At 41.4% G+C, this 144,179-nt stretch overlaps 2 protein-coding genes and 1 long non-coding RNA gene across 8 annotated transcripts in view; 1 reads left to right on the top strand and 2 right to left on the bottom strand.

Moving 5' to 3' along the window:
• Window positions 1-26,524: 26,524 nt before the first annotated feature.
• On the bottom strand, window positions 26,525-120,760 carry tafa3a (TAFA chemokine like family member 3a). Of its 6 annotated transcripts, XM_068711745.1 has the most exons (6): window positions 60,494-60,837; window positions 59,579-59,715; window positions 59,373-59,485; window positions 34,807-34,956; window positions 33,881-34,005; window positions 26,525-27,274 (listed from the first exon to the last, which is right to left on the bottom strand). In XM_068711745.1, the coding sequence occupies exons 3-6, from the start codon at window positions 59,482-59,484 to the stop codon at window positions 27,263-27,265; spliced, it is 399 nt and encodes a 132-aa protein (XP_068567846.1). In that variant the 5' UTR covers window position 59,485; window positions 59,579-59,715; window positions 60,494-60,837; the 3' UTR covers window positions 26,525-27,262. The 6 variants fall into 6 exon arrangements, with proteins under 6 accessions (XP_068567846.1, XP_068567844.1, XP_068567849.1 ...); XM_068711743.1 differs by lacking the exons at window positions 59,579-59,715; window positions 60,494-60,837 and adding an exon at window positions 120,201-120,760; XM_068711748.1 differs by lacking the exons at window positions 59,579-59,715; window positions 60,494-60,837 and adding an exon at window positions 65,188-65,217.
• Window positions 120,761-123,536: 2,776 nt separating this feature from the next.
• On the bottom strand, window positions 123,537-125,657 carry LOC137873572 (uncharacterized). Its single transcript, XR_011103248.1, has 3 exons — window positions 125,540-125,657; window positions 124,632-124,802; window positions 123,537-123,620 (listed from the first exon to the last, which is right to left on the bottom strand). It is a non-coding gene; the product is annotated as an uncharacterized lncRNA (long non-coding RNA).
• Window positions 125,658-129,473: 3,816 nt separating this feature from the next.
• ppm1j (protein phosphatase, Mg2+/Mn2+ dependent, 1J) overlaps window positions 129,474-144,179 on the top strand; it is a 15,716-nt gene continuing 1,010 nt past the window's right edge. The window contains exons 1-10 of the mRNA XM_068712489.1: window positions 129,474-130,004; window positions 136,457-136,571; window positions 138,039-138,368; window positions 139,529-139,641; window positions 139,888-139,972; window positions 140,442-140,560; window positions 141,302-141,365; window positions 141,688-141,795; window positions 142,979-143,130; window positions 143,762-144,179. The exon at window positions 143,762-144,179 is cut by the window's right edge and continues 1,010 nt beyond it. Coding sequence (XP_068568590.1) covers window positions 129,742-130,004; window positions 136,457-136,571; window positions 138,039-138,368; window positions 139,529-139,641; window positions 139,888-139,972; window positions 140,442-140,560; window positions 141,302-141,365; window positions 141,688-141,795; window positions 142,979-143,130; window positions 143,762-143,909 — 1,497 coding nt within the window. The 5' untranslated portion in view covers window positions 129,474-129,741 and the 3' untranslated portion in view covers window positions 143,910-144,179. The remainder of the gene's footprint in view (window positions 130,005-136,456; window positions 136,572-138,038; window positions 138,369-139,528; window positions 139,642-139,887; window positions 139,973-140,441; window positions 140,561-141,301; window positions 141,366-141,687; window positions 141,796-142,978; window positions 143,131-143,761) is intronic.

Below are 144,179 nucleotides of genomic sequence, written 5' to 3'. Positions count from 1 at the left end.
CAGGTCACTGCCAGAAACAGGCAGGAGGTAGTCTGAAACAGTCACCAAGGATACCACCTCCTCCTCTGCGCCATCTCTCTCAGGTGTGGACTCAGGCTCCAACTCTGCCTCGTACTCAGGCTGTGTCTCCACATAAGGAACATCAGGGAAACCCTGCACACTGTCAGGTATCACTACAACAGAGGGAGAAAATGTTACCACTGACGGTGGTGGACTATCACGCGACTACCAGCCAGGTCGTTCCCTAGAATGACGTGCAGTCCTCTAATTGGTAATGCAGGACGCACGCCCATAGCAACCTCACCCTGAACCAAACCACAGTTAAGCTCCAATTTATGCACTGGAACAGGTAACACATTTAAACCCATCCCCTGCATCAGAATGCAATCCCCCGCATCAGTACCCTGTGAGAAAGGCAACACAGAACTTACAATGAACGAATCCAAGGCCCCCGTATCTCTCAGTATTCTCACCGGTACCCTGACAGCACTCCCCGCCAGGGACACATGGCTGTCAGACACAAACGCTGAAAAATCTGACCGCTCCAGACTGCAATCCATTCCAGGTTCCACCTGCTCACCGGGAGAACTGACACAGGGAGAAATAACAGGAGTGATTTTTCGAACAGTAACAGCCAGTGCGACAGGTTTGACATGCTCACTTCTGACCCTACTGTTGGCACTGGACTTGACAGGGCATTCAGCCTTCCAATGATCCCTGCCCTTACAATAATGGCATAGGTCACTCTCCTCATAGCCCATTCCGGTTTATCCCGGCGAGGACTGTGTCCTGCAGCCCATTCCGGTGTATCCCGGCGAGGACTGTGTCCTGCAGCCCATTCCGGTTTATCACAACAAGGACTGTGTCCTGCAGCCCATTCCGGTTTAACACGGCCAGGACTGGCTACCTCCTCCCATCGTTTTCCGGCTGATCGAAAATTACCGCCACTCCCTCTGTACAGACCGTCATCCCGAGGCCTGGACTTACGGTCACCACGGTGCGTCAACACATACTCGTCTGACAGAGTGGCTACTTCTGCCACTGTCTTCACCTTACGTTCACTTATATACGTAGCAATGTGACTTGGCACAGAATCTTTAAACTGCTCCAGAACTATCAGATCACACAAAGCATCATAAGAGTGAACCCCCCGTGAAGTACACCAACGACTGAAGTGAGTTGTTAACTCCCTGGCAAACTCCATGTGTGTCTGTCTTCCAGACCTCTCCCAAGTCCTAAACCTCTGGCGATATGCCTCAGGCACCAACTCATAGGCTCTTAGGACGGCAGCCTTAATAGACACATACATCTTACTTTCAGCCACACTGAGCGAGGAATAAGCTTGCTGCGCCTTACCGGTGAGAACGCACTGTAAGAGTAACGTGCGGTCAACATCCGACCAACCTCTACTCTCAGCTACACGCTCAAAAAGCGAAAAAAAAGTATCCGGGTCTTGTTCACAAAATGGAGGAACCAACCTCAAACTCACGGCAACATCAAAAGCACGTGATGGCCCAGCAGAACCGGCAGCGACCTGCCCCACGCCACCAACATCACTCAAGCTCAACCTGCGCTCCTCCAGTTCAAGTCTTTTAATTTCGACTTGCAACAAGAGTAACTCTTTGCGCTGCTCAAAAGTTAACACTGGAACGTTACTCACCCGAGCTTCACTAGCAACCGATGCACCAAACGTGTCCGCATCGGACCCACCAGCTTGTAGCTTAGCCTGGAGAACACCCACGTCAAACAGATTTTCTTTCAAGATGTTTTTCATGTTCTCCTTCAAGCGCTTATCCCCCACCTCCATCTTAAAATGCTCAGCAATTTTAACCAATTGCTCTCGCGAACAATGTTCCAATAACTCCTTTGATGGAGCTCTCAAAAAATCCTCAATAGAAGCCATAGCGGGGTTGTTTTTTCGACAAAAATGAAAAGTACCAAAGGAAATCCTTTTAGGCTACTCCGCAGCCAGCAATCAAACGGCCCATACCACAGCCAAGCTTCACCGTAATCCCGTCCCTCCAACTGCCAAACCAGAGACTAACTAATCTCCCCCCTAGTCTTCAGATTGCTACCCGTGGTGGGTATTTACGCACTAAAAACCCGCAGGCCCGGTAAAACAACCATAAACTGGCCGCCCACCTGCATCCTCGGACGTGCCCCCGAGCCAACTGCTCTAACCACTTTCACACCACACTATCAGAACCCCCCCCCAACGACCTCCAAAGGGAGTCCGCTCTTCAGCCTAACAGGGACAGAATAACAGTAACTTACTCAGTGTGTAAAAAGGACCCCCCAGACTCTGACCAAAATCACCAGCATAACAGCTCGGCGACATAAACACAAAACCAAATTAGCCTACTTACCAGACTCAAATATCTCCCCATCAAGCAGATTGCGCAACAGATCAACACATGGCGCCCAGCCTACCATGTTACAACTGCTACTGATTTTACCACAATGCAGACACCGGGTCAACTAGAAGTGGACGAGCCCCCATATGTCACAGCCTGGCTCATAGACTGAAACAAAAACGAGGAGACAACGAGCTAGCGGCCAAAAATAAACAATTTATTTGTCTCGCCAAACACAGATAGCACAATGTTCCCAGCAGATTACGCCACGACAGCACCAACGGTCGTGAGCCCGTCAACAGCGATCTTCCCTCCAACCCCTCGCTGCCAACTGAACAGGGTATTTGTAAGGCCCCCAGCCACACCGGCACAGGTGCTGCTCATCCGGCTGACGAGCCTCCAATCACCACCTGCAACACAGGAAACACAACGCAGGCACCCAGTGCATGATAGGAGGAGGGTCGTCACAACACGGGTAGAAAAAAGGACTTAAGATGGTATTATTTTTCTTCTTGTCATTACAAAAAAAAATAAAAAATCAGATAAAAGGATCATTGTTCTTGAAAAAAGGGTGACAAATGATTGTATTGTAAGCCAAGAACACCGTTCTTTCAGTGCATTCTACTTAAACAAGGGTTAATAGTACATTTGATGGGGACTGTTTTCAGCCACCGATGTATACACATTAGGTGCACCAGTGAATATTAATGAGACCTGTATCATTATCTTTATGTGGGATTGAGTAAAAAAAAATCCTCCATAATCATGTCACTTTGTACAACATTGTGGCTCATTTAGGTTTTGGACAACAGCAGAGGTAAATGGCACAGCAGAATAAGGATTAATTAGCCTTTTGCTTCACAGCCAATTTTTTAGGACATTAAGTACATTAGGATCAATTCACTGTTGATTTTGATCTTTTTATGGGATTTGATGACAATAAGATCAATACAGACCATTGTCAGCCTTATCATTTAAAGTCATAAGGACTGTATCACCATAACCTTTACAAGCAATGCTTTAAAAAGTTGGGCTGAATATGAAATCAATTGATGCAAATTGTCCATATTGGTTAGTCATAAAAGAGGTCAGGCCAATGACCCTTCACAAAGCCTCACCCCGCTGCTACTCTGTCAAGCTGTCAGAGTTAACCGGGAGCCCACGCTGTCACCAACTTCACTCTATGCATATATATTATCTCATTTTTGGAAAACAAAAAAAAGCTATTTCAGAGAGAAGCCATAAGGTTGCCGGACCCTGGTCAGAGCTGGTCGATGCTACGCAATAAATGGCCAGTCTGCGTTTAAGGGGCGGGACTTAGCAAAGGGTCAATTAACTCACAAGTCACATCATCTATTGCATGTCCAAACTGCAGGTGCATCAACCCAAAACACTGCAAAATAATTTGACTTTCTGTTTAGCAACACTATCTTGAAAATCGTAATAAAATATGCCGGACCCAACTGTGTCAGCAGTCACAAGTTGAGTTGAACTAACCCGCACGGTGTGAGGATTTTAAAGTTAAAAAGCAATGTTAATAAGTTTAATAAGCACACCTAGTGGTGGATATAATGTTATAACATGTTTATTTGAAGAAGTGTTATCATAAAAGTATAATCATTCTATGTATTAAACTATAAATTGTTAAGTTACAACATACGACAATCTACTTCCTGTTTACGTCGGCGCATGCCCAGTGTACGTGAAGAGTCACGTGATATTCGTTTTCAGGCGTGTAGTCTGGACGGAGATCATTTCGAAAACGATGGCTGAAACACTGTGTGGACGGAGATTGTTTTTGTTTGAAAACAGAGTAGTATGGATGTAGCCTTAGACCAATGGAGAGCATTGTCAGAGGACAGAGGAGACAATCGGATTTCAGCCAATCACAAAGCTGATAATAGACTTTTGAAAGTAAACTACTGACTTTTGGGTATAAAAACATTGTTCGAAGAGAAGTTATTCAGTTTTTCATGGCGATCCTCTTTTACAGTAAACTGCCGTTTGTCGGCCTGTTGGGGAGTGGAGTGTTTGAACTCGGTTTCTCGAATCCTTACTATCGATAGTGTAATTCAGTTTGTCACTGTCTTATAGCTTCTTTGAATTATTAAATACTTTTTTATTGTAAGCCGGATCCAGCTAATTTTTCCTGGCGTGGCTGCGTTGCTCAAACAACATCAGAGCTCTCACACACACACACACACACACACACACACACACACACACACACACACACACACACACACACGCCTCGCAGGCTGTAGCTCAGGGGTCACTGATAGTTGAACCCGGACCTATAACTGATAGATAATTGATAATTATTACGTTTTTACAGAGCGCTTCTATTTTAACTGGTGCAGCTTTTCTAGCCTTTAAGACACTCGTTCAGCAGTGCAGGAAACACACCGACCAATTACATGCGTTGTAAACAAACTCAAGTGATGCTAGTCGCCCAATCACATACATTCAGATAAGCGTTGCCCTTGACTCGAGTCAAGGAAGAACAGTTGGAGAAGAACGTGAGTCAGAGAAGTTATTTCTGATGGCATGCTTGAAAAAGAGAAAAGTGGACAGTAAGACCAGAGCCTTTAACCAAGAATGGACAGACTTCTATATGTTTATTCTTACCATGGACAGTTTTAAAACCAGTATGTCTCATATGTTCAGAGACCGTGGCAATGTGAAGCGCCACTACAAAACAAAGCACAAATCTTTTGAGCAAACGTACCCACTCACATCCAAAATGAAGTCACAGAAAATAAACAATCTAAGAGACAATATGATCAGAATCCTGACACATCAATTCACTCACCAACAATGATGTTAACAGAGAGGAATAGAGCTGAAACACATTTGAATAACCACAGAATCACACATTTCTCTTTTTAGAAGATGAGAATAATATGGGTAGCTTGGCTTTTTTGAGTGACATACACCTCACACCTGAATTTAAAGCTGCAGGACAATTCAGTAAAATTAATCTTTCTAAAATTAAGTACTTTATTTCAAAAGCTTTCTGTTATGCATTATATATTTTTTAATATCCAGCCCTTATTTTACTTGACATGAGAGAACATGTATTTATTATTAGATTATGTATTATTTATAACTCATTCAGTTCAATTTGAAATCTGACAACTTTCTTCATTTCATTTGACAGTCAGTTGTTGACTACATACAGACGTTAATACAACTGTTATTTCAATAAATTAATAAATGGAACTAAATCAGAGTGCTAGTTAGACATTGTGATGTTCTGGACCTCAGCATGAGGAAATTCTCTCTAACTAGACCTCGCTGAGTTTTAACTGAATACCACTGCTGTAGATAAGTGTAGAATGACCTTTTGTCAAGCCGCTGGTACCAGTGAGCAACGGATGATTTTCAAGCTCCTACTGTAGAAGAATTACAGGTTTGTGTGGCCAACATGTGCCATTCAGTCATGTGAGAAAGCTGCAATACAGTCAGGATGGATGTGTGGGTGGAATTGGGATTTAAGCAATTTGCAGACAACGCAGACGCACAGGCAGAAGGGTCGGCAGGAGCCTGATGGATCGTTTTCTGTGAGCGGGCGAAAGGACTTGGAGTACTTTTTTTTACTATCCCCATGTCCCATTTGTCTGTGTCACTGCGAAACACAGATGTGTGAGTGTAAGAGAGGAGTTCATTTTGGAGAGCATTTTGGTAGATAGCGAAACCATGTGATGATGGATCCGGCACCCTATCTCGACCAGATATTCACTTACAAGTCCGTGAAGAAAGCTCTATTTTTGCTTAACGGTTTGCCTTTGATTGGGGAGCTTTTATCGTCAATAAATCGTTACATTCATTTTGAGACACCGGTATAATGAGTAGTGAAAGCCGTATGGAAAGAATTTCCAGCATGTTACTCTCTTACTGAAGAAGAAGAAGAAGAAGAAGAAGAAGAAGAAGAAGAAGAAGAAGAAGAAGAAAAAAGAAAAAAAAAAAAATACATACAGCGACTCAAACTTTTTCTACGGTATAATATCAAAGGGTTGCCAAATAGTTGGAGAAAAAAACAACAGGTGCAGGGGATTTCCAGAGGGTCAGGAGGAGAGAAAAAGTCAAGAAATGCATCGAAGGTCTACAGCGCCTGAAGCCCTTAGTGCTAGCTGTTCAAACTAAACTAAACAACACTGTGATCACAAACATACATACACACACACACACACACACACATATATATATATATATATATATATATATATATACACACACACACACATACATATATATATACACACACACACACACACACACACACACACACACACACACACACACAACACTACTTACACTTTTCAGAAAGCCAACTGAAACCGATCGTTTGGATAGAGCGTATCTACAGAGTGCATGAGTAGACTCGGCTCTCACCTCCTCACGTTCTACACACAAACACCAACAGAGATTCGCGGGTGACAATAATAACAACTTCCCCCAGACAACTCCAGGGGGGGTTGTGACTTTATCTCATAATGGCAGTTAGTCACCAATTAATGAATTTTAAAAAAACAACAGACAGACAAATCTTAAACCCAGAGATGTGACATTCTACACCAGGCTAAGACACATCAGCTATGCAGCAGGTCATTATAGCCAACATCTGCATACGACCTCATGGCTTGAAGCAAAGAATCTTTTACTTATGAAATTATGTGGTGCGCTGATTGCATCAGATGTCCATCAGTGCATAGATGTGAGTTTAAGAGTGGCAGTGTGACTGTGTGAAATCACTGATAAATGTAGAACAGGAGCTCAGCAGTTTAAATGTGGAGCAAGCTGTTACATAAATCAGATGTTTTGAAATAAAATATTTATCTAATGCTAAGCAGATTGTGAAGAAGAGGTGTGTGTCATATATGTGGGACAAAGTATTTAGGTTGTGATTCTTCCACATATATTTCACCACTAAGGTTACATCAGCATGAAATGTAGCACATGCCAAACAACAACAACAAGAAAACACTGAGCCAGAAAAATGTTTCACAATACCAATGCAACACCTGCACACAGGTGAACAGCAGTTAAAGAGCAGAAGCCTGCAGCCAGCCGGCAGATGTCAATACATTAACCATAATTAAATAGACGTTACTGATATGGAAGGCAAGCAGCAAGTTAGCCGAATGCTAACAAGCAGCCACTGAACAGACATATAACATAAATGTTAGCACAGACCGCTATTACTTAGCTTGATAAAGAGCAGTCCTCCTCGTCATCTTGGCGGCGTTGGGAAGATCCATGGAGGTCTCGAGCTTCCAGCAGAAACACAGGCAAACTCCTCTTGCGACGTCAAGTGGCGTTTTGAGTTGATGTGACAAACACAGACATTCTCCAGTCGCACCACAGCGGTATCCCTTCAAAAGCACGGTTATCCCTCCACAACAAGATGTGACAAAGAATCAAACAGTTGGTCCCTGAAGTAAAATGTTCTAGATGTTACAGAGTACACCTTGCACAGCAGAGCAGCAGGTGAGTATAATTGGCTACTTGCAAGGTGCGTTCTTTTTAAAAACTTTATTTAACAAAGAAAGTGTACATATCCTGTCAGAGACAAAACTGTATCCAAGAGTGCCACTACTTTACTTTATTCAAAATAAACGTAGACTATTTGTAAACTATGATGTAATAATAAGTACAATAGACTGTGAGTAATAGGGTTATTTCAAATATGAAAACAAACAAATGAAAACATTTAATAGCCATGTAGATGATAATTAAAGATATTAGAGGAAGGCCAGTTGTTGTTGTTTTTGTTTTTTTTAAGAGCAAGAGAATAGAGAAATGAGCTCCATTCAATCACAGTGAGAGAGAAAGAAGGCTGGGAAACAATACAAAAAATCTGGATAGATAGTAATACATGCTTAAGATATAACCATCATGTTTCATGTAAATTAATTTCTTCCAGATGTGATTTCCAGTATAAAAGAAGAGTTTGATGAATATATTTAGTATATAATTTGTCATCATAGAGGCCTATTGCGTTTACTATTCAAAAGCAAGGTGGATTATGCATCTGCTATTTCACATCTGGTGACGGCTTTGATTTAAGGAATAGGGAAGTTGTTTTTAGTTCAAGCTCAGATGACAATACAAGGCCATGTTCATGTACATTGGAAAGATGTTGCAAAGAGAAGAATATGTAATTTGTGACTGCAGTTATCTACCTGAGCTCTCATAAATGGTTAAGAATTATTCAGTAGTATTTACTGTTAACTGTAGAAGATCATCAGAGTGGCTGACTATAAATGAATAAGAAAGAAATATTTGACGCCACATGTGTACAAAAGTAATGACCTTCGTCTGATTCTCTGCTTTGTCTTTCCAGCTGAAACCTCTCCTCTCCTTGATCTCTGGCACACATCAGCTGAGTTGTCCCTAGCAAGCCTCTTGTCACACAAAATAAATTGCCTTCACTGTGAATGGGTCAAAACAACACAGAGATGTCATTATTTCACTGCAATTGATCATACCTTGGGAAACACAAGTCAATAGTTTCTATAATTGCAATGTCTCCAGCCCCTCAGAGGTTCTTCCATGAGGGCTCCTTTGCTCCTTTTCATCTTCCCACTGATTACTATTTTCATGTCTCATATTTTTGCAATCCTTGAGAAGGCTGCACATTACGAAAATACATATTTTAATGCTTTGCTGAGGATGTTTATGATAGATTTTGCAGCAGCAGAGGCTATTCCAAACTGCCACGGTTAAATTCTGGAGAAAACAAACACAACATAGAATCATCTTTGCCTATGTCAACCATCAATTAGTCTCTCACTTGCTGTAGGTAATAACATTCTTATTCAAAGACTTGAATGTCAGCCAGTATGTTGTGCTGGTGTTGTGTGTCATTGGCAGGTTTATATAAAAAATATTTTTTTCCGCTCTCAGGACCACGTGTCAATCAAACCGGAGTCTAGCACAAACCTTCAAGAAGCTGCATAAATCCATGCAAGTAATTTTGAAGTAAAAAATGCTAAAACCTTTTGATAGTTCAAGCTTCTCAAATGTGAAGTCTGCTGCTTGCATCTGCTTCATATCAATGTAAATGTATCGTTGGGTTTTAGACTTTTGATAGAACAACACAAGCAATCTGAAGATGTAATCTATAGCTCTGGATAATATGTTATTTTATAGTCTTAGCAATTAATTAAAAAATAATCATTAATTGGGGCCCCTAGCAGTTGATATTTATTATAGCTAGCATGAGCTAAAGCGATGAGGTATGTTGCGTTTGTCCAAGTCTGTGAGACTATATAACTTAATTAAATCCACCACAGAGCCAATTGACCTTACAGTGCGTTTATAAAAACTAATTCATGCGCAGGTACTCCAACAGCAAAGTAAAAAAATAGTGGTAATGTTGAGAACGGGCTGATAAAAGGCAAGCGAGTTGAGACTCACATGGAGTTTAATGAAAGCGAAGTCCTGCAGCGCGGAGCCGACCCAGCCTTCTGTTAGGCCTCACTTGTTCTGACACCATAGCATTCCCCTTCTTTGTGCTCCAAACATTCCCAGATTTCATGTATCTGTCGCTGTTTGATTTACTTTACTTTCATTTTCTACAGTTGTGCAAAATCATTCTTGACCTGAAGAGACAGCAGTCGATTGTTAACGGCACCTTTTTCCGCACTATACCGCACACACATGCAGTACATGCATTAAATATGGGATGTACACACACCATCACTCCCTAATATTCTAATATAATAAACACAGATAGAGTGTATGTAATTTATTCATACCAACACACAGACATATTCACACGCTGCATTGTGTCAGTATCATCAGTCCCTAATGTAACCATCTGCTCCACTCTGTATTACTTTTATGCATAAAATGCTAGCCAACTCTTGGCAAGAGACCCTCACTCGCCATCTCATATGCATCACAGCAAATTAATGAGTTACCTGAGAGAGAACATGAATTGAGCTTTTGTGGGTCTAATGGGAAATTAAAAATGGCTAACAACCCTGAATCAGCCAAACTAATGGAGAGTGCTGCTGAGGCCCTTCTGGACTTTGCCAGAAGAGCACCTAAACTGCCAATGTACGGAGGAATAAATAGGAAGACCTGCATGACGGTTCCATAACTGGCAGGCCTAATGAGCGATAAAGTAAAAAAAACAAGCCGGGGTGAATCCAACGAGGAGCATGAAACATCACTCAGATAAAAAGCTTTCCCTTCAGCAATGAACCATTGGTCTGCTATCGGATACAGTCTATCTATAATGAATCTGCATGCTTTAAATGTATGATTTAAAATGTTGAGATTTATGCTGAGCTGTCTCAAAATCTGATTCAAAAGTCTGTTTGTTCTACAAAGTAATAACTTTACTGCTGCCTGCACACAGATCTTTAGACTCAAAACGCTGTAATAACAATAATAGTTTCCATTTTTTTATTTCATTTTTGACAACACGTCCTCTGGGACAGCGACGCTTGTCACAGGAGAGGAATGCATGAAATATTGTGAAAGAAATGATTTGCTTGAAGTACAAGATATAAATGTATTTTCTTTTTTGTAAACAAATGATATGAAAAAAGTCAAACCAACAATGAATAGATCCTACTAACAAGTATTCCATGCGGCCAAAGCCTGATATAGTATATATTTTCCTCCATTGTTGTAACTGGTAGAATAAATCTATGCAGAGAACACTTTGTTTTTAGCTTTCGATCTAAAGGACCTTCATCAGAGCATACATGGTTCAGCTGGAATGGAAGGTGGAGAAACAGACAAATCACATCCCAATCCATTTGTTTGTTTGTACACCAATCATTCCAGCTGAACCATGTATGCTCTAATGAAGGTCCTTCAGACCGAAAGCTAAAAATAAAAGGTTCACCGAATAGATTGAAGTGTGAGGATATCTATTCTACCAGTTTAAGCTTTTTTTAATACTTCCAACATCTTATTTGAGATGAAGCCGGGTGAAGCGGTGGTTATCCTTCATTAACTCCATTGTTGTAAAAAAAAACTATTAAAAACACGTCAGTGTGCAACATTGTGGCACTGGGTGACATGTTTTCTCATTAGTATGAACATGAGCACTTTAATTTATTTTGTAGCGATTCTTCATGCACCGTACTGCACTCAAGAGAGCCCCAAATGTGTACTAATCCACGGCTGAAAATAGACTCCAAGAAATGCACTATTTACTCCTATTTGAGTGACATTTGCTAAAAAACTACAGAGCACAACTATTTATCACCTTTTTAAAAAAAATTAAACAATACATTTGTGACACATTTTTAAGAATAACACCTCCAGTGGAATAGATAGATAGATAGATAGATAGATAGATAGATAGATAGATAGATAGATAGATAGATAGATAGATACTAACTTTATTGATCCCGCGAGGGGAAATTATTTTGTTACAAGCAGCAATAGGTTACAGAGCAGCAATAGGTCACAGGTAAAAAAATCTTAATATTATATAAAAAGAAAAAGAAAAATACAAGAAAAATACAAGTCACAATATATACAGTTATAATATAGTAAAGATGTTATATAAAAAATGCACACTATATACACAGTGAATAGAACAGAATAATATTAAATCTACTAAATAAACAGTAGTGCAGAGGTTTAACAATTTGATTTGGCCCGAGGTGATTTATTGTACAGTCTTATAGCAGTAGGCAGGAATGTTCTCCTGTACCTGTCCTTATGACAGCGGAGCTGGATCATTCTGTTGGAGAAAGTGCTCCGCTGTCCCTGCAGTAGGTGGTGGAGAGGGTGGTCCTGGTTATCCAATATGGATGATAGTTTCTTCAGTGTCCTCCTCTCCACCACCTGTTCCAGACTGTCCAATTTACAGCCGATGATGGAGCCGGCCTTCTTAACCAGTTTGTTAAGTCTGTTGGTGTCTCCAGCTCCAATGCTGCTCCCCCAGCAGACTACGGCAAAGTACAGTGCACTGGCCACAACAGACTGGTAGAACATCTCCAACATCTTGCTGCACACGTTGAAGGATCGAAGTTTCCTCAAGAAAAAGAGTCGACTCATCCCATTCTTGTACACAGCGTTGATGTTGGCCTTCCAGCTCAGTCTGCTGTCGATGGAGACACCTTGTACTCCTTCACCATGTCCATGTCCTCTCCCAGAACTCTCAGTGGCTGTGGAGCCGTCGTCCTCCTCCTGAAGTCGACCACCATCTCTCTGGTCTTGGCCACGTTCAGAAGCAGGTGATTTCTACCGGCCCACTCCACAAAGTCATCCACTACTGCCCTGTACTCCTCCTCCCGTCCGTCCCTTATACACCCGACCACTGCAGAGTCATCAGAGAACTTCTGCAGATGGCATGACCCCGAGTTGTACTGGAAGTCAGTGGTGTATAAGGTGAACAGGAAGGGAGACAGAACAGTTCCCTGTGGGGCTCCAGTATCACTGACCACCGTATCAGACAGTACACGGCCCAGTCGGACAAACTGTGGTCTGCCTGTGAGGTAGTCAGTGATCCAGGAGACAGTGGACGCGTTAACCCCCACCTCCCGCAGCTTCTCACTCAGTAGCACTGGTTGGATGGTGTTAAATGCACTGGAGAAGTCAAAGAAAGTGATTCTCACAGAGCCACCGGTTCCATCCAGGTGCGACTGAGCTCGTTGCAGCAGGTAGATGATGGCGTCGTCCACTCCCACATGAGGCTGGTATGCAAATTGCAGAGGGTCCAGCAATGATTTCACCTGCGGTCGGAGGTGGGCCAAGACCAGCCTCTCCAGCACCTTCATCACATGGGATGTGAGGGCAACTGGTCGGTAGTCATTGAGGCCAGATGGTGTTGTCTTCTTAGGAACAGGAACCAAGCACGACGTCTTCCACAGCACCGGGACTTCCTCCTGCTTCAGGCTCAGGTTGTAGAGGTGTTGTAGGACATCAGACAGCTGGATGGCGCAGGTCTTCAGGACCCTGGGGCTGATGCCATCAGGTCCCTCAGCCTTTCCTTGGTGGAGTCTCTCCAGCTGTCTTCTAACCTGGCCAGTCGTCACAGAGAGGGGGGGGAGGGTGGTCATGGTGTCGGTGGTGGAAGAGCCCTTTGAAGTAGAGGGCTCATTGTCCGTGCCGCTCACCAGGGGGGACAGAGGGGGGAGGGGAGGAGGCAGCCGAGGTGTTTGTGAGGTGAGGTGTGTTGAGGAGACAGATGAGGGCTGTGAGCTAAATCTATTGAAGAAAGAGTTTAGCTCGTTGGCCCTCTCCAGGGAGCCCCCCTCACATTGTTCTGCTGGAGTTTGGCCTCCAGCTTCCTCCTGTAGGTGTCCTTGCACTCCCTGATCTTCACCTTCAGGTCACGCTGGACTCTCCTAAGCTCGTCCCTGTCCCCAGACCTGAAAGCAGCTTTCTTCTTATTAAGAAGTGCTTTCAGGTCGCTGGTGATCCATGGCTTGTTGTTAGGGAAGCAGTGTACAGTCCGGGATGGAATGGTAGTGTGTTCACAGAATTTTATGTATTCTGTGATACAGTCCGTCATGCTGTTGATGTCCTCCCCATGTGGTCCACACAGCACATCCCAATCCGTTGACTCAAAGCAGTCCTGCAGGGCGTCCTTAGCCTCCTGACACCACCTCCTCACAGTCCTGGTGGTCACAGGCTGCCTCTGTACCAGAGGAACATACCTGGGTGTCAACAGGATCAGGTTGTGATCGGACCTGCCAAGCGGGGGGAGGGCAGTGGTACTGTATGCATCAATGGCATTTGCATACAGTAGGTCCAGAGTTTTATTGTTCCGTGTGGGGCAGTCAACATACTGGTGAAAAGTTGGCAGTACTTTATCCAGGGTGGTGTGATTAAAGTCTCCAGTAATTGCCAAAAATGCACCAGGATGTTGACTCATCAGTCCAGATATAGTGGAGTGGATGGTGTCCACTGCTCTCTCAGCGTCAGCTGATGGAGGTATGTACACAGCCACAACAATGGCGGATGAGAACTCCCTCGGCAAATAGTAAGGACGCATTCCCACGGCTAACAGTTCAATATCCGGGATACAGAAACGTTCCTTCACACACAGGTGGTCGGGATTGCACCACCTCTCGTTCACATACACTGCAATCCCGCCACCTCTCTTCTTACCGCTCTGTATAACGTCTCTGTCCGCCCGAAAAGTCCTGAAGCCGGGCACCGACGCACTGTGGTCGGGGAAATCCGCGTGCAGCCATGTCTCCGTGAAACACATGACGCTACACTCACGGAAGACCCTCACGGTCTTTACCAGCGCGCCGAGCTCGTCCGTCTTATTTGCCAAAGACCTCACGTTCCCCATTATAATCGCCGGTACCGAGGGTTTGAATATCCTCCTCGAAGCCCTCCGCTTAGCGCCAGACCTACAGCCCCGACGTCTTCTCCGCAGTTCCTTCGGGATCTCAGGCCTGGCGCCGGGCGTCAGCCTCGGCTCACTCAGCGCGATCAGCCTCGGCTCACTCAGCGCGATCAGCTGGTCGCGGGAGTAAACAATGGCCCCACTCATTGTGTGTGGCTCTCCGTTACGAAGGGGGAGAAAAGTAACAGAAAGTCACGGAAAAGGTTCGGAAAAAAGTTACGGTCCTTTGTCTGACCGTAAAACCAAACGTTAAGGAAAAGAAAAAACAAAAAGAAGAGGGGAAAGAGTGAAAAAAGACTAAAATTAAAACACACACAGGGAGCTGCTGCAACAGGCTGCCGTTGGCACGGCGTCATCTTGGAAAACCGAATTAACCGAATAATTGGTATTGGTGCTAAAAACAGGTCCACAAAAACCAAGGATGATATGTGATATGGATCATTGCAGAGATATATGTTATGGTAGCTGATATGCATACTATGAATTGTTGAGTCTGCTGTGTTATGAAGAAAACCCCATGCATAAAACAATAGTTGTAGTGTACAGTTTTGTCGATGAAATGCTGTAAAGCATTACTAAGTCATGAATGGCATTCCATTTCTCCAAACATATAACACCATGGGCGCAACTAATTTAAAGATGGAGAGGAAATTAAGCATCATCCAAAGCTTTTCATGTCAACTGATTTCGAGGAGGGGGCCGCGAATTCAAAGGTGGCGGCATCAACACCCTTCAAGCCCCCTTTCACACCTCCTGTGACTTCGTCTCTTCTATCAGCCAACGTGGTTTAATCTGAAACACAAGCCTCGGGTTGCAGAAGTCACTCTACATCTTGTCAGGACAATATTTTCACTGCCTCCTTTTCCCAGCGGCGATGACCTTCCTGCGTCTCTGTGATCTGCGCCAGCCCACAGCCACGGCCCACATTGACAGGACTGCGAAAGGCAGCCAAGCACATCTTAATCCGTTCTAGCTCTGCTTTACTGTGGCCTGGGTTGTCTGAGGTGCTTCTGGAGCCCTCTCTGTATACAAGAAGGCTTTTCTCAACCAGCGAGTCCATTACTCCGAATGGAAGATGTTAGTACAGTTAAGGCTAGGGGACTTTCAGACAGCTGACAGAACCAGATGTATTCTGCGGTTGCGTGTTGTGCAGCTAAACCAGGCCCTTTTTCTCTGACCTACCCCTGCTGAAATATTCAGGCTGTGTTTGTGAAAGCATGCACACTGTTTCAATTTGCTCTCCATGTAAACGCTCTTCTGTTAAATTATTCAATGGGAATAAATGTGGCAACGTGCTCATCGCAGAGAAAGGTGCTAAGAGCAGAAAACTTTGTCTCTCAGTTTTATGCTTTTCCACTCTGGTTAAATTTATACTTGTTGAATTGGGTGCATAAATTGAATCTGAATGAATAGCTTGTTCCCTTTAAAATGCCTAACCAGCATAAATGCTCAAAGGTCTGTTTCCATAAATAACCATATGGCTTCATCAAAGCATAGTGCTCCATGCTACAGCTGTTTTTTCTTTCTTTTTTTTGCAAAGCACACTTAAACATAACAGCTGTAGACTGTTGCACTTTATATAACTCCTCTCCCGTTGAGTTTAAGCAGCAGGATAGAGAGGTGTTTGCTCTTGAAAATGACAGCTGAAGGTGTGTGTGCGGCGCTGCGTGTTGCTGGTGGGCTAGTCTCTCTCTCTGTCTCTCTGGTTCCCTTCACAGATGGAGAGGAGTGCCCCAGGTAAGTGGAGACCAAGCCAAGGATATGAAACAGGGATGACCAGGCTCCCACCGGAAGACAACAGAGGAACTGAGGGATTGTGGGATCCGTGCAACAATAGATAATTAGTCAGGAACATCTGTTGGAAGAAGTTCCCCTGTACCTCACGGGCCACAAATCTTAAATCATTCTTTGGCTCAGAGCGGAGAGTAAGCAGCTCAAGCTATTTACTTTGATAAATCATTTGTATTAATCACCAAGGTCCACCTGCACACTTCCATATGGCTGTGGCGGGGTGGTGCGTGAACTTCAGTCGGTGGAAAACTAACCTACATATCAAACGAGATAGAACTGAACTAAACCTTTTAAACAAGTTTCTCGGACCTCATTTTTTTCACTCTAAAGTTTAATCTCTCATCTCAGCCTGAAAAAAAAGTGTTGGTAATCTAATTTTCTGTGCATCATATTTGAAATGCAGATGTAGCTATCTGCAAATGGCATCAAACACGAGGATTCCCACTATCTGCACTTTTTTGTGTTTCATGTCTATGTCTGATTCTCAACAACTGCTTTTGAACTCAGCTTTTGCTTATTCTGTGTTAAAGGGATGTATGACTTCTACCTGAGTGCTCACCATTTTGTTATGATTTCAGCTAAATGCTAACATCAGCATGCGTTTAGCAGATATGATCTTGTGTTGTACCTCTCCGGGGAGCCATCACCTTAACGTGGTGGAGAGGTTTGAGTGCCCTCATGACCCTGAGGGCTATGTTGTCTGGAGCCTAGAGCTCCTGGTAGGGTCTCCCATAGCAAATTGGTCTCAGGCGAAGGGCCAGACTAAGAATGGTTCAAAAACCCCAATGAAAGAACGAAGAAGAGTCGAGGAGACCCTGCCCGGAGGAAGCCCGGGGCCCACGTCTGGAGCCAGGCCCAGTCGGAGGGCCCGACAGCGAGCGCCTGGTGGCCGGGTTTGCCACGGAGCCCGGCCGGGCACAGCCCGAAGCAGCAACGTGGCACCTCCCTCCTCTCCATCCTGTGGGCTCACCACTTGCGGGAGGAACCGTTGGGGTCGGGTGCGCTGCCCCATGGGTGGCAGTGAAGGCCAGGGACCTCGACGGACCAGACCCGGGCAGCAAAGGCTGGCTCTGGGGACGTGGAACGTCACCTCTCTGTGGGGGAAGGAGCCGGAGCTTGTGCGGGAGGTGGAGCACTACCAGTTAGATCTGGTGGGGCTTACCTCTACGCACTGCATCGGTTCTGGAACCGTACTCCTGGATAGTGGTTGGACTCTTTTCTTCTCTGGAGTTGCCCAGGGTGTGAGGCGCCAGGCGGGTGTGGGGATACTCACAAATCCCCGGCTGAGTGCCGCTGCGTCGGAGTTTACCCCGGTGGACGAGAGGGTCGCCTCCCTACGCCTGCGGGGTATGGGGGGGAAAACTCTGACTGTTGTCTGTGCATATGCACCGAACAACAGTTCAAAGTATTCTGCCTTCTTAGAGACCTTGACTGGAGTCCTGTATGGGACTCCAGTGGGGGACTCTATGGTTCTGCTGGGGGATTTCAACGCGCACGTGGGCAACGATGGGGATACCTGGAGAGGCGTGATTGGGAGGAATGGCCTCCCTGATCTAAATCCGAGTGGTCGTTTGTTGTTGGACTTCTGTGCTAGTCATGGATTGTCCATAACGAACACCATGTTCGAGCATAAGGATGTTCATAAATGTACGTGGTACCAGAGCACCCTCGGCCGAAGGTCGATGATCGATTTCGTTATCGGATCTGAGGCCGTATGTTTTGGACACTCGGGTGAAGAGAGGGGCGGAGCTGTCAACTGATCACCATCTGGTTGTGAGTTGGGTCAGAGGGTGGAGGAAAACTCTGGACAGACCTGGTAAGCCCAAACGGGTAGTGCGGGTAAACTGGGAACGTCTGGAGGAGGCCCCTGTCTGGTAGATTTTCAACTCACACCTCCGGCGGAGCTTTTCTAGCATCCCTGTGAAGGTTGGGGGCATCGAACAGGAATGGACGATGTTCAAAGCTTCTATTGCCAAAGCTGCGGCGGTGAGCTGTGGTCTCAAGGTCTTAGGTGCCTCAAGGGGCGGTAACCCTCGAACACTGTGGTGGACACTGGTGGTCAGGGAAGCCGTCCGACTGAAGAAAGAGGCCTTCTGGGATATGTTATCCCGGAGGACTCCTGAGGCAGTTGCAAGGTACCAAAAGACCCGAAGGGCTACAGCCGCTGCCGTGAAGGAGGCAAAGCAGCAGGTGTGGGAGGAGTTCGGAGTGGCCATGGAGAAGGACTTTCGGTCGGCACTAAGGTGTTTCTGGAAAACCATCCGGAACCTCAGGAGGGGAAAACGGGGAAACATCCAAGCTGTATACAGTAAGGATGGGACACTGTTGACTTCAATTGAGGGGGTAATCGGGCGGTGGAAGGAGCACTTTGAGGAACTCCTGAATCCGACTAATATGCCCTCTATTGTAGAGGCAGAGCTGGAGGCTGATGGGGGGGCATCATCAATTTCCTTGGTGGAAGTCACTGAGGTAGTCAAACAACTCCACAGTGGCAAAGCCCCAGGGATTGATGAGATCCGTCCAGAAATGCTGAAGGCACTGGGTGTGGAGGGGCTGTCTTGGATGACACGTCTCTTCAACATTGTCTAGAGGTCTGGGACGGTGCCTAGGGAGTGGCAGACCGGGGTGGTGGTTCCCCTGTTCAAAAAGGGGGACCAGAGGGTGTGTGCCAATTACCGAGGTATCACACTACTCAGCCTCCCTGGTAAAGTCTACTCCAAGGTGCTGGAAAGGAGGGTTCGGCCGATAGTCGAACCTCGGATTGAAGAGGAACAATGCGGATTCCGTCCTGGCCGTGGAACAACGGACCAGCTCTTCACTCTCGCAAGGATCCTGGAGGGGGCTTGGGAATACGCCCATCCGGTCTACATGTGTTTTGTGGACCTGGAGAAGGCGTATGACCGGGTCCCCCGGGAGATACTGTGGGAGGTGCTGCGGGAGTATGGGGTGAGGGGGCCACTTCTGGGGGCCATCCAATCCCTGTATGCCCAAAGAGAGAGCTGTGTCCGGGTTCTCGGCAGTAAGTCGGACTCGTTTCCGGTGAGGGTTGGCCTCCGCCAGGGCTGTGCTTTGTCACCAATCCTGTTTGTGGTATTCATGGACAGGATATCGAGGCGTAGTTGTGGGGAGGAGTGTTTACAGTTCGGTGGGCTGAGGATTGCATCGCTGCTTTTTGCAGATGATGTGGTCCTGATGTCTTCATCGGGCTGTGACCTCCAGCACTCACTGGATCGGTTCACAGCCGAGTGTGAAGCGGTTGGGATGAGGATCAGCACCTCTAAATCTGAGGCCATGGTTCTCAGCAGGAAACCGGTGGATTGCCCACTCCGGGTAGGGAATGAGTCCTTACCCCAAGTGAAGGAGTTCAAGTACCTCAGGGTCTTGTTCGTGAGTGAGGGAACAATGGAACGTGAGATTGACCAGAGAATCTGAGCAGCTGGGGCGGTATTGCAGTCGCTTTACCGCACCGTTGTGATGAAAAGAGAGCTGAGCCGCAAGGCAAAGCTCTCTATCTACCGGGCAATCTTTGTTCCTACCCTCACCTATGGTCATGTGGACTGGGTCATGACCGAAAGAATTAGATCGCAGGTACAAGCGGCCGAAATGGGTTTCCTCAGGAGGGTGGCTGGCATCTCCCTTAGAGATAGGGTGAGAAGTTCGGTCATCCGTGAGGGACTCGGAGTAGAGCCGCTGCTTCTTTGCGTGGAACAGAGCCAGTTGAGGTGGTTCGGGCATCTGGTGAGGATGCCACCTGGGCGCCTCCCTAGGGAGGTGTTCCAGGCACGACCAGCTGGGAGGAGACCCCGAGGGAGGCCCAGGACCAGGTGGAGGGACTATATCTCCAAACTGGCCTGGGAGCGCCTCGGTATCCCCCAGTCAGAGCTGGCTGTTGTGGCCAGGGAAAGGGAAGTTTGGGGTCCCCTGCTGGAGCTGTTGCCCCCGCGACCCGATCCCGGATAAGCGGACGAAGATGAGATGAGATGAGAGATCTTGTGTTGTAATGTAACGCGTTCACTATTTAGTTTAGTGTGTTAGCATGCTGTTGGGAATGACCTCATTTGGTCAAAAAAGATGACTTGTGCTATATGAAAAGGGGAACATTTATTAATATGAATCCTGTGAGCAGTGAGGGACATTTGCACAACATAACAGAGGATCCCACCTGCCTCTAAAATAAAACTATAAAGAACACTTTGATTTCTCTAGCATCATCTAATAGTGCCCTCGATCATCAAATAAATGTCGTAGAGGGGCTGGCCCTGCTCTTGGTGCAATGTAACCTGACCATTAGAAAAGAAATGGATGCTATTTTCGGCATCAAAGAAACAAGGAAAATAAATAAATAAATAACCAAATGGACAGTTAGGCACCTCAAAATGGGGCCAAGGAGAAAAAAGGGCAGTTAGAAATCCATCAGAATGTCATTTTGTGTGTCTCTGCCTCTCCCTCTCCGCCCGTCCAGATAGAAATCAGCTCATTGCGAACCTCTTTCCCATTAACCTGTTCACAGGTTTCCAAGCGGTACAGAAGAAGTACAGTCGTAGTTTTCACCTTTCCATCAACTCCCCCTTGCCTATAGACACCCACTCACCCTCTGCCCTCTTCTTCCCTTCTTCTCCTCCTGCTTTTGGTCTGTTTGAGTAAGTTCCACAAAAGATAATTTCCTTTTCAAATTACAGTGGTCCTTTTCACTGACCCAAGGGCTTTGCGATAATGCATTGTGGGAGCTGAGAGTGTCTCTGATGAGGGGTGAGAGCAAATGCGCCGGCCAGCACTAATGCCTTGTCAACACCATATACTTGGACGCGGGGCGCCTGTAGGACGCCGCACAGCCTCAGACTTGCTGAGCACTTCCATCAGACTGCAGCTTTTTTGTCCAGCAGACACTTGCTGAGCACAGAATGTGTGCATGTGACGGTACAGTATGTGCTGTTGTGAATAGACCAGGGAGAAGAAAAAAAAACAACTTTGGATAGGAAGCCTCATCAGGATGTGTGAATGACTTGCTGAAACAGCTTGCGGGCTGCGTCGTGATTCATGTGCTAATCGCCTCTCAGTCCAGTCAGGCATGAGAAACACAGAGAGGAGGAGGTGTCAGGTACAGCGAGGAATACTTTGATATTAGAATTCAAGGCATCTACGTCTTGCCTTGAGCAGGATAATCCCATTATGCCTCAGGTCACAGCAGTGCACGCACACACACACACAAACACACACATACACAAAGACCAAGATAGGCACAACTCATTACAAAATAAACTGCTTACGGAAGACGAGAATAACACAAACAGCCGTCAGAAATAACATCAAACTGCGACCCAAACTGAATTAGAACATCCAATTTAGGGACGAAAAATACACCAGATATTGAAAAGAGAGAACACAATCAGATTTCAAAAAAAGCGGGAAACTTTTCCAGCCAGACTTCTACAGTTCATCTCGGCTGTTTGAAGATCGAGCGGTTTTTCATTACACTCTGTCAGCTTTCATTATGAAATGAGAAAATCTAATTTTGCTTGGTGTATCTGACAGTTTTTCAAACTAATTCATCCTGTCAAAAGCCCTGGTAAACCCAGCAGATGGTGTTTGTGTAACTGAAAACTTTGTTTTCTGCATGCACATTTCTTAAAGAGCAAGACCTTCTTCATTTAGATCAAAATGTTTTGTTTGGTTTTTTTCTTTGGGAGAAGGAACATCGTCCCTACCAATCTCTGATTGCTATCTTGTTTGATTTAAATAAGCCAAACAAACAAATTGGTTGTTAGTCTTCAGTTTATATTCACTTGTTCTTTTATCCTAATTAATTTAGAGTTTAGAAATCCTTCAATAAACACAATAAATACCACAAATAGAAAGCTGGAACTCTGAGATAGGGTTGAACGGAAATATTGCTGGCCCTCCATTCAAAATAGGATTGGTGAGTTGGGTCATCCACTTCCAATAACATGTGTGCACCTCCCTGACCAGAGCTAGAAAATACTATTTTAATACTATTTTCTATTTCAGCTGGCTGACCAGGGGATTTATTCCAGGGAGTAGGTGTGGAAGAACTTTAATCAACAGCTTCAGAGGCTTCAGTCTATAAAACCCGCAATGAAACCAGCAAAATTAATAACATACATACCATAACCTACCTCAAAGAATCCCATTAGTAGGAGTTACAGCGGAGACGTTTATTGTACATGAGAACAAAACTGTCATATTTAGAGATTTACCAGCACACAAAACGGCATTGCTTGCTGTTAAGATACTGTTTCACATTTTTGGAAATACTTTTATTGAATTTCTTGCTGTGAGTTAGCTGAGGAGAATGATTTCACTATCATACCTGAGGCTACCAATAGCAGCCAGTGAGCTTAGCTTAGCGCAAAGACTTACCAGACTATATCTTGGCAGGAAGCAGGGAGCAGCATGCTCTCATTCCCAGGAGGTCAAAATACGGATACTTTGTCACGCCCTTGGTGTCTGATGCTGATGCACAACTTTAGTGTCTGCTGAAGTGGTTTTGTTGCCTAAAACCTAGCAAGGATTTTTGATTGAAATCACAAGTTAACCACGTGTTTACTCTATCACTGTGCGCTGGGCTACCCAGTGTGTTACAACGTGACGACAAAGTGCCAGCATGTGACAGGTCCCAATGACAACGTGTTGCGTGAGGTTGCCAGGCAACCAGTGAAGATTTCACTGCTCACGGCCCAAAAATATTCTCCCCGTAAAAGAGAACGTTTTTTTATTCGGACTAAACAAACACAATATAACGGGCTAGTTTGTGAGCTTTAGAGGTGCTGGTTGGCAGGTTTTGTTACAGTACGGTTTCCCTGTTTCCAGTTTTTGGGCTAAGCTAAGCTACTGACATGTATTAGGGACTCTAACATGGAATCGTATTATCTTTCAAATGCCTGACATGTAAGGAAAGGCCTAATTATAAAAATCTCTGTGCCTTTGATACTGTTTTCTTCTGAATGAAGAATTTTGTTATTGGGAGATAAGATATTGCTGAAAAAAAAAATTACCAATTGAACTGACTACAATGAATCACTTATCATCACTGAATGAATCATAGCTTTCAGCAGTTGAACTGAACTTACTGGTGACTGGGAGCACCGTTGTCTGCTCTGCTGGGACACACTGAGCATTAATTTCCAGCTTAAAAGCTTATTTAAAGACCACAAAAGTCATATAAACAATCATGACCTGATAACTCTGCCCGCATCTGTGGGCAATGAACTATTAACCTTATAAACAGCGCTTGTATTGGCATGTTTTATACTCAACAGAATGTAACAGCTTGAACCAGCAAGGTCAGTGGCCTTTAATCATGATTGATGCTTTCTGCGTCTGCAAGGGTCGAGAGTGTCCACACAGCCAAAGTGACGTCACACCACCAGACACGACCCTTTAAGGGGATTCAGGTTTTGGTTTCCTTGTCACGATTCCACTTCGGTGCACACATCAAATCATGACGCTCCACCTACCGCTCTAGAGTCGGTTTTGCACGCGAAGGGCTGTCTTTAGTGGCCATATTTATAACAGGAGTAAAGGAGTAGGTCAGGCTACGAAGTATAAAGAGCTTACGTCTAAATGGGGAGGAAGTTGGGGTGGTTGTTGAATCCAAAAAGACAGGATCTGAAAATTGAACTGAATAAAACCATCTAAATCAGCAAAGCGAAACGTGATCTGCACCAATAAGCGTTATCAATATTCTCATCTCATTCAATGTCACTTTTAAACATCCATATCAGTCCCACCTGAGCTTATAGTGAGTGGAGTGGGGATTGTATTGGTTCAGGTGGTCTTCCCCAGCACAACAGGTGACTTATCCACGGTATGTGATCCGTGACCAAACTCATCCCATGTGCATCCCGGCCGACTCATTGTACTGCAGAGAATGAAACACCCAAGTCAATAGCAACACACGGAATTGTCAAAAGGCCAGCCGTCAGATTCACACTGTGGTTTCCAAACCCGTGGAATACATTTCCATTCAACTTTTGTGAAGGTCTTTTATGGCAGAGCAACAAATCCCAGAGGAGCTGTGGTATGAAAGGATCTTCCATTATTAATAGAATATTAGCCCACATAAAGGTGAAGGACTGAAGGATTGTGTTTCAACACTGCAGGGGCTGTAAAGTGCACAGAGGTTAATTCTCTGATCCAAGGGTAGATTTGTATCATTGTTTGTAGATAGAAAGGGTTTTTCCAGGGGATTGGATTCATGTCTTCTCTCCCTGCTCCTCTGAGCACTGTGGTGGATTGCCTGGTCTGATTAATCTTAATGAATTATGCAAATAGGCTTTATCTCAAATGATTTAGCCATGTTTCTGTATTGTTTTATTAATGCACTTTTGAATTACTCTGTATAATCACGTAGCCTTTCCTCAGCCGCTCGCTGTTTGTAATTCATCGGCAGCTCTTTATTAAATCCATGGTGGTCTCCCGTGAATTGCACGCAGGAATGAGAAATTAGTCATTACTGTAATTTAATGATTTCTAACCAAACAAGAGGCAACCTGGATCGCTAACCATAGCAGCCCCTCCCCCCCCACACACACAAACACACACACACACACGCCTGCCCTTCAGCGCCGGTCCCTCGGGTCTGATCTTTGGGAGCGAGCCATCTACATTTCTGCTTAATTAATTATGTTTAGTATAAGGAGCATTCTGCTATGAATGCACTGTTTCAATTACAGACGGAAATTGATTCACAAAATATGAAATTCCCCATAAAGCAGTGTTTTTTTTGAAGTCTAGACACCTGCTTCATCGTGTTGAATTATGCTTTGCTTTGTATCAACCAGCCTTTGCAACATTTCTAGAGCTTCTCTGATCATCGTTCCTACACAGATAGTGTGCTGATGTTTGTCTTGCCCTCATAAACATGACAGCTATACAGGGATAAAAAATTACATTTCAGAAATGTCTCTTATTATCACATCAGATGAGGGGTCCCTGTTGATACACTGTATATATATATATATATATATATATATATATATATACTGTATATATATATATATATATATACTGTATATATATATATATATACTGTATATATATATATATACTGTATATATATATATATATATACTGTATATATATATATATATACTGTATATATATATATATACTGTATATATATATATATATATATACTGTATATATGCCATGGTTTCTGTCCCCAAGGTGAAAATGACGCACGCAGGTGAAATACAAATGCATCGTCCTCCTCAGAGCAGCCTGCCTCAAACCTGTTTGGCTTCCACAGATAGGGAGGATGGAGCTGCATGTTGATATCAGTAATGATGGTAACCACATTATACAGTATACACGTTGTCAAAATGAACGGACATCTCATATGCCATTGGACTACACAGGTTCCAACGGTTGGGATGGCCACTAGGGCAATATAATTCTTTTCATTGTGCTTTGGTCTTTGTCCCTCTTTTTGCCGAGCCTCCTGCTGCCCAGACTGAAGGTTTATTTTCTGTAAGCTTTTAATGACACACACTAACAATCCTTTTGGGATTTCTAACAGGAAACACCTGTCTGGAAATCGTCACCGTACCACCAATCATTGGCTGGTGATGAGTAGTGTTAACTTAACACAACAAAAGCAGGCTTGGATGACGACCACATCTAGTTTTAGAAATGTATCAAATAGGATTAGGGGTTGTATTCGGGTGAGCGCTAGTTATCGGTCTCTCCCCGGACCACAATTCCGAAGGCTTTCTGTGAAGTCTGTTAATTTTTTAAGAAACTGCGCCGTGAGATTTTCCCCTCGTATTTTTGAACATTGCCCATTTTTACATTTGCTGAATGTCACATTTTCAGTTCCAACACAGCAACGGTTAGCTGTGCGTTCTTCTCCTCCTCCTCCTCCTCCTCCTCCTCCTCCTCCTTTTTTGTCAAACTATTTGCTTGACCTGCTGATTTGAAGTCTCAACAGCTCCTTCCTACACAGCATTGTGGCCCGGTAGACAAAGAGCATTAACACAGACTGTAAAAACCCAGATTTTTCTTAACAGTGATATTCTTTGAGTTAGATTTATTGATATAATATTGACATTTGTAATCGATGGTGGTCACCAGGCTTTGAAAACAACAGATACCATTAAAACAATATGCCGGAACTCAGCTGTGTTGACCCTTCATCATCACATTTTTTTCTGTGTTTTGTTGTTGTGGCATCGTCTTTTGTCTTTAAAAACAAGACTCGACATCCTAACAAACTTATGAAAGCCAAACACTTGATAGTTTCAAATCAACAAAAACAGAATCAGAAGAGATATCTCTGCTCCATAAGGCTAAAAGGAATGAAAATGCTTATTATCTCACGAGATCTTCAACACAGATATGCATCATGAGTCCTGGGGCTCTTTGTGGCAAGAAAATAACACAAAAGTTTCACATCACGTGGTTTTGTTTTAGGGGTGGGGGGTTTTTCTGGTGTAATCCATAGTCTTTAAGTCAATAAATATCTTCATGGTTGAGTCTTCTAGTCCATAGGAATAAAACTATAATACAAAGAGAGATCTGGTGGTCAGTAGAGTTCAGAGACAGCTACTGTTGATGCTGGATCTAAAGTCAGGAATATTTTTGGATATGATGCTCCCTGGTACTTTCCCTCCATTCGTTCGGTGGAATGTCCGTGATTATTGTCCTTGTTGGTCCCTGGTTTCCACAAATCCTCAAAAACACATGATATCCAAACGTCCCACGGTGTTGGTCAAACAAACAAACGTCAGGCTTCAAACAAGGTTGTCCTTAAAACAGAGGACTATCGTGTGACCTGCAAAGAAAGAGAAAGAAAAAGAAAAACAGTGGTAGGGATCAGATGAAGATTTTGTCAGTGACATGAATGGATGCTGGGGATAAAAAGAGATTTGACTCATTAATGACGACAAATAGTAGAAGTACGACTAAAAACCAGTGCTATCTGACATACAATGTGACAGAAACCACTGAGAGAGGAGTGGAATAATTAAACTTGATGTGCTTATTAGTTGAGGAATCTTTAAATAAGCAGAAGGGATCCCACAAAACTGAAAAAAGCCAAAATATTTTTCAAATTAGAAAGTCAAGTGTTGAAAAACAGTGGTTTTGTAAACAAATGTCTATAAACAGTAGTACAATACAATATTAATAATTTCAAAGAATAGACATCACTTGGTTCAAATTAGGGCTGCAACTTAAGTTTATTTTATTATCGATTAATCTGAAGATTACGTTCTCGATTAATTGATAGTTTGGCCCGTTGAAAGCCATAAAATATGGAAAAATGCCCACAACAATTCCCTTTAGCCCAAGTTGACATATTCAAACGGCTTAATTTCATCAACCAACAATCAGAACCCGAAATAATTCAATTTACTAAAACTAGACTAAGAAAACCAGCAAGATGAGCTAGGAATTGCTTAAATGACAGCTCTCTAATTAGCAAACGTTATCGAGCTAAACTAAGATAGTGAACTAAACAATACCTGCTAAGCATCAGCATGTTGGCATTATCTTTATAATAGCATGCTGATGTTAGTATTTAACTGAAATAGCGGCTGACTCAATCAGGTTATTGTTTATTGACTATTTATTAAATTGATCATTTCAGCTCTACTTCAAAATCTCATTAAAGCAAACTCTTGTTTCGGTGCAAACAGCCCATCTGTCAAAATTGTGACAGGTTCAAGGTGAGTGTATTCCCAGCTGGTCTGTTTATAATTCAAACATCTGCGGTGTTGCACAGCAGAAATGAGAAGACGGTGAGCGGCTAGAAGTCAGATGTACAGTAATGCAAATAACATAATGCTCAATGATTTTCATGCAAACAGGGAATATCTTTATTCATGACGACACACTGCTGGCATTAGTTTTCTCCAACGTTTTTTCATGAATATTAATCTCAAAGATTGAAAGATGCAGTTTGTACTACGCTCACTTTAAGCAGAACACTAAATACACTCTGGGAGGTGAATGTTGTTCCTTGTTGGTTTGCCCTTTAAAAGTAGAACACAAGTAACTTTTTGAATTGCCCTTCTGACGTAGGAAGCACTGTGACACACACACACACACACACACACACACACACGAATAAACTTGCACATCACTGTCATTCAATTAGCAGTTGGTGGGGTCTCACTAGTAGAACCAGCGAGGGGCTTACCGCTCACAATCATTCATCCGAGCAATATAATTCTAATATTTTGTGGAAGTGGGATTTTTCTGCTAAGAGCTGCAGACCGTCCTGCTGTTCAGGGAGCCACAATTTCATTTTCACTTCCATGTGACAATCCTCAGGAACCACAACGTGAGGGAGCATGTGAAAATGATTTAGTCTTGCTATTGCTGCAGCAGCCGGCTTGTCGACAAACTTTCATGCATTAAATTAAACTATGTTATTTGGTCAAACAACATTATCAGATGTCTTTAGAGATCCAGCGTATTTCGGCTGCAGTGTCGTAATAATCAACCAATAAATGCTCTTACAAAACGTCTTAGTTATTGTTGTTACGTACACAATTTCTATTTTTCACGTGTTCTGAGCTCTTTCTCATTATAAAAGAAACATGAAAACATGGTAAGATACACAAACATGAACACAATTTTAATTGCAGGAGCAGCATTGAAAGGGAATTTCACCTCACAACGGAGAAGTGGAAGGGATAAAAGACACAAAATGAACAGAGTAAAACAAAGCAATGTATACGGCGGCAGGAACAAACGTGTGAAGCCAAGTCAAAGTCAATGAAGTCTTATCAAAGCAATTAGCATGGCGTGGTGCTGCGGTTTGTCACTGTGAGGGCTACCGGTGAGTAAACACCCAAAGGGGACTCAGGAGAACAGAGGGCAGATCCTCAGGGTTTGATGCTTAATCCGCTTCAGGATGAAAGAGCACAATTGACGGGTCAGCTGTAGGTTCTAAGACTCTACCTTTGATGGAGAGCTACTGAAGCACACGTGTGTTCATGTGTGTGTGTGTGTGTGTGTGTGTGTGTGTGTGTGTGTGTGTGTCCCATGGTCATTATTATCTAGACAACATTATTTAAAATAACTAAGCTCTATAATTTTTCAATTTCCTCAGTTATGAATGCAATCATCTTGTCTCATCCCTTTGGACTTTTATTGAAGAATATTATTTCATGGTTTTAATGTTGCTCTAAATTTGCAAATTGCATGTCAGGTCAGCCTCCAGCAATGTATCAAGGTACTATAAAAAAACAGATCAATCGTCAGTAGACTGGAAAGAGGAGCGTCTTCTCAGGCTATCTATCGACTAAACATCTCACGTCGTCTTTCAGCCTTTTAACCCTAAAAATCTGTTCATTCACACACTGTTTCTGACTGACAACACACTGCGCTATAATCTAACACACAGCATGGCTCAACTTCAGTGACATTAGTTTATTTTGAGGGAAAAATGAGACACATTTTGAAGCAGACTGAAACCACAAGCACTTATTTGTCTTAAAACAACTGCACGACTTACACCTTAAGGGGTATACATTAATACGTTGACTGAAGTTGGTTGGTAGAGTAGGCTGAGAGTACAGCTTGGAAAGGATCTGAAAATAAACCCTCTCATACAGGAGAATTATGCTAACTTCTTTTAAAGTAATTTCAAGCAACAGGAGAGTCTGACGTGCCATTTTTAATGCTGTTGCTGCCATATGGAACTGGCAGGGTTTTCGGATGGCAAGCCAGTGAGGGATCGTCGCTACAGGTTGGTTAGGACAGCATTGCACTGCAGAGCGGCTTAAATCTGGGTAGATGACCATGTGAGTTACTGCCTCACAGTGACGCTTCGAATGTGAGTATTCTTGGCTTGTTAATCAAACCTTAATTTAGACTTGACTCTCACTGTATTTTAAAATGACTGTAGGCAGCAACTTTAGTGCCTCCATCTCACCTGCTACACCCCCAATCCCCACTCGGAAACAATGGGAAAAGTATGTTTTGCACCTTTTAACTTCTCTTTCTCATTTCTAATTAGGTCCTGATGCCTTTAAATATATATGTAGTCCTTAGATTGTTTTATTATATTTTTATGAGAAATAAACTTTGTGTCTTATGTGGGATTTACCTGCAGTCATAGAAAACACTGCGGATTCAAGATCGCTAGGTTATTATCTATCTTCTAAAATAAGTGTTCTCATAGAAATCCTACCGCTCAACTGCACCTATAAGCCATCCTTCACTGAGAAAAGGTATCTAGAGGTCAGCCTCAGCAACAGTCCAGGAGCTGGCTGCTTAATGAGCTTCTGCCTTCGTCATCCAGGAGCTACGTACATGCATTCTGAGGTACGAAATGTATTGAGAATTGCATATTTGCATATAAGTGCACAGCACAGGACAGGGGAATTGGCTCACAAGCAAGAAAGAAAAACAAAATGGTACAGTTCAATTTCTACATTTCAAGCTGGAAGTCATTACATAGTGGCTAGTTTCTTTTAAATGATAGAGGTTTCAGAAAATTACTTAAAATTATTTAGAAATAAATTATTTCCATTGTGTCTCGAAAAGAAATCCACCTCTGACAGCTATCCATCACCAACCCTCAACACATTCTGAACAAGCATCGCAGCACCTGTCAAGTGGGAAGGCTCTGTGGTTCTTTTGATCTCTGATTGATAGGAAGTGAAACGCCGGAGCTGCCAGGGTTATAATCCCTGACATCACCAGCAGGACTATAAAACTAGCTGCTCGCGGACATGCAGAGAAAGAGCGAACAACGGGAGTTGTCCAAGAAGGAGCCTGCAGGGTGCCACGTTGCCTGATTTATTGATGTGACTTCATCATGAGGTGAAATGACACCATCATTCTTTATCAGCAATGCCACCGCTGGACATTAAAGAAGAAATCATTTTTAGGACTATATGGGGCATGTACTGCAACTGAGGTGTTTGTTTACATCTATATGATGTATCCACTTTGAGAAAATGTAAAATAAAAGGCATGTACTATAGAATTGCAGAGCTGTTTGATTGCTTCTTTTTTGACATTGAAATATATATACAGTATATCATATATATGATTGTTGTGGCAAACATGTTAGCTCACATTTCCTCCTTTAAACTACCAGACAACGTAATGTATAGAGCACTTTTTAATACTGAAGTTAAAGAATTAAGACCTACTCGGCTTAACAGGAACAGTGTTGCTCCTTAATTTAATTTTCTTCTGTCTTGATCGCCAGGTGTTGCGATGATTTTTACACTGTGATCTGTAGGCTTCTGCTGTTTAACCTGTTTTTGCTACATTCTACACATGTTGTAAACCCTTCTGTCTGCATTTGTGTGAGTGCACTTAGTGACAGTATGGGCTCCATGGTAGCTCTGACAGATTAGCGGGGGGGGCTTACTTGTGACTTAACCGAACTCTGGCATATCATATTAAAAAAGTCCAAATATATTTTCTATCAAAGGATGCAGGATAGGTAAGTCCTTTTAAAAGAAGCGGGATTACTTTTCTCAAAAGAAACACACCCTGAGCTCAATCTTCAGCAGAACGCTCCGTTTGTTCCTCAGAATGATGTTAACTGTCCAGGAAGCTCGGGCACAGAGGTCCTCCAGCATACACCGGCTGTCCCTTGCCAGCACTCTGTAGGAGGCAGCAGGGCCACGAGCATGGAGCGACCCCCGCTGACTTCCAAATCAGAAAAAGACTTGAGGTTCTGACGGGTTCTACTAGCCACCTGGACCCCTGCTTGTCTGTGCCTCTGTTTCTGCTTTCCCGTGGCTGTGTGAGAGGGCATGAATTATTAACCCGGCTAAAATAAAAAGCTCTGCTTCGTCCATGCCTCCTGTAGCCATGAATAATGGAAGAGGCAGCTCAACTACAGGCGTTTGTTGAGTCAAACACTAGGCTGTGATGGATGGCTAAGGGCCCCATGTGCCCCCCCTCTCCCGCTTCACCTACCATCCACTTCAGGTCCTCCACACCCTGAAACCCAAAACACGCGTCCAGATAACCTCTATTAATCTCAGGAATGCTACAGCTTGAGCCCTCCTGTCCTGCCTCAGCACATCCTACTCGACTATTTGGCTTCCTGGGGGGATTTTTGTTTGTTGTTTGTTTGTATTTCTCCTGCCTTCACTTGCCTTTGTTTTGCTTCTCGCTGGCACTTTTGAAGTGATATGCAAGCCTGTTCTGACTGTTCAAAGGCGGGACCCGACTCCAGCCTGCTCCCTTACCCTTAATGCTAAAACCAAGAGGATGAGGTGGAGACATGTGAGCTGGATCTCTGCTCTGTTCCCAAGAGGGAATGTTTTCCAATTTGTACCTCTGAACTCACTTGTGTACAATCATGCTGATTATTATAGAGGTGATAATTAATTTTCAATTTGTTCCAAGTTGTCGTGTGCCACATGCGTCCATATGTTATTCCTCACCTAAACCACCAACTGAGAATTGATGATCATTTCTATGTTTATTTTATCTTTTTATATACATTCTGTTCTCAACTTAGAGTTCATTCCTCATCTTATTTATTATATATAATTATCTGACACACGACCTTTCTAACCTGTAATTCAGATTTTTTTGTGAAATTATACTTTAGGTCCATGCAGACAGAAGATCGTTGTCCCTTCATTTAATATCAAATGTCCAATAACATCTGCATTCACTCACTCTAGGGAAGCAATGGTGAACAGTATTGAGGCCTCAACAGCATGCTGGTGTCTTGTTTTCAGGTAAATCATTGATTGGACAGTTTTGACGACTGTCACCCTGTATCATCAACACTACATAGACCCATGTGGGGAATTAAAATACTGGAGATCGGCAGCAAGCAATGCATCGTATCACTGCACCTTATTTGTTCATTTGTTCTTCTCCGATGAGCTCACACAGAAATAATAGAGCATTATAAGAGCATTGTGACTTGACTATGTATAGTATATCTGTGACATATTTCACAATATGATATACAGTACAGATTAACACTGACTCTCCAGTGCTACGTGAAGAATTCTTCGGCTTCCTACTCGATCTCCCAGTGTTGCCCGATTTCTAGATACCTGATCTACTTTGCCGAATTAGCAACTTAAGTAAAAATACAATAAACTGACTGTACTTAACCTTGCACAACAAATTACGTGATGTAGCCAAATAGATGGCTGAACTTAACTCACCCCTTTCTAAGAAACACTTCACTGAATCTCTCCTGTGAGTCACATCTTCCTCTCCTGCTGCCTCCTACTCCTACTGCTGGATCTCATCTGAAGTTGATAAAAAAACTCCTCTAGTGCTATCTTGTTTCTTTCTTTTTCTAACACGTATCAAGCCGTCCTCCATTATTCTAGGGTCACATTTTGTTACAACTGTTATTATCCCAGGCCATGGCCAGACTTTTACTCATCCTAATAAAAGAATATGTACCATTTTTGTGAATCAAACCCACCTTGGTTGTCTTAACTTTGTTTCCTGTACTGCAGCTCCATCCTTTGAGATCTGGCAGCACTTTACACTCTTCCCCATCCATGCAGGGATGCATCTGGCACCACCACTTCTGTGCAACTATGGATGCTGTGAGGAGAAGAACACAGTAAAAAAAAAAAAGAAGGAGGAGGCAATTCAAAACATGCTTTTTTAAAGTGTAGCTAGCTTCTGCCCTGGCTGAAGCAACAGCAAGTTATTTTGGTCTCTATAAACATCACAGTGATTGAAGAGAGCGTCTCTTGATCTCTGCCAGATAGAGGAGATCCGTCAGTCTTGCCCCAGTGTGTTTTCAGGTCTGAATTACAGGGTGTGGGTCAATGTCAAGCCGGTGAGCGTTGTGAGCAGGTGTGTGAGCAGTGTGAGGAGGGTGAATGTTAGTATGTAAGAGGAGGTAACAGAGCGTGCAGCAGACGGTTGCACGTCAAGGTCTTAAGTTGCTCCGAGGAGGCCTTCAGGGGAGAAACAGCTTCCCCTGACATTTCTAAAGTGAAAAGAGAACTGTCAAATCTGAGGAATTCCCTGTCGGAGCCAGGAAATAGGGATCGATGCACCTGTAACTGAGGCCACCTTTGACATGATATTAACTGACCTGGCCTTCTGTTTACTCTGCTGAACACAAGGTCTGATGTGGTCTTGACAACAGACAAAAGGGGTGAATGAATGAACTGGTGGGCGATTTGATTTTGAGGATTATAAAGCCTTCGAGACACAGCAGCAGGATCACAACATCCTTTTTTTTTTCTTCTTTCATACAATAAACCTCTCATACCCAGATAATAAGCACCAGAAGCTTTGTGACAGGTTTCACAGTGTTGTCCCTGCATTTCTACCCTAATCAGAAGTCAGTCTCATATCATTACCAAAACTATAATGAGAAGCCTGGCATACCGTCTACACAAGATGGAGCCGCTCTTGTTGTTCCCGCCACCTGTCCAGGGAAGCAGGAGCACTTGACGGTCTGGGATCTCTCTTCGATCTTGTTCTTGTTGCAGCATCGGTGTGCGGCAATTACCTCACAGGTTCCCGCTTTCACGTGAACTGGAAGCACAAACATACGCAATGGTTAAAATGCATGTGACGGCAACAGTAATTCCATCTCGTCACCAATCGTCAGAGAAACAAATAATAAAACGCTATAAATATATGCCAGTAAACATTGTGTCTTTTCTTTTATGTACACAGGTGTCAAATGCTTTTTGTTAGTTTTTGTTTGATCAGGTTTGTGTTATTATAAATCCCATTGAAAAAGATCGTAAACAACAGGATTTGTCTGTTCACTCACTGACTTCCATGTCTGTTGCAAGCCTGTGTGTTTTTTCTGAAGACATACATCTTTTAAAAGACGTTCACAAACATATAGCTTCATAGAAAATAAAAAATAAAGTAATTTTGTGAAACAGCTGGGCACTGTAGTTTTTAGCAAACATGACTCAAACGGGAGTAAAAAGTGCATTTGTTGGGAACTATTTTCATCTGCGGACTGATACACATTATTGAATATTTACAGCACCAGAACGGCATAATGGAGTTGTTACAAAATACACACAGTGCTGCCCCTGTTCATCATACTGAAGGGACATGTCACTCATTGATGTGTTTTCACTCGTTTTTTGTGTGGCACAGTGGAATAAAATATTAAGATGTATAACATATATTTGTCAACATTCCACTATAGTACTTGATACAAACTTCATAAACACATCTTGAGCAAGTATTTTGTATGAAATTGTGAATAGTTCAACATTTTAGGAAAAAATCTTGCCAGGTGGAGGAGCCTGACTTTGAACCCCAGTGCAGCTCCACCTGCCTACGTATCCTTGAGCAACATACTTAATCCACTGACCCTGCACCCCAACCAGAGGATGGGAAAGATAAGTTTGCCATTGGGATAAGATTAATATAGTTATAGAACATCAAAAACACATATACTTCTACAAAATGACTGGATTAACATCACTTAACTGCTTATTTACGTGGAAGAACATTACAATATCAATTACAAGGACGTTGTTTTCACTCCCATTAAGTTGGGTCAAACATCAATACTGCTCTCTATTTTATATTCATTACTTTTCTGCATAGACTCATCACTATTCTGAGCATGTTGGTGTATTTACACGAAACAATCAGGATTGGATGGGTGGAAAAAAATAAATAAAAAAGCATTTGAAAAGTTTTGACATTCCTTTCAGATAAGCCTTAATTATGCCTGTAAAGATTTTCAATTTGGAACTTGACTTGAAAATAGATTGCAGCAAGCTCCCATCTTCCCATTAGCTAGCAATCCTGAAATCTCATCTACAACATTAAAAACATTTTGCTTCCAATCAATAAGGTGCTATTCACATTCCCACAAAAGGCAAGACAACAATTGCCGATTGAGTGCTTTTGACCGAGCAGAAACTTACTGATGCAAAAACAGGTCAGGCTCCATGCCCTTGATGTGATTATCTTTAAGCCACCAGCCAGCCCCCCGATCAAAGTTAATTTCAAAAGTTGGGATAGCTTGAATAGAATATTCAAACTTTGTTTTAACAGATAGATGCGCATGGACAATAGGCAATCACAAAAGGTGCAATGAGCAAAGACAATCATTGTAAATAACCCGATTATCTAGAAAGAGCTCACTAATTGTAACTGGCCATGCAGCATTACAAATCACAAATCAAGACGGCAACACATTAAGATAATATTTACTAAATTTATATATTACTCCTACATTCCATTTGAATTAGCTGTCAAAAATTGATAGCGTCAAGGGAAATATGTCATACTGAAAGCCTTTAAAATGTTCTCAAGCTTGTCTGCTAGTCTTGCACAATGATCGGCTCCATTGGATGTAGTTTCGCTGTATGTACGCCCACTCTGCTGTGATGTGGGAAGGAGGAGGGAAACGCTACAGAGCGAGCGGCGGCTATGTCTGGCCTGGGACTCTCGGCTCATTAAGGTGCAGGAAGCGGCTGGTCGGGGCTGCCCGTGTGGAAAGAGCTGCTGATTAAAACTGGAGCTGCTGGCGAAGGTCGCTGACTCTGAGCCTGGACCCTATACCGCCATGCAGTGTAGACCAGATGAGAGGTCAGAGAGCAGAGCGCGGTGGTCAGACGAAGCTGGTAATGATCCATACGAGAAGAAACTACCATGAACTGCTGTTGTTACGATATACTGAGGATGGTGTCTGTGAGACAATCGAGCGGAGAAAGTGTTTTTGTTTTTGGGAAAGAACAAAACAAAAACTGACAAAGACAAAATAAATATTGCTACAAATGTCGACTTAATTAAATGGAAAAATACATTTGAGAGATTAACTCATAACATTCTCAACACTAAAGAAATGGTTTTGCATTTTGGGAAACACACTACACATTAGCTTTTCATGCTAAGCTATAAAAGCGTTAGATGAGACGATTGATCCCGCTCCATTGAAGCTACAGCCAGGAGATAGTTAGCTTAGCTTAGCATAACCCACTGTAAAACCACAACTGTATGAATTAAACAAAAGAGAAAAGGTGAGAATTTGTGAGCTTTAGGAGATGAAGGGTGTTTCTTTTATTTTACCTTAGGATGATGCCATGTTAGTTTCGCAAGTAGTTTCCCATCCCCCCCATTTCCCAAACTGTCAAACTATTTCTTTTAGGATATTTCTTTTTAAATGTGGAAAGGGTGATGTGAAATTTGTAATCAGCATACTAGTTTCTTCCTCAGTATGTGAGATGTGAGATGAATTCTATGTGAGATGAATTCTACTTTAACAGTATTTTATTATAGTTTGAATTGAAGTATTCTTATCATTCTTCTGATTTTGAACTAGTTTGTTAGAAGTTAATGACTACTAAAGGTTTCTCGAGAAACATTTTAGTGGCAAGAACATTTTATGAATAATTCAACATTCATTCATTATTTAGCAAACCCTTTGGGCATATTTCACACAACCAGAGGTGTACATATTACTTCTATTTACGTCCTTTAAGTCAAACATACATGAATGCGTACAGCTGCGGCTTTGGGCTGTTAAGAGGTCCATGTTTTGCTCAAGGACAATTTGACAACGGTTGGAGCACCATTGAACCTCTGGTTCTCTGGTTGTAAAATGGTCTGTTCAACCACCAGGGTCACCCTGTTCACAGTACAAACCATGCTCTTTATAATGGGAGCCACTGAGTGTGAGAGTCGTAACATACAGATAGGCAGCCTGTGCTCTCTCTGTGTGTGTGTTTGTGTGTGTGTGTGTGTGTTTGTGTGAATGGCTCACAACACCTGTGATCAATAGATTTCTATTAAAGCACTTAGGACTGTCATCAGTTAGAATCACCAGGCAGCGATACCAGCAAGAGGGAGAGATGAGAGACAAAGAGAGGTGAAAGGACAGGGACCACTAATGAGAACTGGCATGAGGCCCAACCCCTCAGCCAATCAATACCACTCTGAAGCAGATCACTCTGCACTACAATCATACGCATCGATCCCTGATTGATAAATTCCACGATGCAACCAGAACCTGTACAGAGCTGGAAAAAAAAGGACAAAACGGTAAAACAAACTGTATATCTTCTGTACACCTGGACATATGATAATTAAATCTGTTTCAAGTTATCAGTACAGCAAATGTATTTGTTTTAGAGGTTGTCTCCTAGCATTAAAGGATTAAGACTGTGTGATAAAACATGAAATCTATTTCTATGTTGTCACATTTAGATTGATAAAACTTTATCAACAATTTGTTTACGCTTTTTATTTGGTGCACAAATATTGCATTCTCTATTTGTGTTCGTATTGATTACATTGGTTAAGAGAACACCAGGTTGGTAGCATGGTCCTCACATTTAATAACAAATATGCCAACATTCACGTCACTGCTAGTTGGAGGAAAATTCTCTCTTCTTGTCGAGCCTTTACGGCTGCAAAGTTATGTAAGAAAAAAAACAAGCAATTCAATGGAACTTGCTGATAGAAAAACCTGAAATAACCCGTCTACCGAGAATCCGTGATATTGGTGAGATGAGGTGCCTGCGCAGAGTCCGAAGGAAATTTGACCACCAGACTACACAGCAGCTTCTTTCCTCAGACTGTAAGTCCTCAACTCATTCTCCTTATCACATTATAAATGTGTTTTCCCTCCTTGTGTCTTTTAAAGGGACTACAACTTGCACGTACAAATGTATAAAAAACAAAAGATGAAATTAGCGAGTAGTGATTAAATGAAACTGATGATAAAAGTTGTCTCTATTTCTGACAAGCAGCCAGCAGTTGTCAGTCAGTTATTCATAAAACTACTGCGTGTCAAACACTGTGGGCTGCACAGCACTGTTCATTGGTTCATGGTGAATAGTGTGGCACAGCTAAAAGAAGAAAATACAAACCTGTCATTACTTGTAGGATACAGGGCATTTATAAATAAGACCTTGCAGTGTGTGAATCCTCTGACAGATAAAAAAGACAAATTGATGGATGCACTCTCCTTTCAATTTGCATATTTAGCCTGTCACCCGCTCCACTCTCTTTGACTTGATATCATGTTTTTCATGCAGCAGTTCACTAACATGATGACAAAAGAGGGGCAGAGTAAAAGAAAACCATGGCTTTATTATTTTTGTATGGGTACATTTTTACTTTTTGAGGCATTTTGTTTTCACATGGTTTTATGTTCCAAAACTTCCTCCTGAATGACAAAATGATCTGTTTATTTCAACCGGCTGCCAGTCACTTTCACCCACAATAAATTAATAATAAATAGATTTGATTGAAGGACATTAAAAGCATTGATTATACATGGAGACTTTTCTTACAAAGTGAGACGTTCATAATTAAACAAGTATACCATTGGCTACAATAGATCTAAGGTTAATCTGACACTAAATATGTATTTTTAATGTATAAACAGGGTTTTGAAGCTGACCTTTGTAAAAATCATCTTATATAGGCCATGTATAATTTGTTAAACTAAATCTGATCCCAGCTCAGAAAGTCCTTGAGAAATCCCACTGGACACCAAAACCTTAACATTGCTTAATGCTGTACATTCATTTGTGGAGTGAAACTAGTTGCCGGTCACTGGGAAAAGAGCTGTCCTGTTGTCCTTATCAAAGAACTATTCATGCGGGTTACAACGAAGCCACGGGTTGCTTTCAGCTTCGGCAGCAATCAAACAATTGATCTAACCTGCAGGTAGGGAGGCATCAAGAACGACACACTGCTCCAACTGTCATCTGCATGACTGGGCAGATCAACCTCACCTGGCCAGTCAAGCACAAGATACAGTAATTGAAGCACAACGGGGGATACGTCAGAAAAACAGAAGCATGCCGTTGATTTTAATGCTGACAGGGAGACCTTACCAATCGCAACAAGCCAGAATCAGAAATAAATCATGTGTCAAACATAATGCACAGGATGTTACATATGTCATTGTGACACTGAGTAAGCATTCTGTTTAAAAAAGTATATGATTAAGTCCTAAAAAGATTCTGTCATTGGGGTAATATACAGTATATGTATTCCGGGAATAGATTCATTTTCTATCATTCCTAAACCTGCCAATTTCTTGAACATTTCTGAAACAAGGTAAAACATACATGAAGACATGTTACGCTACCTGCTACCACTGGCAGAATCATTTTTGTGTTTTAATATAATAGGCTAAGTTTGAAGGCTCAGGCTAAGACAGAGGGTAAAACAACATTGAAAACTGCAAGACTGCAAATTTACACAACCAACTTGAAAAAAACCCACAACAGCTTAACATCACAAAGCACTGATTAAAGTTAACATCCACAACTTTAAAACTTTATCGGGAGTGTTTCATATGCAAACCTCTCTGCTATGCTGGTATGCAGCGAGAACTTCTGAAATCAATTATTTACAGAAGTGCTAAAGTAAGACAGCATCAGTGATTCCTATTTTAACGGGTACACCCTGAGAAATCCAATCAACACTTCTCAACCACAGTAAATGTGCCATTTCACAGATGACATTAAAGCTAGAGCCAAATATTCGCCGGCAAACATTAACTTCTAGTAGATACATGTCAATCTGAATACATGTTGGAACAAAGAGGAGGGATGTCAAACACCATCGGTATTAAAAGTACAAAAATGAAAGTGTGAAAATGACAATCATCGATCAAAAACATTTCTTGCCTGGAAGCTGTGACTTCGTGGAGTTTAATTGTCACCATGCGGTTGCCAGGCACCCAGCAATGACTAAAAGGTTTTTGTATAGATTAAACAAACAAGATATAACCTTTTATTCGATGAGCTTTAGAGGTGCTGGTAGTTACCTTTAAACAGAGCCAGGATAGCGGTTTCCCCCTGTTTACAGTCTCTATGCTAAGCTAAGCTAACTGGCTGCTGGTTCTAGCTTCATATTTAACTTACAGACATGAGAGTGGTATGGATTTTCATATTTTTGAGTGTATCTCTACTGCCAATACCAGTAAAAATAAAAAAAAAATCACAATAAATAAAATAAATATTGGTCATTATACTTCAAAATGTCCTCAATATTGAGTTTGTACAACATCAACAAAATCACATTTATGAATTATGAATAGTTTTCATTGTGTTCTTATTTTACCAGTCACCGTTAGTAACAAAACTTGACTTGTGCATACTGTTGGAAGAAACCATATGCACAAGTCATATAACAAGTTGCATCTCAGGATTGTTTAAATAAGAATTTTCTCTCTTTTGTCTTCAAGGTGCTCAGTGGACATAAATGTTTGAATTCATCAGGGAACTACCGAACGAGAAAAAGACACAAAGTCTTGAATGTCAATGACTTGTTACATAACTTCAGACAGTGAAATATTCAGAAAAGGCAATTTAATGGTTAGCTACACCACACGGACGCTGATTCACTGACACGAAAAACAACACCAACGCTGATGGAGGCAAAATATGATATCTTTTTTTTAATGACTGTGTTTTGAACCACAGAGGAATCAATAAGCAGTGAATCACGAACAGGATTTATACCGTTATCAGCTGTGTAAGCTCCAGCACATCTTCACGCCTACCCAGGGAGCGGAGATTGTATGGAGGAACGTAATTACTGAAGTACATTACAGCTTAACCGTTTTAATAATCAAACCAATTACACAGCCATTTACAGTCACTTATGAAACACACACTAATCAAGAACCTGGTCATCTAAACACCAAGTGCAGAGGTCACACAAGCACACTTTACAGCCCTTGGTAACCAATCATTTTGAGTGCCCGAAAACGTTAACCTCAAATCAAATGAAATTTTTTGACCACCTTGTTGACGAGAACAGACGCATCTGCCTGACAGGACACAAACTTCTTTATCCACTGAGGCGTGACGCAACAAGTCCGGCTTCAGTAGGCTTTCACCACAGAGGGACAGAGAGCAAAACATACAGTGTGTATTTTCTGTTTCAATCCGACCTCATGCAGCGTGCTGCCAGCCGGCCTTTTCCAGTCTGCAAATGCGGAGGCAGATCAAAACGCTAAAAAAAGAGTCACATCCTGGCCACAGGCCCAGACCGCAGAAACAGCAGCAGCCATAAAAACAGAGGTTGTAGGCCATAAAATGGAGACAGCCTATGAATTAGTAATGATTCAAATCATACTGTTTGCTCCAGATCCCAAATACCCATTTTGGTTGACTCAAAAACCTCTGAACATGCTGAACACAACTAAGTGCAGCATCTTTTCCAGGTAAAACTGAGCCTGTGATGCTTAAGGACAACAGCTGCCCACCTCATACAGACAAAATACTAATTTAAAGGAAATGTGTGTGTGTATTAAAAATAGTTCCAGGCAAAACTATTTAAATGGTTTGCTGCCACATTTTGAAAAAAAAAAGGCTTTTAATGAGGCTGCAAACACACCAAAGACATACTATTATTGGTTTATAAAACATTCATGCCTGGTGAGGAACATGAAGAGAACTCTCACAAGACCAGTGTTTAATGGGATTACCATATTCAGAGGCGATTCACTCATTTCCATCCAGCTGTAAACCTGCTGAGCCGACAATCAGGCCCAGCAAGACCCAAGAAATAAGCTGAGAGAGAGACTAAAGCAGGAGTTACGTTTTAAATGAAATCCCAGAATCTCTAAACCTGAATACTGGTCAGGAAAACATTTGACTCTACTTCTAGATGGTAAAAGATATCAACAGAGAATTATCTCCTGACTTATTTCAGCATTTTTTAGTTTATAACTTTCTTATTTATGGCCCGCAAGCTTTGTTTCAGACACACCCCTCTCATTGGCGCTGTTTTCAGCAGAAAAGCTGTACCCTCTGTGCACTACCTGACCAGCACCATACAGCAGACAAAGTTAGCCACTAGCTGGTGAACACAGTGTTGCATTTAGTTGCTAAAGAGGCAAACATATCTCTCAGCAATTGGTGGAGACCAAAACTGAGCTAAAAGGAGAGTAAATAGCTGACTGACTTTCGCCAGGTGGACAGAGACACGACTCCAAATGAATGCTGCTGTTGCTTTGTGTCTGCTCCACTGCATAGGTGTGTAGGAGACCCCTGTTTGAATTCTCATCTCCTACTTAATGTTGACGTTGGTTGACCACAATCTTTCAATAACCCTAGAGTTGATTTAGCCAAACCTTGAGCATATTGACATGAGATGGGCTTACGAGTCATGTTTGTAATAGTAATTTGTAGCATTGACAGACACTATTGTACAACAGAAAAACGCTAATATGGGTCATTATGAGAAGTTATGTCAATTATGCCTATTTTGACCTTCAGTTTGGAAGACTTTTCGTGATCCCCTACCCCATCAACACAGTTGTTGGCAAAGTCTCTATTTCCCATTTTTCCATTGCCTCTCGACAACAGAGATGGTAAGAAAATGAATGCTATATCATGCTGAACGAAATACAAGAATAACCACCAGGTTGACAGATCCTGTAAGTTACCGCTAAAGGAGTGCTTGCAGTGCATATCATATTCAGTGCTTTATTATTCCTGTGAGAGCAGCCAGACCGAACCACACACCACAAGCCAACCACAACCCAACTGCAACGCAAAGCTTTTGAGATCGCACTACTTAAAATGACTGAAAATGAAGCGTGAGCGTTGCTTGCTCATGGATCTTTATTCTCATAGGTCTGTTTTCTGGTGGCAGGATTCCTTCTGTGTTTTAATCTTTGACTCACCGAGGACAATCTTTCGAGAGAAAGATTGTAGAAACAGATGAGTGGGCCCTTACATTCCCCGAGTGTATGCTTTAGTGGTTTAGATGAAGTCCATGTCAGTACCATTCATCTGGCTGCCAAGATGTTAGAGCCCACCACTGACTGATCAATTGGAGTCCCTCAAGGAATCATACAGCTTTATAAGGGAGAGGCTACTGAAGTTATTAAACCCAGGGACAGCCGCTGCAGAGAGGCAGAAAAAGACTCATACACAGACCCAAACCCTTCTGCAAAGACAGTGTTGTCTTGACACGGTTACTCATTCTCTAGACAGTCACTGAAAATGTAATAAGGGATGTTCAGACACACCGTCAAAGAACCATTGTAGTCTCTTTCCTCATGTCATGTGATTTTCTGGCGCCTTTAGTTAATAACACTGTATGTGCATTTTTCATCATCTCATCTTGACATAGCAACAGAGATACGATAAAGGGCCTTTTTCTACATTCTTCTCATCATCTAGTGCAAGCACTTTAATGGAAACAGTCTGACACATGTATCCCATGATTGTGTATCACTACGTGTATTCTGTTTTACATTAAGATCTGGAAACATCCTCTAAATCAAAGAAGGTACTCCACTTGAGGCTGAAGCTTTAACCTAATATCTAGCTTTTATTATCACTTCATTTGATGGACTACCACTACTGTAGATGAAGCATCCTGCTTTTGCTTACAAGTTCTTGTTGTCATGTAACTACAGAGAATGTTAACTATTAGTCAAACGTTTTATTCTGAAAAGGAAAACCCTGCAATTAGAAATCACCTGTAACGTCATTCTTGTTTGGTTTGTATTTACTAGCAGAAACTGCGAAACGTCTGTGCCGTCTCATCTTGACTCCGGTTCAATAACGCATGCAATAATGTTAAGAGGAAAAAATAAATCTTTTATCTTTCTGTTCCAACTTAGTAAAAAAGTGGGTTTTGTTCTCTCATTCACAGTCAGAAAACATTTATTGAGTTGTTTTCTGTGCTACTTGGAATTAATTTGAAGCCAATAGGATATGAAAAACAAGCAACATTGATTTAAAATCCTTACAAATTACTGTGTGAATGTAAGAACTGCAGGCAACTATTTTCCCAAAGTGTTCCTCTCTCCAGAACAAACACAAGGCTAAGGGTCATGGATGGCTGAGGGGAAATCTTTTTTGACACAAAGCAGTGGTGCTCATGGCCGACCCTTTCTTATACCAACTTCATTTATACTAAATTGCTTCACCAAATACGTTTTGTGGAAGTATAATTTCTCCCTGGATTAGGTTTACCAGCAAGGTTTTTAACAATCCAGGAGGCCGGTGTGGGTGGGGTTGCGCATATGAAGCAATGACTTTTGGCATTTGAGTCCTGCATCCTTTAAAGCGACGAATGAGAATGAGTGAGTCCCCGCTTTGTTTGTATATCATTTGTATCTGACAAACAAGCACATGGGCAAAGCATAACACAATCATGACGGTGGTTTGTTAAGCCTCAAGGATGAACACAATGAAAAACTGAGGGACGAATTCACAAAGAATGGATTGCAGCCGCTGAATGCACCATCAGTTGTGCATCACTTTCAACAGCTCTCTGCCAGTCTCACGGTCAAATTCACAAACAATATTACAGCGTTGTTACAGCATTGTTACAGCGTTGTTACAGCGTTGTTACAGCATTGTTACAGCGCAAACACGCCCATAATGTATGATAGATGAGCGCGATTTGCCCTTTGTTTCATCTAATTGTAACTATTTATGTGGAAAAGTATAAATGTTGCTTTTGTGGTGAAGAACACAGTGAGCAGAACAATGGCAGAGAGAAAAAGAAAAATTGTATTTTCAGGCCAATGAGGTGCAGAGGCATTCTTCGAAACTTCAGGTAATGAATTTAAATGAGATGGAGAAAAAACTCTTATGAATGCGTAGCTTCAGTGACCACCGACTCTCAGAAGACGCTAATAATTTCACTGTAACTGCATGTGGCCATTAGCGCTGGTCTTTGTGAATTTGAGTGTTTTTGCAATGAGACTCAACTGTATAGAAACGGGGAAAATTTTGCACCAAATGTTTGCAAGTTTTCTAATTAAACTATATGCAAATAGCACAGGAGCACCAAGGCCCTATAGTTGCTTGGCAGCAAAGTTAAGGGTCTCCACAACTCCACAAGATATCCTTAAAGCTAGACAAAGATCATGGTTTCTGATTAAAGATTGATAACATTCATCCACTAGATGTTTTTGTTTTTGCAGCTTTACATTTCCTACAACACAAACCTGATGCAAACTACTAGCATCTTAAGTCCAGAACTTTTTGACCTTAAACTGAAGGAGAATCCAGAGACCCCTTGTAACACGCATCGGTTACCGCCATGGGGTTTCCTCAGCACAAGACACTCGTATGCCCAAATACAGATTCTCAGAGTATTTATTTCAGACTTGGTTCACGTTGTCCATGGCTGTGCGCTCTCCTGCAGTGCCTCTGAGTGCACCTGAGTGTCCTCTATCTGGACTGTCTGTCTCCTTTCTGCCGCTCTCCCAGTCTTCGTCTCCGGCTCTCCTTCCGTCTCTCGCTCCTCCGTCACTATTAGTGTTTTTATCGCAGAGAGACACAATCAGCGATTTATTACAGCTGAGGCTCATCAAGCCTCTTCCCGGCACCATTCCCTGAACCACTCCCCCACTCTGTCCCCTCCGCAGCTGAGCCCACCACACCCAGCCACCACACCCCTCTTCCTTTAAGTAAGTTGTTTTTGTTTCACTCATTTCAGGTGACGGGTACTTGATTGCTTTGGTCTATAAGTAACATCCATGGTTTACAGTAACCTGTATAACATAATAATAATAATAATATTATAGCATGCATGGAAGTGGATTTTCTAGAGCGCAATCAAACAGCGTCACCATGACTGCGTTGGTCTCCATAGAGGCAGACAAGAGAGAAGCCGGAGATCCTCCACTCCTCTGGTTTCTCGTCTGACACGCACACGTGCTGGTTATCTGTCGAGTAGATGTCATGTCGGCTCTAAACGGCTGCCGTCTCTCCTCTCCGACTGGATTCCCATGTTTTTCATCTTGAGCAGATTCCACTGATGTCTTTCAGAGCTGAGTGACAGATATGAAACACAAAGGATTGGTTCAACTAAAAGGGGACGGGGCTCCCCAGTTAAACTGAATATTTCTGTAACAGCGATAGAGATGCGACGATCTCAAGAGACGTAGATGGATCCTCTGTCATGAGATGCAGGATTAGGTGGAGACAACAGACTGCATTAAACGTAGAACAACAAGCATAGTTTGAATACAAGAAGGATGGTTTGCTTTAAATTACTCATAGCTGAGGATCAGAGATTATTCTCCTCTAAATCAGACAGTTGTGTAATTACATTAAATGCTGCTATCTGAGGGGTATATTTAAACAGTCGCTCTAAATCAAAACCTCGCCCTGGAAAACATTATTATCTTGTTAGCGTCAATGCAGCCATCGCCACTGATCCCCTGTTGAATTGTGGGCCGCCCGTGGACACTATTAAAGGAGCATCTGACCTGTCCACCCACTGACAGCTCAATATAAATGTTCCTTTTTTTAATAGACCATCTTGCTGAAAATATGTCGACAAACCTTTTTAAAAAAAGCCATTTCAGGAGAACGGCAATGGTTCCACCCATTACATTTTATGCACCAGTCCATTCACATAAACTTGATGCTCAGCCTCGGTTGCTGTTTTTATGGTCCGATGTGGAAACCCGGCGCTGCACTTCATTCCAGAGGAGGCATGAGCCAGAAGGCACAAAGTCATGGAGCGCAGCCGGAAGATGGAGGCAAGCAATTGATGTACTACATTTTAGAAGCTTATATTTCACTTTATTCAGTCAGTATCCAGCCTCTAGTGAATAACTACCCGGCCATAGCGTAGCATTACTTTAAAAGAAAAAAAGAAACCACCCTAGGCTGAACAGCTGACGATTTTTTCTCCGACTTCCCTCTCAACATCGCCTGACTACAGATGAGCACTCATAACTGTCTGTCAGGATTTATTTTATCAGACTGCGTGGAAAAGAGGTTTCGGGGGACAGTTGTTAAGGCAAATGGATTATATTTACGATTGGAGTCTGAATATCTGTAATAGTAAGTACAAGGAATTAGCGTTTAGAGAGGACGTTAAACTTTCCCGACATGTTCTCAGACATCTTGAAATAATACTACACGCCAATTTAGAGACAGATGTTGAGCTGTTGGAATCGGTCTTAATGACGACAGAGTTGCAAGAACCAGCCGCTAACAGCGAAAAAGAAAATGCTTAAGATTCATTTCAATTGATCATGGCGAACATGTTATTTCTCAAAGCTAGCCGTCAGAATAGTGTTCTTTTGCTCATAATGTGTTCATCAAAATCAGGCAAAATCAAGACAACTGTGCCTCAAACAGAATTTTAGAACAACAGTTATCATAATGTGTTGGGGGATGTAAACAGGAAGCTTAATGTTACCACAGTGTTGATTCAGTGAGTTACGCTGTAGGCTATATTATGAGGCCTGTTTTTTAGGCAATATCGCAATGTAGCACTATTAAAAAAGATGAACATGCTATTAGCCGTTTCTGTTTGCACTGTACCCATGCATGTATCACAACTATCACTGGATTACTTTGATACTGAAGAAAATGTAAAAACGTGAAGATTCTCAAGCAAGTTCAATAGTTTTTTAATTCTAGGTGGATTGATGGACACAGAGATAATCATATCCTTATAAAGCGCACGCTGATTTATGAGAATATGTGCATCATGGCTGTGTGTTCAGATTCAGCGGAGTTATGAATCCAAGACAGACTGCTATTTTTGACACTAAGGGTTTTAGGTGTCACAGTCTCTGTAAAGCAAATGCCAATATTATATAAGTGTGCTCTCTAAAAGAGTTGACTCCACTACCAATCAGGCACTTTGAATTAAGCTGATTTGGATACTGGTATACATTTAGAATGATTCATAATTAATCAGCCTTTTGTGACTTGCAAATAGGAGCATAACAAAAAGACGTTCATTCCTTGCATATTTCTAACTTTTATTTATGATTGTTCTGCCTGAACTCACTATAAACTCAGCAGGTGGTCGATGCTCTTTGAAGTTTGTAATCCCCCACACACCGCAGGAACCATCCAGACATCGGGTTGTAAATATCAAATATGCCTGATAAGATCGGGGCAGCTGCAATCACTGTGGTAAAGAGTGAGTTTGTAAGCCCCTCTCCAACTACCAGACAATCTGCTCACACCATCAGTGTCGACCCATTTCCTCCGTGTCACCTGCTTTATCTTTAAATGCTATGTTTTACTTTGACGCACTACTTTAGAGCTTGACAGTGGGCATGAAAACCTTCCCTAAAAAGTTCAATAAGTTGAAATACTATGATCTTTGCCTGCTTTTCTTTCTGTCTGTCCTCCGTCTGACTGGTTCTGCACAAACACGTCTCAGGCTTCTCTGAGTATGGCTGCACCTGTCTGCACCTGTTTTCACCATTACTCAGGCATTGCTGCCTGCTGCTTTGAAGCTATTTAAACTGCTATGATACACTCTTATGGACATATACAGTGTGTGTGTGTGTGTGTGTGTGTCACTCAGGGAAACACTCGGCGAGAAACCATTTGTAGAGCATCTAGCGTAACACAACTAAACCGCAGCTTTAACATGTGCTATTCTTATAGCCTACGGCGGTTCATTAAATATGTGTGAGCTTGAAATGTTCTATGGAAGTAGACATCAGAGAAGCAAACGTGTAATCTGCGATTTCATGCTGGAATACATGCTGCTACTAGTTCATTAAAAAACATTTGGGAGGATGAAGGGACTTTTTGGGGATTCAAGAAAAAACATGCTGAGAATGCTGGATGCTGGTAGCCACCAATCAATCACCTCAATACTTAATTATTGTTCAAGCCTTCTTGTCCAAGTTTTACTTGTATATTTTCTTTACATACACAGGAAAACAAAATTATATCATAATGAACCACACACACACCACACCCAATTCCTCCACCGTCTCATACTTAATTAAATAAGAATTTTGCCAATGACTCCCAAAATAACATATATGACCGTTGGAGTGTACCAGCAAAAGGCGACTTATTTTACATTACAGTCATTTAGCAGACACTTTTATCCAAAGCGACTTTCAGTATCTATCTACACACTGTAGATGCAGCTACGGGAGCAATTTTGGGGTTAAGTGTCTTGCTCAAGGACACATTGACATGAGACTAGCAGAGCAGGAGCCGGGGATCGAAACCGCCAAACCTCTGGTTGAAAGGCGGCCCTGCTCTCCACTTAGCCACGGTCACCCATGGTCATTTTAACTCACGTAAGTCAACCTATATATGTTAATTAAATTACTTTTAAAAAGTCAACATCGACTTTTGGTTTGACACAAAACATGAACGTTGTGAACGTCGTGTCCTCCCTGGGGAAAGACCTGTGGTGGATCAGACTTCAAGACTGGATCTTTATACTATGTCACCTAGTTTCCCCCCTTTGCTCCAGTCATAATCGACCCTTCGCTAAGTCCCGCCCTTGAACACAGACTGGCCAATCATAGCGTAGCATCAGTCAGCTCTGAACAAGATCCGACAACTAACCGGCTCTCATGGATCGTTTCAGAGTTTCTTCATTTTCATGATTAAACATTGTGTACTCGTTACCCGGAGAGGTTGTAAGAAAATATACGTTTTTAAATGTTAAATTTCTACATAAAAACCTGTGGAACTTAACAGGAACAGTGTTGTTCCTTAATTTCATTGTCTTCTGTCTCGATCGCCAGGTGATATGATGGTTCACTTTTACACTGTGATCTGTAGCTTTAGCTTCTATCATTATCTTGTTTACCTGTTTTTTCTGCTGAATCAGTTTGACATCCTGGATACATCCTTCAAACGCATATTGTAGACCCTTCTGTTCGCTTCTCTCTGAAATCACTTTTCACTTTTCCAAAAATTAGATAATATCTATTAAAAGAGTGCAGTTGGTGACAGTGTGGGCTTCAGGTTAACTCTAACAGCTTGACGGAGGGGGGGCGGGGCTTAGCAAAGGGTCACTTACTTCAGCCAGTAGATGTCACCACTTAAGAATAAAAACATATATGGGTCTTAACAAGCCGTTTGCACAGAGGACCTATACGACTGTTTTCTCATCACAGATATACTGAAGCTGTTTCAAGAGCGTTATCTTCATAGAAATAGAAAATGTGACCTTTTGTACAGCAAGATATTAATAAAATTACCCACAAAGGAATGAGGGAAAGGGCAAACTCTTTATAAGCGGTGCTGGCTCAGAGGTACACATTAACTTTATTAAGTTAATAATAACTCTATGTATCATGTTTTTGCCATTTGATATACACCACAAATTATCTGAGTGGCGAATAAAGTGCATTGGATATGTGATCCATATTAATGAGCTCAAATGTCGATCAACATGAACATAGAAATAGAGTCCACAAAGAGCTTGTGCGCTGCCAAGAAAGGCTCCAACATCAGGACCAGCAAATAAAGACTAAGCAAACGCAGTAAAAATCCCAAAGTAGAGAAAAATCTAGATGATTGCTTTCAAATCAAGCGATATACAAAAGAATTGCTATTTATGGTGACAGTACAAAGTTTTGTTTGTGTGCATCTTTACATAAATAGAAATGAATTACCTGTCTATGGTCTTTGAGCTTATTGATTTTGAATTATCCATTAATAGTCAGTTAAATTATTTCATTATCCTTCAGAAGGTGTGATGAAAAGTTCATTCATAGTATTAAGAATAATACTAATCTAAGCGTACGTCTTTCCCCTCCTTCCTTTAAAATGAATAGCAACAATACCAGAGCATGGAATAAAATGTTTGAAAGCTGAACGACGACACTCTTCCTCTTTATGATACATAAATTGTAATAAATTACTGATTCCAAAGTTAATGTTATGTAGCAACATCTGTAGAGCAGTGAATCACCATCACTAACAAATTAATCGCTTCGGAAATTCTTCAACACATTAAAGGTTCAACAGAGCGGAGACAAGGAGTGGATAATTTGAAAGGGGACTGTGGTTCCTCGTGCTAAGCTCAACCAAGCACAGCCCATTAACAGCAATACAATTGACTAACTTTAAAGGAGGTTGCTCTAATTGCTGGGTAAGGGCAGGCTTTTAGTTTGTAAGACCCAATTACCGCCATGCTGTTAGTACTTCTCCGCTAATTGCATTCATCAGCTCAAATTGTTATCACCAGGCTCTCCTTTCGATTTCTATCAAAATCCCCAAATCCTCATTTCTTGGAGTTTCAGAAAGGCTAGAGGTAACTCATAATGTAGCGAGGAATAATGGGTTTACGTTTAAGCTGTAATTAGAGAGGAGATGGAGATAGAAGCCTGCTGGCGTATCTGATCCTGACACAGCATGGGTCCTGTCTGCAACAATAAAACACAGAGATAAATTCTACTTTAAGATGTTGTACAGGTTATTTTCTTTTTTTTCTCTTCTATTTTCTTGAAAACTCTGACTAGATGTGAACTTAATGTAGGCAGAGTACAGACACCGATAAGTAAAAAAGTTTATTACACGTTGCATCTTGGCCAACGTCAATCAGTTTAAGCAGATTATCTTAAACCCTCATTCTCAAGATGCACTTTTACAATGTATGTTAATAGGCCTATTGATGTTTAATGAACTATCATATATCGTTTTCTTAATTTTTAGGTAAAACTGAGGGCGACACACTTACTTGTTAATTGAGTACGCAGTAAGCATCACATACTGATTGATGTAGTAGGCAGTAGGTTAGTATGCTACTTCGAACATAACCCTTGATATACTTTAAAATCTCTTTCACAGGGGGGTCCTGGCCAAGATGGCAGCGTAAAAAGTTTCACCACAAAAGGACACAGACAATAGACTTAAAAACAAAACAGTAGAAGTTGACATTTTTTAAAAACACATAAAGAGATGACAAACAAAACCAAATTGAAGAAAAGAACATTCAGTACTCAAAAAATAAGGCGATTGTGGCTCGGAAGACAGAGCGGGTCGTCCCTCAATCAGAAGATTGGCGGTTCGATCCCCGGCTCCTCTAGTCCATGTTGATGTGTCCTTGGGCAAGCCACCCAAATTGCTCCCGAAGGCTGTGCCATTGGTGTATGAACGGGTATGAATGGTGGAGGTGGCATTATTGCACGGTAGCCCCTGCCATCAGTGTGTGAATGATGACATGTAGTGTTAAAGCGCTTTGAGTGGTCGAGAGACTAAAAAGGCGCTATTCAAATACAAGTCCATTTACCATTCAAATGATCCTTAATCCTATTTTTTAAATCTTGCATGCTTACAGACAGACAGCCTTCACAGTCATTTTCCCTCCGAGGAAAAATAGGAATCAGGTTGTATGAAACCAGAAATTCCCCTACAATTTCTGCAGATGTATACAAGGTCTTTTCTGTTTTTTATCACCATAACATTACACACATGATAAAAAGAACAAGCTCAGGAGTGAACTTTGATTTCCTCTAAGCATGTGAATAAAACTATTGACATTCTCTCAGCACACACACACTCTCTCACCCTGCTCCCCTCCGCTGGCTACACACACACACACACACACACACACACACACACACACACACACACACCAAGGCCACACGCAGACACTCATGGCTCATCTATACAGCTGCCATTCCGATGCGTATAGCACAGGACGTTTGATGGTTTTCTAATCTCGCTAGCTGCCACCGGGAGATGGGGCGAGCTGACCCCTGTCATCCCCACAGTGCATCTCAAACAGCACCACATCTCCATCTCAATCTCCCTCCACTCGCTATCTCCGTCTACCATTGTGTCCTCCACCTGCTCTCCAAATGTCAGGACGAATGCTCCGCAGTCGCATCCCCACACGTCCCCAGGGCCGGGGTGACCTGCCTCTGCCGCCGATTTGGTATAATGTCATGCTACCCCTGGGCAAGGGTTCCATGCTGACCTGCTGTGTGGAGTGTGGGGCCGGCTGATGTACGCTGCAACACAACAGCGGAGGTATACTGCGTTACCGGGCTCATTACAGGCCAGTCAACTGGGGGAACTTGTGTACTGAAGCTCCTGATGAGAAATAATGAGGTAGAAAATGCACAGTGTGGGTCCAGCTGGCTGGGATCAAAATCTTCCCCAAAATGTTTTCTTATCTGAAATTTTTTTCATAAATTTGTGTCTGTAAACTGAACTGACACTAAAAGCAGTGGCTTGTTTTGCAGTCAGGCTTAATTTATCTGATGATTCTCCTCTGTTGCACTCTTTTGGTCTTTTTCTTCCTTCAGTGTTCCGATTAAGCTTGTTGAACTTGAAAAATGTTCTCGTTGTGAAAACACAGAACCCATGAACTGAAAAATGGTGCAAAAATTCAGGCATGTTGACTGCTGTGGTAATCTTTCACTACATTTTGTCAGATTGAGGCTCCGTAGAATATTAATGAAGAAAAAGCAGAAAGTGGTATAAGAAAAGTATAAAATGATGGGACTACTGCGCAGTATAAAGATAAACTTGCAATTTCCGTTTTAATATTTCTTTACTGGTACAAAAAAGTATATATTTTCATTGTTCAAAACACAATGACTAAATCTCCCCCAGAGCTATTCCAAGTTGGACTGTCTGAAATTATACTATTTTTAAATAATCTAAGCCTTTTGACTCTAAGGCTCTAAGGCTCTAAAAAGGACCCATCAACTCATCAACCATGAAAAGCTCTCTTCACAGCCTTTGTTCCAGGCTGGAACACGGAAACAATTTTAATTTATCTAGTAAGCATATTCAAATTCACAATTTATAATAACGTAGCACATCATAATATAAATTTTATATAATTATTAATATTATATTATTATTAATACTATTAATATAGTAATCTGACTGGGACAATGGAGGGAGAGCAAAAAGTTTTTTAAAAAGTTCACATTTTTAAAGGGATATATATATATATATATATATATATATATATATATATATACACATCTTGAATACTGCCATTAATTTGGGCTCCGGAGAATTGGTTTGTTCCTAATATGAAACAGTGAAAATGAAGAGGGACAAAAAACAACCCTAAAGCAAGAAAAATCAGCTTGAGCATGATCCATTAGAGTGCATCACACTGTTTTTAGAAAGTCTCTACCATAAGCAAATATGGAAATATTCCTCTGAATTCAAATGAGAGCCAGTGCACAGTTCCATCTTATTAATAAGGCAGCACGGCCCCTTGTGTGCATGTGAATGTAGAACGGGACCTTGATATAAACCCAACGTAAACCTGAGCGCCAAAGTCATTTTGATTCCAATTTGTGGAGTTATCCATTAGCCACGTGGCTGAATGCTTCATATTTAAAAATGTAACAGAGTTTACGACCTGTAAACGGCACTGCTTGGAGCGTTTCTATCTTAACAAGGGGAGCTGCTGCCACTTTGCATCACACAGCATCAATGGGAAATGTTTTTCACGCCCGTTTTCCTCTCTACCACGTTTCAGCGTTTCCCCTCGCAGGCACTGACCAAGAAACCACAGAGAGCTTGATTACGTTTTTTTAAATGGGATGGAGTGAGATACTGTTAAGAAAAAAAAAAGTATACAAGTATCTAAATAGCTGAGTAATGAGGCCGCAATTTGACCTGGTCACATCATCAGTCTAAATCCTATCGACAGGACCAAAACAAATTGCACAGCCAAAGGGTACTTGTTATCAAACTCACTCTCTATCCAGACCACTCTCCTCTCACCCTTCCTCTCCCTCGCCACTCTTTCATGACGGCTAATGAATGCAGATGGTGCTCTGGGGGATGCAGTGGTCTTTTTACAGGGGTTATGTGCGCGCGTTGTAAGCTCAGCATGCTCCAGTCAGGCTATGGTGAAAGGTTCAATTGCTTTGGCGAAGCCACCACCTCAATAAACAAAGGGGCTAAAGAGGTTTGTTTGCTGGGTCCACCTTGGCTTGACCTCCGTAGCTCAGGGACGGGCGGCGTGATTACCTAAGTGTCAGTGCAGCCCGGGGAGAACGGGGCCGGGCTACTTGTGTTGGCCCCCTCTCTCCCTCCTAATAAATCACAGGGATACGCGCGAAAAAAACACAAGAGCGGCACGAATGTAAAACCAAAGGGCCGGCGATGTACGCCGGAAGATTAAATTGTTTATCCAACATGTTGGCAGTTGCAAGTGGGATTTACCACTCTACTGTCAGTAATCATCAAGTGTATTCAGGAAATGTTTTCATGTATTGATTAGATCAGGGGTCGGCAATCTTGTCGATATGAAGTGCCGTTCTTTAATGTTCTTGTTTATCAGTGTGTCCTTTTAACGTTAAGGTTAATTATGACACCACATCCAAATTTTATCTCAGACGGATCTATACATTTATTCCATCCCTATAGCCAATGCGCGTAACAAAATAAAAAAGACGTTAAAAAAATGTCTCCTATAATTAGCACATTGTAATTACATATGACATCACTACACATGAAGGCTGCCATCCTTATGAAAACATCCACATCTGAGTTGAAATCATTAACCCTACCAACCTTCCACCAATTTTGTTCACCAGCAATAAACGTAACTAATTCTGGAAAGAATGAAACGGGCCAATTGGAGGAAAGGTATAGGGCTATAGTGTGACATTGGTACTGTATGCCACTGGTGGCACGCATGCCTTATGTGGCCTTCCCCTGCGTTAGATTATCACATGAGAAAGTGAAAAGTAAGCATGTGGTGCACCGTGAGCGATGTGGAGTTGCCATTCATGCTGCTTTCACAGCCTTGGAGCCTGGCTGCAGGTGTTTCTCCCATTCAGCCAAAACAGCATTAGTGAGGCTGACCGCTGATGTTCTGACTCGCTATCAGCGTTCCAGTTCAACGGTATTGGAAAAGCTCTGTGCAGACCATTTAAGTTCTTTAAACTCAGAAAAGTATTTCTTCACTTTGTGCACAGGAGCATTATTTTGTTGAAATAGGAAAGTGCATTTCCCAAATTGTTACCACACTATTGTCTAAATTACAATTTTAAGTTGCAGCATTTCCCTTAACGTGAACTAGTATATAACCAGGCAAAACAAAAGTACAGACACGTATGTGGACAAGGGACGTGTTGACTTACTGTATATTTTATCTCATGTTTCTTGATTGTAATTATGAGGAAAAACACTGCATACCACATCCATATTGCACACTTAATTTAACAAGGTTTTAAATGGCATCTCAGAAACAAACATTCCAAAGTCACTGTTGTCTCGGAGCTCATGTTTTGGACATTTTGCATGTGAGTACACAACAGTTTTTCTTGAGTGAAGATTAGTATGCAGTGTATACTTTATAGTTATAGTACATAGTGTGAACATATTACTTACACATATACCCTAACTCATTAAACATTTAGTCGCCTCCTATGTCCTGTATGGCTCGCCACAAGTGAATCTGAAATTAAACTATGACATGGTTGAATTATTCAGGAACTGCTAAAGTCAAAAGTTACAATGACTGAGAATTAATTCTGCTACCACAGCCCTTTTCTTCGTCTGTCTTTGACAAACGGCTTTGAATGTTACCAGCCAATTATATGGCTGTTTTCAGATTACATCGGGACCATGATTTGAGGTGGTATGGCCCTAATCTACCTTCTAACTGGCTTTAACAGCTGTAATCATCTATTGGTAAGCTGGATCACCGTAGGGAGGTTCAATGTTGTCAGTCAGCAACCTCAAGTGGTCATAGCCTATATCACGGGAGTAAAGGAGGAAGTCGGAGGGTGACGTACTGTTTAAAGATCGACAAAGTCCGTCACCATCAATCAAATGCTGAAATAGACATTTTTAGGTAAACAAAACGGTTAGAATTAACTTTCATCAGTAAAATAAACCATGAAAGGGTTCAAGTGTTGAAACAAAAACACGGACAACTACCAGATCGGACAACGCTGTGGTAGCGACTTGGTAGCGACAATTACAAGGTAACCCGTCCCGGAAGCATACCCTGTTTTAAGGTCCATTTCACTCTAAATGGGACCATAATTTACTGGATGAACATCATGATGTATTGAAGAAAACCTGAAACTAGCAATTGAGACCATAAATTCATATTCACAATGTTTGCTGAGGGAATAAATCAAGTGAGAAGTAGGGTCATTTTCTCATAGACTTCTATGAAATCAAACTTCTTTTGTTTTGTTGTTTTCAGCTAACGTGGAGCTGTGTCCCTCCAGCCAATGTGTGCCTCTAGTGGAATAAGGCTCATTATTTCACAGTTTCTACCGATAAGTCCAGGGATAAGGCCATCTCTCCATTAAGGGAAATAACATTGAAAGGTATTGTCCCCTGCCACACACACACATGCATGCACACACTTACTGTACTAGTATTACTATTTTTCATGTGATTCTCGACTTGCATCGCTGCAACCTCACGGTAAATCTGTTCTGGTGAGCAAAGACCGCAAGACAGCTCGGCTAATTCTATTAGTTTCTGTTGAAAAAGTCAGTGAGGTGAACTGTGGCCAACACATGCTACTGACCTGAGCTGTAAGGAATTGGTTTTGATAGTTTTCTCAGGATGCAGTCAGTGAGAGAACTATAATCCATTGGACTTACCCTACAAGTGATGTGCTATAATATTATTTATGATGACATTATCGGCTGTATCATATCTGCTATGATGCATCTCACAGTGTTGTTGTGATGATGTATTGTTCAGGGTGAAAATAAATGGCTGTACAATTCTATTTTTAGGAGCTTTTTCCCAATTTGTTTTCATAAAACCTTCATCTAAAAGCGTTAAACATGAACAGAAAGAGTCAGTTTATTGTCTCCACATACATGGCTGGGAAAATGAATTAATTCATAAACGTAGGTATGCAGGGACAATCAATGAGTGATGTTCTGTTTTCTCAACAATTTTAAGTCAATACAGTCTATTCAGCAAAACACTTAAAAGATACTGCCAATGTATTGTATAATTCATATTTGTTTGTTATTTTTCTTAACGATTGACAATGCTGCTGTCTGTTCTCCAGCTCTCCTGGAAGTCAAAAGCTACCATTATTTTAAAAAATACATTAAAAACTGTTAATTCTTTTTTAGACTTTTCATGGGAATTGACTGATATAGGGACAGTATGAATTAACAAAATAATACCAGTACGTTTCTTTAATCCTCAGCCTCTCCACTTACACTGTTGGTAGCAGCCAGTAGTAGCAGCCTTTGGTTGATCTGGGCAAGGTGCCCAGCAGAAATAACAATGAGGAACACATGCAGTGTTGTACTTTACCTATGTGGCTTCTGTGTGACGATGCACTGGTCAGTTGTCCCCACAGAGACACCATACAGACAGTCAGCAGCAGCGCCCTTCTGCACATCCTCTGTAGGTCCCTCTCCCGCATTCTGGAGAAGAAAAAGAAAAAAAAGGATAAAAAAAGAATCAGCGGTGTGCCATATTTGTATCACACAAACACTCAGATGTGCAGGTTGGCTCACTTGGGCTCATGCCAACAAGCTCCCACAGCTTCAGCTTGGCAGTCAGAGGTGGTCAATTATAGTAACTCCTGAAATCACAACGCTTGGATCTCCAGAGCTTTAAATGGACTCCTTTTCTGTGTTGAGGATTTAGCCTGCTGAGAACCACACACAATAAGGTTGCCAGTGCGCAAAGTGTGGCTACTAACCAGGAAATGTAAATAAATACATTAATAACACATATCAGTGACAGCATTAAGGCCCAGTCACACACAATCACAGCAATCAGTGAATTTGCTCACAGCGGCGGAGTCAATCTGTGCTGATTGTTATGCAGTAAGTTCAGCTTTGATGAACTTTGACATGTAAATTTGCTCGGTTGAAGAATATCAAGTCGTCTTGACACTGCTGACCTCTGAAGGCAGAGAGCAGAGTCCTGCTTATTAGCTGTGCTGCACGGTCTGGCTTTATTTAACTTCCTCTGTCGGAGTATAAACATGTCCAGAGAAGAGGAATGATTTGCAGACAGTTGAGAGTTGACGATAGAAATACATCCTATGAATAACTCTGTGTGAACTTAATGTTCCATTAGACACCGTGCTAACAAGCTGGCTAGCTGTCCGTTAGCAAGCTAGTTAGCTGGATAAGCCTTTTCCCCACAAGGTAAAAATGTTTTTTCGACAAGCCTTTCTTTGAGATGTCTGTCTCTGAGATTTATGCCTCCACCCCCAAAGAGTGCTGCAGAGATGCCGAATTTTGTAGATTAACCCGTAAATTAGCATCGCACTGGCTCCCTCGACAAAAAGCCAATGGGATTTTTCCATTGGATTTTGGATTAGTGGAGAAAATGTGGTAAACACAAGTTGATGATACTTTTTACATTTTGTTCTGTAAAAAGATCTGTAAAAGCTTCAAAATTCACAGGAGGGGTATTACTGTAAGGGGCCGAGGGGCAGGGTAACTAGAGGCATCTACATTCCAGCCAGAGGGCTCCACCCACTTCCTCAGGAGAGCATTGGGATCAGGTGTGGGAAAAGATACACCTGGAGCTGATCTCCTCATCAGGGAGGGGAACAAAAGCGATGCAGGGAAGCTGATCAGAGAGGACATGATTAAAGAGGAACAGATCTTCTTCCCAAGATCTCCAGGGTGGGAGATAGTTGAAACCTGTCGGCTAGCGGCCCGGCTGAAAGAGTTTAATTTTTCTAGTTTTGAGATAGAGCTCTGGACTGAGCTAGGTTTTCTGTTTTTTGTGTTACTTGGAGTTTGTTTGATTAAATACCCTGAGAAACTGCGGAACTGACCCTGCCTTTGATTGCTGTGCTGCTGCTATTTTCTGTGTCCTCCATATCATCCTGTTTCTGGTATTTACTGACATATTTCATGTCGTATTACAAAACATTAAAAGCCACAAACTTTATTTCAGGCATCTAACCAAAAACCCATTTAAAAAACCCATTGACTTTGAGACAGGGAAAGCAAAAGTACTCTATAGAATGGAGGAGAACGTTTCTGCACATCTCACTCTAGACAGTTTTCATCTGGACTATTTCTTCAGGAGAAAATATTCCCATATAAAATGTATTGGGCACTGATTCTGGAAAGATATATTTCAATGCTGTGAGCACCACAAATTCAATTCCATTCACCTGCAAACCTACAAAACCTGGACTAGGGCTGGACGGTATGACCAAAAATGTATATCACGGTATATTGTAAGATTATAACGGTTTCACGGTATATCACGGTATTTTTTTTCGCGTTAATGCATTACTAATTAACACCGAAAGTTATTTTATCGAGCGTTTAATTATTAAGCGGACATTTTTAACACAGCGCAGCTAGGTGGCAGCTGTTTGTGCGGCGTATCTTTCGTCTCTTCCTGCTTCCTTCACCTACATTCCCCTGGGTCCTAAGACCCTCCAAGTACAGCTTCTTATCACCCTCTATGTACCAACGTCCATTTATAACAAATACCACACATATTACATGGTAATCAGCGTTGCATATGTGTCTAACCAAAATACCCCAAAAAGCAAAAAATAATAATTTAAATTATTTTTTTAGAGTTTTTAAAGTGTTTCTGTTTGTAATATGTCCAATAAGCATATCATTATCATTATCACTACAAACTGTTAAAATGTTTGTTAAAATTTAACAAACATAAAAATATGACGTAGATAGGTTTGCAGTTTTCAAGGTGTAAATTTCAGATTGCATCTATTACACACATGAAAATAACTCACGTTTTCTGCTGAGGTGATGTAAGTTGCTCGTGTTACCACCAGCAGCAACAACAGTGGCTCCAAACTCGCAAAACGTCGGATTTTTTAAAACCAAAACACTTCCGAACAGCAGACACAGCTCCTCTCTTGGGCACAAACTATTGGTGCATCTCCGGTCTCTCTTTGTTCCTCCTGCATCGCTCTTTTCTGTTCTTTAAGTAACGCGACAGCTGTTAACAGACTGTTGTGCTAACGGCTAGTTACCGAGCTATACCCAGCATGCTGTTCGGTGGTGAACAATTATTAGTGTTACAAATTGTTTGTGTCACAAACTGTTGTGTGCCGTGGTGTTGCCCTGTTAAAGAGCGTTAGTTGTGGGTTATTAATTGTTGTGTTATAAAGTTATAACCATAATTTAGGGGTCCCTCTCACTACATAACTAGCTCCAACCGTAGCATTGTTCGCAGCGAACAATATATTTTGCTTCCTGTTGAAGAGTGACAGCAGTTGTTTCGGCTATATCGGTATGACGGTATATGAAAAATTCATATCATACGGGAAATTAAAACCGGTATACCGCCCAGCCCTAACCTGGACCAGAACAAAACAATTTACACAAGTTCATCTCCACGAAGCATTAAGTACCACAATACAATTGTACTTCAAATAATTAACATAAATCACCCTAAACATTATGTCTATGTTGCTGACAAAAAAATGTCATAACTTGAAATACAGTTTTCTTAACTGCAAAATACCTGTCCATGTGTAGAGAAAATAACTTTTCATAGTTACAGTTGACATATTTTGTTATTCATCTGATGATTATTCATCTGATGAGAGGTCAAGTCCTGTGTATATAGGAAAGTATTCATGTGTACAATAATGCTACAATGCTGCAAATAATGTGAAACTTTGAATTTAAGCAGTTAATCCCAAAAAAACAGTAATAATAAAACTTTTTAAAAATGTCCCCATAACTTTCACGTGAGGTCAGGACGGCCAGTTCGCCATATCACAGATGATTGAGTCGGACTCACTGGACCTCGACAGTGGGTATCAGCCTGCTATTGGCCACGTATTTCAACCAGCATTTTCCTCCCCTTACGCTTTTCTTTCCCCTCCGAGTTTTGAAAATCGAGGGTTAGCATCTAGACACAACCCTGTTTTGCAAGGGTTTTGCTGTATCTGTGCTCGTTCTGTTAGTGCTGCCCAAGACAATTGAAAGAATTACAAACAAGCCAGAATGATGATGTGTGGAGCCAGACCTTTTATTTAGCGCTGACACAGCACTGTGAAGTTGGGTCTGGCTTTGCGAGACTACAGGTGATTTGACTGTAGCCTGTCAACCTGGGTTCTGTGTGTGACAGTCCACCTGTCCCCTGAAGTGGAGAAAAGTACAGAAGGTCAATTAGATCCTAACTGATCCTGTCGCTGTGTCGGGGATAATTAATAGTTATGAATAATTAATGAAGGTAGTGCCTCTCTCACTTTGGAGATGCACATATTGTTCCAGCTGCTGAATGACGGCTACAGGTATTTGATAAACACAGATGAAAGGATCTTACAAACAGCTGTAAGTAACAAGAAAACTTAAGATCCTATTAACTTAAAAAAAAAAAAATAGAATTGCCGCCTTATGGTTGTATTCCTCCGGCAAACATGTCAAGTTGCAGTTTACATTTATGACCTTCGAAAATGTCAAGATTTTATAATTTTATCCGATTAGACATTTGTGTGAAATTGTCATAATTAGCATATGAATTCTTGAGTCCAAGTTGATGTTTGTGCCAAATTTGTAGAACTTCCCTCCAGGCGTTCCTGAGGTATTCCGTCCACGAGAATAGGACAGACGGACAACCCCAAGACTTTATCAATACCACCGTCTCAATTGACGTTACACTTTTTATACAATGGCCAGTACCTTTATATGGCGCTGGTGTGTAGGCCAGCACCGGATATAAAAATATGAGGCATTGCCATCATAAGACCATGGTACTTTTTCATTTGGGATCACTGGTGATACTAATCACATTAAGAGGCATTGAGCAAAGTGAATGAGGCAAAACTAGAAATGAAAGGCCTTTAGTTGTTTTGAGGTTTGTAATGTTTACGGACCAACCTTGGTGCTGAAATGAAGATATAAAAGCCTGTTGCTCAGACTCTGTCTTGTGTGTAGAGTAAGCCTATTTAACCAATATAACTATGTTTTTTTTCAAGATCGAGTGCCTTGCAAGGTTTCCTCGCGTGAGATTAGTTTGAGCAGCGTGAGACAAAGTCTGAAAGCCGGCGACTCATGCCAAAAGTGTGAGTTGGCAACCGTGTACAAACACACTGCAATTCATAACACCAATTTAGATCCGGAGACAGCTCGAACAAATAAAGTCTGTTTACTCTCTCTGTCTCACTCTCTCCCACTTGCTGTCATCCTGCTACCTGGGAGGTGAGTAATGCTGTTTGTGTGGTCGGTCTTAATGTGCTCAGCTCAGTAATCTTCATGTACTTTCAGAGAGCTGTTGTCCAGTAATGCTCTCCATCTCCACCTGAGAGGCCTGTGGAGAAAGTGGAGCAGGCAATGCAATCAGCGGCTCATCTTACTGCCAACAGAACTGGCCTCCAATCTCGTGAGAAAGCAGTCGCAAATCACAGCCCTGCTTTGAACTCCGTTCCAGTGCAGCCACTCAAATTAGTGTAAGCGTCGTGGGTGTATGATAGGGAATGAATCAGTCCAACACGTTCTGGGTTTTCCTCATAACTTTAGTCAAGCTTCCACGGAACCGCACCAAGACCAATAATCACACTCTCTCGCTACTCTTCTTCTCCCGTCACCCTATCCCCATCACATCAAGCCCCTTAAACAGCGCTGACTAGTGGTCATATCTGATAATCACAGTATTTCAGTCTTACACATCTTACCCCCTTTACAAAAGAAGCGTCCTCGCTTCAAAATAGCTGAATTTATAAGCTACAGAACACTTATCAACTTACACTAAACACCAATATAAACAGATGTAAGTAATAAACAGAAACAACAACAAGGATCATAACAAATAATAGAACAGCATACATATATATATATATATATATATATATATATATATATATATATATATATGTATATATATATATATATATATATATATGTATATATATATATATGTATATATATATATATGTATATATATATGTATATATATATATATATATATATATATGTATATATATATATGTGTATATATATATATATATATATATACACGTGTATATATATATATATATATATATATATATATATATATATATATATACGTGTGTATATATATATATGTATATATATACGTGAATATATATATATATGTATATATATATATATATATATGTGTGTCTCTGTAAAGCTGTCGGTACCTGTCAGGTTCCCTGCGGGTGAAGTCCTGATGGTGGCGGCTTACATGAGAATAGCGTTCCGGAGAAAATTGATGGGAACGTGAATATCTGGATGGGGAATGTCCATAGCCTGAGCTCCATGCATTTGTGGGTCTATCTGGGCTCCTTCCATGAGGTGAGGGAGATCTACGAGGTCGCACCTGTATGTTCCTTTCCCAGTGGCGCCCACTGCTTCGCTCATCCAGCTTCAGTTTCAGTGCACTCAGGTCATGACTTAAATCTTTTACAGTAGAAGTCAGATTCTGCTTCAGTCAGAATCTGTCAGACTGCTTTTCTGAGTTCAGGGTCATTTTCATGTTCAGAATTTACTCACGACAATGGGCCGACATCTCTGACAGCGACATTAGCTGGAGACACTGGCATTATCAATGTAGCTGCTTGGCGAGCACGCTGAGCTTGGGAGGCAAATTCAAAAGCTTCAGTGAAACTTTTCACTCTTTCATGACACTTGACTTGAAGCTCTTGATCCAGACCAGCAATGAAGCGAGACATTTTCATATACTCTGACGCTTTATGCTCAAAATCTGGAAAAGCTTCTTTGACAAGCCTGCATACATCGGCAGCATAAACTTCCATTGCTTCATTAGGCAGTCTTTGGCGGGCGTTAGGGAATGTTTGAAATGATGCAATTATGTCTTTTTGGCCGAAAGCTGTCTGCAAGTGCCTCTTTGTTTCAGCATAGGACCTCTGAGTTTCCCGAGGCAGATTATCCCAAACAATAAACAGTTCTGGCGGTAGTCTAGTGGGTAGCTCAGCTGCTAACACTGTACTCAAATCCACACCACTGTCCTTGTAACGGGCCTCTTGAATTACCTCGTAGCGGCGAGCCCACAGTTGAAAAGACTCACGGCCATCGTTGTGAAATGGTGGCGGTAAGGGAATGCCTCGTGGCGCTCCCGATGCTCTGCTGGTCGGCGGCAAAACTTGTGTTGGCGCTCCACTTGTGCTCGCGCTGGCTTGCGGCTCACCTGCGGGGAATGATTCATCGTCAGACATGACGAGCTTTCTCTCTTCTTTTCTTCAGCTTTCGGACAGAATTAGATGACCGCAACACGGTTTCTAAACTCACTTGAAGCTAACAAGCGGGGAGAAATAAATAAAAGGAGGTGGTAATGACTAGCTGTCTTACTGTATTTCAAGCTAAACTAAGCTAGCGGGTAGCGTGACTGCCGTTAGCCTTTAGCTTCAGCGACTCACAAAGTTGAGCAGAATCCCAATGGATGATATTCCACGAGAGGACACATCCCACCGCTGCCACCAGTGTAAGCATCGTGGGTGTATGATAGGGAACGAATCAGTCCAACACGTTCTGGGTTTTCCTCATAACTTTAGTCAAGCTTCCACGGAACCGCACCAAGATCAAAAATCACACTCTCTCGCTACTCTTCTTCTCCCGTCACCCTATCCCCATCACATCAAGCCCCCTAAACAGCGCTGACTAGTGGTCATATCTGATCATCACAGGATTTCAGTCTTACATTAGTAAAATGCTTGGTTGCATGAAAAGAGATCAACTCTTGCTTATCTGGCAGAGGCTCGAATATGAGGGAGATGTTTTTTGCCGTGACTGCCTTTGTACTGACAGCCAGAGCTGGGTGAGATCTTAGCGAAAGGCTCTAATTCTGTACAGTATCAGACTGTAGGAACGAAGATTGCCCGGTAGATAGAGAGCTTTGCCTTGCGGCTCAACTCTCTTTTCGTCACAACGGTGCGGTAAAGCGACTGCAATACCGCCCCAGCTGCTCCGATTCTCCGGCCAATCTCACGTTCCATTGTTCCCTCACTCGCGAAGAAGACCCCGAGGTATTTGAACTCCTTCACTTGGGGTAAGGACTCATTCCCTACCCGGAATGGGCAATCCACCAGTTTCCTGCTGAGAACCATGGCCTCAGATTTAGAGGTGCTGATCCTCATCCCGACCGCTTCACACTTGGCTGCGAACCGATCCAGTGAGTGCTGGAGGTCACAGCCCGATGAAGACATCAGGACCACATCATCTGCAAACAGCAGCGATGCAATCATCAGCCCACCGAACTGTAAACACTCCTCCCCACGACTACGCCTCGATATCCTGTCCATGAATACCACAAACAGGATTGGTGACAAAGCGCAGCCCTGGCGGAGGCCAACCCTCACCGGAAACGAGTCCGACATACTGCCGAGAACCCGGACACATGGATGGGTGTATGCCCAAGCCCCCTCCAGGATCCTGCCGAGAACCCGGACACAGCTCTCACTTTGGGTGTACAGGGATTGGATGGCCCCCAGAAGTGGCCCCCTCACCCCATACTCCCGCAGCACCTCCCACAGTATCTCCCGGGGGATCCGGTCATACGCCTTCTCCAGGTCCGCAAAACACATGTAGACCGGATGGGCGTATTCCCAAGCCCCCTCCAGGATCCTTGCGAGAGTGAAGAGCTGGTCCATTGTTCCACGGCCAGGACGGAATCCGCATTGTTCCTCTTTGTCTTCCTCTTTTGAACAGGGGAACCACCACCCCGGTCTGCCACTCCCTAGGCACCGTCCCAGACCTCCACACAATGTTGAAGAGACGTGTCATCCAAGACAGCCCCTCCACACCCAGTGCCTTCAGCATTTCTGGACGGATCTCATCAATCCCTGGGGCTTTGCCACTGTGGAGTTGTTTGACTACCTCAGTGACTTCCACCAGGGAAATTGATGATGCTCCCCCATCAGCCTCCAGCTATGCCTCTACAATAGAGGGCATATTAGTCAGATTCAGGAGTTCCTCAAAGTGCTCCTTCCACCACCCGATTACCCCCTCAGTTGAAGTCAACAGAGTCCCATCCTTACTGTATACAGCTTGGATGTTTCCCCGTTTTCCCCTCCTGAGGTTCCGGTTGGTTTTCCAGAAACACCTTAGTGCCGACCTAAAGTCCTTCTCCATGGCCACTCCGAACTCCTCCCACACCCGCTGCTTTGCCTCCTTCACGGCAGCGGCTGTAGCCCTTCGGGTGTGTCGGTACCTTGCAACTGCCTCAGGAGTCCTCCGGGATAACATATCCTGGAAGGCCTCTTTCTTCAGTCGGACGGCTTCCCTGACCACCGGTATCCACCAGTAGTCCACCGTAGCTTTGGCAATAGAAGCTTTGAACATTGCCCATTCCTGTTCGATGCCCCCAACCTCCACAGGGATGCTAGAAAAGCTCCGCCGGAGGTGTGAATTGAAGATCTCCCGGACAGGGGCCTCCTCCAGACGTTCCCAGTTTACCCGCACTACCCGTTTGGGCTTACCAGGTCTGTCCAGAGTTTTCACCCACCCTCTGACCCAACTCACAACCAGATGGTGATCAGTTGACAGCTCCGCCCCTCTCTTCACCCGAGTGTCCAAAACATACGGCCTCAGATCCGATGATACGATAACAAAATTGATCATCGACCTTCGGCCTAGGGTGCTCTGGTACCACGTACACTTATGAGCATCCTTATGCTCGAACATGGTGTTCATTATGGACAATCCATGACTAGCACAGAAGTCCAACAACAAACGACCGCTCGGATTTAGATCAGGGAGGCCGTTCCTCCCAATCACGCCTCTCCAGGTATCCCCATCGTTGCCCACGTGTGTGGGCAGAACTATGGAGTCCCCCACTGGAGCCCCATACAGGAATCAAGTCAGGGTCTCTAAGAAGGTCAAATACTCTGAACTGTTGTTCGGTGCATATGCACAGACAACAGTCAGAGTTCCCCCCCATAACCCGCAGGCGTAGGGGTAAACTCCACCGGGGTAAACTCCAACGCAGCAGCACTCAGCCGGGGATTTGTGAGTATCCCCACACCCGCCTGGCGCCTCACACCCTGGGAAACTCCAGAGAAGAAAAGAGTCCAACCCCTATCCAGGAGTACGGTTCCAGAACCGATGCAGTGCGTAGAGGTAAGCCCCACCAGATCTAACTGGTAGCGCTCCACCTCCCGCACAAGCTCCGGTTCCTTCCCCCACAGAGAGGTGACGTTCCACGTCCCCAGAGCCAGCCTTTGCTGCCCGGGTCTAGTCTGATTTACTGATGTAAAAATAAAATCAAATGTGGGGACTTGAGAGAGGTTGCAGTTTTCCTATTGAAGTCAATTGAGTTTTCTGACATCAAATGTATCCTGTGAAGTTTGTGAGTGCAAGGACACCTATGCAAACTGGTGATGTGAAGGTGGCCGTAACTGTCCAAGAAATGTAGCATTGTGCCAACAAAAGAAAGAAAGAAAGAAAGGAAGAATTTGCTCTGCTAATGTTATGAGAGGGAGGAAATGCATTCAACAAATGTATTAGGGCTTAAGGATAAACACAATGCATTTTGGTAAGAAATAGTGAATGTAAACAACATCATTATTACCTTTAACTTCTAAAAGGTAATTTGAGGAACTGCATGGTAAAGTACTTCACAGTGGCTTCAACACTTAGCTCTTGTGGTTGCCTACAGTCATTGTCTGAATTTGTCTGACTTCTCAGACCATTACGTTAGTGAAGAGAAACACACTGCAGCATCCAGTGTAAATGATGTGGCTCTCTGGAGACTAACCAGTTAAATTAACTCCCACAGAGCTAGAAAACTAATTTTCACCTGTACTCCCTGTAGTTTCATACAACAACAACACATTCTGGTTCCAACACCAGACCAGATCAAGTGGTTAATAATTACCACTAATTAAAGATTCACTTTGGTAAAACAAAATAGACAAGTGTAGTACTTCTCGTGCAATCTCACTTTTAGTTCAGTACTTTTAATATCTTTCACCTCTGTTTATCTTGAAAAAAGAAACATTAGGCGCACATTAAGTATTTCCGCTCCTGTAAACACAGAACTTACTTATTTGCAGGTATTGATAACAAGAAAAGGAGAAAACTAATAAACCTGCTCTGACAGCTGAACTGCAGAAATAATTGGAATTTGAGCTGTTGAGGATGAAATGTCTCGCAGTTAGTTTGTGACTGTTTTATTCCAAACAAGATTTAAATCTACTCAAGCGTCTTCTACCACAGCTTCCCTCTTGTATCTGGCAGTGTTCAGGTGGCCTGTTGGAGCTGGTTAACAGGGTAATTATTCCACCTGATGGATGTGGCACTGAGACCAGGTGGCTCATCACAAAATGGCCTGATCAGTGTAAATCTATTTCGCGATAGGTTCAGGCAGATTTGTACATGCTGGAGGCACACATACACATTTAGTGGGATATGCAGTTTGGATAGAATTTTACTTTCATAGGTTTCTCCACAGTATCACATCTCCAACCTGCGCACCTTTTGTGTCAATAACACCCTATTCAACTGTGCATCTAAGTTCTGATTGGCTGACTTTTTTTGTATTAAGATAGTGAGAGAATGTATTAAAGGCGCAATGTGCAGCAGGATGTGATGAAGTTACAGTGATGACGTTATGTCAAAGACTTCTATGTGCTGCAGGGATATCTAGTGAAATGAGCATGCTAACAGCTAGTCCCGGCTAATACCACTTGCAAGCAGGCTGACCCAGACATTTTCTAGCTCATTCTGGGGGATCCCGAGGCGGTCCCAGGCCAGCTGGGAGATGTAAACCCTACAGCGTGTTCTGGGTCTTCCCCGGGGTCTCCTACCAGTTGGGCGTGCCCGGAAAATCTCCAGTGGGAGTCGCCCAGGAGGCATCCTGATTAGATGCCCGAACCACCTCAGCTGACTCCTTTCGACGCGAAGGAGTAGCGGCTCAACTCTAAGTTCCCTCCGAGCTCCTTACCCTATCTCTAAGGCTGAGCCCGGCCACCCTACGGAGGAAACTTACGAGGTCCCTATAAGCCGCGACCTTGTTCTTTCGGTCATGACCCAGAGTTCATAGGTGAGGGTCGGAACGTAGACCGACCGGTAAATTGAGAGCTTCGCCTTCCGGTTCAGCTCCCTCTTCACCAAGACGGTCCGATGCAGCGCCTGCTTTACTGCTGCAGCCGCACCGATCCGCCTGTCGATCTCCCACTCCATCTTACCCTCACTCGTGAACAAGACCCTGAGATACTTGAACTCCTTCGCTTGTGGTAGGCACTCCGTCCCCACCTGGAGGGAGTAATCCACTGGTTTGCACCATGGCCTCAGATTTGGAGGCGCTAACTCTCATATCCACCGCTTCACACTTGGCTGCACACTGCCCCAGTGAATGCTGGAAGTCACGATCCAAGGAGGTCAACAGGACCACATCATCTGCAAACCGCAGAGAGGTGATCCCGAGACCCCTGAACCTGACGTTCTCCACCCCCCGGCTGCGCCTAGATATCCTGTCCATGAAAGTCACAAACAGGACCGGTGACAAAGGGCAGCCCTGGCGGAGGCCAACACCCACCGGGAACGTGTCTGATTTATTGCCGAGAATACGGACACAGCTCCTACTGCAGTCGTACAGAGACCGGATGGCCCGTTGAAGTGGGTCCGGCACCCCATACTCCCGCAGCACCCCCCACAAGAAGCCCCGAGGGACCCGGTCTGACATCTAACTAGGCTATTTAGCAAAACACATCAACAACACAAACTGTACCTGAAAAACATTCCAAATGGTGTTGACATGTGGTTGTGATGTGGCTGTTGTTCTTGTTGCTGTGGTCTTGTCAAAACTGAGTGAAGCAAGCTATAACTTAAACTATACGAAGAAGCCACGTGTGAAGATTAGAAGATAAAAGTGTTATTTTGACTATTTAGAATGTTGGAGGAAGGTGGGAGGAGGTAAGAGGGTTCATTAAAGGTGCTGCATTACACATTGCACCTTTATTGAACGTGTCTACAGAGTCACAAAATATTCACATTCAAAATGTTCACCTTCAATATCGTCTCCTGGTGACTAAAGCCAATGAATAATGTTTTCATGGTTGTGTTTACGCAACTCAAAACACTTAAGTTGAGGTTAGGTAAAGATTGCACGCTGTGTCCCGCACAACTAAGTACTAATGTAATTGTCATAGTTTGCTGTTTTATCAGTTAGTACACAAAGAATTCAATACAAATGTTTTTTTTCTTTTCAATCAAAATCATCAATAAAGTTTGTTTTCCAAGATCTTTCTGGAGCTGCTTCACCACAAGCTATCTACTTTTTTTAATCAGCTGTGAGCAACACCTCTATTTTTTTTCTTTTTGCACTGCATTGTGGGAGAGTATCTATCAACTGCACACGCAAAACCCCAAAATCATTAAAGCTATAATCCGCCAGCTCGCCGTCGACGTGTCCTAATGCTCCCAATCTGGGATCTTGCACCTTTGACTTTATTCCCTTTCTTATTTCAGGATGTATGCAGCTAGTACTAAATTGACACTATATCTTGCATATCATTTGTGTTGCATAGCAACCGCAGCACAGTAACACTCCTCACACCCTTTGATCTCCTGCTATTCCTGTTAGTGAGTCTCACTGCTGCTCATTGTGAAAAAAAGACTCCTCTTTGATTACGGCCTAAATGGATAGACATAACCGACACGCAAATGTGCACACACACACACACACACACACACACACACACACACACACACACACACACACACACACACACACACTCACACAATCTTTCACAGGACAAACTTCTCCCTGAGCACCTATTGTCTTGCAGCAGCAGCAGCAGTGGGTAAATGGGACTACTAAGAAAGAGGAGTGTGTTTACAGCCGATACGTGACACCGAGTGGACGAGCTCGAGAAGGCTGCTGTGGTTGGAGGGCAAAACAAAAGCAATGCTGCTGTTTATGTCAGGCGTTAGCACTGTTTACCTCCCCTCTAAATATGGCACACAGTTGGTTGCTTACCAGCAGTCATGCCCCGGGCCGAGCCTTCGCTCAGTTACATAAACAGTTATTACACTGACATAGAATACATGCTGAAACAAAGTACATCATCACTTTACGGTTATGTCCTGCTGTTATATTTCACTTAATATCTATGGCCTTGATTAAATTAATATCAACGTAACCATAATCATCTTTGTAGTTGTTAAAATCATCTCATTGTCTGTATCAGCTCCATCAAATGGAAATATTCTAGATGTGTTGTGCGTCATCTTGTACAAACTTCTCCAATATGCAGCCTGATATATTTAACATTGTTGGAAAATTGGGGATCACCACTTCAATGTAAAAATAAAGTTTGAAAATTGTTTGGCTTCACAGCTTGAGTTTATAATGACGGAATAACAAGCAATGAAACTGCTTGCTAAGAGGTTAATGAAGCAACCTAGAGATCTGAAAGCATTTTATTCCTCTGATGATTTACAGCAAAACTCACTAAGAGGTAATATTAGTATATATGAGGTTATAGATGACTAATGATTATTTTCATCAACGATTAAATTGCCCATTATTGTCTCATTTATTTGTTTAGTTTTTAGTCAGGCATTGGAAAAAATGAGTTCAAGCTGACGTCTTTTGTCTGTCTAAAATTTGCAAATAGTTACAATGGAAAGGCTATAACTTGGGAGTTTTTAGCATTTTTGCTTTAAAAAAATTATGGATACCAAAATAAATACTATTTTGATTAATCAATTTATCGCCTAATTATTTCAGCTCTAATTATACGAATGGTCAATTAAGCCAAGACTGCAATGTGTCTGAATGACTAAATTAAGAAATTAATGAATAAACGTCAGACTTAAAGCTTTACAATTAATACTGTAAAAATCCACTTTTCCTTAAAATACTGAAGCAAGAACTTACTTTAACAATTCTGTTTCTGTAAACGTACACCCTATGCAGAAATGTAATATACAAAAGTTGATGTATTCAACCAGTTCATTGACCTTGTAATAAACTCAAAAGAAAGGATCTTATTGGGAAATGTGTTTACAAGAATCCAGCTAGCCCGAGGGATGTAAAATATTTAGAGCAAATCATTTTATATCGAGTGCTCCATTCCACTAATGTTTGCAAACATACTATGTACTCTTTAATTTCAGTGAATGGCAGGTAAGTAAAATCCAACACTTGTAAGTGTGCTGACATAAAGCGCGCACTGTTTGACATAATTTTTAGAGTGTTAAGATAATTAAGGGGAATTGCCATTAATGTCTGAATTAAAGTAGATGTCATGAGTGTTGAAGACAAAATAACAACCTTATGTTACTTGTGACTTCTTCTGCCTTCCTCTCCTGCGTGTGAGAAGCTCTCTGACATGTACAGGATGTCTGTCCCTTGTTTTAAAGTGTTTTTCCTGATAACAACAATAAAGAGAAATGCACAAGTGTCTTGGAAGCAGAGCTGATGCCGATTCAAAATGCTGTCGGAACAACAGTTTCACAGAAGGGCTGTAATGACAGGATGAGCGGGAAAGCGCGCTACTTAAATCCCTAGATGAATGGATTGAGGGAATGGCCATTTCCATAAAGTGATAGAATTTGCCCCCAGTGTGTTTTTGTACCCACAAATCCTGAGCAATCCTACAGATAACTTGAAACAGAAAAAATATTTGCACATTACACAACTGACTGCAAGGGGGAAATCACAAGGCAAGTGACAGGTGAGCATCAGGCAGCCTGTCAGCAGCAGCTTTAACTCAGCAGGTTGCCTGACAAAATTATAAACTTCTTAGGGAATAGTGCATGGAACGTGATCAAATGCACAATTAACACTGCAGCATATGGCTCAGTTGGCAGTCAACTGCAAAATGTTTTAAGTATGTAAATATGACAGCATCATACAAGGATGGCAAAACTAAAAAAAAAATTCTCATTTATGTCTTTCTGTGCTCCAAAATCTAAAATAAATGTAATAAAAATGTGTCCAATTTGCACAGCCGCAGTAAGAAGGACAAAGTGCAGAACATGGACATTTGGCACAATAACAAACTCACATATTGACATATCTAAAACACATTGAAAGCCTGTTACACTTAATATATATTTCATCTAATTAACTCAACCTCATTATCTAAAAACACAGGCACATTTTTTCATTCTTTAGCCCATTCACTGTAAATCAAATATAATTGGTATTACTGTCAACCATGTTCGAGATCGTGACATGTTTTTAGACTGGTGGTTTCATTACAATTCTTTGAAGTACACAAGTTCATGAAAGCTCTCTGAATAGATTCATATTATTGACAAGCCATAATAATCCTGAGAGAACTTCTGAGTTGATCAAAATGTTGATAGACGCTGATCTGAGTCACCTTCAATTAATAGAGTGTACTCACAAGAAGCTTTACAAGCTGCTGAGAGAGCTTTGGGGACTTTTTCATTTTACCCGTAATTCGTATCTCAGGCAGCATACATGCTACCCTCATCTTGGTGAGGGTTGGTGAACTGTAGCCTGAAAAGAAAAGTGGAGGGAAGACTTTGGTCTGGAACAAAGTATTTCTGCATGTTTTGGGGTTAAAATATGAACTACTGTAAATAAAAACATAGATTAAATCATGATCCATGTCTTTACATTAGTTATATAGAGTTACTATTGTCTTAAATACACTAGAATTAAACAACTGATCGGATAATGTTGTAAAGGTCACTGCTCTTTGTAGTCAAGATGGAAAATAAGCATGTTGGTACATTGTGAGTTGGTGTATCAATGATTCAGCAATTTAGCACTTCTATTTTTTGTGTTACACTAACTTTAATATGGGAAGCACAATAACCAATTTCACCATCAATTGTTTTGCTGATATAAATGAGCACAAACTGTAGCAATGGCGTTCATATATTCATATTTTTTGTTGAATTTCTGGCTTTATTGTGACCCTCCTACTTCTGAGACCAAACCCACACCCATGACAATATATGTAAAGAAGAAGGAAAAGAAAGTGTGGCATTTTGGAGTCCAAAATACATCCATTCAGTCAATATTATGTGGCAAGAATAGTGTGGCACATTCCCGCAGTTGTGTTTTTCAACCAATCAATTAAAGCTTGCCCCACTGTGCTCAGGGACAAGAGCAACAGTGTTGGAAGACGCATTAGTCTGCACTATTTAACAATGGCTCCTAGACATCCGGTGAACAAATTGCCATCCATTCAGACTATTTTTCTGACTGGGGAATTTGTGGTTACAATTGTGTTTTATAAAGATAGCGAAAGAGCAAGAGAGAAACAGATTTCCAATGTACAACAACTTTATTTTCATGGTTACTTCTGGTTCAATAACTCGTTACAATCAAACTTTATATGACTCGCAGACTCAAAGTTATGAAAAGCAGCAGTAAATTTAGTGGGCAGGGTTGGAGGACAGTGGCCATGTTCCAGCATTCAACCCCCCGCCGGGCTTGGCGTGGTGTTATTTTGGAAGCGGCAGAGCAGAGGAGGCCGAGTGCTTGAATCCAGAAGCCAACATTAGGCTCAGACATTTTGGAAAACATCCCCTCGGGTGCCGAGGCAGAGGTCATCTCAGTGGAGCTGGAGTCCTCTGACACACTCGGCTAGTCCCTTTATCTGGTTCTGTCCCTCTCTATCTCTCTATCTCCCTCGCTATTGTGGTTCAGCGTGGTCGACTCGCTTCTGACTCACCCCGTGTCCTCACAGCATGTTCTGTGCCACTGGACACACGGTACAACGCAGCGGGATCAGATAGCTGTCCTAATGCATCATCATACAGCACAGGCACGGGGAGCAGAGGAAGAGTCGGAAACTGTAGGTTTAAAAGAGAGCTGCTGGCTTTAAAAGCACACTTTGGGTTTTTTTCTCCATTGAGTCACATTCTATGCAAATGAAAGCCTAAACTGCATTCGGCACGCTATACATCTTCATCCAAGCATCACAATGAGGGTTGGATGAAAATTCTAAAGGGAGAAATAAATTCATGACATACTGTGCAGTTACATTTATATACGTCGGCATTCAGAAATTTTTAATATGCAACACAAATGATTGTGTCCTTTTTAAACTCCTTAAAGAAGAAAGTTTCCAGAATGACGTTGATGGAAATAATAAATTTGTATTTAAACTCCGCCATCCAGCATTTATAAACAGTTTATAAACAATTAAAATGGTTTTCAACACTGATATGTAGTTGTATGCATATATACAGACTTTTTTAGGTCTTTAATTGTGTTCCTCAACAACTAGAAGTCTTAATGTAAAGCAATAACAGATCATGAATGATTGACAACATATATATCAGAGATATTATATAAAATATGAATGTGAAATATGTTTTATTCATTCATGACACAATTATTGATTGAGTATGTATTATTAAGTTCTAATACAGCTGAAAGCTCCCCGACGCATCTAACGAATCAAGAGGTTTTTCAACGAGATCAACGAGGAATCTTCAAGCTCAACATTAATACATGAACACATTTATATATATATTATAATGTTTTATAACATACTGATTTGTGTGTAGTAAGATTATTATGATTACAGCTGTTATACTATCTATATACTACTTAAATGCTAAATACCCATACATTTTCTATATTTAGACAAATAGTTATAAGTCAATAGTAGAAACAGTTTTCTACCTGATACATAAATCTGGTTATAGTTTTGATTTCTAGGTTTAAGTCTCGAATTTGAAACTTTGTATGAGTGAGGAACTTTTTCCCCAAATTTTAGCAGAGCTGACAAAAGATAACAACATGCAAAACCTAAAACCCAGTTACAAATCAAACACCACATTATGGTGATAAATGATGTCATGGTTGCACTGACATTTTTTACTCACACAGAGATCATGATCTTGAGGATACTTTGTAGAAATTTGCATTTTCAGGTTCATCGAGTTTTCTAGGTCATTTTCCAAAATGATTTCCCCCTCAGCAGTTCTGTTGTCATGTCTGATATTGAGTCAGTCACAAAATGCTTAAAATGCATATTCAAAACCGTGAAAAGTATTTTGACATAAACTGAATACGTGAGCCAGGCATAAGCTGTAATAAGATCAAAGTAATGCTAAGTGGATCTTCAAGCTTTATTTCCACTTTTCATCCAACAATGTGTCTGCTGAAGCAGAAAATTATTCTGCTGCTTTAAAGCAATATAAGTCACTCTAGAATAAACACTCGGGTCCTCATACTCATACGATTAAGCTCTAACGACTGACTGAACAGATAAGAACTACCAAAAATTGAAGCCCAAGTAAAATGACTAATGACGGCACTAAACCAACAGACCAACAATCTCTGTGTGTGCGAGTTAACGTTGACTCCTCAACCGTTTTCAGGAGCTGAAGTGGGAGCCATTTCTAACGCCGCTCCATCATTTCCTCCTTCCACATAAAACCGAATTTTACCTCCACGAACGGCGCAATGCAGTCTTGATTGCTCCCTGCGGCCCTCTTGTTATTGTAACGTCAATTTTACCTTTATTGGATAGTGGACAGTGCAGAGGCAGACAGGAAATGAGAGAGAGAGAGAGGTAGTGGTAAGTGGGAACCAGCACCCCCATCTAACGTAGTTATCTATTCTATGCAGCATTTGCTAATCTAACAATGATGGATTGAGATTAAGTAAATGCTCATAGTTATAATCTCATGCCCAATGCAGATTATACAATATCAGCCTAATGATGGCTCGACCCGACTGACATGTGGCAATGGGAAAAAAAATAATCACCAGGTGTTCACTTCCTCCTATGTAATGTGTCCCAGAGGACGACTATTGATGCAGCCTGTGGGACGTCTCACAACGACCGCCTAGTTTGACAACCTCATCATCCATGAGGCCATGCACAACGTGTTAACATGGGGAGGGAAAGAGGAATGATGTTCTATTCTGTTTGGATGAACCCATAACAATTTAACTATCACATTCTGATTATACTAAATCTGTCAGTGCAACATCTCCCTCTGCACACAGCGCATTTGGTTGTAGGTGCTGCTGTCTGGTTAAACACTAAAGTCTGTCTCCGGAACATCCCTTTTCATGCCTATGTTATCCAAGTTGAGTGGACGATAGCGAGCCATGATTGGTCGGGGCCCACTGTATTTAACACGTGGAGGTAGTCATCTTGACGTCACCCATTGGTTTGTGGACTGCAGTTTTGAAGCCTTGAGATTGGTATTTTGTCCGTTGCCCTCTTCTATTTTTGCCACCAGAAGAGACACGAGAGGGCGGAGCCAAGTACAACCAAATGCTGAAGAAGTTTTAGGTGACCAAAAAGGTTGCAATTAACTTTAATCGTTATGCTTTATCGTCTATTCTAATCTAAATGGGACCATCATTTACTAAATAACTACCATTTCAGCATGGTTTCACTTTTCAGAACCAGAGGTTGCTGCCTGGACGGAGTCAAAAACATTGTGTAGTCTGATCCTGGCCTTGTAAGTAATGTCTTTTTTGGCCTTCTGATATATCACTTTATTTTTAAGGTAAAAAAAAGATATTAATGCCATTTTTCAAATATTTTTGTAACCCTTCCCCCATTCACCCTTGAAGACAGCATACAGCAAAAATATGTTTAAAGATACCAACACTTCCTCCATCAATCAATCTTTCTCTATGGCATATTCCAACCTACCACTCCTTGACAGCTATGCATTGAGACTCGGGATGATCCGGTACCAAACCTCTCCTGACCTCCATTCTGCACCAACGTTAAATAGACTGGTGTGCGTCTCTCAGAAGAGTGACAGCTTCATGATGTCACCACTTTTATTCAGTGAGCTGCACATTGCACGTCAGCAGTTACTCTACTGGGTCTGAAATAGGCCAATTCCAACTTTAAAGATGGGCTGTAAAAAGAAATGAATGGGAGTGGGGTGGTCCTCGGGCATTAATGCAGAGCGGGTGGCGATGGCTCCTGAATCCTGAATTTAATCAGTCTTGATTCAAGATCAAGATTGAAAATTAACTTTTATTTTGTTGTTCACAGAGACAACATTCACTGGTATTGCCGTGTTCATGGCCAGATTGTGGCACAGCAGAGCTTTCTAGGAAACAAGCCACCATTGCCAGTCATAGTACCACTTAAATAATGAGTCCCCATGCTGCTGCTGCTGGACTCTGTTCTGCATCATAATACGTGTAGGGTCAAATAGAATAACTTGGAACTACTGTGCTGCACCTCATTAGCCCCCCTTTAGGACAGCAGAGTATGTGCCAGAGACTCTAAAGGGCAACACTTTGGGACATAGGCCAGTATTCACGGGGCTCCAAGACAACACTGCGCTCCAGCACCTAAAAGTCCACCAATACCTCTCTGTCCATGCCAAATGCATTATTTACACTGGAGCAAGGCAGGGTTCCCGTACCATTTGCTTCAGCAGAAGTAGCTTTGCATGCATTCATAAATAATAAACGCGCAGCACAGCGCGTGGGAACGAGGAAGAGCAAGCATAAAGAGGAGCCCAGTCACACAGCGTGAAAGAGAACAAGGCTGCTTAATCTGGGCATGGTACAACGCTGTCCATGCATGTGAGTCACCCATGAAGAACTAATAGCCAGATGACAAAATGCAGACAGAAAAAACAACAAGGGCGAGCAGCCGCACAAGAAAAACAAAATTTGCATCTCTGGCAACATTTGGGCACAACGCCATCGTGTTAAACTGATCTAATCACAGTCTTGCAGGATGAAGAAAAGCAGAGAAGGGGAGGCTCCGGATGAGATGGATATTTCATGTTCTGTAAAGTACAATGAGAGGCTTTCACTGACACTTATGACAGCTAAGCTGAAACACACTGAAACACGCTCTATTGCATGTTTTCATGCAGCTGCCACTTATCTAATTCTCCTTCTAAGCTGCTGGTGAGAGTTCCACACGGACTGTCGGGACTGATGCCACAAAGATGAACAAATCTTTTCAATGGGATCAGACGTCACCCGCCGAACCCCCCACCAATCTAGCGAGGATTTGCAGAATGTTTGCATTAATTTTTCATAAGAGAGTAGCTAATAAAAGTTGTTACAGCCGATAGCCCAGAGAGAGCAGCGGCCGTAATTGGATGTCTAACTGAGTCCTGACATGTTTGGACAAGTTAATTCTCAGAGCCATTTAGAACTTTAGTTTTACTGCATACAAAGCTCTTAACAGTGTTCTCCTAACACAGTCATACACAAACACATTTCTGTTTTCTGGGTCTATTGAGGGTTGCAATTTATTTATATTTTAGCAACAGCAATTGTGCAGATGTGCGGTACAGTAAACACAGACAAATAAGTAAGGCTTGTGATGGCTTAAAATAATACAAATATAATGAAGAGACAATCAACAGGAGAAATCTGTGAACTGATTGGTGATGTTCTTGATATATGATCCTCTTACAGCGTATGTGAGAGTGCCTGCTACACATCTTGCTTAAGATACATTTTTCCTTGTTGGTTTGGGGAAGAGTAAAAAAAAAAAAAAAACATGTAGCTGAACCCACCTTCCACCAGTTTTTTTGCCCACTTACTGTAGATAAGAAAATCTTCAATACTACAATACAACTGGTTAGATTTCCAACCAGTGCCTGACTCAGTTTTTAATCATTATTTTATAACATTTCTGACATCTGATATTGATCAAATTCTTCACATGCAGTAGACATGAATGTGGTGTTGAATTACTCATTTTTTTCTACTATACAATGCCTTTGACTTAGTTCAGTTTTTAAAGGCTCATCATTTATGCATGAGAGTGCTGTATGTTTAATTTGTTGAGTCTATATCTGGTGTACACTGTACTATCAGCTGAGATGTATGTATTCGGTTCTACTGTATGCGTTTGTGTGCATTGTGCTTTTGTGTACATTACATTATCTGTAATGTAAGTAAACTCCATGTGGGCACATTTGATTGTGACACTTAAGGGTTCTCTATACGACATTCAGCAGCAAACTGCAATACAAAGATATAGTGGAGTAATGTCTACCTGAGCTTCAGTGTGCATTGTTAGCGATTATCAGCGGTACCCGTCGTATGAGCACAGAAGCGTAGCACCCAACGCTTCAGTTCCCCTCAGGTAAACACTGTTTGCTCTATCAGCACTGTTACCGTAGTTTGCACTGTTCATACCGTTAGCACCGTTATCTGCCTAGCCACTGGCTCAGCTGTCGCCATGTTGAGAGCCATGTGGAGGCAAACCCTCAATCATATTTACTGTATGTTGTGAATTCCTTGCAGAGAACCTTTTAAATAGAAATATTCATTCATTCACTGCCGCCACCTGATATATGCTGTGTTTCTGTTGAAATAATTCAGCCATGGGCAATAGTCTTATAATAGTCTAAAAAGTTTTTAGTGCCACAGCAATCCCTGGCCTCATGTTTCATTTCACAAAACTTACTTTAATGAGATCCATGCGGTGAGATATACAGATTTTGAATGTATGAAAAAGAGATATTGGGAGAGAAGTAGTTGGGTCTGCGTATCATCATCATTCACCATCTATATTGTTTGCTTACATAGACGAGTGTGGGAAATATAAAGAAGTAGTGCCTTCCGAAACATCAATAAACAACCAAACACATGGCTGCTCTCTGTACCCCTGTCTTTTAATTATATAGGTCTGATGATAAGTTATAGCAGACTAATAAAAACTAACATAATGTGTTGAAAACCAGGAATCTAATGAATCATAGGTCTGGTAAAAACATAACAATCCAAGCAGACTTTTAAAAAAAAGAGGGCAAAAAGATTAAGACTAACATTATATGAACTGGTTTACCACAAGCTCAAGTCTTTCAATTCTGGATAAAAAACAACGCTGCTCAAGCGTTTTGCTCTGAGACAATAAGCGGTATTAACAGACTGTGTGAGGTTGTCCTCCATGGCAGAAAGATCTGCAGTGTGGACTGCAGTGTCTTGGCAGAGCCCCACGTATTTTGGGAGAAGAAATGAAGAGACAGAAGAGAGGAGCTAAAAGAATCCCTTTTCAAACCGCAGCCAGTTTAATTTTTGACAGGCCTGCTTAATTCCCTTTTAGAGTCCCTTCAAAAGATTTTGTTCTGTGCTGCTCCTTTGTGCCTTTCCAGCAGGGAGTCTTGTGTTTGAGTTTTCCGGGCACACTTCAACCTATTTATGCGAGCTAATTCAAAGTATAAATGAGGCTGCATTTTTTGGTGAGCGCACAAGACAATTGCAAGTGGGAATAGAGTTTACTGTTTATTTGTTCCACCTATAGTCAGTTCAGCGAGGATGCCGTGTCTCCTGTGGCTCCTTGTGAATGTGGTGCTGCATATAATTACAGAATTCAATGAAATCCATAAGTTGCATCATAGAAAGTGGAATTTGCTGTAACTGTATTACAGTAAACAATCATGCGCTTTATACCCAAACCTGTATTCCTCTTTATAAAACACAGTTGCGCTCCCTTGAGAGGTTTTCCGGGCACGTCCAACTGGTAAGAATCGTCGGGGTAAACCCAGAACCGTCGGAGGGATTGTATATATATCCTCTGGCCTGGGTACGTTCCCCAGGAAGAGCTGAAAAACACTGGGGAGGTCTGGGATACCCTGCTAAGCCTGCTGTAAAACTAGCAGCTTGTGAAAGTCACAGCTTGTGACAAGCAATGAGTGCACAGGCAGAATAAAGGCAGGTAGACAGGCAGGTAGACAGGCAGGTAGACAGGTCAATCATTACAGTCGGGCTGAGTGAAATGATTGGACGAGCTTGTTGCAGTCTTGCGACATCCACCAGATTTTTGTCTTCTTTTCTTTATTGTCAAAGCAATCTAGAGAGAATTTCAACAAATATAACAAAATGTTCTAAAATCAATCAATCACCTAATGATAAACCAAAAGCTATTGACCTTTTTAAATATCAAACTGTAAAATGTTTAAAGTCAGTATTAGTCAATCATTATTTGATTGTTTTTTAGTGAGATGTGTTGCAAAACTGCATGAATAATGAATGTATAGTTATGTTAAGGAAACTCAGAACACTTGGTTAAGGTTAGGGAAAGATGATAGTGACCTGGGATATATTCAGCAGCATAAATGTTGGTATGTTAATAAAAACATGACATTATGGAAACATAAAGCTGGGGAGCATCATGTTTCTTCCAACATGTACTTTTTTACTGCAAGTTAGTTAAATATGAACCAAATGTCCATGTGAAAATGTCAGTTAGGTTTATTCTATAAGACATTTGAGATTTACTGCCAAAAAGGCTTTTGTATGTACCATCACATATCAGTGCAACAGAAGAAACTGATGAATGATGAGTTTGTGTCTAAGTAACAGACTTTCCTTCACTGGTAACCTGCAGCTCACATGCAACCCTTTAGCGATAATGACTTCCTCCCTGAGCATGTCGGCGTGTTATCGCACCAGCGGTGCGGGCGAGTGGGAAGAGCCTTGGGGTCATCCATATGGTGCAGGGTTTGCAATGCGAGGCATGCGTTTGTGTTGGTGGCATATGGAGGGATACGGTAAATGTGTAACTTCTACTTATTCTATGGTTTATTCTTTTAACATGTTTATATGCCTTCCTGTACATTTCCATATTCTGCACCTTTCATCAAACTGACAATGAATAAAAGATGTTTCAGCTGTTCCCTGTGCCACTTCAATTTTTCAATAAAGAGCACTACGAATCACATGGTGGATGCAGTTAAATTGGGTGCAGCATTTTAATGAAAGACACCCAAATATATCTGCTGTGTAGAGTGTTTGGATACATAGCTGATGTGTGTTTCCTACTTTCTTTCTTCTCCCCTACTTCTTGCTCACTTTGCCGCGCCCTTTTCATTCAGCCGCATCACCACTTGAGTCGCTGTCAGTTTCCTCTCCAAAGTATCTAAATACTGCGCATACCTCCTGCTCTCCGGTGTGAGAGAAACTGCACTCAGCTTATCTTACAAACCCACTCGGGGGGATTGATTAATTCATCACCGCGAGCTGTTTTTAATTACAGTGTCAAATGATCTGTTAATGGACAAAGTGAAATCTATTACATCATTCTATATATAAGTGAGCTTTTCTGTGTCTTAGCCAACAATCCCTGGTCTCCAGCGGCCGAGGTCATACAGGATTACTGATATATGAAACTGTATTCGGAGGCATAAGCAACTCTTAATTAGCTCCTGCCTGCTCACTTATCACCGTCTCAGTCTAATCTGTAGCACGGACAGGCTTTGACACCACTTTACAAAAAGGACATTTTCTTTAATACCTCGAGTGCCAATCAGAGAGAGACAAACAATTATAATACCAAACATTAAAGTGGTGAAGATTAATGTTATCAAATAAAGTGTTGTTCATTTCTAGTAACAGACATTAGCGAGGGCAGGTGCTCAAAGTATGCAACCTTGGCACTGTGGTGGAATAATTGGTGGTGTACTGTATAGCTGCGAGGCGAGCTCAAGGCCTCAAGGTTGAAAACTGCTTTCATTGCGTTTGGCCCGAAACGATAGCACAGCACATATTATAATGGCATTCTACCTAACGTCAGGTGAATGTTGATATGTGCTGTGTTATCAGTTTCACTGAGACTCTTTGAAGGCTTTTCCTCGGCTTTGTACTTTATTCTGTAAATGAAAATGTAATCACCACATCAAGGACGGAGAGTCTCAATTATCTGCCTCTCCACAACATATGTCTAGACAATGTTTTGTTATTCCTCTTTTCTGTTTCTCTCTTACTTTTTTCTTTTTTGACTGATAAATCAAGTGAGGTGGGGCAGACATGACATATTCAATAAGAAAGATTTATGGGTGCTATCTGACCTAGAAATGTGAGGAATCCTACAGCGGCTTTGCCTTGAAAACTCCCTCACAGGACTGAGAGTTTCTCTTTCATAAAATATGTCTTTGTGATCACCGGCACATCAAGCAGCCTTAAACATATTCAGGAAACCTGCCCAAGATGTTGACATGAATTATCCTCTTAAACTATCACGGGCACATGCATAAGTAATCTAGACATCAGCTTGTGGTCCCTAAACACCTCTGAAATATTGTTTTATCACAGCGTTGAGACTTGCTGGTCCCACCAGTGTTGAGGTCGAGCTCAGAAAATGCTTCTTCCAAATCGCGCAAAACACCAAGTTCCACTGTAAACACTTAACGCTGCATTGATGTACAGTAATGACTGTGCCAATCCCCTGAGCCAGGCTGCAACATTTATGAAAACATATCAACAGAGGATAAGCACACGAGTTAGTGACATGGAAACATGTCATCTGAGGGGCATAGGGAGTGATTTGTCAAACAACATGCTCTCAGAGAGAAATGCTGCCGCTGAGCTGTCACTCAGAGCGGCTACTTAATGCTCAAACGGCAGGGGGCTCCGGTGATGATCCAATAACCGCAGCTCATTATAATATTACCTTACACTGCACCACCAGTGTGAACAACACTGTCCGTGCTGCCGGAACTCACTTCCACTCTTTTCCTATTTTATATGCCCTCTATCCCTTTTAACCACACTTAACACTCTTTTCCACTTAATGTTGCCCATATTCAGCAAACCCCCCCAGGAACGAGCAATGCATATATGTTGGGGGAGGAGGGGAGGGAGGGGGAGGGGTGTGTGTGTGTGTGTGTGCGGGGGGGGGGGGGAGGCCTATTACACAAAAATTCAGGAGTCCACTTTGCCTGCAATCCGTGCACTACTCTCGCTAATTCCTCTAACCACTACTCTCGAAGCGCTTGCGGCATTAACGCCTGATCGGCTGGTGGCGGTGGCTGCAGAGAAGCACCACTTTAGACGTGTGCTCTTTTTAATGTAAGCCGCTGGATTAAACACAGCTCTGGGACACAGATTGGGTCATGCATTCGGGGAGGCCTGATTGGCCGAACAGATGGGTTTCAGTGAAAGAGAAAAGTTAAATCAATCCAGTTTGCACACAGATTTTGTAGTTGAGAGTAGGAAAGAGAGAGCAGAAGGTTGGGCAATATTAAATAAATGTTCACATTCTTTAATTGATTTACGTATTTGTTGTTGTGTCAGGCTTTTTATTGACCGGAGATAACACAGTTTGCCCTGTTCGAATTCAGTCTGCAGTGAAAAACAATAACTGCTACAAAGTCACTACAAATACATATATAAAGTAGACTGTGCCAGTTCAAAATGGCATCTGGGTCGGCATATCTCTGGTGGCCTGAAGCCAATAGCAGTGCACATGTAGCAACAGCTGTGATCATTAAGTTACCAGTAACAGGGAGCCCTTGGGTCAGTGTACACTTGTCTACATGATGGGGGGGGGGGGTTATTACCAGTCCAATGCACAATTTATTTCTAACACTGGTTACAAAATATGACAAACTGACCATTTGCTGTTTGTCCAATCATACTTACACCATAACTAGCAGGTTTGTAAAGCATCAGATTTCTTGACATGGAAAGGAGACTTTGTGGAGCTCAAAGTGGATGTCTCCAGCTGTCGGCATCTTGGCAGTGATGACCCAGCATAACTCACAGCTAATCCAAAAATGGGGAAAGAGGTCGATCGTTGGTGGAGCTATAGACGGCCAGTCTGGCGTAACAGAGCAGACAGTGAGTGATTGATCTTAGATAGCATCTACCTGCCAGTCTCAAGCTTTGTTGACATAGCCGGGCCGGCCACGCCCGAACCGCGAGGGGGGGAGCCGTATGGATCAACAGTAGTCTGTTACACTACTATTAAATATGGTTCCATTCAGAGTAAATCATACAATAAAGCAGGGTGTGCTTTACGGTGTGACTACCTTGTATTTGACCAGTCGCTACCACTGTCTGGAAGTTGACTGTGTTTTCGACTTAGATCTTTAACCCTTTCACAGTGTGTGTCATGAAAGTTAATTGTAATTTCTAAAACAATTTTGTTTGCTTAAATATGTCTTATTCAGCGTTCGGTTGAAACTTAGCTCCACCCTCTTGTGCGCTTCACTCAATTGTCCCTTCCAGCTCCCTTCAAGATGGCGGCGATGATAACAAAAATGTGGATTTATTCATCTTGTATCATGCCTAACTTTAGGAGATCATATCATATTGGGTATGGAATTAATCTGCAGATTCTCGGTTTCAAAATGAGTCCAAACTTTTCTATGGATGTCACTGTTTGAGTTAAAAAAAAGGCCAAAATGTGACTAGGTAAGGCAGTTGTGGAAATGCCTTTTGCTACTGAAGCAGTTGATAACTTGCGATAACATTAAGAGGAGTGAAAAATCTGCAGTCAATGACAGTACAAAACAGTCAATAATAAGGTTTTAAATAAATTTGAATCACTGCAACTAATGGGTCCAGTAGTATGCTTGATTAGCTGTGGACAGACAGACAGCTACACACATGTCCAATCACATGATCTCCCTACAGGCTTGCGCCTAGCTGAGATACATTATTTATAAATGACTCATAATCATCATGATTCATAAATGAGTTACTCTGAGGAAAAGAAGTCATGCAGCAGGAACTACAGAAGTTGAGTGTAAAGTGACAGAACGTTCTGACGGTTTCACAGCAGAGTGATGACAGCTGATCTGAGCTGATGGAAAGTCAATGAAGGCTTATTTATACATGTGTTTTTCAAATCGCCTTTAATGATTGACATTTCTCTGGTAGCGTGATCTGGGGGCGAGATGAAGATGACAACCATCATAGTCCTTGTATTTTAACGAGATGCTTCGAGGAATGAAAACAGATCCTTCTATTTATACTGAAGGGCATGCACATAATCCTGCATGACAATTTTCTCACTTATTCTAGAAGACGAAACGTCTCAGATCAACACTTGAGTGAAGGGATTCAAGCCAAAATGGTTACCTCAGTCACAAAGCTCAAAACTAGTTTTATATTTGTAACCATTATTAAAAGAAAAACCTGAGCCCTGACTTTGTTTTTGTTTTCTCTTTAATCAACCTTCCATCGCGTGACTAAAACATTCGTTGCAGTTTCACCACTTTTATTTTCATCCAGGATTTATTTGGCCTGTGACTGTGCATGTTAATACTGTCTTACAGCCTGTATGCTAAGTGGATTGTATAAGCTTGCTAAGCATAATCTCAGAGGTGTAAGCATATGCACCGCAGCACGCTAAGAACCACACACACACACACACACACACTCTCACTGCTAACAGATGCTAAACCTTCAGTTGATCCAGGAGCTTATTTACCAATTAGATGGTGTACTTATTTCTTTTCTTTTTTTTTTACTAGTTGCCCATTAAAATAGAAGAGTGGGCATTACCTTACGATGTGTGTCCACAGAAATACCATAAAGGAGGTGTGTTACTGTAGTTGGCTACTTCTTTGCCATATTGTGTGTGCAGATTAATCTGGAGAGCAGTTTGACATGTTGCTGACTCAAAGGCCTTTTTCGTCTCCTCTCCTCATTTCATTGCTTCTCCTGTCCCCTTATCTCTTTCTTCCTCTGCCTCCTCTCTCTCTCTCTCTCTCTCTCTCTCTCTCTTTCTCTGTTCCTACTCCTTCACCTCCTTCCTCTCTGGCAGCTGTCTGTTCCAGACGTGTAATGTGCAGCTCACAAAATAAACCTCTTTTCTGGACTATACTGTTTTTGCAGCAAGAGGTGCAGATAAGAAAGAGAGGTCTGCTGCGAGAATCGCCTCGTTTTTGTTTTTTTATATCAAGAAAAGCAAAAAGCATTAGCATAGATCAAGTGAATAATCAGCCGACGTGAATGTAAAATAGGCACACAAGATGTCTTCCCTCTAATGCAGAAATGCTATGTGGAAACCCAATGCAGATTTGCTCTCTTTGAAGAAGGAGATATTCAAGGAACACCTGAAATTTATTCTAAAGGCTTTTTGCAAATGTGCATGTTGTCTGTGTTTTTCCCTATTCTTTATCAGATTTCACATTCTGTTCTTCTTGAATCTGATCAAAGCCTCTTCACCTCCAGTGTTTCTCTTTTTGTAGTTCTTCGTCTCCTACATTTAATTGTCATGTAAAACAACATACAATCCTTTTCTCTCAGATTAGACAGTCAGATAAACATTTTGCATTTCTGCTGGAATATCATCTGAATAATAAATCAAAACTTCACTGAACCAACAAGACATGTGTATGTATAAGCAAACTGAATTTAAGCAGGTCACAATGACAGTTATCAGAAAGAGGAAGGGAATCGGAGAGAGAAAACTAGAAACGAGAAAACATGTTACTCTATACCAGGGGTATAAAAAGCTATTTGATATTACAGCTTATAAAGTTTTAAATATAGTTATATTATATATACAAAAATTATAGTTAGTTGTATTTATGAAAATAGACAAAAAAGACAATTCTTGACATTTTACCTGTTATAACAATATCAAACTCTTATGAAGAGACTCCAGCTTGATACTTTTCAGCAAATGCGGTGTGTTTGTTCTGGAAGTGTCTTTCTACATTACATGTTTTGCACATATCAAGCATACAGGTAAGCCGGCATCATTTGCATTGAAAGCAAACAAATACGTCCATGCAGAATATAAACTCTCTATTTTCCTCGATGACTTTTCTTTTTTTGGATTTAGCCATTGATAGTTTACCGAGGGCAGGGGTCTGCAAATCATGAGGGTCAGGCACTTGACAGCGACGTAATAGGATGTCACATTTTAGTTGACAAAATATTAAAACAGTTTTTATTTTCAGTAACACAGTAGACGTAGACACCAGTTCGCTACTTGATTGGTTCTTAGCAGTCACGACGTGTCCTTCCCTGATTCGTCACACCCCTATCACGTGACCCGTACCCGGAAATTCATAAACAACAGCCTTGGTTATCTATCGACCACCAGGTTCATTTAACATGGACAACTGATTACAGGCGTTGCTGACCTTGTTGTCTTTACTAGCAGCAGCTGTTCAGTTAAAGTCTGCATGTCTGCGGAGGAAACAGCTGTTATTGGAGTGATTAGCGAGCGGCATGTCCAGTTATCAGACCTACGGAGCGGCCATCTGAAGTCAGGTTAGCAGCTTTGAGCAACCAATCTACTTCCTCTTTACAAAGAGACTGTAAAGAGGAAGTAGATTGGTCACGTGATATTCACGTTAGATATTCACGTGACGATAGATTGGTCACGTGATATTCGTTTTCAGACTTGTAGTCTGGACGAAGATCATTTCTAAAACGATGCTGAAACGCCGCGTGGACGGAGATCGTTTTTGTTTGTTAAAACTTTTTTTTTTCATTAGTGTGGATGTAGACTCAGGGAGCCACAACAGAGGGGCTGAAGAGCCGCATGTGGCTCCGGAGCCGCGGGTTGCCGACCCCTGCTCTATTCCAATCATTTAGAATCAAATCTTGTCTCAACTGACAAAGAACTAAAAACAACTAAAAACAATTGACCTTGACCTTAAATGTAGTTGAATCTTTTTAAAAATATGTAAACTTCACTATGCAGAAGTCATGTGATGTTACATAATTTACAAATATGACCAGTGAGGGATCAATTTCCGAAAGAAAATTTGCCAAAGAGTTAAAAAGGGAAACACATAATCAACTCCTCTAGGGGGTTGCCCCATTTAATTTCTTGTAGCCGATGATATCATGTTTATACCGTCGAAAAACCAAAGAGACAAAACTACACGATGCGGATTAGCGGGATTATGTAACAGACTACTTCTTTACCAGGGTGCAGTAACCACCTGGAGTCTCTGCTGGTTGCCTGGCTACCGGAAGTCACTGCTCTCACAAAAGAAATAGTCTGAAAAACAAACAAGATGTAACGTGTTTAGCAGTGGTGTTCGGCAGATTTTCTTACCTTTAGACAGAGCCAGGCTATCTGTTTCCCCCTGTTTCCAGTCTTTGTGCTAAGCTAAGCTAACCATCTCCTGGCTGTAGCTTTATATTTACCTCACAGTTATGAGGGTGGTGTTATCAACCTTCTCATCTAACATTCTGAGAGGACGCAATTGAGCATATTTCCATAAATGATGAACTAAACCTTTAACTTAACAAAAGCCCATCTTTCCAGTATAAAGCACTTGCTCACAGCTGTTAGGTGGGCGAACAGGTAAAATCCACTAGGCCTCCTTTGTTTCAGCCAAATTTGTGATTTAGGCTGATATATGTGAATCACCCCCAGACTGCTTTAAAGGTTTTAAGACTCACATTAACACACTCGTAAAGATAAATACCTCTGACGAGACTACCTTGTAAAACAAGCGTAGTCAGTCACAGATTCCTGGCACGCTTACTGGTCATCTCTCAGAAGTGGAGCTAAGTAGCGATCTGCTATTGACATCCTCCTGAATCCTGAGAGGCTTGACATACATATTGTGCCACACTCTGTTATGCTGCAATGCAAAGTACGACAATATGCAAACAGGGCAGCAGCTCATATATTTGATGTATACTGTAGATATATAGATATATATTTGATATCTATGATATATATATAGATATTATATATATTATATGATAGATACATATATACATATAGATATAGATATGACATATCATATATGTATGAAAAGAATGTATAAATTTGACACAATATCCATTCTCTCTGTTCCTCTTGCTTTCTCTATGCTTCACCGCATTGTTGCAGCATATCAACAACAAAAAGTAACAGCATGCGAGCATACGTTTGATTTTGTGTTATTGTGGTTATATAAATGTAATTTATGGTGCTGTTAGATTGCTGCTAGACCACCCGGTTTATACAGGTCCAGATAGAGTAAACAGTTTTTGACTGCAGTGAAAATTGAATTTTTGAAAGGCTAAACGCCAGCAAATATGGATTGAAGCTGAATATTTTGGACGATAAAATCATATATTTTGCAATTTGGTACTTAATCCTTATGAACAAATTTTGACTTTAACTGAGGCAATTACAGAGACGAGATGAGCGTCATATCACTCGCTGTCTGTTTTTGAAGCGATTGGATGCTAGAATCCAGTGGACTATTGCACGCAATGTTTCTGCAAGTTAATAAAAATATAAATTTGATTGCCAACATTATGAAAGAAGTTTTGAACTATTTGGTACAGCCGAAGTTATTACCCAAGTAGCCCTAACTCCAGCAAGAAAGAGGATCCTCTGTGGTTAGCAAAAATAATGCAAATGCACTTATTTAGCTATTTTTTGGTTTTAAACAAAACTGAAAAGGAGAGCCAGAAGACTTGAATCAAGTGAATTGTAAGCTGTGTGATAAACAAGTCGGGACTAAAGATAAAACACCACAACTCTCCACTCCTATCTTAAAACTCACCATCCAACCGTATACAGTCAAGTATTCCACCGACTTCATCCACAAAGAGCCAGACCAAAACTCCCACCAAGGTGAGAAATCAACCCACAATCAATGGGATATATGCAAAGGCACGTAATCATAAATGTGACAATCAACAGAGGTGAGACTGTACGAGGGCAGTAACTATAGGTTTGATTAATCTGATGTATTGACGGTAGCATGTCCTTGTGTAAGATGACGCTTACTGCCTATATTGTGGGCACTCTGAATGAATACTGCAACATGTGTCTCCTGTCCATAGATATTTATATCTATTTGTATCTCTCTCTTCAGTTGTTTCTCTAAAAGCAATATCGTGGGTGTTTTAATATCTCCCAACCCTATTACAGGTACAGTGATGTTTAGAGGTGTGTACGTGGAACACTTGATGTTCACTTTTGACAAGCAAAAGCTCAGGAGTTTCTAATTGATTTTCATATCACCAGAGAAGAATGGAAGATAATGTCTGCCTGGAACAGTAAATAAATTACAAACAAAAAATTTCACATTACAACATGCTTTTAAAAAGGGTCAGCTAAATTGTTAAGTATGCATTGTCTGTTGGTAAGACAATAATGTTGATATTAGAGAGTTCAACAACACCCTGAATCACTCTGGTGACACTTTATTCTTTTACATTCAATATCAACGTTTGCATGGCAACTACGATATTCTTACAGGACCCCAAACGTCTGCCTCATGAAACAAGGCGACGCTACTTCCTGCATTGGCACTGAACGTGAACAGATCACAAGGTGCAGATATGGGACAAAATTCTTCATGACACCAGGATGAACACTGATAGTTTTAAAGTCATTCTATACAACATGTGTTAAGAATAGGTTTCTAAGAATAAACATGTTTAATAAGTGTTATTTAAAAAAATGCACACTTGTGTTTGTATGTGATTGTTACCAGCAAACACACACACAGACACGCACACATGACTCAGACACACAGGATGGAAATCTGCAGCTTTTAATACGCAGGCATCTGGCGTGTGAAGATGACATCTTTCTAACACATCTACATCTGCCTCCTTCACTCTCATCACACAAACTTACAGACACAGAAAAACACACAAACACAGGTTGCACCAAATTGCACATACCAGGGCCGATTCACAGCTGTACAAGCACTGTATCAGATGAAGTTGGACATCTTTTGACCAGGGAGCCTGATTCTACATTCAAAATGGTGAATATTGATTTGTCTATTAGTGTCTGCATCTTTCTTTTCCCATCCATGTCACATTCAGTGATGACTAAGCCCCCTCGCCTTGTCAATGTTGCTGTAGCTTATGCTGCATTTAAGTGAGGTGGGATCAATCTGTCTAACAACGTGACAGCTCAGAGCAGTGAGTTGGAAGCGGTGATGTATTCAAACCTTTGGTAGGGGGACGTTTCCTGCAGATTTTTGTTTTTGTGTCTTTAGATTGAATTTCTGGTGAAATTGGGATTTTATGCATTTTAGAAATGAAAGAAAAAGTTTACTCATCTGTTTCTCTTCTGTCTTCTCTTTGAATTGTTTTAATTATTATTTTCACGAAGCTTAAGACATTGTTTGTACGGGCTATATCATACACATTGAGTGGTCCATTCTGTAAAATGAAATGACATTTCTCCACACAAATAACAAAAGTTCAGTATACCTGCCAGACTTGTAATTTCAAACTGCATGCAGCATTACACTGATTGTGATCCAACACAGTAAGATGCCATAATAATAAATGTGTTCATGAGTAAAAAACTATTTCAACATAATGATTGCAAAAATGATTCTAAACGTACCTGCAAAATGTTCATTGTCATTGTTTTTTCCTGCAGTATCCACTCCTGGTAACTAAAACATGAAAAACTCTAAGCACAAGATCATGTCCTTAGTTTTAAAAAGTCAACATTGACTTGAGGTACTAGACACGACGCTCTGACTTTTCTAATGTTTAACCAAAATCACAATGTTTCCGTAACCTTAAATCTGCATTACATAATATTTTGGTAACAGTAGAGCTAGCTGAAAATCACTTATCTGAAATTGTGTGTCTGCCCCCTGTAACAAATGTAAGTCCAACATTCACTCTCCTTTTAGCTCTGGTTTTGTTTCTAATAGTCTGATTCACCGGACGTTGACTGTGGCTATAAGCCTGCCATTGAACCGGAATGATGATAGATGGAGTCACACCTTTCTTTAGTGCTGTGGAGAAAAGTCTGGCAATGCCTGACTAGGTTTGCAACAGCTCCTGGGGGAAATATCTGGCTTTTTAGCCACTAAGTACACTGTACCTGCTGCATTTGGAAACAATGCTGATGAGAGCAGTCAAAGTGAACCAGAACAGTAAAGTTGTGGGCCAGAAAACCAAAACAATGAGCTGAAAGGAGATAAAAGGGGAACTACAGAGCTCGGCAATCTTTCTCTTGGGGTCCTTCGTTACTTGCAAAACATTTCACATTACATGTCATTTGATCCATTGTAAATACAAAACATATTGCAATTTTAATCAAGTGTTTCAGTAGCCTAAACCTGACAAAACAAGAGGATGCAAACCCCAATCTCCGGAGTTAAAGTCATGTGCTTTGTACGGCCAACCATCCACCCACACTCTTTCCCTGGCATCGGACAAAACACTGCCAGGGGAGGCGATACAGACGTCAACTACAGCTCCCTCCAAATGTATAGAGCAAAGATAATAAAAACCTAGCATAAAAATGTATTTTATAGTAAACAGGGTTTATAAACGGCATTGCTCTTCTGAATTAAACTGAACTATATCCTCTCATATTGCAGTCTCTTTCAGTCCCCGAGCTTCAAACACAGATGTCAGACATAACACACACATAAACATTCAGAAACACACCGTCATCACCCAAACATGCTCAGAAGTGACAAGACAAGTGGGCGGTGTTTGGAGCCCTGCTGCAGACAGTGTGAAGCCTCCTTACTTCACAGGTTAATGAATTGGCAAAAGCCCCCTGTGTCCTCTGCCAACCGGCAGAGAGTATCAACAACGGAGCCCTGGCATCTGTTTCTCAGCCAGGAGGACGCATCCCTCCGTCATCAATTTCTGTGTTTTCCCCTTTTCTATTTATTCATCATCCCCTTTTCACGATCTTGTTTTTCTCCTGGAAGAGCGGCGTGTTTCTAATTACCTCAGGGCTATTTATTACGAATGACAACCTCCACATTGCACTGCAGAGGTATTGGGAGCGCAGAAGAAAATGGGGTTTGCCTTCGCACAGTGTTCTTCTGTATTGATGAAAAGAGAGATAGAGGGAAGGAAAGCTTTTATCTTTTGACAAAATGCTATGCCGGGGCATGAATATCTGCTTTTATTGTCAGACTCTCTTCTGTGTGAAGAATCTCTTAAAGGGAGTTGGTCTTGCTTGAGAGAGCACAGAGAGAAAGTTTGATCTTCGGCGGTGAATCACCTGGAGGAGATATTCATGATCCTAGTGACGTGAGAAAGATTAATTACGCCGCGCGAAGGATGAAACCCACAGGAAGCATAACATCTACACCACCACAGTACAGCTTCTGCATTTCTATTTCTGCTGGTGCCACAGTTTGTAGGACAAATCATTTACCAACTTAACCTCATAGTAATGCTTTGTGGCAATAGTTGTGGTAATCAGACATCCGGCTGCCTGCCTGGCCAGAAATTCAATAAACATATTCAATCAGCCTGCAATGATGTGCAATATTTACCTCCTGCTGGTTAAGGCATAGCGAGTGCAGCTGTCGACAAGGCTAATATTGCAATCACACAATCAATAGCGAGATGTGATTGCTTTGTCCTGGCTGCTCTGAGAGCATTTTAATGTTTGTTGGTTCTGTGTTAAGCAGAGCTGGACCAAATATATATTTTCAAACTGTTGTTGGTTAGTCTAAATGTGTTTGCAGCAGAGTTCACTGTATTAAAACTCACACAAAGACAGAAATGCTGACAAGAAAAGATAACTGAATTCATTTCCCTGGAAAGACTTTCCGCGAGGATCGGTTTTGCATGTTTTAAAAGGTCAAAGGATGCAGGAGGAAAAAAGTGAAACAAGACTAATGCTGCATTCACATGGAATCAGGCAGAATGTAGACAGCAAACCGGATATTATGTTAGTGAATGAGAGCAGAATGGTAAAATCAGGCGAGGCCGACAGATAGGGCTGGGCAATGTATGGATATTATATCAATAGTGTGATATGTCTTAGATTTTGGATATTGTAATATCGCTTAAGTGTTGTCTTTTCCTGGTTTTAAAGGCTACATTACAGTAAGGTGACAACATTTTCAGAACATACCAGACTGTTTTAGCTGTTCTACTATTTGCCTTTACCCATATAGTCATTATATCCACATTACTAGGGATTATTTCTCAAAAACCTCATTGTGAATGCATCAAGGGTCAACCATACAATATCATCACAATGTTGATATTGCAGTCAAACAATATCATATTTTATTTTCTTCATATAACCCAGCCCCACCGGCAGAAAATACCATCAGCGGTAACAGTAAATGCCATTGCTGTCCAAAGATAAATATATATAATTTGCGGGGATTTGACCTAAATGCTAACATCAGCATACTGACATGTTAAAAATGACAAAGCCAATATGCTGATGTTAAGCAGGTATGATCATACATTTAGAATGCTAACATTTGCTAATTGGCATTAAACGCTAGCACAGATGATGCTGATGAGAATGTGGTGCAATCTGTGAAGAAGATGTTGAGATATTCCACAGGATAAATGGCGCTAATGCCAGTAGGATTCATTCCCTGTTGACCATGAATATCTGTAAAAAAAAATCATGGCAGTACTTCTAAAATAGTGGAACAACAGACTGACATGCCAAGATCTAGCAGCATGGCTTAAAACTACAAACTACCATTTTATTTCTGTTTCACTTCTCATGAAATTACTGACATCTGGTCCACACAGCAGGTAAAGCATCATCATTGTTAAACACTATTTGCTCAAATGCAGTTTAAGTCAATGAAGTTTGGGTTCAACAACTGTAACAAGTTTAACAATCTTTTTTAATATGCAGTGCTGTGCATCACATCCAAGCATTGCTAGTTCCACTTTTGTCCTGTTTACTCCATCCGAATAATCCTCTTTTCAACAACAAGTAGTGATTTTAAAGAAGCTAATGCACAATGCGTCTATCGTCTCGGGGCTCATTGTCTGGTGATTTGTTTTTCTTGTTTCCTGGCAAAATGTAAGTGACATGACATTTAGATATTTGCAGCTACAAACGAGTTTGATAGCAGAAAAGTTTAACAGACTTACTGTGGGTGTCACTTGCAATGAAAGAGAAAAAGCTTCTTCCTGGATTCACCAACACTTTACGGGCCAATTAGCCCATAATGCAGCACAACCACAAGATATGTGGCGATTTAACTAAAGAGTGTGGCTGTCGCTTATTCTGGAATTTGCACTTGCTTTCTATTACCCTTATTATGGGATCACTTTCTTTTTCTCTCTCTTGGCTGAAAAGGACTAGATGATCTGCTGCTGTTCCACGGCTCTTTCCTCAGATACAAAAGTGTCAACTGGGCACTCTTGCCTTAAAATCTCCTTAAAGCTCACACTGTGGATAAAAACTTGGCAACATTTTGAAATGTCAGTCAAGTGCTGCATTTACATGGACTCTAAATCTTTAATTAGCTGATCTAAGGATGAACATCTGTTATGTGAAGACTCCCTCTGATAACTTTGTGAGTGCAGTCCACTAACTCAAAGACTTGGAGAACATGCCGCTTTCTCTCCCATTGATTGTAGTTTAAGAGTTTAAAGAAGCATATTTTTCTCAGTAAAACCTTTAAATGGGAGGCATTTCTTAGTTTAGGGGAAATGAACTGGACTCCAGCCCATAAGAGTATAATCTGAATAAAGTCTTGCTTCAGTATAAAAACACAGTAGTACGTTTTATAATAAAGCCAAGTGCTTTATGCAGATGCTTCTTTTTTAAATCTTTATTCTTGGCGGAGAGTTGAATGTTGTACCTGTTGTTAAGGTAAAACATGTTTCTTAATGCTTTCTGTATAGCAAATGAACAAGCCACCGAAATGAGGAATTAGATGAGAATATTGATGCCACTCTCATGTCTGAACACTAAAGATATAGTTACAGCTGAGTAAAGTGTAGCTCAGCGTAGCAGAAAGCCTAGCCTAGCTCACTCCAAAGGAGTGTCTAAAATGAAAAATGTGTCTACGTGAACCTCTAAAGTTCACAAATGAATATGTTGTATCTTGTTTATTTAATCCTTACAGAAACCAAAACAATGTTGATGTTGCTAGGTGTGTTTTTGAACCCTTGGACAGAGCCAGGTTAGCTGTTTATCCCTGCTTCCACTATTTATGCTAAACTAAGCTAATCCCCTCTTGGCCCTGGCTCTATTTATCTTCTCATCTAACTCTCTCTAGTTGTAAGTGTCTTCTAAAAAATGTTGAACTATTCTTTTAACTGATAATTTCATTTAATGGACATGTAAGTATATTCATAGGTACTTCAGTAAATTCTGAAGGAACAGCCAAAGACAACAAAGCTTGATATCTAAGTTGACACGTTTTCTTCAAAACATCTCATGGAACTGATTTTATTTCAAAAAGTTTATTAATAGCTCGGAGAGACACACAACATCTGGATGGAGGTATTAGCTGAGCTTCAAGCTGCTAGATCCCTGGTTGAAGTGTATCAGCCACCTCGGAGTCGAGCACCAGGGAGCAGTAAACACACTCAAGCTGAGACCAGAGGGCCGTGTGCGCTGCCTCTCAGTAAAGACGGGTGGGAGAAGCTGGAGGAGTGACACTCCAGAGGGCGCAAAGGGAGGCTGACAGAGCAAAGAGGGAGTGAAGAAGCATGCGAGGTGAGGCAGAAAATGAAGAACTTAACAGAGGCAGGAAGAGAGAGTCGGGGAGGAAGGCAGAAAAGTTTAGGGATGACAGGATGCACGATTTAAGGGAGAAGGAGAACGTCTGGGTGATGTGAGCAATTTCAGAAACAGTAGAAGAGACAAGTAGAGAGGATTGGGAAAAGTAAGAGATGGGAGAGTAAAAGAGAAAAGCAATGAAATGAGAGCAAGAGGAGAAAAAAAAAGAAATGCAAGTATGCCACAAAGATCTGTAGCGACATATAGAACGAACAGTCGGAGCTCATTTATCCACATTTCCCGCTGCTTCCCTCTCTGTCTGTGATTGGACAGCAATAATATATCACCTCTCACAGCAAACTAATTAGTGTTTGTTTGGGGCGATCATTTCAAACAAAGTTTAATTTTGCATCATTATTACACAGAACATTCCAAGCTGTTAGTGCATTGTAAACATTTGATTAAAATGAATTGAGCAGTGGGGAGCGCCGTCAGAACACAAGGCGGCACAAGAAATCTGATGTTTTGGAAGGATCGTTCTCAAACTCTCACGATTCCACGGAGAAACAATGTCATTACGGGCTAATAATAACAATAATTTAGCTCACTTTCTCAGCTGCCTGCGCCGGCTCTCTGCTTGATTTTTCTACAGTGTTTGCAAAGCCAGAGCAAACAAGACGCTCGCACAAACACAAAAAAAAAAAACACACAGGAGTTATATTGAAAAAGGCAGTGGAGAGATCTAATGCGTCTGAGGCTGACGGGGGCCAGATCAATAAAGCTTTTGGATATTTTAAGAAAATGACTGAGGAGGCAAGCAGACAGCCCAGAGCTGTGCCGCGGCTTCAGCGCTGTGCGTATTTAGAGAGCTATTCCTGAGGGGAAGGCAAAGAGCAGCAAAGCTCAAACAGTGCCACAGTGTCATTATTTTTAGTCCTGTTTGCTGTGGGCTCGTTCCAAACGCCCTCTCTCCTCCCCGGGAATAAAGAGCAGCAGCATGAGAAGAGAAATGGAACAGGCCCAGAAGAGAGCACACACATCATTAAAAAAATCAGATACAACCATAATTCAGGTTTTTTTTTTTTTTTTTTTTTTTTTTTTACAGTTGTGCTAAGTCATTATGGTGCAATAGGTGCTGGAAGTAGCTACAACAGGCAAGGAGCTGAAAGTAACGTGTCTCTGTGATCGCATGGCGCACGTCTGACTAGAACATTTTCCACATCAAACTGCATTACACTTTGGCTCTTTGTGCTGGTGGACTTTTACAGGTCATTAGAGAGGAGGAAAGGTCTGACACTGTGGTGCTGTGGGATTTCAGGGCTCCTTTATCCGAGCTGGCCTGCTCTTCCCTGCGGGGAAGTGTGTCCCCGAATATACACACTTAAATGTATCTGACGGTTTGCGTGAGGATATTGTGCGCGTGTGTTTCTATGTCCCCGTAAATGCATGCGTGCGCCGCCAAAGCACCAAAGACGGGAACTCATTCTGGTAGTATTAATACAGAACGCAGCTGAACCAGAGATGACATCTATGATCTATCACACTCAGCCACCTGCTTCCCAAAAAGAAGGCCATTTAAAGGCCACATCTGCTCCGGCGCGCCACCATCCGCCAACCGTAAAACACGGAAGAGCGCCAGAATTCAGCACTCGCAAATATATGAAATACTCCCCATTTGTATAGAAATTTACGATCGCACATACAGACTGCTCACACACAAGGGAAGAGCTAACACCGAATCCAGACAAACCATCCAAAAATGAAATATATAACCTAATTTTAAGCTGCACAGTGCGCCACATGGAGCCAAATGATGCATGTGCAGCTGTCATGTGTTGTAGAAATGGCCGAGGATAACTTCAGAGGTCACCGTGGCTGCACACAATGAGGAGCAAAAGCCCTTTGGTCACAGAGCAAAAATTAGGTCCAACAAAATCTGACCAACTGCCTGTGTTTGGTTGACTCACTGTGTGAACTGGGCTGCACCAGTGTGGACAAGAAACTAATGTGCTGTGCCGCTGTGCACCAACAGGAAATGATGCAAGGCGTGGGCCGGTGAGCAGTCGAGCTGCGACTGACGACCACCAGTCTCACATTTTTGTCATTTGTGGTTATGTGATGTTAGATGTAAGTAGTGTTTTCACTATATCTGTTTATTTTTTCAGTAAAAAAAGAAAAAAAAATTTCAATGAAATTTGATGAAAAGTTGGTCGGACGAATATTTCAAATATATATATATTTTGTTAAATTTATGTTAAACCATTTCCTCATGTAAAGTTACAATCTTAAAGATCTCTGTTTCATTCTCTTTGACGGCACCTATGGAGATAAGCGGTAATTGTATGCATGAGATTTTTCCCGGAAATGTCGCTACAGACACCCAGTTTGGAATACTACAAAAGCAATAGGCTTTCATCATCAGTGGGTCATAGGCTCAATCACCATTGTGTTACCTCATTCGGAAAAGAGATAGTGACTTAACAGACATTTATGTAAATGATTATTAAACAAGATTATTACTTTGAATGAATAAACAAAGTCTGGCACATATCCATGATTGTCTATCACAATGAATTTGGATCTGGATGCAGATATAAAGAAAACGTGTTTCAACTGTTGTCATTGTTAAAGGAATAGTTAAAACAGTTTTGAAAATACATTTATTTTCCTTTTGTTGAGACTTAGATCACTTAGACAGAGAGACTATCACCACCACTCTCATAAAACTCTGTTGAGTATGAAGATAAGCCAGTTAGCTTTAGCTACCAGCACCTGCTCATGAATTAACTGTAAAACACAAAAGTGTTAAAGTGACAAACTGCAGTTTAGTAAATGACTGTATGTCACAGAAAGTTGGAACTATTGCTTAAAAGCAAATGCATAAGCTCCTGTGCAGCCTTTGTGAAGGTACATATTGTCTGAGTGATTTCCAGTTCATCAGGATAATATTTGACAACTGAGCCGTTTAATAGGCATGTTGGCATCTTAATATAATTAACTGTGTTAATGGTCAGCATTTTGTACACTGAATGCAACTGGAGGAACTGTGTCCTTAAGTGTGTGTGCAGTGTACAGTGTGTGTTTACATGCTCTTAAAGGAAAAACTGACAGTGTTAAGATTGTAACAGCAGTCTATCTGAAGTTGTTTTGTGACTTTTACAGTGAACCCACTCTCAGTCACTCCGCCTCATCTATTAGTCCCTCAGTGAGCACTATCTTCATGTAAGTGGACAGCGATCGTGATACGAGAGAGAGCAGCAGCATGCTGTGCCACTCTGAAACGTTCAAGTGATAAAGATATCTACAAAAGAGGACGACATTGTTATATATGAATATATTTCACCCACAACAGATCTACAAAGGCTTCACTGCATTATGGTACTGAAGTTACATTCACTGAAAATAGAGATATAGATATATATCTGCCCTTTTGCTCCCAGCTAGTCTGCAGTGTCTGAGATTCACAGAGATATTTTACTCAAGTTAGTGTCGCACCTAAAAGGATTTTGACTCTGGTTCGCTGTGCATGCACATGCAAAACAAGCACAGTCCATATACGTAGCTATGATAAAAAAGGCACTGAGGTATAGAAATATAGACATAATAATAAAAATGAGCAAGACCGTGAGAGAAAATATGTTATATTTAGTTCTACTGCAAGTTTTGTTCCCCGACCGAGGGACAATAACAATAACAGCAAGGGAAAATAGTAAAGTAAAATATAAAAGTAGAATACAGAGTTTTCAATTGAACCAATCACTTGCATCTCTAACAGCATTCAGAAGGCTACATTCACGTTTTGTTCTTTAACTCTTCTTAGTCAATGAATAAGCCAGAGGCATTTTGGAGAGGTGGTTTATTTAGCAGTAATTTTCAGAAAAACTGGCATTGAGCATATAACTGGATACCTAAGACTTTGAATTTTGCTGCATATGTTTGATCAACTTTACTGGATCACTAATCAACAACTTTTAGATGCTCTGTTCTCTTTTTCTTTTTTCTTTTTTTCATCTTCAAACATCTCTATTCATTCCAGACTACAGGCTGTCACTAACGGATACAGAATTACAATTTTGGCTTGAAGTATTAGTAAGAAAAATAAATTCCAAATGTTGCATTTTCTTTCTTCTGATTTTAAATATTTAAATATGAGTCAGTACAGAAGTCAGTTTTGTTGAACATTGGCACAAAGTGGAAAATGTAGTTGTCTGATAACAAGGAAAGTCTACAATCAATCGCACAAATTTTACTCTAAACCACTAAATCCACTATAACTGAAATCAGGAAATTAAAGAAACAGTATGAGATATGACGTGACCTTGGCCAATTATCTGCGTAATTAGGCAGCAACCAAAGGCTTTTCTATTTGAGGCTTTTTCTTTTTCAGCGTTCGTTACTGCTGAACTGTGTGAGCATGTGGTGAGATCACTTTCTGACCCTGTTTGTTTAGCATGGGAGGCTGGCTCCGGTTCAGGAGCCACAGAGGAGGCTGCGTGGGCTATTTTAATGAACTCCCTGCTTCAGAGTGATGAATAGGTGTGTCTGAGCTCAGTGTCTGCGCCACCCCTTCACAGGGCTCAACTACCAAGGTGCTCGTAAGCAGAGCCTCCTGCCTCCCACACACATACCTACACGCAGATATCCATGTGTTTACAAATAATGAACTCATATGCACATGAAAAGATACGCACAATCAATGCAACAGTATTCTTGGAAACAAATCAAAAGCTGAGATTCCTGGCAGATGAGAGATGTTGAAAGATGAAAGGGCAAATAAACATCACTCTGAACCACATACAGCATCAGAAGACAATTACTGAAGAAAAGACCACCGCTTTTTACTGCTGCCTAAAATAGAATTAATTAATGTACACAAAGGGCCTGGAAACCCATTTTCTTAATCAACGTGTATGAGTGATTGGATTTTACATGAACACGCTTTTTTCTGTCTAAGTCAGAACAATATTTTGTATTTCACAGGACAAATGTATGTTTGTTTGATGTGAGCAGGACTCACACAACAAGCTATATATAACTATATTCTTAAATGTGTTCTTCTTATTACTTTAACTTTTAAAAGTTAAAGTTGCTTATTCAGTCATGAAAATGTGGCATCTTTTCTTTTGTCGGATCTGACGTGTCCATAGGTTTAAGAAACGATCGACCAATCAGAGCTTTGTAGGAGGGATTAAGAGTGGTGGCGTTTTGCTACTTCATAGATAGCCGGCTGAAAAATGGCTAAAAGAAAAATTTCTGCAAAAGTTGCATCAAGCGTGGGTTAAATTGACGCAGCTGTACGGGTTGTTTTAAATCGACTTACAGAAATTTAAACTCTTAAATATATATATTTCTTTGATCTTTGAGAAAAATAAAAGTAATCCTTGCAACCCGCTACCACAGCTTCTGTGTCGACCGAAAATGACTTTGGCATCACAACAACAATGGCTACCAAATATAAAAGACAACCAGCCACTGCAATACTTGCTGAAAGTAAGACAAACGGCAAGTAAAAGCTCCAAATTTAAGCATATTCAAAATATCAGAAGTGAGTTTGCAAAACTACACAAGTACATGGGTCAAAGCTGAATCAGGGATTCTGTCTGCAAGTTTACAACAGACAGTCCAGGTAATATTTGAACCTTTTGCCTTTGTTTCTATTCCACATAAGTTTGACTAACATGGCGTCTGACTGCTTCTTACTCCATTGGCTTTTCAGCGATGTTGCTGCTTTCACAAAAGTCAGTAATTCTTTTGGTGAGTACAGTGTTATTATAACAGAAATAAACAATGTTTTAATGAACCGTAGCTTCCCTTAAAGAGTATAGACTCACTATAATCACTTAATAGATGAACATAAATATAGTGTTTTATAAATATGTTAATAAGCAGACCCTCATGATCTGATGTTGTGCTGTATAGTGATGTAGCAGGAGGAAAAGGCTGAATGTATTAACCTTTATTTATCCATGGTAGACTTGATCTGGGGGTCATCTTGTGTTCAGAGATGCTGCATACACCAAAATGCCTGGCAGGAAGGATGCATAAGAGACACATAGACTACCATCACTGCAGTCTTTCTTTCTTTTTTTTTTCTGAACAGATGAAAGAGACAGCTTCTGTAACATATCACAGTTCATTAGCAGTGAGCCAGAACCGATTCATTTTCCTCGCTTTTCAGCAGAGATTTATTCTTCTCCTCACAGTGGTTAGGATGATGTTCTGTCAGATTCTTACAGTCGTGTCAGAGAACATGCTCTTTGGAAAGGACGTGCTCTATCTGTAGACCAGTCTTTCTCTGGCTTCACTCCCACACCGGGGAGGGGGAAATGCCTTCACAGCCCTCGCTGTGCCGCAAACATCCAAGTCCATGTCCAACTCTGTAGTCCCAGTGGTGCCCAAGAGAGCCTCTAGGGCAAGACGTGCCATATCTTAATACAGAACCACTGTCTGTCAAGTCTCACAACATTAATTCTGTGGAGGCTTCTCAAACTGTTAACTGTCAAGCTATCAACTCCCCTCTTCAACCTTCTGTCTCTCCCTCGCTTCTTATAGACCTCATTTGCAGATAATAAGCCATAGAGGGAGAAAAGTGCCCTTTTTAATTATCCAGAGGATTATGAGGTTCGAGTTGTTCCCAAATGCTAATACATAGATCGCAGCTGTGCATATTTGCATAAGGAGGAGTATATTACCCCTCCATTTGGCCTCTGTTGCTGATGGCTTACAGCTGATCTTTGCACACCTCATTTGACGGGACAATAAGAGGCCGAAAAGCTCCGCATGAGAGATCAGTGAGCCAAAATGAACTTCAGAGATCCGATTAGGGAGTAAATGCCAGAACTCACACAGTTAACGGCATAAATGAAAGATGGAATCAAATCAGGAATTCATTTTCTATTACTAAAGGATACTGATGGGGATGATTTTATGGTAGTGAGACAGACTCATATAGCAAAACCTAATTTGTTTTTACCTACCTCATTTTCATTATTTATTTTGCAGACGGGTGAAGTTTCAGGACAATTCATTTACATCACATTGTAGTTTCCAATAGACCAATCAACATTTGAATCTATTGTGTTCTTTTCTTCTGAGGTAAAGGTCAAACCCTCAGCAACTACATGTAGAAGGAGCTTACAGGAATACTTTAACCACAAAAGAAGTCTTGTGGGGGGGCGGGGGCACCATTTACCTCAATTTGTCAAGACCTTTCTCCATTTCTTATTCTCTGGTCACCGTAGAGGCACAGAAGAAAAGCAACACTCTCTTCAAGCATTCAAGGTAACAAAAGGCAAGTCATTGAAATATAAATCGTTATTTCGCTGTTGAAGTGTTCCTTTAAACGTACATTAAACTTTTACAAAAAGAGGATAACTATGACAACTGAATCTATTTTCAACAGTACGGTCTTGACATTGAATGAACTTTCTGGGCATGAAGACAGATATTGTGCATGATTCATAAACCCAAAAGACCCAAAGCACTGACTCTATAGGCAACAGCATGATGGACACAAAATACACTCAATGACTTCAGTCTGGCTTGAACTTAAATTTGATGCTTTTCCGAGTCTATCTTTCAACCACGCACATGGTCAAATATCAGTAAAGGGTTTCAGAAAATCAACAACATTCACAGTGTCATTAATTACAGCTGCTTTGCAGAAGTATACAGGATCTCAAATCACCCACATGTTCTATATACAGTGTCCAAAGCCCACAGTGGAGACTATGTATTTTCTTCTCTTTAATTCTGTATTTTCTTCTTGGCCACGCTTAGCTGCCACTTTGTCAGCGAATGTGGGAGACAAAAATAATTGCCTCTATATTTCCTGAATTGATTTCTTGCACAGTTCTAATACAGTGGTCAAGCTGGCACTCAGGCAGTCATGGCAGGTCCCTGTATGGCTTTGTATTTCAGCAGAACAAAAGCGCTCTTTTTTATTTTCTACAGATTGTTATCAACGTCAAGCATTAGTAATCAAGTAACAGTTAAAATTACACTAAGTGAACCTAATAATCATACACAAAAACTTTTAAATATGAATATATGACATACCAATGTCTCCCAACCTGAGGGTCAGGACAGCAAATATGAAAAAACGAATTATCTCTGCTAAATAAAATAGTTTATTTTCAAGTCTTTGCTTTGTATATTGTGTTTATTCTTTCATATGTTTTTTTTTTTTTTACCTCTTCAGTCCCCTAAAAACAATTTAATTTAATCTATATAAGTTGAGTTGAACATCTTAAGTTGCTTTAGAATTTCCACAGGGAATGTACAAAACATTCACGTTTTCAAATGCGTTGTGCCATGCTAACAGGACGTGCCGGTATTGAGTGGAAGTAAAACAATGTATGCTTAAAAATTCTGCCAAAATATTAAACTGTAGGCTGCATTACATTAATAACTTATTAAATCAGATTTACTGTATTTTTTCTCCAATAAAATAAACGTACACATTGGTAGTCATATTGTATCATGACAGTAACAGAAGAATTAATTAATTAAAGTGGATTTAAGTACTCAAGTCCACACGTGGAACAACTGTTAACTATCATGGAACAACGTCATGCCGTCCCCGGGTGTGAACGGCACCACCAACCTCTTATGTCCAAACCTTCCTCAGTGTAGCCTTTACATGGAAAACATGGAAAATGTATCTAAGGGCACCACAAAGTCCTCCATACTCTGCTCCAGGGTAAACTTCTCTGCTCATTCATTCTAGAGTATAATATGAGTCCACTCAACATCTCTGTTCTGCTGCTCTACCACATTCAAAAAGACGAAGCAGTCACCACTACGACAGACTGTCAAAACCTACACATCAGAGGAGGCAAAAGTTCCAAAGTTACTGAAGAATCACTGCTGGAGGATCCACCATGCATTCACATTCAACATGTTAGCCAGACCCAGCATGCTCTTGTTGGTCACGTAATATGAAGGGAGTGATTTTTTTTTATACTTAGTGTGCTCACTGGGTGGTTCATTCAATCAGTAATAAATTAAGGTAGATGAAACCTTTTTTGAACATAGCAATGATGCTAATCTTTACCCTAACCCACAATGACATGGTCTTTTATTTATTTTTTTTGTGCTTTTTTTTGTACTCCCTTAGACACTGACACTCCAGTAAACAAACACACTATCAACATATGTCTTTTCAGTGTTTCCACTCATTTCTAAAGGAATGCATTTTCTCCAACTAAAACTCCAAAAAATTACGAGATGATGAAGTAGATCATAAACTTCTGTTTTGCATAAAAGCAAACTCCTCTCTACTCTCTTTAATGGGTAGAGAAGACAGAAAGCCTCTCTTGTATGATTTTGCAGTTCTTAATGATTTAACTTTTCATCTTGTTCTACTCTTCATGTTGTGTTCCCCGTGGTGAATCTTCACTTTAAGGACCCCTTTGAACCTTCCCTTCTGGTGCAGAAGAGGTAACTGCCACCCACATACTGAGCTGAACAATGGCGAATACGAGACCCGGCTCCACAGAAACAAAACAAGGACAGAAGTTAAGAGATAGAAGGAACAGAAATAAAAAAGAAATGTATGTTGTCCACTTACAGCAGTCTTGACTCCTGGCGACCTGACCATGAACTGAGTTTTCCTTTGGATCTAACCCCTTGTCTAACATAGTTTTTCCTCTTAGCGGGCCAGTGGGGTGAAGACACCCTTTGAACCTTTTAAGAACGGCTTCATGACATCACACTTTCTGCAAAAAAAAACTCACGCCGTCCGTGTGAGAGAGGGAAGAGACGACATGCTGGATTAGCAAGGGGGAGCAAGCAGAGAGTTAGAGTGCATTAGACCTCTGGCGTCAACTGAGGCATCAATTAATGAGCAGCCTGGGAATGTGTCCATCCAGACACACTCTGCACCGGGGAGCCGCAGGAGGCCAGGCCAGAGCCACAGACAACTGGGGGACATGAATAATTGAGGTGTCTGTTTTAAATGTATAAATGAATTAGAACCTGGGGAAGAGGTGTTAAGAGATGTACAAGAGGGAGGGAGGGAGGGAATGGCATCCATTATGTCTCTAATCATGAAGCAGAGAAGTGTTCAGTGTAAAGATGTTCTGATACAATTCTTTCCTTTCCTGAACCAGATTCCGAGACCTGAACTTGCGATACCGAGTACCAATCAGATACCAGTGTGTTAAAAACAAAAAATATTTATATTATAGTTGGCAACAATAATATCTATCTATATATATATATATATATATATATATATATATATATATATATATATATATATATATATATATAGTATTAATACCTCAAATACTAATGCTTTATATATCCTCCCTGAAAAAAAAACGTCTGTACGAGTCGTCAGTGCAGGCAGCTTATTACGACCCACGTTCACAACTATTGTTAGGCGGTGACCTTTGGTAGCCATAATAATTATGACGGAAGCAAGTATAAAGAGCTACAAAGTCTGAGTAGGGAGGAGGTCAAACAAACAGGACATCACCAGGAGACCGCTGTTTGTGTACCATGTGACGCCAAATGTCAACGTTGACTCATTTTAACTTCCATTACGTTCTTAACTTACTTCACCTAAGTTATGTAACAGAAATATTGACTCACTAATGTTTGTAACAACAGATTTGATAGTTTAAAAAGCGAGATACCCATGAGCATTTATTGACTTAGTAACATTTATAACTGAAGATTAGGTGACTTATCAGAAAGTAAGTAATGACCCTTTATTAATGACTTAATATAAGTAGCTGCAGATTTGAGTGTCATGAGGTTAATGGGTTTCTGACTTTCTAATGCGACATCAAATCTGTTGTTATAAATGTTAGGAAGTCATTATTAAATGGATTTTGGTCCAGATGCTCTTCAGCCCTCTTCAAACAAGTAGCAGCTACAAATAAAAAGCACTTTGGAGAAGGATAAAGATTTTATTTTATTTTTTGGCATTTTAATTGGATACATGATGGTCGAGAGGCAGACAGAAAACGAGGGGAGCTTTAACCATTAAGCTAATGGGGCGTCCCAAAAGTTTTAGCTTTACTTGTTGAATTTTTCAATATTAGTATGCTTTTCATTTGTTGCTGGCTTTTCTTTTCTTTAATATACACTATTCAGAAAATACAGCTACAACATAAAGATAAGCATCATAAAAATGAATAAAGTACCTGTTACTTCATCAATCATCAAAGAGCTGCTGATGTAATAAATACAAAAACACACAACCATGTCGGCAAAACAAGGCCTATATTTGAAATATTAGAAATGTGGCTGTTTAGCTCTTTTTCTTCTGAAACCCACTGAAACGGTGGAGTAACCTGAACGCAACACAGCCGTATCCAGTGGACATCCAGGGTTAGAAAGTGGTACCAGACTATTGTCACTATTCTAAAGTCTGATGACTTTCGGTGGGGCATGTTTACCTGCACAGACAGCTAATAAATGTTCCCGCTGACTAGCTGCCAAGATTTTCAACAATCTCAGTCACTCAATCAGGGGAAAAGCACCACCTCTGACTAAATTCTAGCTGTCGCTTAAAATATATATTTCCTCTGGTGATGAATCCATAATTGCAATCAGTTCCCTAAATGATTGTTAGGTGCAAAACACCCTGGTTTTCTCAGTGTAAGCGAGCAAGTTAAATGTGTGACACTACAGCAGCTGATATTTGGACCAGCCAGTTGTCAGCGGGACACGGTGAGTAAACAAAGCCTCACTGATTGGCAGCCGTTCCGCTCAACAGAATCCAGCAAAGACGGCTCAAATTGGACACAAAAACAACACTCTTAGATTTCTATTTCTCCTCCCAGATGGGAGCACCACGCACATTGCTTGTGATTCGTCTCGAGTACCTGAAACTGGGGAGTAAAGAATGATCGAACTGACACAGTTCCCAAAAAAGCAACACACATGCTGGGTGCTCTAGGCTTTAGGGGTGCAAGTGTCAAGATATCATGTCTTGTGATATTATATTGATTCTCAAAAACGCTTTCAATTTGTAATTGTTTACATGCAATGATTTGTGGCAGACAGTGGCACAGTATGCAGAAAAACTAGCGCTGTGATGTTAGACGTCTCCGGGACTGTGACGAATGCAAAAGCAGATCCCACTGTTCTGCAAGAAAATTAAACTTTTTTTTTTACTAGATTTTATGCATATTGTGAGTTCTTTATAAAACGACAGAAATCACAATTTATCTCCTGGCTAACAGTATCACAATGTATTGAATCTCAACCCCTGTATCATGAAACGCATCGTATCGTCAAATTATTGCCAGCCTACTGGGCTCGCACTGGTTCCTGAAACAGGCAGGCGACCAAAAAAATAAACGAGTTAAGAGGTGGTGTCGGGCTCCTTGGATGTGGGCGGCTTCCTCCGAGCTGCGAGTGCATCGCCGCTTCTCCTCTCTCTCTCTTTCATTTTCTCCTTAATTTTCACCCTCTCTCACGCCGAAGTCCAAAGCCCAAGAGAAATTAGTCACCATGCATGCAGTGAGGAGGGAGTTGTTGTGTGTGTGTGTGTGTGTGTGTGTGTGTGTGTGTGTGTGTGTGTGTGTGTGTGTGTGTGTGTTTGAGCGTGGTGCGAGTGTGTTTGAAGGGAAGAGGGAGTGTGAGCGAGACGAAAGAGAACAGGCAGGGAGAGAGAACAAAATTGTTTTCCATCCTAAGGCATATAATTCTGCTTTATATCTGAAAATTGATGCCGGTCTGAAAAAAGAACATCAATCTCAGCATCAGAAATGTGCTGCAGTAACAGGAAAAAGTCTCGCTGTGCTGTACGGATACAGCAGTGGCCTCAAGAGGAAGGACTGAGAATGATAAGAGAATCTACAAGAGCCTCTATGTTTAAGACACGGACACACAGACTCACACAGGGCTCCAGACAAAATGTCCCATCACTACAACTGTTAAGTTTTCCTGCTTTCTTTTTTGCAGTTTGTTAAATGTGACACTTCTTCCTAGAAGCCACTTCCATTACACCCCCAAACTGCTCAAGTACAACACACATTCCACGCGTCTAAATGACTCCCACGTACGTCCGCTCATACACGCAGCTTGGAGAAGCATAAATACAGCTACAGCCAAAATACTAAATCCAACTGTTGGCTGCTAGTGAACTTGTATTGTTAATGCAATGTCTGTTTGCTCTGCCAAAGATGTCTTCTAGGGAGGGAAATGCCACCAAAGTTAGCAAGGATTGCTGGTTTTTAACTGTTAACAGAGACACAACAGATGAGTCTGTCGGTCAATAAAGATCATTTTCGAGCCCTGAACTTTGTAGCTAGCAGTGGAGCACTGACGGCCAATGCTAGTAGGATGTCACCAGTCGTGGGAATCCCTTAATTATACCTTAATTTCCTGACATTCACAGCTGATACTGTGACTGTGGAATTATTACATTTGCTAACATTAATAACATTTAAGTTATCTTCCTTTACAGAGGAGCAATAAAAAGCATCCTGACTTCAAACATTACAAACTGGCATGGGATGGATGTGTACGGCACAGGACAGGAGGGCTCTACAGCCCAGAACATCATTGGTACCCATCCACTGATCATCAGTGAGCTAAAGGGATAGACTAAACCCACCCCAGCCACAACCTGTTCACTCTGCTGCAGTCTGGAAAGAGATACAGAAGTATCAGCTGCAGTGCCACCAGAGCTACAATCTGAATTTCTTTGTGCAACCCTGGTACAATGACAAATAAGAAGCCTTGTAACCTTGTGGTGTTAGGGTTTGGCTTAGCTGTCAACAGGACCAATATACTGTATACAAGATCTGATATCTTTAGCTCTAAATATCACTAACCAGATGTTTTGTCATTATTACCATAAGTTGGGAAAACTACATAGCAGTCATCTATACAAAAGTGTTTCGTTGAATGTAATGATTAAAATAATGAAAAAGTAACATAGTGCACGCCTGTAATACCTTATATTTGTCCGAATTTCTCAATACAGCTGAATTTTTAAGTTGATTTCAAGTACAATACATATTTTTACATTATAAAAGGTGTAGGGAGTATTTTCTCACCCTATTTTTCATCTGTATGATGTTTTATATTACCTTCTTCTTTTTTTCTCATATATTTAGTGTAATTTGGGGGAAATGTCTACTATAATATGAATATTATTTTTGTTCTATTTTAATATTATTTTACAGCACTAACTGGGTGTACAGCTTTTATTGAAGCACCAAGACCAACTACCAGACAACTCTGGCTAAAATTCCGGAAAACTATATTTACCCAAATCATTACAAGAGCACAGTTGAAGCCTGTACATCCCTCTCTCTCACACACACACACACACACACACACACACACACTACTGAGCTTCATCAGCTCGTCACATTGAAATGTGACTTGACAAATCACACTGCAAAAGAATAATTAAAAGTGAAATGTTCTGTATGTATTTATAGTTCAGTGTGCACATAATTGACTGATAGAGGAGGCGTGTTTAAACAGATGAAAGAGGAGCGTGAACTGCAGCTAGCCTTGAGCTAATTCTATCACGGCGGAGAGATAAAACAAGCACCCAGATTTCTGTTTCTCATTCTCATCATGTACATTAGATCAAGACTCAGACGCTGGCTTCTGCACAATGCATTTAATGACATGGGCACATTTCTTTTGAAGATAGGAGCGCAGCTTTGAAGGGTCCTCAGCTCTTCCACTGCTGGGATCTTGATGATGGAGAAATCTGACCGGCCTCCCCGTTGGGTCACAGAATCCAACCCACCTTCTATTGTTTGTGTGATGAGAGGCAGAGGAAGGGCCCATCGAAATCATGTTAGCGTGCCACAGGGGCGAACAGTCCAACTTCCAGTATGAAAAAAGAGCTTGAACATGAAGCAAATGGTAAGACCTTTGACATTAATTGCCAATTTCTTTGAGTCTAATTCGTTTAATTATAATCACAAAGACATTGCCATTCTCCTGCTCTCTCGACAAAGAAATAACAAGCGTAGAAAATAACAGGCTCATTTTTAAAACCCTGTAATTGCAATTTTCTACTCAAATTGCGGTCTAATGATTGCACACATGAGGTGGAGCTTGACAACAACACTGGAAAAGAAGTAGGAAAGAAAAAAAAAACATTTGCTAAGGATCCTTAGGCACCGCAAGAGAGGAAGAGGAAATCTGCCAACAGAAAATGAGAGCTCCCAAACTCCAAAAGAAACCTGATTCTAGAAGTGGGCTTCTCAAAATCTGCAATTCCCAGACCTTTTCACAGGGCCAATGGTTAAGGGCTTGGAGAATTGAGTTCCTCGCTGCTGTGCTGGAGAACGAGTTGATGGGAATTATCAAGAGTGAAAGCTGCCAAATGCTGACTACCTCAAGGAAAAGGAACAGCAGTAGATTGATGGAGAGAGAGAGAGAGGGGGGGGGGGGGGTGGGGGGGGGGGGGTTAAAGCCTGAAAACCACCTCCATGGAAGAGTGGATTCCTGAGCTCTGCTGAGGCTCTTCTCCACTCAAACCTCATTGTCGTCAGTGTCCAGAGCACTTGAGGAGTCAGCTGGATAAATTCCCTGGCCGAGGCACGTGACTCCTCTACTGTGCATAGAGTTTGTTCAGGATGGACGGGAACATTTGGGCTTAGGAAATGTGAGTTTGCTTGCGGAAGCCATCTCTTCACGAAAAAAAGAGGCTGGGAATCCAGATGGATACATTTCAAAAGAAAGAAGAATCATTTCGAAATTCTCGTATTGTGATCTAAACCCAAATACACTCCTAAGGTTTGTTTACATCAGCGGGTCCCAAGTTGGGGATCAGGATCACAAGGGGGTGTCAAAAGATGATCAATAAGATATTTATGATATATTATTTGTTTTGTCAACACAATAATCTTTAACTTCCACCCGATATCGCCACACATAACAACAAATTAAAAGTCTGTGATTGGATGTTTCTTCTGAAATGCATCTTGGGAGCTGTGGTTAAAGAGTAACTTATCACCCTCTTAGTTTTATACCATTGGTTTAACTCCTCACTTTGCTAAAATGATGTAATGGTGTACTCCAGGACACTGTGACATCATCCAACAGGGATGCTGGGTGTGGTTAAAGGGGTCAAAAGGCTTGAAACTAAAAAACAGAGAGGGCAGCAAAACACAGCTTCTCAGCCTTGGAGTAAAGGTGCTCAACACGAAATTCAGAGCGTATCTATTGCCTACACACGGCTCTCAACGGAGCGTTAGCTAATGGTGCTAACAGCGCTAACAGTGAAAACAACGGCAACAGTGCTGACAGAGCTAACAGTGTTCCAGGACAACGCCGTTGGTTGTGACGGCGTTATTGGCTATAACATATATTATTTATATATATATAAATATTGGCCACATGAGAGCAGTGCCGTGCAGTGGCCATGAGCTAAGTTAAACAGTGGGGCACGCTCACATGCACTAAAAGGCAAGCTTGGCTATGTAGACAAAGCACAGAGAAGCTCGGATAACAACACACACATTTGGAGAGCAATTTCATTTTCTGCTCAGGTAGACACTACTCCACTATATTACAGTGCACCCTTGTTTGATTCTACATTAATGCTCTGAATATCGTATAAAGAACCTTTAGTCACTCTTTAACTTCTCACCTTCACGTTTTTATGCAAAAACTTTTATCTTGAATGATAAGATATTCAGCCAAGAAAATCTCATGACGATCCAAACGGTCTGTCACCTCGCACTGTCTAAAAGAAAAATGAATGGGACTTTTAATTCTGAAACCACCAGTATAGATCTTCCTACTTCAAACTCTATGAAATATTATTATGCAGAGAAATCAAACAAATGCACCTCGAATGCATGCATGACATGAGCTGTTTACTTCGAGTTAGCACAACGTGTTCATGTAAACTTTACATGATCGAGCCCTGTAGGATCACTGTTTGAACTCCAGTCATGCACATTGAGCAAAACAGCCGAAGGAACTGATATAATACAATGACATTATGAGACACACACACACACACACACACACACACACACACACACAAACACACACAGCGTTAATAGAGCAGTAAGAGATACAGAAGCCTGCACCCACATGCATGATGTGCCCAAATAAATCATTCACATAAACACTCAGGAAGACACCCACTTTTACAAACATTGTTTCACTTCAGATGTACACACACACACACACACACACAGACTCATACTCACACACATCCACAAGCAAACATACACAGCAAATCAGCATGAATAAATAAAATGGGGAGTTTTTGCATCACAGCCTAATCTCTGAGAAAAAAAAAAAAAAAGCTTGCTGCATCGACAAGGATCAGCCCGGGCGAGTTTGGGACACTGCTGGCTTCCAGGAAACCAATTTGTTTGTTTATTGTCTTGGTGTTTTGTCGGCGGTTACAGTTCATTGCAGCCAGCCCATCTTGGGCATGCTCCTTTAAATGGCATCTATAAAACATGGGATGTTCTCTCCCCATGTCCTCCTCCTCCTCCTCCTCCTCCTCCTCCTCTGTACATGATGGAGCTGCACACGAGCGGAACAATGCTGCATTTCGCTCACTATGGTGGGGCTTTGAATTTCCCTTTAAAAAACACCCGATGGATTCGCCCCAGCAGCTCGAGCTGGCGCTTTGAGAGGTGGAACAAACTGTGCTTTCTAAACACATTAGCCCATGAACGCCGCTGAGCAGCGAATCTCGGGGTGCCGAAATTGGGTGTAATCATGTAGATAGATGGTTGACTTTTTATTGTTCCACTAAGCCAAATCTGCAAAGGCTGGGGGTGAATCCGGAGCTTCTGAAATGACGAAACACCCGGGATTTTATGGTTAACTCGTGGTGCTGCAGTGCTATGTTCTCTGTGACAAGACACTGGGCTGTCACATGTATATGCATCCTCCATGTATAATTGCAGCGATGCAGTCAGTCTCACATGGAGACATCTGGGAGAGCTGTAGTCTCAACAAGCAATCTTATCAGCGACCACAGAGCTGTGAATACATACATAACTGGAGTGCAAAAAACTGTATTGTTTTCTCTCATGCCTGCAAACGCGAGTCAGATTCTCATATTATGCCCTATTGATCTGACAGAGTGAGCAGGAAGCTGGCGGAGAACACAAATACTGCCTGGGGTGGCTCCTTAAAACTAGAGACAAGCCTCTTATCCATGGTGTTCTCTTCCTCTGGAAATCACCTGGTGGCTCATGCATATCAAGTGCTCTCTCCAAGCCTCCGTCTGCGCTGAGCCTTCTGCAGGCGCTGTCGTTTGTTGCAATATCAGTGGGACGGTGGCTTTTAAGAAGAAAAGCGCGAAAGACATTGCAAACTAATCTGTCTTACCTCTGCATTCCTGATGTTTTTGCCGAGATGCAGTGCCACCAAAAAATGGCACGAGCAACCGGTTTTTGTTTCACCGCTTTTTCAGGAGTGTGCGTGCCAACAGGGCAGCACGGCGAGGTAATTGTGACGGGATGTTTACAGGTGCAGCAACGAGTTTATTCTTAAGCCTTTAGCTGTACTCCGTAATTCCCACTTTTTACAACAATCACTGCAGAGAGCACAAATCCTGTCCAAGTTTCCAGGGTTACCATCAAATACAGTGGAACTGTCACAGGGATCCCATCTCCAGTACTCCCAGGGTGGCCTTTGCTCTGCCTGTCAGCAATACCAACCAATAACGCTGCACAATAAAACCCTCCAGAACAACAGTGGGCCGCAGGCAGCTTCAAGGGCTACTGACGGCGATCTATAAAACAATATAATGGGTTGCCTGTCAGTGAGTGTGAAAGAGAAGATCTACACCTCCTTTGACTCTCTGAGGGGACTTCAATTAATCACAGCTAAATTGTATCACCCTGCATTATGACTGTAAGGTTATTACCGTCCTCATATTCCGCAGGATGAAATAGGATGATAGCACTAATTGAAGGGGGAGAAAGAAACAAAAAAGGAAAAGAAACCAACAGCTGACCGCACAAGGCTTGTCAAGAGGATCCAGGGCAGATAAAAGAAGGGAGTGAACAAGGAGATGGACTGAGACAGAAAAAAAGGAAGGAGGAAGTGGAAGGGGTTGAGAGAGAAATATTCACAGTGGTGTGTAAGTATAATCATAAATTTCTACAGTCTGAGTGCAGAACAGCTGACAGCACACACAAGAGCCAGTTCTCATTGGGGACTCCACCCGTCTCTTCTCAACATAATCCAACAAGATAACAGCATTGTACTTTTCTTAAATCACAAACAAGCCGCTTATAGACAAAGCTTTTTTTTTTAAATATTAGTATTGTGTTGGAGTTGAGGGGGAATCACACGGATGGAGGACACAGCCCACGCTGTGAAGTCTGCTCCAGATCCCAAATCACTGGATAGAGCGTCACTGTGGGGAGCCATGTTTAGGTTTGGGGTTACCTTTACCAAGGTACAGGTGATGGAAACGATTAGATATGGAAATATTATGCAGCGTTTTCACATTAGATAGATAGATAGATAGATAGATAGATAGATAGATAGATAGATAGATAGATAGATAGATAGATAGATAGATAGAGAATGACAAAAAGAGAAAGAGGGATGATTTCATGCCAGTTTTTCACAAGATTATCAATAAATCCAGAAAAATGTAGATTCTAGATTCTTCTTCTCTAAAGCCATGATCAGATAATAACTTGAGAGCTTGCTGATGAGACCACACACACACACACACACACAAATTTGCCTTTCATATATTTCAAAAAAATTAACAAATACATAGAAAAAAAATGTAAGTTTCCTTTGTCTTTGTTCAGTCAAAATGAGCAGCCAGATCCCTCTCTGGTGAAACATGATTTTTGTCTAATTTGAGCAGCCAACGCTGGTTTCATGTTGCCACACACATCTCATATTCTCTGAGTGATTTTTTTCCCCAGCCTACAGCTACACCTGCACGTCTCCTGAAAGTCATTAGTTTCCAGTAGATCAGCCGGTGTCTCGCAAGTTAATAAATATTCATCATAGTGGAAGCGATCAATAGTGGAAGCTATGAGCTTATTCGTAGGTTTGGCTGATTCGCACGTGCGCTATTCAGGCTTTTTCGAAATTCGCAGTATATATTTGATAAAAGTCAGTAATTTCATTGCGTAGTAAAAGCTACAAATTATACCAGTTTGACGTACAACATATGACAGTAACATGTTCAGGGTTTGTCAACCTACCTGTCGTTGTGCTGCAGTCAATTAATCCCCTGAAACGTCCCTTTTATTTATTCTCCATTGTCAACCACAAAAAACAGAGACCTGCTCTTCACAGAAATGCCATTTCCTTGTCGCTTCAAGACGCCCTCGTCGACAACACATAACCTAAAAAAAACACTGGTTTAATGTCAAAGCTCTCCAGCCGCGCACTCCCTCTAAGTCTAAACGGGCTGCTGGCTACTTGCAGGCGGTGGACCCAAAAAGTCTATAAAAGTTGCTGGTCCTCCGGCTCTGACTCCCAACTTCTCCTCCGCCAGAGCGCCACAGCAGCTGGACAACACGCCGGACTGTCACTCATAGTTTCTGGATTCAAGCATTTTTTTTTATTTTTTTTATTTTTTTTTACAATCCTCCGTCCAGGTTGCAGTTGGGTTTTGGCAACGTCTTCGTGCAGTCAGAGAAACTGATTTGAAGTATCCGAGGGACGAGAGAGAGCAGCCGGATTCATCATCAGCGTGAGCGTGGAGGCTGCTGGAGCTGCGCTGGTGTTTTAGCGCCACCCAGTGGAGGTCTGTGGTGGTCACAGGAAGGAGGGCAGACGTTCATCTCACCCAGCAATAGCCGATGAGGACCGGATGGTTGTACCCCCGTTGAAGATAGCAGCACACTAACCATGGCTAAATGTTATTAATGGCTTCACTGTAATTCACAGCATTATTTGTGGGCTTTCTAACTTAATTAATACATTGAATGTGATTAGTTATCTATGTCCTGCTCTTGTATTGAGGAAATGTATTGCAAACAAACCAAAGAAGCCAATGTGTGATATGGATTTGGATAAAGTGCTTAAAGCTTTTTGGGAGGTCAGTGGGTAGGCATACAAAATATTAGGGACTGTATCAAATTTATTTGGCTGAATGTTGTTTTCTATTTATTTTGTTAAAGCACCTACCCAGCATTATTCATATACATTTAAATATATTTGGGGAGCCACACCCCTTACCCAAATATATCAAAATAATATATTTATGACAAATATAAAATGGTCAAAATACAGCCACTGTTTATTTGTTCTATAAAGAACTGCTAAATAAGTGCTTATTACAGCCACAAAATGAGTGAACTGCAAAGAAGTGACTGCTCTGTGCTGGAGGGATTGTGCACAGCAATATTTTCACAACATTCCATAAAGGCAAAACATACCTCAGTGGTGCATATAAAAGTATACTTTTTGGTATAAATATTGTATATTATTTGTCTCCCCTAAAATTAGTTAGACTACCCTCCCATCAGCAGAAATTAAAATGACAGTAACCTCCCCTTTATTGACCACCTGTCCTCCTCTAATAATTTGTGTACAGTCCATTTCTCAGAAGAACCTTCGTGTTCTGACATGCATTAGGCTCCTGACTGCTCACCATGGTTATCATAATACATCTGTTTTTCTTTGACATTCAACTTCCTCTCTCCTCAAACATTACTGCTGGTGTACAAAAGCTTCCCCCCAGTAACTGCATTATCGTCTCTCCATTTCACATCTCCATGTCTCCTTCGTCTGGCCGTCCGAAAGGCAGGAATGGGTGAATAATCAATACCAACCTTTGAGATAGCCTGTGGAGATGCGAGGCAAGCATTTGGGTTTGGATTTGATTGATTTTGGACACCCTGAGAGAGTGTTATCATCATAAAGCCAAAGCCATCTACCTGCAAACACACACACACACACACACACACACACACACACACACAAGCAGAATCAAAGGGCAGAATACACAAATCCCCGGGGACTGAATATGAAAAAATGTCAGGCTATTATCATTGACCAGGCTGAGCTATTACATTCAAAGCTAGAAAGATATGCAAGATATGTAGACCAGAGTCTATTTACATCATTTATTGTATGAATCCCAAAGTCATCAAGTGTCTTTCTTCCTCTCCTTCACACACACTCTCTCTCACACACACACACACACACACACACACACACACACACACACACACACACAGAAAGGAGATGACCTCATTAATCTTTAGTGCATTGTATAGACCTATCCTGTCAAACCCCTGACACTGTGGTTTGTGACACAGCTCTGCTCATTAAATCATATGACAGGATGAGGTCAGCCGTGAGGTAAGGTGTCTCAAGCTGTGTGAGAGCAGATAAAGCCAGCAGTATTAGCTTCTGTGAGAGAGCTCAACAACAAATGTACGCGGCAGCTGAGGTGAGTCATGAGGTAATCCCGGTTAGTGAGCGCATGGCATCAAAATCGAACTAAAAAAAAAAATAATCTCAGTTTTTTGTCTCTTTGGGGTCACACCGCGGTGAGGAATGAGGAACACACATCCGCTGAGTTTGAGGTGTCATGTGATTCAGCATCTCACACTTAGGTCTCGTGTGTACATAGTTGTTTGCTGGATGCATTTGCACTTTTTGTTTCCGTCTCTCAGATTTTCTTTTATTTAAAGCAGTAGTATAGAAGACAAATGAAATGTTGTCTTTTCATTACATATTATTTTTAGAGTTTTGTTTGCATTTTTAATTGATCTATCATAGAATTTAAAGTCTCGGTTACGTTGTAACACTTAATCAGGTTTTCATTTCATGTTTGAATGTAAATGTGCAATTTAATGTTTTGCTAATCATATCAGGTTTGAATATGAAGCAATTGTTTCAGTCATGCATTTATTTAAAGATTTGTTCTATTTTGTTTTTAATCCTATAAAACATCTCTCTTAATGCCCAGTCTATTTGTGAAGTTTCAGAATCTTGAAAATAAACAAACATTTACTCTGCATTTATACGCTAATTTAATTTCCCTTGTATTTCTTAATTAGTGCGTGGTCAGGTTGGATGCTTAGGGCTCTCAACTACCCTTAAGGCACCCAAATGCCAAACAGCGGCCCTGCTCTCGTTACTGTATGTGGCACCTTGTGTAACACTCATCATCCCATGCTTGTCATCCTGGGATATTTCACTTCACACACAGGGAACAACACACACATTGATTGTGGTAGGTTCGGCTTAAAATAACAGCACCCTGCAGGGAGCAGTGCGAGCCCTCTGCCTGAACCCACACTCGCCTTCACTCACGGAAGTGTGTTTGAAGACAGTGGGACGTCTACCAGAAAATTGCAAGAGGAAAAATAGGAGGCATAATGGCCTCAGGAATGGAGCTGGCCATCAATAATGCAGAGGAAGCAGCAGTTAATGCCCCCTTTAATTCAACAGGTCGGCAGACACCAAGACAGTTATTCTTCCTCAGCTGCAGATGCTCGATGAGAGGCAGCTACATCAGGCTTTATGGCTTTGTGTGCGGTTGCACTGCCAGGTCTTTTTCCCGACCTCAATCCCGATTGCAGGGCCATTAATGGGTTTTCATCAGGGGCCCGCCCATAATGGAGTTTCCAACTTCACCATCTTGCTCGGATACCAGTGGGGAGCTGTAGCCACAGAGAAAGAAGTAATGCCCTCACAAAGTCAGAATGTATGAACCCAATTTAGTCTGAACAGTGAGAGTGCAGACAGCTTTAATGTATAAAAAAAGAGCACAATCACAACAGCCAACGTTACACTGCAAAAATTACCATATAGAAGGTATATTGTCCTGCAGGTCGTACATTCAAGTTTAACACAAGTGAATGAATCTGCCGTCAAGATGAGAAATAAATACTTTTGTCAATTGTGTTTTTATGAACATTGTCACCTACTGTATAAGATCATTCTCACAACATGTGAAAATAGATTTGGTCAAATAAAATGCCAAACTGTAACTAATTCAAAGAAAGGGAGGAGCAAGCCACACACTCACAACTCAGATGCAAACAGTTTATTCTCAGCAGTGATGAATGACTATTCAGATCCTTTAAGTAACAGTACCAATGCAATACCACGAGTCCATTACAAGTATCCTACATTCAAAATCCTACTTACTAAGTAAAAGTGCCATAGTATAATCAGCAAAACGTACATACTGTAAAGTATCGAAAGTAAAAGTATCTCCTTCTGCAAAAAAAATGTCCCCTGTGAGTGTTAGGCGATCACTTATGACATTATTAGATATAATACCAATATAATACTCAATGCATAAGTAGCATTTTACTGTTGAAGCTGGTTGAGGAAGAGCTTTCAACTACTATATTTAAATTTAGGTAGTTTAATCCAGTGGTTCCCAACCTAGAGGTCAGGCTCCCTTGGTGTCCTCTGCAGTGGAGAAAATGTGATGAAGTTCCATACAAGCTGCCCTACATGCTAGAAAACTTTCTGCGTGCTGATGCTTCACCACATGCAGCCCTTTTTTTATTGTTTTCCACCCCTGCACCCCAGACAGCCTGATATCACCTATGATTCAGTGTTGCACTCATTTGTACACCGGAAATGAGACAGAAATGGACGCGTGAAGAATGAAAATGGAAAGCTGGAGAAAGAAGTTTAACTGCTGGTTACTTTCTCACCTGCACACAGCCATGGTGAGATTGTCGTTTTTTGGAAAGTTACAGCTCCTCCTTTCCTGACATCAGAAACGTTTCTGAAGCTAGTTGACCATCTGACAAGCAGTTCTGATGAAGCATGCTGGGGCCTTCAGGGTCCCAACCAGACAGTGGTTCTTTGTTAGGGGTCCCAAGCTAAAAAGGGGGGGGACCACTGGTTTAATATGTAAATATACATTGTTTTGTGTTTGCTTGTCATATGTAGTTTTATGTAAAATCTTAATCTGAAAAGTAATAAATATATGTGTCAAATAAATTCAATGGGGGAAATGTTCAAATGTGTGAATTGTAGTGGAGAAAATTGAAATACCCCTGTAAAGTACAAGAACCTCAAAATTGCACTCAAGTACTGTGTTGCATGTCTTGTTAGTATTTTACAATGAAGTATAAAAGTGTCCTGAATGATCTTCCTACTAATATTAATATTCTCTCTTCTTTCCTTGTTTCTGCATGCTTTGTAAAGGGTCAATATGGCATAACTTTGTAAATTTAATCTTATATTCTATTTTTAGCTTGACTTTGTAACATCTGCACTGGGACTACAGATGAAAAATAGCCTCTTGGCTAACTCTAGCGCATTTACAGGGATGTTTTATTAACGTGCACTGTCCCTAACCAAATAAACAAAATTTGATGGGAATATACTTAGTTACTTTTCACCAGTGATATTAAACCAGTAAAATTCTTTAGATCAACATTTCAGCACCTCTTGTCTTCCTTAAAAGTGCATGGTCCAAGATTGGGAGCATTTCAATTGCCTCTCAGTGACTCTCAACATGTTGAATGCGAGCCGGCGACTCATAGCTAACTGTGCTAACAGCGCGAACCGTGCAAACTACCACGAAAGTGCTAACAGAGCTAATATTGTTTACCAGATGGAACCGGGGGTTTGCTGCTACTCTTCTGCGACGATGTTATCAGTTGTAAGCTCCTTCTGAGAGCAGTGCAGAGCAACGGCTAGCTAGTTGCTCTCATGCACAAACATGACCTAAAAGCATGAGCAGCCGGCCCGGCTATTTAACACAGCAAGGTACAACACACACAGAGGGAGTGCAACTTCATTCTCTGCTCAGGTATTATATCTGTACATAGACAATAGTTTGGTGGCTCATTTATTAGATATATCTACTTTAAAATTGATTTCATATATTCTTAGAATTTAATATAAGAAGATGACATTGTGTGTTTATTTGATGACCACAGTACTGGTGAGCCAGCATCACATTCAAAACAAAATATAATTCAAGATGAAAACCTTGTTAAAATGAATATTTTTGCAGTGTAGATCCGACAGCAGCACCACACAGTGAAATATGAACTCCGGAGGTGTTCTTTTTCATTTGTCTTGTTTTTCTCGCCTGATGATCTACTTATCGCATGACTTGCTGACCTCCTACCAGAGATCCGGCCATCGTATCGTAGAAACAAATTATCCCATCATTTCACTGTTTCCCTTGGATTCGGCCTCAGCAGCCTCTGAAAGAGAAGCAGAGGGTCATTCATCAGGAGGGAGATTAAATCTTCCTCCTCTGCTCCTGCATGTTGAGAGTACTTCGTCTTTGAGAAAGTCAATAAAAGTAGTTTTTTCATCCATCCTTTAATGCAAATGCAATAATTTAATTTCCTTTTATCACTCACCAGCATGTAGAGTTATTTGCAATAAAACAGCTGTTATTATATTTTTAAAAAGTGGTGATGAATGTAAAATAAATGTGTTAACATTCCTGGTGAGCCATAGAATCACATTGTGCCTGTTATAACAAGCAAGATAGACAAAGGTTGAATCGGTTTAAAAGGTCAACTGACATGATGATGGGTTCATATGAGCCTCTTCTGCCTCATTGTATCCCCCAATGGTTTCAAACTGCTTCTCATCCTGTAATACTTTAGCTCCATCTTCTGGCAAACGCAAACAGGTGCAAACATCTGTCTGTCCTGAAAATAAAAACCAGTGCACACAACCACAGTACTGCATTAACATTAACACACTGACTGTGGTCTTTTTACTTCCCTTTGTTTCATGTTAGCATAGACAATTCTGTATGGAGAGCTATTACCTTGGTTAAAGTACTAATGCTACGTTTTAAAATACTGCTTAATTAAGTTAATGAGTGTTGCTAATTTCATCAATAACAATGCATCATATTTTATAAGCTCAAAACGTGGTTTTGTATGTATGGTAATAAAAGTAGCACACTGTGGAAACACTCCATAACTCCAAGAAAGTAAAAGTAATATCAAGTACTATTAGCAAAATGTTTAAAGCATCAAAAGTAAAAGTACTTAATGCTAAAAAATGGTGTCTGAGACATATACTATTATATTTAACTGATAAGCAGCATTTGCTGCTGTAGCTGGTTAAGTTGTATACTTTTGGGTGGTTTAATCTGTCCCAAAACATTATATTTCATGAATTCATCCTAAATGGTGTATGTAAAATCTTAATCTGCAATGTAACAAGTAAGTACAGCAGTCAAGTAATGCAGCAGAAAAGCAGTATAAAGTAGAATGAAATGGAAATACTCAAGTAAAGTACAAGTAGCTTAGCTTTGTATCTAAGTCAGGGGTCTTCAACGTTTTTCAGGCCAAGGACCCCCAAACTGATAGAGATGGAGCAGGGACCCCCTACTATATACAGTATATTGTATAAAATTGTGTTTTATATTAAACTGGGCCTAGTGCCATGTATAAACACACCTTGTTATTGTGCATTCAATACTAAGCCATTCAAATAATACACAGGTTCATATTCATGTTTTTATTTTAAACATGTGCAACGTACAGTGAGTAGGGTGGCCATGCCACTGCCATTCATAAACATACCTTGCATGATAATCATGCATACAAGCTATTCAAATTGACTTTATTATTTTAAACATAAATGTGGAAATGAAAAATTTGTGATGGCTTATTAGTGCCACTGCTATGCATAAACATACCTGTTATCTTGCATACAATACTGAACTATTAAAATAATGGACAGATTCATGTTTGAAAAAAAATGTAAAATAATTTGCGGACCCCCTGCAGTACCTCCGCGGATCCCCTAGGGGTCGCGAACCCCCTGTTGAAGACCTCTGATCTGAGTGAATGTAGTTGAGTAAAAGTAAAAGTGCAAATACATCAAAAGAGTTAACTTCCACCATTATAACAAAATACACAAGTACACAACTGCTCTGGTCCTGTAATGTGATCTTGTTCTGCTTTTACTAATTCTAAATATAGAATTACAATAAATTAACAAATACATGAATTAGAATAGAGCTGCTGCTCCTTTGTGTGGAAAGGAGCCAGTTGAGGTGCTTCGGGCATCTGGTAAGGATGCCACCTGAACACCTCCCTAGGGATGACCTCCGAGGCACGACCAGCTGGGAGGAGACCCCGAGGGAGGCCCAGGACCAGGTGGAGGGACTATATCTCCAAACTGGCCTGGGAGCGCCTCGGGATCCCCCAGTCAGAGCTGGCTGATGTGGCCCGGGAAAGGGAAGTTTGGGGTCCCCTGCTGGAGCTGTTGCCCCCGCGACCCGATCTCGGATAAGCGGTTGAAGATGAGATGAGAGATGAGAGATGAATTAGAATAGAGTCCCAATGCAGATGACATGTAGCCCATAGAAACGTTGTGTATTTTTAATAAACTTCAGTGATTTACACTCAGTATACAAACTCTGATTCTGTTTGTTCACGGTAACAAAGACAAGAACATCACAAATAAAAGAGCAGTGTCGACAGTTGGAATAAGTAGGAATGGGGCGGTGGATGTTTTGTTTACCTGCTCATGGTGATTTCTATTTAGAAAACAATTAATACTTGTGCATATAAATCACATCTCACCATCGGTCTTTGAGCTGTCGGCTGAAAGATGGACTGTGACCTCAGATAAAATTGATTATGTAACACAGGCTGCTCTTAACGTACCATTAGTGCTGCTCTTCTTTTGGTTACTGGGCCTTACTAACTAACTGACTGCAGTACAACAGCAAAACAAGTGATTAGTCAGTACTCGAGCTCTGCTACAGTGGCATATAGTGAATGTGAAGATAATATGTTCTGAAATCATGTGTCAGTTCATTATTGTCCTGTTTCTGAGAATCCTCCCAAAACCAGAAACCGTGTTTGAAAGAACTGCCATCATGTGATCAGTTTGTTTGTTTCCAGGAGAATATTCAGTACTTCTAAGAGGGTGCCCTTTATAGATATAAATACTGAATAATATTCCTAAAAGAGAAATAATATGGCAGATCTGTTGTGTTGGATTACATAAAATTGTACGTAATGACGTGGCCAGTGAGTGTAAATATAGTGAAGTAAAATGTACAATGAAATTGTACTTGTGTATAGTACTTGAGTAAAGGTAAATGAACTGTGGCACACCTAATTTATTATTATTATTATAGAAGAGTTGATGGTTTATTATTAGAAAGTGACACTCATGAACCTTTATCAGTCACTTGACAATCAATTAATCAACAACCAGGTGGACCTGTTTGTTAACCAGTGCATATAAACTGATCTCTAAAGCATTATTTAAATAGTTAGTTGGTGTAAAACCCCTTGTGGATGTTCACAACATGAGTTTATGTCTCTTTTACGTGTTAAAGTGTGTAAATAAAACATGTTGAGTGTCCTTTAACAGCTGTCCAAATGAATGGTCATAATTAGGCTACATATATCATGGTATGGCTTCGTAAATCCGCTGACTTTCAAAGGAAAGATATGTTAATACTCGTGAATAAAGCAGCCTATCAATACTTCCTGTAGCTGTTTGGCATTATTTTGGACGTGTGTGTGTGATGTGCTCAGGGCTGGCAGCACATCTCTGTGAAGCCCTGCCTTCTGAGATGAGTTATCTGCCGGATTACAGCCTGCGCACAGCCAGTGAGAGCTTGAATCTGTTTGAATGAGAAAAACATCGAGTCTCCCTGCCTGAAAGCTGTCACATGGGGCCGAGGAGAGGGGAAAAAAACGCTTCCTGAAATGATCCTCGTCGCTGGCTTCGTATTGTTTTGGGGCTTCTTCTCTCTAACGTAACATCGCGCTTAATTCCCCGTCCGGATCTTTTTTGCAGTCGGTGCCGATGATGATCAGCAAAGTAAAAAACGCCATGTCCACTCTGGTGGGAGGGATGATGCCGCACGGACACCACCACCACCACAACCATCACTCAGGTGGCGGCCAGACCTGCGGTCCGGACAGCCTGCCGCCGCGCTTCCCCTACGGCCGGCCGGATTTCTTGGACCTCACCCCGGAGCTCCTGCAGTACTCCACCGAGCACGCGTCACGGCCGGTGCTCACGTTAAAGAGAGACAGCAGGCTTCACTGGCGGACGGGATACGCAGAGTGAGTGGCGTTCACGGACGAAATGTCCCCCGCTCCCCCCAAACATATTTTTTTTGTATTATTATCACCAAATATTATGATTTGATTAGTCTCCTGTTGAGTGTCAGGCCTGTGTTGCTGCAGCCTCAACTGCTGAGAGCACTGCAGCAGCCAAATGATGGCCAATATGGCCTTTTGTTGTTGTACAGTTCCTGAGCTGCTGTAAATGATGTTTAGAGGAGAGAGAGCGTAACTAGTCAAAACGCTCCAAATCACGACACGGTGACATGTGTGTTCAAAGACATTTGACACACAGGCCCCCCCCTCTAGTCGATTGAAAGAGTTATGCTGGAATTGATACAAAAGTGAAAGCAGGAAATGTCTTCCTACTCATGTCACCAACCAGCCTTTCTGCGTGTTTCCTCACCTGCGTGATCGTTTTGATGATCAATACCACTTTGAGAGACTGATTTCTGAGAGGTTATTTATGTTTTCCATTCACAGAGAGCCTTTGAGTCTGTGTTTGAGTTTAATAGGCTACTTCAAAAGAAAAAGGTTTTAGTGACCAATGACCGTTTGTGTGTGGATGCAGAACTGCTCATGTATTTGGCTTTACTGCAGGTGCTCTTATACCCTCATACACCTGCAGTGCTCTCACAGGTAGAAACAAAGCAGCAGCATCTCATTCACACTATTGGCCAAGATTTGCTGTTGGGGTGATTCCCTGCTGAGGAAAAAGAAAAAACCCTACTTCCAGACATTCCACTCTCTTAGAGGAGCGGGGGGGTATGAAGGACTGAATAGCTCCAGTCATATAGTACAGTATGTGGGCTACACCACCCCCTGCCTGTCCTGCTGCACCCAGTGTGGAAAAAAAAAAGGCTGACTCATGCAGAGATTCTCAAGGGGACGGGGACGAGACTCATGACGACAAGCGTCTCAGAAGACTGAACGAGGGAGGTCAAATGAGGGTGGTTATAGTGTGGCGGAGTGTGCACCGTCATCTGCATTCTGCTGCAAATGACTTTGATGTAAGTCGCTGAGACTGTGATCAGCGTCATTAGCAGCGCTGTTTACAACACAGTGTAATAGGCTGACCTGCTCATGCATCAGCTGTCAGTGCTGGAAAAATCCGAAAAGTCCACACCCATCAGTGTTAAATTAAGACAGTGTTAATGATCCATGAATTAATGGAAACATCTGGAAATAAGGACTCTGTCCACTCTCCAAAGTGCAGCATTAATGCCAAATTACTGCTGTAAAGGTTGTACACTCAGATGGATATACGGCTGTGTGTTTATTTGGGATTGATTGAAGAAGTTATTTATTTACTCACACAGCTGATATGGCTCTGATAAGACTACTCGGAGCCATCAAAAGGTGTTGAGTGACCTGGGATGTGCGTAGACTGATTGAAACACTGCATCACTGTAGATCAATGTGGCTGAAATAATAAATAAAAAAACATTGCAGAGCAGGATTTATCCATTGGAGCATCTATCAGCGTCATCACCTTTTGTCCGGTGCTGTTTACTCCCCTTGAAGAACAATGAAGGCCAAACTGTTGTGGTGGACGCTGTCCAGTTGGAGGCCGCCCTGCTGGCTTTCATTCAGACTCTCTGCAACTTCTCCACTTTGATACCGCTTAGTTAGAGTCATTAATGGTAATGAGGATTCATGCTCATTGATTTTGGTATGTTTTCACTGGTCCTGATGAACCGTGTGTTGCACAAGATTATGGCAGTGAAAGCTTAGTTGTTGTCTCAGACGTCAGACGACACACACACACACACACACACACACACACATAGGGTCTAATTTCATTCGTCAGCCTAAAATCTGTCTGCAGTTTAAGCAGCACGCAGGTTTAGGATGCTTGATATAATGAGTCTAATTGATGCCATAATGCTGCTGCACATGGTATCAGCATCAACACGTGAGTGCACTTAACGGTGAGCCACTCAAAGTTTCCCTTGTCGAATGGCTATTAAATACAATTTGATACAGAGGCAAGCTTCCAGGCCCTGGCACTGAGATCATGAAAGGGAGTGTGAGGAGGCACAGACTCATTGTGGAAATGTTTTCATGGATATTATCTCTTTCTTCAAGCTAAAATAAAAATGGGAACAGATTTAAATAACTCAACGCACAAAGGTCCAAGAGAAAAAATAATTCAAAGCTCTCCGTGATCCTGAAGTGAATAAGCAGATATTAGAGAGCGGATGAGTTCTTCACAGAATCATTTCATGTTGACATGACTTATTGCATCAGGATTTTCTCATTATTATGGAAAATAGCATTTTAACGAGGTACAAGCTGGTCTTTTCACTTGTATGACGTTTTATTCAACATTATTAACTTACAATATATTTTATTCCAAATGCCACGATGTGAAATCCTCTTTGAGAAGAGAAACATTAGAGGACAAAACATTAGAAGAGGTATTATGGTGGCCATTGTTTCAGCTACCCTAACATACTGTCGGCCTCCAATGGTTGATCCAATAACAGCAACCAAGAAACATAAAGTCTTTATTTGGTGCGAAATTTTGGCTTGGAAGAAAGTTTAGATGACAATCTAATTACAAGATAATAACTCTATGTGATATGTTTAATAATGCATGAATAAACAGATGTGAGTCGAGCAGCACAGGAGAAAAATCCGTCAAAGCTCCCTGTGATCCTGAAGTGATTAAGCAAATAAAAGAGAACGGCTTTTAAACAGAATCCTTTCATGTTGAAAACATTTAAGATTCGAAACAGTTCATGTCACACTTAGCATTGAATGTGCAGTACCTCTTTTGTTAAAGAGGCTATAATCAGTATTTTTTGAAAACAATGTGCGAGGCGTCGTGAACAGAAAATCTGCAGCTTCCCTCGGCTTTACAGATTTTACAAAGAGTTTCAGCTCATTGTTTAGTTGTCCGACCGCAACTTCACTGTTTTGGTTCACTCTGTGTCCTTTCACTGTACACTACCTGCTCAGCACCAAACAGCAGACAAAGTTAGCAAGTAGCTGGTGGACATAGTGGACCATTTAGCAGCTGAAGACATGTTTCCCTCAGGAGTTGGTGAAGAACAAACACAGAGCTAAAACAGAGAGAATATTGGTGAAAATTCATCAAGTGACCAGAAACACAAATCAAAATGATGATAATGTTGTTCCATAAAGCTTGGATGTGTAAATAAGCAACTGTTTGCTAACAATTTTGCCATATCAACTTGTTCACAACTGGTTTCTCCTGCCTCCAAGTAGTCAAACATATGTTCGTACTCAAATAGGTTTAAGTACATTGCTGATTGCTTTATTTCTTAATTGAGCCCAATAGAAGTGATAAGTAAAGGAAAGTAGAGAAACAAAGCATTTTAAAGCTTTGAGTGAGTTGAGGTATAGCTTCAAAGTTATTGTCTCTGATACTTTGAACCGTGTCACCACGTATTTCTATATTTTTTGTTCATGTCACCCAGTTCTTGTTTAAACTTTCACATCTCACATGCTTAAACTGACACTATTCTGTGTCCAGATCCTGAAGTGATGGTGAGACACAGTTTACGAGTTGCAGTACGTTTTTAATTACAGAACCTGCATTATGCTCTGAGCAATATTCAAGTTACTCCAGTACCTGTAGTCACTGTACTGGATATTAGTTTCTGTCAGCTCTCGCCTTTCAGGTATCATCTAAGCATTGCACCATGTGTGTTGCAAACATGATGAGCCACTTCCTCTCCCTGAAAAGGAATTCAGAATATGACTAGTTTAATTATTTCATGCTACGAATGAAGACTTTGTACAGACATGCAGTGTTTGTTTAGCTGCTCCCCTTCACCTGATGTAACATAGTTTAGCAGCCCCCGGGGATTATTCTTTTTCACATTCACTTGGTTAAAAACAGTCCACTCTTTTACTCTGAGATGTGCCTGTGGTGGATACGATACTCACCCACAGGCCTGACTGCTCAAACAGGTATTTTGAAACTCTACTTTAACCGCTGGCTATGCAAAAAGCATCATGAACAAAGACGACATACAAGCACACTTCACAGGTACAACAGTTACACCCATGTTTCAGAAAGTTTAAATGTGTAGTGAGAAATAATCAGCAACACAAAATCTGGAAGGATCATTTCAGAGGAGTTACTGATCTGCCTCTGATCGAACCACAAAACATCCTGTCAGACTTTCCTGAGTTGCAGAGGTTTGCAAGAGATCAGGTGATAATTGCAACATTTCTTAGCCACATCTCTACATGTTACAACAGAAGTATTTTTCTAATAACAGCACAGACATTTTCATCACATTTATGACGTTAAAATGGTGCAGCAGTCGCAATTATAGAATTCACTGGAACTCTCAACTTCCCCTTTTTGAACTTTCCTGACATGATATACTGTTCAGTGGGAGGATTCAGACATAATTTTAGCGAACACGACCAAAACGGTTTTCAGTCACAAGTTGTGAAAACATATGACCGAAACACAGATATGCGAAAGCGTTAAGTCACATTATAGGAAGGCTTGAGCTCCTGGTTTAGAGTCACATCCTCCTACACCGCCGACATTATGTTCAATTTTAGGTCATTGAGCGCATGTGACTGCTTTGACAGAAAAAGGTTTGCTGATTCTTTACTGTGGGAGGGGTGAAACTTCATTACACTGCAGAAATGTAGAAAGAAGACATTTATTTTCATATACAACCTCGTCTCTTCTCAAAACAAGTGATTCATGTTTATATCAGGATTTTCTCATTTTGAATGTGTTGCAACAAGGAAAAACAAGTTGTAAAAAATATGTTTATTTAAAATGACACAATTGGTCATGTCTTAGAGTAGAGTAACATTACAAGACAAAACAGTGTTTAAAGGTATTATGGTGGGCCTTTTAAACATACTGTCAGCCTCCAATGGCTGAAGCATTCAATAACAGCAAATAGAAAACGTATTCTACGTTTTTTGTGACATCTTTTGCCCTTGGTGGAAAGTTAAGATGACAATCAGGCGACTCTAAATTCTTCCCTGTCATTGGTCCTAATGTAGGGAGCGAGTGCAGGACACTGTGGGGCCTGTCTGCTGCTTTCAACTGATTAGACAGTGAAAGGGCTTTTTATAATCCAGATTTGGGCAGCAGTTGCCTTTATTTTTTGCCTCATTTCTGCTGCTCTCTGATATCAGAGCTTCTGGCCAGACATTTTCTGCAGAGATTGTAATCAACTAAACTAGTTGGAAAGCCAGAGGTCAAAGGTCTTATTTTGATGAGATTTTTACTCTGAATTTCTCTTGTCTTCTTTTACTCTGGATTTCTCTTGTCTTCTTTGTTTGACTGTCCAGTTTTTTTTCTCTTTCTCTCTCACTGCTCGTCTCATATTTATTTTTGGTCTCTTTCTCTTGATGATCCCAGCAGCAACTGATAAATTACTAATCCGCCCTCTGCAGAAGTTTCCGAGGGAATCTTAATGACAATACTTGAATTAGTAGAATTGCGCAATATAGGCATTATGCCGTATTATCCAGCTAATGGGACATTTATCTATAATTGAAACTGAAAATGTTACATAATATGCCAGCATGAGCTCCAAACTGCAGCCTAATGTCGCAGCTTAAAGAACCATGCCAATGAATGTTTGTATGTTTTAGTCCACTTACTACATATTGCAAATATGACACACAGTGAACCATTTCACATTTTGTTTGTTTTAGATTTTGTATTTTTCCCACTGATCCAGGAAGCCATTACTTTCCATTGACTTCAATAAAGAATGAAAATCAGTCAGCAGATTCTTAAATGTGCCATCTGTAGATGGTGCTGAGAGCATATCATTGTGTGGTAATGCAGTTAAAGCTGCACTTATTAATCATTTTACATTAGCAATTACTGAAAATACTATAAATACTCTCTGTGCTGCCCCCAAGTGGCTTAGAAATTATATAAAATGAATGCAGGTCTATGGTGCAGAATGATTAACAATTGATACTCTATCCCTTTAATCCATAATGGATTACACAAGTCATTCAATTTCAAGAACCTGCTAATTGATTTTCATAATGTACTGAAATTAACGGACACCAAATGGTTGAAAAAATACATCCGGAAATCTAAAACTGTGGATCATGCACTTAAAAATGTACGTTATTCGTAGAGCTAGAACATGAAACAACCCTGGTATGGTCAAACTAAGTTGATGAGATTGTTTGATCATGCACCAGTGGTCTACACTGGTTTCTCCAGGGAACACTGCTGCAGTATGAACCAGTGCATTACTCTAAAGCCATTATCCTCCGCAGCTCATAATAAAAACACTTAATCCCTCCTGCAAGTTCCCTCTGGGACATGACAGCATCCTGTTCCACTTTTTTTCCTCACTCTTACTCTCCCCCCACATTTTTCTGATGCTATTATATTTTCATGTGGTAGAGGTAGTGAACACTATAAATCATCTGACTCCAGGCTCACCTTTCTTCCTCGCCTCTTTCTCCATCAGGGTGATCAATGCGGGGAAGAGCATGCTGAACGAGGACCAGGCCTCTTGTGAGAAGGTGTTCGTGAAGAAGCCGAGTGGCAAACATCGTAACTCGTCTATGCTGGAAGACAACGGGGTGAGCAAACTCCCCGAACGTCAGCACAAATGTTTAGCTGTAGGCTGGCTGGTCCAATAAACAATTAGTGGTAATGATTTCAATCTGACGTCAGTGTTCTCTAAGTCCTGAAGGTGTGTGTGATTCTTGCTATGTAGCTTCAAACACAATATAGTCTGAGCAGTTTATTGATATTAAAAAATTGTCATCGCATTGTAGTTATCTAACACCCAGTGTGTCTTGTGATTCACCTCCAGTCTCTGTGGGACCTCTAATTTTTCCCATGTTTACTATCATCCAAATGTCTCTGATAAACTATCTAAATGGTTAGAAAATACACAAAATAAGCACTTTTAGTGTCTTCACACTCAGGTGGCCACAAACACGATTCCAATTTGATGCTAATGTTACTCCTATATCTGCAGGCAACTGATTGCTAACATGTTAGCTGTGTAAATATGTCAATGTTTAAAACAAATCTGGTATTGCAGGTTTAACGTGCCAGATCTGGCTGAACATTGAAGGTTTTTTTGCTCTCTAAAATCTAGATAGTGCAGTGATTCTATTAATTTACTTGACATCATTTTAAAAAATTTGCACACACACTACATGTTTGCCCTGTTGAGCAGGTGTTTCATAGGTGACGGGGTTCCATAGAGCACAGGCCAAAGACTAGTTTACCAGTGATTGTAGTCCTGTAATCTTTCTAAACACAAATAATGTTCAGGTCAGTATATCTGTTTGAGACCTATTATGCCTGTACACACACACACACACTCACACATTCTCGTCCTCCATTTGGTGTAAATTAATTATGTCATCTCTTATTGCCCCCCCCCACACACACACACACACACACACACACACACACACACACACACACACTTGAGTCTAGCATCAGAGCGGTGAGCAGATGCCTTGTGCCTGTTTGTGTGTTTGTTAGTCAGTCAGGCCAACTGTGCCTGTAAACATGTCTGCAAACACAAAGGTGGCAACGCCTCTCCATCGCCCATTGCATCATCGTAGATCAGCAAAAGCCCTGCGGTGAGATTTGTCCCGTAGTCCCTCCATCACTTGTGTCGATCCTGTCAGGACTAATATCAGAACAATTTATTCTCACTGTAGGTTAATATTATTTTCTTGTGTTTCTGCACACTACTGTTCAATATTGTTAATGCCATATAGATCATGAAAAGTAGAGCAACAACATTTTGATGTCCTGCCAGCTTTCAAATAATATTATAATCTAGATTTGCTGCAGGGACCTGAACTGGAAGAAGCATATTGCTTAGCATTAAAATGTTACCAGCTGCAGACCTAGAGCCTGTAAACACTCACAAATCGGTGCCTTCTGCTCAGAGTTGTAATCTCATGGGAGGTTTTTAAATTGTTACCATAGGCATTTTTACTTTTCTTTTTTTTATATTATGACTACTATATTTTACTACATTTATTTAAAATGTTTTTATGCTCATGTACATTTTTCAGGATGGCACAGGAATCCCTCTCCACTTTTGGGGCGTGTTTGATGGACATGCAGGTTCTGGAGCCGCCATCATGGCGTCCAAGCTTCTACACCGCCTCATCAGAGACCGTTTGGGAGAAGTCTGTCACCTGCTGGAGAACCCCACCAGTGCACCTCCTATCTGCCTCGCCAAGAACGGCAGCCCGTACCAGGCGGACGCGAAGAAGGGGGCTGCACAGGAGACAGAGGACCCCGATGCTGTTACAGACTCCTCAGTGCGCTTTCACATGGAGAAGGTTGTCAGTTTGGAGAGCCTGGTGATGGGAGTCATAGAGACCGCCTTCACACAGATGGTGAGCAGATGATCACTAACAAGCTCTGTGAGAAAACAAAACAACAGTACTCTGCATATTTCAAGCTGCACGAGGTATTTGTCTGCATTTTTATCCTCAAACAGCAGCATTACTGAAGATTTTATCTTAAATTCACAGAAAACACTGCGGGCCTACCATCTTAGCTGTTCTGTTATTATTTGCACCAAAGGGAGGAAGGAGAAAGATCTTATTTTGGTCAATCTAACTTCTTTTCAAAGCTTTTTTCGCCATGCTAGAGACGTGGCTCACGTGATGACAATGTTAGTGTGATTGTTGGTCCACGACTTTGATCCAGGCTGAAATATCTCAACTATTGGATGGATGGCTGTGAAATTTGGTACAGACACTCATGTTCCCCTCAGAATGATTTGTAATCATTTTGGTGATCCCTGAGCTTTTCATCTAGCGCCATTATCAGATTCAAGTTTTACTTTGTCCAATCTTATTTTATTAACATCTGCAAAGCGAATGACATTCCCATCTGCCTCAGCTGTTCTTTGTGTTTAGCGCTAATTAGAAGTTGTCAGCATGCTAACGCGCCAATCTCATGTGGTGAACATGGTCATCTTTATACAGGCTAAACACCTGGTTAACATTGTCATTGTGAGCATGTTAGTATGCTAATGTTAGCATTTAATTTAAAGCTCTGCTGTACCCTAGGGAGAAGAGCTGCTAACATGGCTGCATAGGGATTTTATTTTTTTATGCCTCTACGTGGGTGACAGCCATGGACACAAGCATTATGTTTTCTGGGTTGTCTAAACATATAAACGTCCGTCCGTCCGTCCGTCCAGTCCATTATGGTGAAGGTGATGTCTCAGGAATGCCTAGAGGGAATTTCTTCAAATTTGGCACAAATGTGCACCTGGACTTACGTTTAAGTAAACCGAATCCGCTCGGCCTCATGCAGTCAGGAAACTAAAAGTGATACTCTTCTCTGATGCAACTTCTGTCTGGTTTAGATGATACAAATAATCACCCACAGCCTTTGTAATGTATTCACCAAGCCTGCTTGTTTTGTTCCTCTTCATCAGCACTGCTGTTTTGTTTTCAATACAAACATTTATGGAGAAAATAATGAGCCATTCAGGGCGCTGAGAGCTCATTAACCTGAGAGGTTTTTTCTCTTTGTATTTCAGGATGACCTAATTGAAAAGGAGAAAACATCATATGCCATCTCTGGTGGATGTTGTGCCTTAGCTGCCATTTATTTAATGGGGAAGCTCTACGTCGCCAATGCTGGAGATAGCAGGTAAGAGAACTGAAAGAAGCTCTTTACTGCAGAACACAGGATCAAGTCTGTCTGAATGTGTTCACTCTCCACTTTATAGTGTATAGAGCTTTATGTGGGGTCACTTTGAGTACTGCAGCATCATTTAGCCTTCTCCTACCAACAATCTCTCTTACCAACCTACTCATATGACAAAAAAAAGGAAAATATAGTATTGTCTTTGTGAGCCTTCTCACTTCTGTCCCCCCTTCTTCCTTTCCCCCACAGGGCCATAATCATACGAAATAATGAAGTGATTCCAATGACGAATGAATTCACACCGGAGTCAGAGAGACAGCGGCTACAGTATCTGGTAATGTTCTGTCTTCTATGTTTCAAATACAATTATTTTAAGAACAACCGACAAATAAACTAAATGTATGGAATCTGTTCAAGGGGATTTTGTAATCTGGTAAGTACATAGCAAGCTGTAAAAGGAAGAGTATAAATATTAATAGTTGATCTTTACAGTCAAATGAGGTTTTACTAACAGAAAAGTTGAGCGTGATAAGCAGGCAACCTAAAGACGAGGGAGGAAATCCTGTCTCACACTGAAATAATGTGACGTTCATGGGTTTTAGTTCTGAGTCACCGAGTGGGTGGATGATGTTTGTTGCTAAAACAGGGAGCTGTTTTGGTATACAGCATATGGTAGTGCAAGTCTTCTGTTACACATGCAATCGTATAGCTTCTCTTCAGAATTGTGACAGACATTTACATTTAAGTAAAGCGTTTCATTCTATAGTTTGACACAACCTGACCCATTTTGTGTGTCACTCCAGGGCTTCCTGAGGCCAGAGCTCCTGGGTAATGAGTTCACTCACATTGAGTTCCCTCGTAGGATCCAGCACAGCGAGCTGGGCAAAAAGATGCTCTACAGAGACCACACCATGACTGGCTGGTAAACCCCAAGTTCCTTTTTAATCACACGTCTGACAGTCAATCACTTTCCATGAACACTTTACTCTGTACTGGGCATCCTATAGTTAAGGATTTCCAAACAAGGGCAACTCAAAATTATTTTTAATTATCGATTAATCTGACAATTACTGAATTTACAACACAGCTCAAGTTGACTTGTTCAAATTGCTTTTTGAACAAGTTTGAATCCCAAAATATAAATTTTACAATGATACACATAACAGAGAAAAGCAGCAAATATTAATATTTGAAAAATTAGAACCAGTGAAAAAAATGACTTGGAAGTGTGTAGGATCTGGCGGCATCTAGCAGAGAGGGTGCATGTTGCAACCAGCTGAAACTTCTCCCGTGTAGCAAGAGTGTAGAGTGCCAACTATGGTGGCCAGCACGAAAATGTGAAAAACGCAAACGGGCCTATCTAGAGCCAGTGATTGGTTTGTCCGTTCTGGGCTACTGTAGAAACATGGTGGCTGGCTACGTATGTAGATATAAGCGTCTCATTCTAGGTAGTGAAAACACAGCGATTCCTTTTTTCAGGTGATTAAACATTAAGGAAAACATACTTATTAATAGGATATTTCATTTCTGCCAATGGATCCTCCTAAATGCTACACACTGTTCCTTTAAACAATTCACTACTTATCAAAATTGTTGTTGAATAATTTTCCAAACAGTGTTTCAGTAACTTACAACTTAGATCTGTTGGTTGTTTTCCTTTTAGGGCTTATAAGACGATTGTTGAAGATGATCTGAAATTCCCCCTGATATATGGAGAGGGTAAAAAGGTAAGAAATGGGGGAAACCCAGTGCATGGTGCTCAATACAGCTGATACATTATTGTGTGGTCTTTTAATCTGTCTGTGCAGATTGATGAAATGATGTGGCATTTTTATATCAAGTTATTTGTTCAATTCTTTTGCATTCGCCCGGGTAGAAATGAGATCTGCTCAACATTTTCATTATTATCTGAGAGGACATGGTCTTCACTTGGTAATCCCTCATAAGTGGATTTTCTTAGAACCGAATCACATCCCGAACCAATAACCTGCATTAATATGTGTGTCTGTGTGTGTTTGTCTCTTACTGTATATGTTTTGGTATACACAGGCACGCGTCATGGCGACAATCGGAGTGACCCGTGGACTGGGAGATCATGACCTGAAGGTGTACAACTCCAACATCTACATCAAGCCCTTCCTCTCATGCGTCCCTGAGGTGAGTGTCAGGAGTCAGAAGCAGCACTGGTTGTCAGCGCCGCCCTCCGGCCTTGTTGCTACAGCCACCTCGGAGCAGCTTTTGGGCCCCTGGTTTCACTTTTTCTGCTGTGCTTTTGTTGCCGTTTTGCAGGCTCAGATGTTTTGCAGAGAAACTGCACCAAACATTTTTTCACCTTTTTATTTAAAGATATTTTACATACGAAGGAGGAAACAAACATTAGCAAAGCATGTGAACCGAGTGGGGTTTCCATTTCTTACTGTACAGTCTTTATGTCCATATTGTGACATAAAGATAGGTGCTCCATTTCTAAAATGTTGAGTTATAATTCATCATAAATGTGTTCATACAATATTTAAGTCCATTAGGTTCCATTTAAAACAATTAGGTTGTTCTTCTTATAACGACTTCTTCTGTTATCAATCCAAAATAAAATATCAAAAAACAGGAATAAGTTAGTGCACACTGAGAAGGTTGTGTCTGTGCAAACAACTCCTCTCACCCCAGACTTCATCAGGCTGGCTCACACTCACTTGTGACTAAATTCATTTGTAAGCCCTGATACATTTTCGAGATGATCCTTGAATGGTTCTGATTATATGAACCAACCAGAACGTCATTCACTGTGAAGCACTCGTGGGTAAAATGCCTTTTTTATTTTCATTACATAATCCCTGACCTGTAAATATCTAAATATATCTTTGCTTTCATGATCAAAATCCTCCTTCAATTTATTGAAGTGTATAATGTGCACAGCGCTCAGGAATAGTTACACACACCCTTTTTCAGTTTCTTGCCGCTCATCACAGAACTTCTTATGTTTGTTTTATGGAGTTAAAAATACTCTCAGCCCTTCTTTTTAGACTTTATTTCTCATTTCCTTTTCAAGCACTTCTCAGCTCAGCATTACAGGAATATTATCAGGCCTCTATTTGTTGAACTCATCTAATCCAAATACATAACTCGCTTGTTGTAAATCACTCTAAATAAGTGATTCAACTTAACATGAAAAAAATGTGAATGAGCATGAGCAGCTTTGATACTGTAAATGGAGGTTATGCCCCTTTCATGCCAGCATACATCTGTTTATCTTCCAGCACTAAACACACAAGAACAAACTGTTTTATAAATCATGACAGCATGATCAATAGAACGTCATCAATAATATGTCTTATTGTGACAGGTGAAGGTTTATAACATGGATGAAAACAAACACGGCCCAGACGACGTCTTGGTCATGGGCACAGATGGATTGTGGGACGTAACGACGGACAGGGAAGTGGCAGATGCTGTGTCAGCTTACTTGTCCTGCTGTGACCCTTCTGACCCCATGAGGTATGCCCTTTAATCCTTTACATTAGGCTTTTATATGTTCCGTCATGTGCCGAGTGAACATGTTGCACATGAAAGCTGCAGTTTCAGAAAACCTGTGCCAAGTAGTTCTCAGTATGTCCATTCGGTGGTGACAAATACTTAGGTCTCCTGCAATATATGAATATGTAGTGGCTATATAGTAAAAATGATAGCTTCAGCTGGGTGATTTATAAACGTGTATGCAGATTTAAGGGCATTTTTAAGATTGAATTAATGTACACTATTTCTAGCTTAATATTTTATTTAATTTCAACTGTGTAATATTATATTGAGAAGTTAAAATTGTTGACAACTACATAAAAAACCCTTTATAAGGCCTTATATCTGCTTACAATATGTATTATAATGTTATATACTGGTTATAAATGCTAAATAGGGGGAAAATAAAATGTTACCCAACTGACTAAGTCAGAAAGGCACTGAAGTCATGACTTCAATGACCACTCTGCAAAAAGAAAGCTTAATTTTGTCTGATATACTCAAGTGATTGAATATGAATCTGTATTTTGTATGTGTGTTTGTGCTCGTCTTAAATTACAGTGCATCTCACTCTGTACTTACTATTTTTTTCTGCCCTCTGTGTGTTACTCAGGTACACTTTGGCAGCCCAGGACCTGCTGATGAGGTCACGAGGCGTGCTGAAAGAGCGCGGTTGGCGGCTACCCAATGAAAGATTGGGCTCAGGCGATGACATCACTGTGTTTGTCATCCCGCTGGCGAGGCAGGAGTCAGAGACATGACGAGGTGTCGCAGCGACCGCTGTGGCAGGGATGATGCCTTCAGGGTCCCTTCCCACGGTTCCTCCAAGCTCCCTAAACCCTCGGGGGGCCGACGGGGCAGCGGGAGAAAAGAGCACCTTTGTCATAGGGGAGACTCGGATCTGATCAGCACCTTCATCAACCTAGACTGCACCCAGTCCAAGCCGCTTCAGCCCAACCCAGGATCATATCCTTTGGTTGTTCTCAGTCATGTAACAAAAGATTTTCGGTGACATTATAAGAGAAGTCACA

Source organism: Cebidichthys violaceus, unplaced genomic scaffold (genome assembly GCF_023349555.1).
Source record: "Cebidichthys violaceus isolate CVI_PGR_0920_01 unplaced genomic scaffold, fCebVio1.0.p SCAF_17, whole genome shotgun sequence".
Classification (NCBI taxonomy): Eukaryota; Metazoa; Chordata; class Actinopteri; order Perciformes; family Stichaeidae; genus Cebidichthys; species Cebidichthys violaceus.
The sequence above is the reverse complement of the archived record's forward strand: the minus strand, read 5'-3'. Positions and strand labels throughout refer to the sequence as shown.

What these genes read in the sequence shown, in the direction of transcription:
- tafa3a (XM_068711743.1), bottom strand. Translation starts at nt 59,484, where the DNA reads ATGCGGGAGAGGGACCTACAGAGGATGTGCAGAAGGGCGCTGCTGCTG. An exon ending in GTCACACAGAAGCCACATAG is followed by an intron (nt 34,957 to 59,372) that starts GTAAAGTACAAC and finishes TTGTGCTTCCAG; the next exon opens with TTCACGTGAAAGCGGGAACC. An exon ending in GGCTCCATCTTGTGTAGACG is followed by an intron (nt 34,006 to 34,806) that starts GTATGCCAGGCT and finishes TTCTCCTCACAG; the next exon opens with CATCCATAGTTGCACAGAAG.